A 136,929-nucleotide genomic window follows, 5' to 3' on the forward strand; every position below is an offset into this window, starting at 1 on the left:
TGGTGAACAGCTGTTTTAAAGACCTGGAGGGTGGAGTGGGATTGAAGAGAGTGAGGGAGTTTGTTCCAGAGGCGGGAGAAAAGAGGATGAAGGAGTGAAGGTGAGCAGAAAGTCTTGATTTTGGCAGTTTAACCATAAGAGGGTTGCAGGCAGATCTTGTGCGACCTGTAGGAATATTTGGGGGACAGAGCCCAGAGAGGGCTGGGGGGGCAAGGCCAGAGAGGAGTCGGTAGAAGACGGAAAGACCACCAACCTGCCTGCGGTGAGTGAGTGAAAGGCCCTTGGAGTTAGCTTCATCGCGGGAGATTCCAATGATTCTGAACGCTTTGGTTTCAACAGCGTGAAGACGGGCTAGGTGTGAGGCAGGAGCACCAGACCAGAGGGGAGAGCAGTATTCCATAGAGCTGCGGATGAAAGCCTTGTATGTGGTGAGGGGCTCAGGTATCGATGCTAGATATCGATTGAGCTTTTTTGTTATTTTACAGACGCGTTTACGGTTTTTTACATAAATTTTCATTGACATTTTATTTCACAGTTAATGGTTATAGAAATTACTATTTTCAAATGCTGAATATCTATTGAGGGATTTTGTTATTTTGTAGACCTGTTTTCAGTTTTTTTTTTACCTAAATTTTAATTTACGGACGCTTTCTTATAGTTCTTTGATTTTCCCGGTGTACCTGCCTCGATGTCCATCAGCATGCCAAATTTCAGCTTTCTACACACCCGGAAGGTACTGAACATTAATATCAGTCAGTCAGTGAGTGAGTGGTTAAAATGAACTTTATATATATTAGATACCGGTGTGTTCCCTTACAAGGAACAGGCAGGAAGAGGTTATTAGGCACATCAAATCCTGTGCTATGGTTGCGAACATATGGTTGTTTGTCCATTCCATGCTCTATCCTTTTAAACGCTGGATGTCAAGCAAGGAAGCAGCACGTACTGTAGTTGTAATCTTTGGTATGACTCAGCTGGGGTTCAAACCACAGGCCCCCCAGCCATAGAGTCCTCCCTGCGGACTCTCAAACAATTAATCCACCGAGTCTGGTAACTTTAGTTGTCTCAGCTTGCATTTGATTGTGCACATTTTGAAAGAAGTTGGCCATTTTTCAGAGTACTCTTCCCAAATTTCACATCCGACTCCATGCATCCAGATCTTGAGCAAATATCCTATTTAGCTGACCGTAATGGTGCCAGATGACAAGCACGTCTGATTAGCATGGTCGAGAGAGAACATCCATCTCCCAATTACAAAAATGCACACAATTAGTGAAAATCTCTTCCCAAATGGGTGCATAATCTCCTTGGAAGAAAAAACGTCCACATTGTTGAGCAAGAGTGGCTGTTTTGATGAAATGGTAAAAATATCTGTCATATATTATATTCTGATTTTTCACTCACCCAATTATCCCTTACTAGGGCATGCCCGTACTATATATAAGCTAGGACGTGCCCGTACGTGGGTGCCCGTTCCTTGCCAAAAAAAAAAAAAAAAAAAAATTTGTGTAGGGGTGTGTGTGTGTAAACATCCTAGGGCGTGCCCGTACGTGGGTGCAAAAAAACATGCGTGCAAACAACAACAACAAAAAAAAACTTTGAAACCACGTGGCAGTAACGACCACAGAACCCCCCCCCCCTCTATTTACATGAATGGTTTGGTCCATTCGCAACGACCACAGAACCCCCCCCCCCTCTATTTACATGAAATGGTTTGGTCCAAAGCGAACGGCTTGCGGTGTTTGGTAAAGAAATCGCCATAGCTCGGTAACTACTTGTCCGATTAATTTCAAACCTTGAAAAGGCACATCCTCGGGTCCCCAGCAATATACCTGGCAAGTTTCAAGTATATCGGACCGGTAGTTGTCGAGAAACAGCGGTCACAGACAAACATACACACATACACACATACAAACACACATACACACATACACACAGAGATTAATGGAATTATAGATAGACTAGGGCATGCCCGTACTATATATAAGCTAGGACGTGCCCGTACGTGGGTGCCCGTTCCTTGCCAAAAAAAAAAAAAAAATTTGTGTAGGGGTGTGTGTGTGTAAACATCCTAGGGCGTGCCCGTACGTGGGTGCAAAAAAACATGCGTGCAAACAACAACAACAAAAAAAAACTTTGAAACCACGTGGCAGTAACGACCACAGAACCCCCCCCCCCCCTCTATTTACATGAATGGTTTGGTCCATTCGCAACGACCACAGAACCCCCCCCTCTATTTACATGAAATGGTTTGGTGCAAAGCGAACGGTTTGGTCCATTCGATGTGATTCGATGATTCGATGTGAATGGTTTGGTCCATTCGCAACGACCACAGAACCCCCCCCCCCCCCCTCTATTTACATGAATGGTTTGGTCCATTCGCAAAGCCAAAGCGAACGACCACAGAACCCCCCCCTCTATTTACATGAATGGTTTGGTCCATTCGCAAAGCCAAAGCGAACGACCACAGAACCCCCCCCCCCCCCCCTCTATTTACATGAATGGTTTGGTCCATTCGCAACGGCAAAGCGAACGGCGAACGGCTAAATCGCCATAGCTCGGTAAGTACTTGTCCGATTAATTTCAAACCTTGAAAAGGCACATCCTCGGGTCCCCAGCAATATACCTGGCAAGTTTCAAGTATATCGGACCGGTAGTTGTCGAGAAACAGCGGTCACAGACAAACGTACAGACGTACAAACGTACAAACGTACAGAGATTACTGGAATTATAGATAGATGAATATCAATGGTGATTGAAACATCATCGGTGACCACATATAAAAGTACTAAAGCGCGGCGTTACGCGCGCTGCTTGCGAGCAAGGAGGAAGCGGACAAGCGGTAACATATAAACGTCTTTATTGTAAGAGCTCACTGTAACACTGGCCCGCTCCGGGCTGGGCGCCCGGTGTATATCATGAGGCCACGCCTACCCCTCGGGCGTGGCCACCGCCCACTTGGTGCGCGGGATGATGTCACCACGCCAGTGGGCTTTTGTGTCCGCCACACACGCCCCCCCCAGAATTCCCGCGCACCTGGAGGGCCAGTTTGCGGGGCAGACGAATGACCCAGCCGAAGCGCCCCCTGGCGATCGGCGGCGTCCGGGGTGCAGGGATGCCAGGTGGGATGCCCCTGGCTGCCCCTGGGATGGGTGCAGGACCGGTGGGCGGCGTGGCGGCGGGGCTGGGCGGTGCCGGGGGTCCGCCCGCAGGAGGGCGGCCCCGACGTGGGGGTCGGGCCACTGGCGGTGGATGGTCCACATCGAGGTGGGCCGGCTTGAGGCGGTCTACCGAAACGCGGTCAGGAGTACCGCCGACGTCCAGGGTGAAGTGCTTCGCCCCGGTCTCCAGCACGCGGAAAGGCCCGTCGTACGGGGGCCGCAGTGGTGTCCGATGGGCATCGTGGCGGACGAAGACGTACTCCGCCGCGCGAAGCTCCGGGGCGACGTGCGTCGGTGGGTGCCCGTGGCATGCCGTTGGCACCGGGGCGAACCTCTGGGCGGTCTCTTGCAGAGCGGAGCGCTGCTGTGCCGCGGACCATGGTGCCGTGGAGTCGGGGAGGAATTCCCCAGGCACCCGCAGCGGTTGCCTGAAGACCAACTCCGCCGCGGATGCGCGCAGGTCCTCCTTGGGCGCCGTCCGGAGGCCCAGCAGGACCCAGGGGAGCCTGTCGACCCAGCCGCCGTCGCGGAGGGTGGCCCGGAGCGCGGCCTTCAATGAGCGGTGAAATCGCTCACACAGGCCGTTAGCCTGGGGGTGGTAGGCCGTGGTTCGGTGCAGCCGGACCCCGAGCCCCTGCGCAACCGCCCCCCAGAGCTCCGAGGTGAACTGGGGGCCGCGGTCGGATGAGATGTCTGAGGGGGCGCCGAACCGGGCGACCCAGGTGGCGATGAAAGCCTGCGCGACATCGGCCGCCGTTGTCGACGCCAAGGGCACGGCCTCCGGCCACCGGGTGGTGCGGTCCACCATGGTGAGGACGTAGGTGAAACCCCGCGAGGGGGGCAGAGGTCCCACCAGGTCCACGTGGACGTGGTCAAACCGGCGTTCCGGCACCGTGAACGGGGCCAACGGGGCCTGGGTGTGCCGGTGCACCTTGGCGCGCTGGCACGCGAGGCACGTCCTGGCCCAGCCGTGGACGGCCTTCCGGAGGCCATGCCAGACGAACTTGTCGGCGATCAGCCTTTGGGAGGCCCTCGCGCCCGGGTGGGACAGGCCGTGGATGGCGTCAAACACCTGGCGCTGCCAGCCCGCGGGCACGATGGGGCGAGGACGCCCGAGGGAGACGTCGCACAAGAGGGCCGCGCCCGCGCCGTCGAACGGCACCTCGGTGACGCGGAGGCCCGTGACGGCGGTCCGCAAGGCCTGGACGTCGGGGTCAGCGGCCTGGTCCGCTGCCATCCGGGCATAGTCGATGCCGAGGTGGACTGCGTGGGCGACGGCCCGGGAAAGGCAATCCGCCACCGGGTTGTCCTTCCCCGCGACGTGCTGGATGTCCGTCGTGTACTCGGACACGGCCGAGAGGTGACGCTGCTGCCGGGCGGACCACGGCTCGGTGACCTTGCCCATCGCGAAGATCAGCAGCTTGTGGTCGACGAAGGCAGTGAACGCACGGCCCTCGAGCAGATGGCGGAAGTGCCTGACCGCCAAGTGAAGTCCGAGCAACTCGCGGTCGAAGGTACTGTAACGGCGTTCGGGCGGGCGAAGCTGCCGGCTAAAGAACGCCAGCGGTTGCCAAGCTCCACGCACCCATTGCTCGTGCACCGCGCCCACCGCGTAGTCCGAGGCATCGGTGGTGAGGGCGATCGGTGCATCGGGCGCCGGGTGCGCGAGCATGGTGGCGTTAGCCAAGGCGAGCTTCGCGCCCGTGAACGCCGTGTCCATCTGCTCGGTCCAGGTAACGTCGCCTTTGCCCGGCTTACCTCGGAGAGCTTCGTGCAGGGGGCGCAGGAGCTGGGCGATGCGGGGCAGGAACCGATGGTAAAAGTTCACCATGCCCAGGAACTCCTGCAGCCCTTTGATCGTGCGGGGGCGCGGAAACCCCTTCACCGCCTCCACCTTGGCCGGCAGGGGGACGGCTCCGTGCCTGGTGACACGGTGCCCCAGAAAATCGATTGTGGCGGCGCCGAACCGGCACTTTGCGGGGTTCACAATCAAGCCATGCTGGCCCAGGCGTTCGAAGAGCGTGCGGAGGTGGCGTAGGTGCTCTTCGCGGGACGCGCTGGCGACGAGGATATCGTCCAGGTAGACGTAGACAAAATCCAAGTCGCGCAGGACGCTGTCCATCAGTCGCTGGAACGCCTGAGCCGCATTCTTCAGACCGAAGGGCATGCGCAGGAACTCGAAGAGTCCGAATGGCGTGATGACCGCCGTCTTCGGGACGTCCTCCGGCCTGACGGGGACCTGATGGTAGCCGCGTATGAGGTCCACCTTCGAGAAGAAGGACCTGCCCGCCAAACGGGCGGAAAAGTCCTGAATGTGGGGGACGGGGTAGCGGTCGGGAGTCGTGGCGTCATTGAGACGGCGATAGTCCCCGCACGGTCGCCATCCCCCGCCGGGCTTCGGCACGATGTGCAGCGGCGACGCCCAAGCGCTCTCTGAGCGTCGAACGATGCCGAGTCGCTCCAGGGTAGCGAACGCCGCTTTTGCCACCGCCAGCTTCGTCGGCTCAAGGCGGCGTGCCCGGGCGTAGACCGGTGGCCCGACGGTGGGGATGTGATGGGCCACCCCGAGCTTGACGGCCCCCGCCGAGAAGGTGGGCCGCGTGAGGGCCGGGAAGCCGGCGAGGAGGCGGGTGAATGCGTCCGCTGCCGGAAGCGTACAGACCAACGTGGCCGGAACCGAACCGTTCGGCAAGCCGCTTGGCAAGCCGCTCGTTGAGCTGGGCAACGCACAAGCGAGCGAGCTGAACGTCTCGGCCTGGACAAGACGTCTGCGCTTGACGTCGACCAGGAGCCCATTAGCGCACAGGAAGTCCGCGCCAAGCAGTGCCATGGGCACGTCGGCGGTGACGAACGTCCATCGGAAAACCTGCCCTCCAAACCGCAGAGAGAGGCAGCGTTTTCCGTACGTACGGATGGGCGTCCCGTTCGCGGCAAGCAGCGCGGGGCCCCCACCCGCGGCGTGCTTGTCTGACGTGCCGGCGGGAATGACACTCACCTGCACTCCCGTGTCGCACAGGTAACGGCGCCCGGAGAAGGTGTCCGTTATGAACAGCAGGCTGCTTGAACGGCCGGCGCTCATCGCCACTATTGAGCGCCGGCCCGGGCGTTTCCCGACCTGTTGAAGGAGCATGGCGGATGACACTGCCGAGCTTCGTGGCTGAACTTGGCGTGGAACCAGAACCAGGTGGTGGAGCTGGAGGAGCGCGGCTGGCTCCGCCAGGCCGGTGGAGTTGGCGGGTTTCCCCGCGGTGGCGGTTTTCGCCGCGGCGGTGGGCGGGGCGTGGCGGCGTTCACGAGGTGCGTATACGCATGCTGCATATGCTGTAGAAGCTGATGCTGTGGAACATGCTGCGTATGCTGTAGAAGCTGATGCTGTGGAACAGCAGCATCAGCAGCATCAGCCTCGAGGGCCGTGACGGCCACGCCGACTCTCGCCCGCGTGTCCGAAGCGGCGAAGTACCTGTCCGCCTCGGCTGCCAATGCTCGGGGTTCCGTTCGCCCGGTCCCGGCCAACGCGAGGCGAACCTGCGCTGGAAGTTGGCGCCGGAAAAGCGCCCGGAATAGGGAACCGGGGGCTTCGTCGCCCAACAGTGACAGCATATGGTCCATTCGGACCGACGGGCGCGTGTCACCGAGCTCGGGGAGATCCAGGAGGCGGTCGGCCCGTGCGTCGTCCGTGAGGCCGAACGTGGCTAGGAGTAGCCGCTTGAGTGCCTCGTACTTGTGGCCATCCGGTGGGTGGCGAAGGACGGACACAACTCGAGCGGCCGTGCCAGGCCTGAGGGAGGCGACGACGTGGCAATAGCGCGTGCCATCGCCGGTGAGGCGCCGAAGCTGAAATTGGGCTTCGGCCTGGACGAACCAGACTTCGGCCTGAGCCTCCCAAAATTCCGGAAGTTTGACGAAGTTGGCCATGGCAATGGCGTCGCGTGTGGAAGGATCGCTCCGGCAGATCCAACGTCGAGGGGGTCACCAGTAAAGCGCGGCGTTACGCGCGCTGCTTGCGAGCAAGGAGGAAGCGGACAAGCGGTAACATATAAACGTCTTTATTGTTAGAGCTCACTGTAACACTGGCCCGCTCCGGGCTGGGCGCCCGGTGTATATCATGAGGCCACGCCTACCCCTCGGGCGTGGCCACCGCCCACTTGGTGCGCGGGATGATGTCACCACGCCAGTGGGCTTTTGTGTCCGCCACAGTACATCTGATATTCGGAGGTTTCCATGTGAATCTTATCAATTATAAAACCATCGGCTTGATCGTTTCAGGTCCCATCATTATTGGATGCAAACCCAGGTTAGACAGCTTAGATGCGAGTGTGCATACCTCTTGGCCATCTTGCAAGCCCTCATTAGCACTCAAATCATGTAAACAGGTCAATACAAATAATATCTTATACAAAAAGAAACCATCCTGACTGCTTGTCTAATCCTCCATATAAGGATGCGCTTCTGTTTGCCGCCTGCAAAGGTGGCAAAGAAAAAAAGGAGCAAGAGGCTTCTCGCTGACATCTCCAAACCTGGAGCTGAACGAAGCTTCCACTCTGTAAGTAGATATCTGAAATTAGAAGTGTGCATGACCCCTCAGTGCATAAAAGGCTTCATAGGGAGACAAACAGACAAATGATAGAACAGTGATAGACCTCACACAGAGATTGGTGTGAGATTAATCACCACTAACTCTCTGTATGTCAAGATCCTCAAACTTCTGTGGATGTTGGGATAGCTGGCAACATGAAAGCTCGGAACAGAATCCCAGCACCGGGAGGATGGCAAAGTGACATGAGTGAATGCAATAATGCAGTAGAGCGCTCACTACTGAAACATCACAAGCTGGATATTTTTTTCGACATTTATATCTCAGGTTCATGGAGGATATCACATGAAGGAAAGCACAGATTAACCCACACAAATATTGGAACACGAAACAGAAATATGATGTGAAATGCAAGTAAATGCTACATCTTTACCCTTTCTCTCGGACGAGACTTCCGAGGCAATCCTCACATTTTGTTTTACAACCAAGTTATGAAGGAACTGGAAGACCGCTTCACACTTTGCAGGCATGGCTCCGAATACTTCATGAAGAGCTCTCAGTTCCTGTAAGATAAAGCTAATTTGTTAATGAAGCAAAGTTCATCAGCACTGACACAAAATGGTGGTGAAGTGCGGTGCTACGCACATAACTTGCTTGCCAAAGAGGTAGGCCACAACGCGTTGGATAATCAAAAGAGTCTTTATTAGGAAAGCTCAAACTGTAGCACTGGGCGGGCTCGAACTTGGAGCCCGCATATATGTGCCGGGGCCATGCCTAGTACCCGGGCGTGGCCGATCGGTCGGTAGGCGGGGCATGCCTTCCAGTTCCCCGCCTGGACGTTCGCGCCACCTGCTGGTGCGTTGAATTCGTGTCCTCTTGCTTGTGTCCGCCACACGCGCCCCCCTAGAATTCCCGCGCACCTGAAGGGTGAGTTTGTGGGGAAGCCGGATGACCCCGCCGAAACGCTCCCTGGCGATGGGTGCCGGTCTGGGGGGTGGCGGGATGGCGGGGCTGGGGGGGGTGCCGGGGGTCCAACCGCCGGGGGGCTGCCTCGACGCGGAGGAAGAGCTGCTGGCGGGGGTGCCGGGGGTCCGACCGCCAGGGGGCGGCCTCGACGCGGAGGCAGAGCCACTGGCGGGGGGTGGTCCGGATCGAGGTGGGCCGGCTTGAGGCGGCCCACGGAAATGCGATCCGGGGCACCGCTGATGTCGACCGTGAAAAATTTGTCCCCGGTCTCCAACATGCGGAAGGGCCCGTCGTACGGGGGCCGTAGAGGTGCCCAGTGGGCATCATGCCGGATGAACACGTACTTGGCCGTGCGAAGCTCCGGGGCGACGTGGGAAGGCGGGCAACCGTGGTGTGCCGTTGGCACCGGGGCGAACCTCTGGGCGGTCTCCTGAAGGGCGGAGCGCTGTTGTGCCGCGGACCAAGGAGCCGTGGAGTCGGGGATAAATTCACCCCGTACCCGCAGTGGTTGCCCGAAGACCAGCTCTGCCGAGGACGCACGCAGGTCGTCCTTGGGCGCTGTCCTGAGGCCCAGCAGGACCCAGGGGAGTCTGTCGACCCAGCCGTCAGAGGCTGGCCCGGAGCGCGGCCTTCATGGAGCGATGAAAGCGCTCGCACAGGATATTGGCCTGGGGGCAGTAGGCCGTGGTGCGGTGTAGTTTCACCCCGAGCCCTTGCGCCACCACGGCCCAGAGCTCTGAGGTGAACTGGGGGCCGCGATCGGACGAGATGTCCGAGGGGGCACCGAACCGGGCAACCCAAGTGGCGATAAAGGCTTGCGCCACCTCAGCCGCAGACGTCGCGTTAATGGGACGGCCTCCGGCCACCGTGTGGTGCGGTCGACCATGGTGAGGAGGTGGAGGAACCCTCGCGAGGAGGGCAGACGTCCCACCAATTCGACGTGCACGTGGTCGAACCGCCGCTCGGGCACCGTGAACGGGGCCAACGGTGCCTGAGTGTGGCGGTGGACCTTTGCGCGCTGGCACGCGAGGCACGTCCTGGCCCACTCGTGGACGTCCTTCCGGAGGCCATGCCAGACTAACTTTGCCCCGACGAGTTTCTGGGATGCCCTCGCGCCAGGGTGGGACAGGCCGTGGATGGTGTCGAACACCGGGCGCTGCCAGCCAGCGGGAACGATGGGGCGAGGCCGGCCGAGGGAGACGTTGCATAGGAGGGCCGTGCCCGTGACGTCGAATGGCACCTCGGTGACGCGGAGGCCCGTGATGGCGGTCCGCAAGGCCTGGACGCCGGGGTCGGTGGTCTGGGCCTCCGCCATCCGGGCATAGTCGACCCCGAGGTGGACCGCGTGCACGGCGGACCGGGAAAGGCAATCCGCCACCGGGTTGTCCTTACCCGCCACGTGACGGATGTCCGTCATGTACTCGGACACGGCAGAGAGGTGGCGCTGCTGCCGTGCCGACCATGGCTCGGCGACCTTGGCCATCGCGAACACAAGGGGCTTGTGGTCAATGAAGGCCGTGAACGGGCGGCCCTCCAGCAGATGGCGGAAGTGTCGGACCGCCAGGTGGAGCCCGAGCAACTCACGGTCGAAGGTGCTGTACCGGCGTTCGTGCGGGCGAAGCTGCCGGCTGAAAAACGCCAGCGGTTGCCAAGCACCACGCACCCCTTGCTCGTGCACTGCGCCCACCGCGTAATCCGACGCGTCGGTGGTGAGGGCGATCGGTGCATCGGGCGCCGGGTGCGCCAGCATGGTGGCGTCGGCCAGAGCCAGCTTTGCGCCTGCGAACGCCGTGGCCATCGGCTCCGACCATGCGATGTCACCTTTGCCCGGCTTGCCCCGGAGGGCCTCGTGCAAGGGGCGGAGGAGTTGGGCGACGTGGGGCACGAAGCGGTGGTAAAAGTTCACCATGCCCAGGAACTCCTGGAGCCCCTTGACCGTGCGGGGCCGCGGGAAATCCCTGACCGCCTCCACCTTGGCCGGTAGCGGGACGGCCCCGTGATTGGTGATGCGGTGCCCCAAGAAGTCGATGGTTTGTGACACCGAAACGGCACTTGGCAGGGTTGATGATTAGGCCATGCTGGCCCAGGCGTTCGAACAGCGTGCGGAGGTGGAGCAGGTGGTCTTCCCGGGACACGCTCGCGACTAGGATGTCGTCCAGGTTGACGAACAGGAAAGGTAAGTCGTGCAAGACGCTATCCATAAGCCGCTGGAACGCCTGAGCCGCATTCTTCAACCCGAAAGGCATCCTCAGAAATTCGAAGAGGCCGAAAGGAGTGATGACGGCCGTCTTCGGGACATCGACCGGTTGGACGGGGACCTGATGGTAGCCCCGGATGAGGTCCACCATCGAAAACACGGTCGTTTTGGCCAACCGGGCGGAAAAGTCCTGAATGTGCGGGACCGGGTAGCGGTCGGGGGTGGTGGCATCGTTGAGCCGGCGGTAGTCCCCGCACGGCCGCCATCCCCCGCCGGGCTTCGGCACGATGTGCAGCGGGGAAGCCCAAGCGCTGTTGGAGTGCCGTACGATCCCCAGCCGCTCCAGCGTGGCGAACTCCGTTTTCGCCACGGCGAGCTTCGTGGGCTCGAGTCGGCGTGCCCGGGCATAGACCGGTGGCCCGACCGTGGGGATGTGATGCTCCACCCCGTGTTTCACGGCCACCGCTGAGAAGGTGGGCCGCGTGAGGGCCGGGAAACTAGCGAGGAGGCGGGTAAAGTCGTCCGCTGCCGGAAGCGTGCAAACTACACTCGCCGGGACGGAACCCTCCAGCAAGCTGCTTGGCAAGCAGCTCTGTGAGCCACTCAGTGAGCCGCTCAACGAGCTGCTCAGCGAACAAGCGAGCGAGCTAAAGGTTTCTGCCTGGACGAGCCGTTTGTGCTTTACGTCGACCAACAACCCATTCGCACATAGGAAGTCCGCACCGAGCAATGCCATCGGCATGCTGGCGGTCACGAACGACCATTGAAAGCGTTGCCCGCCGAACCGCAGGGAGAGGCAGCGCTTCCCGAACGTGTGGATGGGTGTACCGTTGGCGGCATGCAACGCGGGGCTCCGGCCCGCGGTTCGCTTGTCGGACGTGTAGGCTGGGATGACGCTTACCTGCGCTCCTGTATCGCAGAGGAAACGGCGCCCGGACAAGGTGTCCGTGATAAAGAGGAGGCTGCCGGAATGGCCGACGCTCAGGGCCGCTACCGAGCGCCGGCTTGGTAGTTCCCCGACTTGTCAAACGAGCACGGCAGGCAACACTTCCTAGCCTTGTGGCCGAACCTGGCGTGGTAAGAGCACCAGGCTTGCGGCGGCGGGGGCTTCGTCGGCCGCGGTTTTCTCGGCAGTGGTGGTGGTGGTGGGCGGGGCGCGGCAGCAGCCACGAGGGACGCAGCAGCATCAGCCTCGGGATCCATGACGGCCACACCGTAACCCGACCGCGTGTCACCAGCCGTGAAGAACTTGTCGGCCTCTGTAGCCAGGGCGCGGGGTTCTTTTATTTTGGAACCGGCCAGCGCGAGGCGTACCTGTGCGGGTAGCTGGCGTAGGAAGAGTGCCCGAAATAAGAATCCGGGGCTTGGTCACCCAGCAACGACAGCATATGATCCATCCGCAGGGATGGTCGTGTGTCGCCGAGTTCGGGAAGGTCCAGGAGGCGGTCGGCCCATTCGATCTCCGTGAGGCCGAACGTGGCGATGAGGAGACGTTTGAGCGCCCCGTACTTGTGGTCGACTGGCGGATGCCGCAGGATGGACATGACTCGGGCGGCAGTGCCGGGCCCGAGGGAGGCGACCACGTGGTAGTAACGGGTCTCATCCGCCATTATGCCTCGAAGCTGAAATTGTGCTTCGGCCTGCACGAACCACACATCGGCCTGTGCTTCCCAAAACTCCGGGAGTTTTACCGTGACGGCGTTGTTGGCCATGGCGCGTTCGGTGAACAGCAACGGCTGAACCAATCGGGGTCACCAGTGAAGTGCGGTGTTACGCACACAACTTGCTTGCCAAAGAGGTAGGCCACAACGCGTTGGATAATCAAAAGAGTCTTTATTAGGAAAGCTCAAACTGTAGCACTGGGCGGGCTCGAGCTTGGAGCCCGCATATATGTGCCGGGGCCACGCCTAGTACCCGGGCGTGGCCGATCGGTCGATAGGCGGGGCATGCCTTCCAGTTCCCCGCCTGGACGTTCGCGCCACCTGCTGGTGCGTTGAATTTGTGTCCTCTTGCTTATGTCCGCCACAGTGGCTTCATTAACAAACTGGTTCATTGAATGTGTACAGTAAGGAGGAAATGGTGGCTGGGAGTGGGATTCGGGATCGGTGTTGTAATAATCTGTATGATATCCATCTGGAGAGAAGAGGTGGTGGAGTTTAATAAAAAAAGAAGAATATTGCCACAAACATAGTGTAAATGACTCCATATTTTCCACTTCAAGCAGTTCAGTCCTTTTCATGCATGTGAAATCAAAAGCACAAAAGTACAACAAAAACAAAATAAGAGTTCATTTTGAGAGAATATTATTTTGTTTTTTTCTATAATAAAGGCTCCCGTCATAGACCGTATCATCCTCATCAAGGCCAGGCCTTAAATGAAACAAACAAAAAAAGAATTTGAGTGAAAGAGAAGTGAAGAGCATGAAAAATAATCTAAGAGTTTTTGAGGATGTGGAAAACCTGCCTTTTGAAAAGAGGAAGGATAGGAAAATACATGGTAGTGTGGCGGACACGAAAGCCCACTGGCGTGGTGACATCATTCCGCGCACCAAGTGGGCGGCGGCCACGCCCGAGGGGTAGGCGTGGCCTCAGGATATACACCGAGTGCGCAGCCCGGAGCGCGCCAGTGCTACAGTGACCTCTTCCAATAAAGAACATTAAACTTACCGCGTTGTCCGCTTCCTCCTTGGTAGCAAGTCGCGCGCGTAGCACCGCGCACTTCATTGGTGACCTCCGACATTCGAGTCAGCCGTCGCTGACCACCCGAAACCGCCGCAACAATGGCTACCAACGCGCTCTCCATCAAGCTCCCCGAATTCTGGGAGTCACAAGCCGAAGTTTGGTTCCTGCAGGCAGAAGCCCAGTTCCGACTTCGAGGCATCACGGTGGACGAGACCATGTACTGCCACGTGGTCGCCGCCCTCGGGCCCGGCACGGCCACCCGCGTCGTATCGGTCCTAAGGGATCCGCCTGCCGACGGCAAGTACGAGGCGGTCAAGCGTCTCTTCCTCGCCATGTTCGGCCTTACGGTGGACGCATGGGCCGATCGCCTCTTGGACCTCCCCGAGATCAGGGACACGTGAACGTCGGTCCGTATGGATCATATGCTGGTGCTCATGGGCGACGAAACCCCGAACACTCTATTCCGGGCGTTATTTTGACGCCAGCTGCCAGCACGAGTCCGCCTCGCTTTGGCCGGTTCCGCGTTAATGGAACCCCGTGCGCTCGCTGCCGAGGCCGACAAATACTACGCGGCTTTGGACATGCAGGCGAGTCTTGGCGCGGTTGCCGCTCCCGAGGCTCCCGAGGCTTTCCCTGATGCACCACACCTCGTGTCCGCCGCCACGCCCCGCCCACCACCACCGCCGCCGCCGCGAAGAAAACCGCGGCCTCCGACGCCGCAGCTGCCCACCTGGTGTTTCTTCCACGCCAAGTTCGGCCACGAGGCTCAGCAGTGTCGCCCGCCGTGCTCATTCGGCAGATCGGGAAACGGGCGAGCCGACGCTCGGTGGCAACTGTGAGCGTCGGCAATTCAAACAGCCTTCTGTACATAATGGACACCTTGTCCGGGCGCCGTTACCTGTGCGACACGGGGGCGCAGGTGAGTGTCGTTCCTGCCGGTACGTCCGACAAGCACACCGCGGGCCGAGGTCCCGCGCTGCTTGCGGCCAATGGTACGTCAAAACGCACGTACGGAAAACGCTGTCTCTCTCTGCGGTTCGGAGGGCAGGTTTTCCGTTGGTCATTCGTTACGGCCGTCATGCCCATGGCACTGCTCGGCGCGGACTTCTTATGTGCTAATGGATTACTGGTCGATGTAAAGCGCAGAAGGCTTGTCCAGGCTGAGACGTTCAGCTCGGTCACGTGCGCGCTGCCCGCCTCGTTGAGCAGCTCACCGAGCGGCTCACCGAGCGGCTCGCCGAGCGGCTTGCTGAGCGGTTCTGTTCCGGCCAGGTTCATCTGTACGCTTCCGGCAGCGGACGAATTCGCCCGCCTCCTCGCGGGTTTCCCGGCCCTCACGCGGCCCACCTTCTCGGCGGGGACCGTCAAGCACGGGGTGGAACATCACATCCCCACCGCCGGGCCACCGGTCTACGCCCGGGCACGCTGCCTCGAGCCGACGAAGCTCGCGGTAGCTAAAGCGGAGTTCGCTACGCTGGAGCGGCTCGGCATCGTGCGGCGCTCCGAGAGCACGTGGGCGTCCCCGCTCCACATCGTGCCCAAGCCCGGCGGGGGATGGCGACTGTGCGGGGACTACCGGCGCCTCAACGACGGCACCACCCCCGACCACTACCCCGTCCCCCACATCCGGGACTTCTCCGCCCGGTTGGCGGGGATGTCCTTCTTTTCAAAGGTGGACCTCGTACGCGGCTACCATCAGGTCCCTGTCAGGCCCGAGGACATCCTGAAGACAGCTGTCATCATGCCATTCGGGCTTTTCGAATTTCTTCGGATGCCCTTCAGTTTGAAAAATGCGGCTCAGGCGTTCCAGCGCCTCATGGACAGCATCTTGCGTGGCTTTGATTTTTTGTACGTATACCTGGACGACATCCTCGTCGCCAGCGCGTCCCGCGAAGAGCACCTTCGTCACCTCCGCACGCTCTTCGAACGTCTGGGCCAGCACGGCCTGATCGTGAACCCCGCCAAGTGCCGGTTCGGTGTCGCTGAAATCGACTTTTTGGGGCACCGCGTCACCAGGCACGGGGCCGTCCCCCTACTGGCCAAGGTGGAGGTGGTGAAGGGGTTTCCGCGCCCCCACACGATCAAGGGGTTCCAGGAGTTCCTGGGCATGGTAAACTTTTACCATCGGTTCCTGCCCCGCATCGCCCAGCTCCTGCACCCCTTACACGAGGCTACAGCAAAGGATCCCCAAAAGTCTCTCAGATAAATAGACCAAACATTCATAATATAGGAAACGGTATCACCGGTGGATCTCGCCTTTCGAAAGCCATATTGATGGTCAGAAAGAAGACTGAGATTCAAGATGTTTGAGGAAATGAGAATTGAGAAGGTCAAAGACTTTGGAAATGGAGGAAGTCAGAGCAATAGGGCCAGTCCGTACACCTTGCTTGGGGCCAGAGAAAGAAGTACTTTTTTCACTGTATGAAAAGAGATTATAGGAAGAGGCATAGGATTGGTAAGGTGTGCACTAAGGTGTGTTGGAATGTTAGAGTCATCCCATGTGGAATTATAGGAGAAAAGAGAACCGGAAAGAGTTGCTTTATCCGTCGGAGAGAGCTTCAAATGGAAATCAAGTCCGTACAGCGACAGAAGTTGTTGGAGATACTTTTAGCAAAGGACCAGAAAGACTTATTAGTGAAAGAAGAGGAGGATGTCACACTTCCTATGGATAAAGGAATGCTTCACCTCATGAATAACATATTTTCAAGGATTTCGAGCAGAGATGAAGGCTGAATGTGAGTCAGAGGAAGAAGACTTTTTCCAGGTCCGATACGTCACTTCCCTTGCACAAATGGTCGCAGAGGAGGAATTGTTTGAAACGAGAATTAGAAGAAGAGATAGTCTTGAAAGAGAAGAGGGTATAAGCCTCGATGCCTGCAACATGTTGCAACACACACTCGTTATGGTTAAACGTGCATCATCATGAGCTCCCACAGCTGGGCCATGTATTCATTAGAGAATGCAAAGGCAACAATCAGCAATATACAGTACCTCCTTCTCATCATCCACCACCATCCCCACATTATGGCCATAAACATTGTCATAAACAAAAATAACCAGAAGATGGGTGGGTAATTCAGGTAATGTTCTTGATGGTGCACAAACCACCCAATGTAAATTTGCTATTCTGTCCAAATCTATTTGTCCTGTATCCAAGTTAGTAAATGTGTTCTACACACTTCAGCAAGTGCATTAATAAATAAAAAAAATGATTGACGTTGTTAATTCTTACATTTCACCATTACTTAGAAAATGCCAAAGTGCCATGTTAGACAGATGGCATCTACATTCATTACTCTTCACAACAACGTGACAGCCATGGCTTTTGCATGAAACAGCTGTTAGACTGCACCATGAGCTATTTTGAATCACAACACAACAGCTCATGCTTGTGTTTCAATTACCTGCATGGGTTTCCACTCGACCAGGAAACAATATTGTTTGTTTTGGGTTGCGGCTTAAAGGTGGGGAGGGGGGGGGGGGGGGGGGGAATTTTTCTTATGATAAAACAATCTTTTTCTATATCAAGAAACAATCCTGAGTTTCCAACTTATTGCTAAATTGATAGCTCAGATGGATGCACATAATATGCATCCATAATATAAACCACGGTGCCAATGAAAAAAAAAAAATGGCATAAAAAGTTTCTCCAAACTGTCCTTATTTCTTGATTATTATTTTTTTGTATTCGTGACTGTCCCGATTCACCCGTAAAACGGGGTGAATAGGGACAGCCATAAAAATCCTATTTATTCCTATTTAACCCATATATGGGGTTAATAGGGACTATAAGTTGCTTTTTAAAAAAACAAGAGAACACTTTCAACCCAAATATCAACAAATCAGTATGGTTATCAATTTTCAGCGAAAAAAGTTTCCGAACTTTTTTTCAGTTTGTGTCCCTATTCACCCCCATTTTACGGTAATTCTATTTTTACCTATACATATAGATATAGCACATTACATGTAGCATATACATATTACATATAGCCTGCCCCTGGTAATTATATTTTTACATGTACATGTACATATAGCACATTACATGTAGCATATACATATAGATATAGCACATTACATATAGCATATACATATTACATATAGCCTGCCCCTGGTAATTCTATTTTTACATGTACATGTAGATATAGCACATTACATGTAGCATATACATATAGATATAGCACATTACATGTAGCATATACATATTACATATAGCCTACCCCTGGTAATTATATTTTTACATGTACATGTAGATATAGCACATTACATGTAGCATATACATATAGATATAGCACATTACATATAGCATATACATATTACATATAGCCTGCCCCTGGTAATTCTATTTTTACACATACATATAGATATAGCACATTACATGTAGCATATATGTATAGATATTTCACATTACATGTGGCATATACATATAGATATAGCACATTACATATAGCATATACATATTACATATAGCCTGCCCCTGGTAATTCTATTTTTACACATACATATAGATATAGCACATTACATGTAGCATATACGTATAGATATTTCACATTACATGTGGCATATACATATAGATATAGCACATTACATATAGCATATACATATTACATATAGCCTGCCCCTGGTAATTCTATTTTTACACATACATATAGATATAGCACATTACATGTAGCATATACATATAGATATAGCACATTACATATAGCATATACATATTACATATAGCCTGCCCCTGGTAATTCTATTTTTACACATACATATAGATATAGCACATTACATGTAGCATATACATATAGATATAGCACATTACATATAGCATATACATATTACATATAGCCTGCCCCTGGTAATTCTATTTTTGCATGTAGCCTACGTTTGTTGTCATGAATATATTAGTGAATTATAAAAGGTGCATTTGAAGTATTTTAGTCCATTTAAAGTGTTTTTAGTCCATTAAAAAATATTTTAAAGCAACATTTGCTTGGGGAATATTAACCCTCCAAATTTCACTCTCGATCTGCTCCTGAGTTTATATGATCTCACTATAAACAATGTTGCGGGTTAGTCGGCCTGCAGCATCTGCAGTTCCTCTCCTTATCTGGAATTTACTCTGGTTGGCAAAGATGTGCAGATTGAGTGGGTCTCCTACTCCTACGACTCCTACTCCTCTCCTACGGTCTCCTACTCTACTCACTGCAACGTACAGCTGTCCATGTGTAAAAACACATGACAGGTTCGACCGCTTCGACGATAGGTTCGGCCTGTATGGCATATAAATTTAAATGTCGGTCGGTGGAGTCAGCCGGCATATACCGTTAATGACATCTCGACGTAATGACGTAGCGTGATGGACGGACACAAAAGTGCCGCTACTTTAATATATAGATTATAGAAGATGATGTAATTTAACCTCCAGTAACTTTGCAGTCACTACAAAGGGATTAGTTACGATTATTCACTATAATATTAACGTTCGTTATCATTATTACGAAAATTATATTATAATCAAAAAACCGAGGCTAATACCTTACTTCCGCTGTTATTAGTACCATACACCGCTTATCATTGATGCATGAACCATACACCGCTTCAATCCATCAACTTTGCATTCACGACATTGGGATTAAAGTGTTATGGTCATATTTACTATGTTATTATTATGAAAACGATACTACTGAAACAAAACTACTGTATTAAGAAACCTTGGCTAATTTGTCCAAAGCGGCCTGAAGGCGAGGCATGAACTACAAAGCCACGAAGCCTAAGGACTGTGTCGTTGAAAGACCTGTAACTCCGATGCTTTCGATATTTGATAATCATTTTAACAATCGGTTTGTGTGTGTTTCACACTGAATGAAAAGCGTAAAGGTAGAGCATGTAAATTGTGATACATGACAGGTTCAACGATATGTCCGGCCTGAATGGCATGGGAATCAAAATGGAGGTGTGTGGAGTCAGCCATCGTACCACCGCAATGACATCACATCACCCCTGTCATGTGACCAGATCCTCACCTCTGATTGGTGGACGTTTGAGGGGACATACATACATATGGACAGACCAACACTGTTCTATATGGCTTTGCCATCCTCACCAAAATAGAATCAATTCTTCCTTGTCACACCCAACCTGTCCATCAAATTTGGACCGAATCCTCCACAACTTTTTGAGATATCCTGTTCACAAACAAACAAACATACAAATACAGACAGAGAAACAGACAGGGGTAAAAACATAACCTCCATCCTCCATCCACCTTCGGTAAAAAAAAACATAACCTACATCCACTATCAGGAAGAAAAAACTGGAAATTTGGAAGGAAGATCAGATCAACATCAGGTTATTACCCAATCATCATCTGGTCACCCAATCAATATCAGGTTATTTAGACTTTAGAGGTCATCAAGAAGATTGATGTTCAAAGCTGTAGCAAAAATAAATCTGGGAGTGCACCACGGCAATGTTGGGCCAGATTACCTTTGTTGGAACCCATCTGTGGATCGGTCCCATCGGCCGATGGGTCTGACCCATCTGTGGATGCACGAGAAATGACAATGCAGACCCATCGGTCGATGGGTCTGCGCCATCTGCGGATGTGTTGTTCACCTTGAAGGAATGTGTATGCATCAATGGTGGATGAGTATGTTTATTTGAACCTAAAAATAAGCAATTGATGTCATAAATGTTTATAAAGCAGTCCGTGACATGTGGGTGGTCGATAACCGTTTGTCGATAAGATAAAAATAAGATAATGTCGCTCCATTTAAAAACGCTGGTCTACTTCGCTGGTGGCACTGGCAGACTCGGCTCTCCATTGTTTATATAGCAATTCCTGGCATGCCTTAATCACCCCAAAGCTAAAGATGAAGGTGTGGCTTCGTAATCGGGGCATTGTCAATTATATAAACACAATAACGCATTATGTGATTCTATGAGGCCCTCAGTGTTTATGTAAAACGTCTTGTGTCTGGCGTGTGAATAGACATGGTATAAATATGGCCTGGGTCACGTTTTCAATCATTCCCATCATTGCATTCAACATGGATACAATACGACGACGTCAAGTTTGTGATGAACTTGTTGCAAAAGTTATCGGCAGTAAACGCTCACCGGTTATTACGGACGAAAAGTACGACAAAATTGTTAGTCATCGAAGTAATCCTGGTGATCCAGGTGGCGCACACTTCAGACACTGGGTGAAATCTAAACAGTTTCAAGTCATGGATCTGCCGGTTCTTGGAGTAACAAACGCTCTTGTTCTCCCTGGTAAACCCGAAAAAGCTGGCGATAATATCAACAAATTCCTTCGTGTCATACCCGCAGGAAAACTTTTTGAACTTTTTGAAAAGGTGAACAACAAACTTTTCAACAAAAGGTGAAAACTTTTTGAAAAGGTGAACAACACATCCGCAGATGGCGCAGACCCATCGGCCGATGGGTCTGCATTGTCATTTCTCGTGCATCCACAGATGTGTCAGACCCATCGGCCGATGGGACCGATCCACAGATGGGTTCCAACACCTTGATTGATTTTTAAAAATATTTTGACTTGACCTTCCCAACATGAAAACAAGAAGAAAAAGACATAAAATGTCATAGCCCCCATGGTTTTCATAATTTTTCTGTACGGAGTTAAAGGTCGTCAGTCGGCCATCTTTGGTCGGATTACAAAACAAAATCTGCATATGCATGCTCTCGTGCGTTTTCTTTCTGCCAAGTTTGAACAAAATCAGTCCATGCATGTCCGAGAAATTGTTGTGGACACATTTGAGTAACCAAATGGCCGTTAGTCGACCATCTTGGATCTGATCTCGAAAGATGACGTGTATATGCCTCCCATCGTTCATTTATCTGTGTGCCAAGTTTGAACAACATCGGTAAATTAATGGCCGAGAAATGGTTGAGGACATGTTCAACATCAGGTTTTTTACAACTAAAATGGCCACCAGTCGGCCATCTTTGATCGCATCGCGAAACAAAACGATGTGCATATGTATACAGTCATGTGTTGTCTTTGTGCCAAGTATGAACAATATCGGTCCATACATTCCCGCGATATGGTTGCGGACGGAGAGATAGACGAGACCCAATCCATAAGCCCCTGTTTTGGAATATGTCCGACAGTGGCTAATAATACAGTACATCAAATTCTGGGGCAATTGGCCCAATCGTATGGAATTGTATAGATATCAAATAAAAGGGCACACACACACACTACCCTGAAAATTTAGTTTTCACAAAAACATAACGGTTTGAGTTAAGAATGAGCATTGTCAGTTTGGAACACAGCAATTTGTTTGGCGCACACTCTTCAGGCCAAACATTTGTCAGTGATGAGCTTTCATGTTCGAAATTTGTCCTTCAACTGTGTGCACCAAAAGTTTTGCTTCCCCAGATGTGACCATGCTAACTAACTCTGAGTCTTGTCAAGGTCATCCTATCCCAAACTTATTTATTTCCCAGTTAAAGCCTTTCTATTTTCCTCTCCAACGTTTCCAAATCAAATTCTGAATTGAACTCACCTGCGTGTCATACACTATATAATCAGGTTTTATCCCTCAGCAGAACAGTGTTGACTTCCTGATAAATGTACAGCATTCTTATTCTTCTTTCTGATGTTTATTGACTTCTCCGAGCACCATTCAACATTAATGCATGCCAGGGAAAATGAGGAATGAATATTCTGCTTCACATACATAATAATGACAAAACTATACTCCTGTTCTCACTACCCTCAACCATCCCTTTGTTTCACTCTCTCTGATCCACCTTCAATGGACATAGATGGGATGCACTCAGAGTGAACCCACCGCCATTTAATATTCGAAGTTTGTTTGTCAATTGTGAATGCAATATGTTTTTGTCACACAATATGGCAATCTCGGTGCCATTGTCCATTAAGTAGATTAAATGTACACTCATTCAACATTTAATATATGTCCTGAACAATTATTGAAAATGATTTTTTTTTATTCTGATTTTCTTCAAACAGATTGTGTTGGAAACTATTTTCTAACCTACAACTGAGTGCTGTTGACTGGAATGATGATTCAAATCTAATTTGATGTTTTTTACAAGCTGCATTAATTGTGATGAAGTGCCTCCAATCGATGCATACATTGTGGATTGGTTATAGGGCTATGGCTCCAAAGTAGATGGGCTTCATTAACTCTGCATTACCAGTGACTACAGTCCTTCCTTTGCTCATCCACAACACTAATTACCTGTAATGTATGATTAAGACAGCACTATTTCTACAACCCCCCTATCACACCACCAACTTACCTGCCACTCTTCTCCGAGAGAGCTCCAACCCCATCCAGATCCATATATATGATCACGTCACTACACTCCACAACGATGAAAACTTTCTCTCTATATATTTCACCTAACGACCAACCTCCATCTCCTTGTCCTGCTCCAAAAAGTCAAATTGCCAATAATTGTCTTCCCTGTGTTCTCCCTTCAATTGGCATGATTCCAAAATGACTAACTGTAAAATGTCAGGTTTTCGAATGGGAAGATTTTGCCGAGAGTGTTGGCCGACATACTGTATTGTTACGTTTATGGAGGTAGGTGAAAGGATACCATAGGAAAGGTAGGATTGTATAATTATAGCATGGACCATGGACACATAGGAGAAATCTCAATGTACTTAAGTAGGGAAACTGTAGCTTAAGATTGTTTATGTGTCTTCACATGGGTAGGTGAAGCAGTACTAATTAGCTATAGGGATTAAGGCTAATTTCCCCCAGTACGTGATTTTCCCTCTGTAACTTTCCCTTTACGTTTTGCTGATAAGGCCGGCCCTGAAAACCTCCTTTAAGGGTGCCTTCACATACACGGATTATTCTTACGAGTCCTTACGGATCGCCAACTCGTAGTCAATCGCAAGCATCCGTAAATAACGGAAGATGATTTTTGACATGTCAAAAGTTGTTGCGAGTTGTGACGAGTTATCTACGGATACCAGCGAGTTATTTACGGATGCTTGCGATTGACTACGAGTTGGCGATCCGTAAGGACTCGTAAGAATAATCCGTGTATGTGAAGGTTGCATAAACAACATTTACCACACTGGCAAGAACCCAAGCAGAGCCGGTCTGGGCAAGCCCCGCCCCCAATGGGCCTAATAAGGAAAAAGGCCACGCTCCCAGAGTGGTGTGATGGGGAGGTGGAGAAAGAGCCGGCAGGCCAAGCCCCTGCATGTCATGATTGGCCCAGTAGACGTGGGCCGATCAAGGGGTGATTTGGAAAAAGCTTCGCCATTGGTCAGTTTGACGTCATTGAGAAGCTTCTACAGACACTGGTTTTTGGCAAGAAAATAAGGTTTGGCCATTTTGTATGGGCTGTGAGGTTTCTGCTGCAGTGATTTCAAAATGAGCTTCGCTTATTGTTGGCTCACAAGGAAGCTTAGGGCAGCATGTGCTTTGCCAGACGGTGGAGGAGAAAGGAGGCCATCTAATATGTGTGCCTCACCCTTGTAGTGCCTTCGACGTGCGGTGTTCGACATCGCCATTTTGGAGCGCTTCCCGCATGAGTGGCGGCACCAGCTTCAACAGCCGTCAACCTCCTAAAATAATTCATTGTGGCCAAGCTAAGTGCCGGCTGAAGGGGTTTTATTTTATTTCAGTTTCCCCTGTGTGATTGTATTTGAGTCCATGTGTGGAGGCATCTCAGTTTGGAATTGAATTAACCTCAACATTTATTTCGACATTTTCACCCCTTGCTTTATTTTCATTACATTAGTTGTTGAACTTAATGTTGTGCTTCTTTGTTCGTGGGTTCGGGAATAAACCCGTGTTGCTTTCCTCCCGTTCAGGTAAATGTCTCGCATCCTCCATTTCGTGCGCGCCTAACCGCCAAAAATTCGGAAGGTATGTTCTCCTTAAGACGAAGGTTTATACAAGGAAATCCGATTAAGGAGGAGGCCATCCAGCCAATCATGCCCACGCATTTCTGATAATATCCATGTACCCCTCTATGGCATGCTCAATACTTAAAGGTTCCTATCCAACTTCAGTTTAAACTCTTCCATCATTTCAACTGCCTCTACTGCTCCAGGCTGTTTAGCTCCCTTCAACTTGCACTGCTTTTTCCTTGCTTTACTCCCCTCCCCACTTTTCCCATCACTGGGAATGGGTACTTTTGCTTGGAGTGTGCAGTAAATACTGCATTTTGGCCTGAAACATTTTTTTCTGAGTATCCCCATGCTCTAAAAAAGAAACGGGGTGATATTGTAACCATCTGTTCTTCTCTGTCAGTCCGTCACACTATCGCATCCTAAACGGTTGTACAGAAATTCACCAATCTTGGTAACTATAATCACCGCATGGCAAGAAGTTGAGAGAGCAGTATCATTTCAGCCCCGCCACATGGGGTGAGGTCAAAATGTCAAATACCAAAATGCAATTACAGGTGCACTTTTAAATGCAACTTTGTATATGCAATCAACATCAGGGGACATATGAAATATGTAATGATTTTTTTGGATTTTACCCCCACGACTTATGCCCCAGGGGTTGGGGACTTGGAGTAACAGGGCTCAAAACAGATTATTTTTACTCAAAACGTGATATTGATTCATTCCTGGTGGAACTTTTTGCCATCTTTCAACTTTGCTTCAGATAGGAAGAGTGGTGATGGTGTGCCATCGACTTCGCTCTTGTTACCTCTAACACCGAATGTGGATGGAGGTTATGTTTTCACCCCTATCTGTTTGTTTGTTTGGCTGTTTGTCTGTCTGTGAACAAGATATCTCAAAAATTTGTGGACGGATTTGGACAAAACTTGGTGGACAGATTGGGTATGTGACAAGGACAAATCGATTCGATATTGTTTGAAGATCTGAATATGAATTCGGATACGATTATTATTTAATTCTTCAGTGATTCTTCACCATTGAGAGATAGGGCGAAAGTGATAGATAACATGATATTTTAAAAAGTTATGGACGAGTTATGACAAAACTAGGTGGATGAGTTGGGTAGGCGAGAAGAACAAGCCGATTAGATTTTGGTTCAGATCCGAATCCAGATCCGGCTCATCAGTGCAGGGGCGGATCCAGCAATTTCAAGACGGGGGGGGGGGTGCATAAAACTATAGCGCTGGGGGGGGGGGATAAAGGAGGGGGTCTGGAGGTCCTCCCCCAGGAAATTTAAAAAAAAAAGATCGTCAGAAACGGCATTTCGTGCGTTCTTGGAAGTTTCTGCAGTTCCATGTGTTCTTCCCTGGTCCAACAGTTTCACAGATTCGCACCGCCTGCACCCCCCCCCCCCCCCCCCCTGGACCTGCCCCTGCAGTGGGATACAAAACAAACTGTTAAGCCTGGTGGAGGTATGCGCTCTACCGAGTGCCGTTTCTAGTTACCCTGCGCTCGCGAAGCGAAAATCGAGGTTAAGCATTCAGGGCCGTACGTGTCTGGATTTTAAAAATTTATTTTCTTGGCAACCGTTGAGAAAATTGACATGAAATTTTACCGTAGAAGCTCCTCCGCCTGTATAATTTTTTTTATTCGTAATTATGACGTCATAGATCACGTGGTACGGACGCCATATTGGAAAAATGTTACACCTCTATATCTCCCAAACCGCTCAATGGAAAAAATTGAAACATGGCTCATTGCCAAGTACTCACCATGGGGAATAAGATATGTTGATGGTGATGTCATCCGTGCCTTAATTATGACGTCATAATTCGACAAGTACAATGCTTGATCTGATCATGATTAATAAAACAAAAATTCCTCTGCAACTGTTAGTCCGATGGACACGAAATTTTCAGAATATGTTCGGCTTCTCCAGTAGAATTTTTTTAATGACAATTATTATGTCATAGGTCACATGGTACAGACGCCATCTTGGAAAAAATCGAAAAGGTTGCACCTCTATATCTCTGAAACTGCTCCATGGAAAATATTGAAACATGGCTCATTGTTAAGTTCTGCCCTTGGGGAATAAGGTGTGTTAATGATGATGTCATTGGTGCCTTCGTTATGACCTCATAATTTGACAAGTACAACACTTATCCGATCATTGTGAATTTTTTTTCTCAGCAACTGTTGGTCTGATCTGGGCACGAAATTGTCACCATAGGAGTGCCTCCTCCTGTAGAATATTTTAATGATAATCATGATGTCATAGGTCATGTGGTACAGGCGCCATCTTTGAAAAACCGAAAAATGTTGCACCTCTATATCTCCAAAACCGCTGCATGGAAAAAATTGAAACATGGGTCATTGAAAAGAACTCCATATTGGGAATAGGTGTTATTAACAATGACGTCATTGGTGCCATAATTATGACGTCATAATTCGACAGGGAGAATGCTTAGTCTGATCAGTTTGAAATGTATTCAGCGTGATCTATGTAACAATTATATTAGAGAATATAAATTTATGATGTCATCGCTCACGTGGTCTGGCAGCCATATTGGATCAAAGAAAAAAAATGTTCAAAAACAGAAGAGTTGGCTCACAACAAGTTGACTGCGCAGGGTAAATATTCTATTAATACAATCTAGTTTATAATGCTTTCGTTCTTCAGAAAACAATGAAAAGTGTATTTCAAAGTTTTTGACAGCATTTTTGAAAAGACCTGTGAACTGAATTTAAAAAATACTACCAGGTTAGGGTATGCATGAATTTCATCACTCATAATCCTCATGTCTTAGAAAAATGCAATATCTACATGGTGCCGCACTAAACATCTGGTCTGTACATACATAGTGTGACTTTAACATGCACGAGAGGCCATTTTGAGCATATTTAAATACTTAAAGCCTCAACTTCAGGGGGTTTCACCCTCTTCACCGGGCAAGGCAGTCGACAGTGCCCCTACCCACTCCCTCCACCGGGCACCTGCCTGTGTTTCCCTTTTTTCCCCAAGAGAGCTCGTCACCATCGCACCATAAGGCCCTTAATAAATGTTACTTGAAATCTCGACATTATCATTATGTTTCTATCATAATAGATCACGGATTTTGTTGAGGCAGGTTTCGATTCGCAGACAGGTTGGTTTCCTCTCTGGATTCTACAACCTTCTTTTTGGCCTAGAACCTTCTCCCCTATCTTGGCTCTGTCTCTCCAAGGTTTCTGTAGGGCACACATGGTCTACCATTAACCCTATCCTTGTTAAACTCCCAAAATCCTGGTTAATTGCTCACCTCACCTCCATTCATTTGTTCATCTTTTCTTTCACCTGCAGAATCAACTTCCCCAGTCTGTTCAGTTCCATTCTTCCCTCCAGGGCTTCAAAAACTGTTCACCACTACCAACAGGCCACCCCCCATCTATATTCATGAATCTATTCTACCCGAAATGACCCACATTCCTAAGCATTCCCCTTTTTCCAGGTTGTTTTGATCTTTCCCTTTCTCCCTCACTTATTTTCATTTGTCGGTTGGTTTGTTCCTTTCATGTTTCATCCACGCTTCCTCTTGTTTTCTGGGGTTTAACTTGTTTACCTCTATGTGTCCTTCTTCCCCTCCCCTTGATCTCATTCTCAATCTCACCTGTACTGAGTATCTTATTTCCCCTTGATCTCAGTTATTGCCAGTATTGTGAACCTTCAGTCAAACATCAGGCCTGTTTAGCCAGTTCGTGAAATACATGGGCCAAAACAATGACACAGTGTAAGTACGGTATTTATAATTCACCACAAGGAAATGCAAACTAGAAATGGTATAAAAAAATGATTAACGGTGAGTTCCAAAATGAATGGAAGAATGGATGTATAAATGGATGAGCACGGAAGATAGAAATGGAACAACTGCAGCTTCACCAGGGATGACAAGAACAGTTTTGGCGTGCAAATTTAAGATTTAAAATTCATTATGGTAATGCGCAATGCAGTCAAGATCAGTTCAAACATACAGCAATTAGTGGTCGTGCTTCAATGCTCGATTCTGTGCTATCCCATCATACTGGTTTCCAGGATTGACCTGCAGGATGTGTTGGCATGAAATTGGCCTCCATCAAGATGCAATTTACCTCCACCACCTGGCAATTATACTGTGTAAGGAAGCTGTGGGTGATGCATTATCCATCTGCTCTTCTGTTGCCTTGTAGTCCAAACCATAATGGTCCAATTTAAAATGGCCCTCTCAAGACAAATGCCTCTGATTATAATTATTTTTATATTTTTTCGAGCAGAGCGTGTCATTTACCTGTGCACCGAGCCAAATATCCTCAATAAGGTGAGGTTGTTTGGGAATTAATGGTGACATAAACATCCGACAAGCTGAAAATACAAGAAGATCCCATCAAAGTTTATGCTCAGGATTAATGGTAGGGTACCTACCTCTCCTACGTTCTGTGACCTCACCCTGAACTTTAAGCGGAGGCTGTCCAACTCTTTTCACTGCAAATCTTGTTAAATGCTACATTTATTCGTTGCTCAAGCCTTTAAGGAGCGGATTTACGTCTTAGAGTTGGGGTAATAAATTACAATGATAATGCTGAGTGAAATCGTTTTAATGCATTTTACACCTCAGGTTTGTTCCCTGCAATGATGGATGCCTTGTTCTCATGTGGTTGCAATTCCTAGGTATTACAGGTATACAGAGGATACCTGTGGCTGAGCTGAGGTTGGCACGATATTTGGGTATCAAAGGCTGGGTGGGATAGACGAGTGCTTTAGCACGGGCCTGGCCATAATGGGTGGGGTTTTAGGGCCCACCTTTAATATGGCCCCAAAAGCCCTAAGTTTTTATGCAATCTATCTTGCATTCTCATTGTTTTTTGGTACTATTTTATAACAATGATAGTCATTAATTACTCCAAAATGTGACAATTTACAGCTATTTTGTTTTAGGTGCTCTATCATGCATTCTGTTCTTTGGTACTATTTTATAACAATGAAACAGTCATTAATTGCTCCAAATTTGACCATTTTCAGTATTATCATATTATAGGCAATCTATCTTACATTCTCGGTTTTTAGGTACTATTTTATACCAATTATAGTCATTAATTGCTCCAAAATTTCACAATTTTCAGTATTAAACATTTTTAGGCACTCTATCTTGCATTCTCAATGTTTTTAGGTATATAACACTGATACAGGCATTCATCGCTCCAAAATTTGACCATTTTCAGTATTTAAAAAATGTGTGCGTTCTTTCGTGCATTCTCACTGTTTTTAGGTACTATTTCATTACAATGAAACAGTCATTAATTGCTCCAAATTTTACCATTTTCAGTATTATCATATTATAGGCAATCTATCTTGCATTCTCATTGTTTTTTGGTACTATTTTATAACACTGATAGTCATTAATTACTCCAAAATGTGACAATTTACAGCTATTTTGTTTTAGGTGCTCTATCATGCATTCTGATCTTTGGTACTATTTTATAACAATGAAACAGTCATTAATTGCTCCAAATTTGTCCATTTTCAGGATTAAATTTTTTTAGACACTCTATCTTACATTCTCGGTTTTTAGGTACTATTTTATACCAATTATAGTCATTAATTGCTCCAAAATTTGACAATTTTCAGTATTAAACATTTTTAGGCACTCTATCTTGCATTCTCAATGTTTTTAGGTATATAACACTGATACAGGCATTCATCGCTCCAAAATGTGACAATTTACAGCTATTTTGTTTTAGGTGCTCTATCATGCATTCTGATCTTTGGTACTATTTTATAACAATGAAACAGTCATTAATTGCTCCAAATTTGTCCATTTTCAGGATTAAATTTTTTTAGACACTCTATCTTACATTCTCGGTTTTTAGGTACTATTTTATACCAATTATAGTCATTAATTGCTCCAAAATTTGACAATTTTCAGTATTAAACATTTTTAGGCACTCTATCTTGCATTCTCAATGTTTTTAGGTATATAACACTGATACAGGCATTCATCGCTCCAAAATTTGACCATTTTCAGTATTTAAAAAATGTGTGCGTTCTTTCATGCATTCTCACTGTTTTTAGGTACTATTTCATTACAATGAAACAGTCATTAATTGCTCCAAATTTGACCATTTTCAGTATTAAATTTTTTAGGCGCTCTATCGTGCATTCCCTTTTTGGTACTATTTTATAATAATGATTCAGTCATTAATTGCTCCAAAATATGACCATTTACAACAATCATGTTTAGCTCACCTGGAACGAAGTTCAAGGGAGCTTATGCGATGGCGCGTTGTCAGTCCGTCTGTCCGTCAGTCCATAAACACTTGAAACTTCTTCTCCGAAACCGCTGATGGGATTGCGACCAAATTTGGCACAAATTATATTTGTTGTGTTGTGACTAAAGTTTGTTCACGGCATTAAAAAAAATCGGGTTCTAAGAGGGTCTACCAGGGTACCTATTTTGTACCTTTTGTACTGCATAACTCCCCAAACTTCTTCTCCGAAACCGCTAATGGGATTGCGACCAAATTTGGCACAAATTATATTTGTTGTGTTGTGACGAAATTTTGTTCACGGCATTAAAAAAAATCGGGTTCTAAGGGGGTTTACCAGGGTCAAAATGGATCCAGGTTTGATCCCCCCCAAAATTGGACTTTGCTTTTTCCTCTGAAACTACACACACTATTTCGATGAAACTTAACCACAACCTGCATCACCCGTGATGTACCGAAGTTTGTTCACGGTGCTAAGAAAATCAAAGTCTATGGGGGCGTACAGGGGGTCAAAGTGGGTCGAGGTTTGACCCCCAAAATAGGTATTTGCTTCTTTTGGTATACAAAGTATGTTCACAGCATTAAAAAAAATCTGCCCCTTTAGGGGTCTGCGGGTGGGGGTTGCCCCCAAACTAGGTAATTGCTTTCTTCTCAGAAACTACACACGCAATTTCGATGAAACTTGACCACAACTTTAATCACCCATGATGTACCAATTTTTGTTCCAGGCATTAGAAAAATTGGGGTCTTAGGAGGTGTACGGGGTTGAGGGAGGGGAGGTTGCCCCCCAAAATAGGTATTTTTTTCATTTGTGTGTTTAAAGTCTTATGATTATGTTAGTATGATTCTACATGCTGCCCTGTCTTCCAGCAACCATTGAAATTGGTTTAAAATACCCTTAGTCGGTGCAGTATTCTGTTTATTCTTCCAGGTGAGCGCCAGGGGTATAGCCCCTATGTTTGGGCACTCTATCGCGCATTCCCTTTTTTGGTACTATTTTATAACAGTCATGAATTGCTCCAAAATTTGACCATTTACAGCAATAAATTGAAATCATGTTGCAAGCCTTTACACAGGGAAATAAGACCGTATAGCCTGTCCTGACCTTCCTATGTACACACGGACATGTTAAACTTTGTTTGTTGCCATTGTGTTGTTTATTCATATCATTGTCACTTGTCGAATGCTGTTTTCTTTCTCACAATTTAACTGAAATTAGTGTGAACAGCATGACAGCTGGAACAAAGTCGCAATTTTTGATAGCGTTATATAATAAAAAATGCTTAAACACAAAATAAAATAGTAATAGTTCAAATGAGATGATATCTCATGTATTAATGTCACTTAAATTAGAAGCAGACGATGCAATGTTAACTCAACTGAGGCATCAGCATGAATCAGATTGGCGTTGGCATTCAGATCAGCCCCTGGATTGGCTCCAACTGTGGCTGTTTCAGCGGAGGCAAGTGATTTGCTCGGTGGATGACAGTACAAGGAAATCAGGATGTGGTGTGCTACTCAGGATTGAGGATTCTCAAAACAGACAATGAGGTCCCAACTGGAACTTCTTGATAATGGCTTTCACAAATTTAACATAGAATATTTTAGCATGGAATATTTTAGCATGAAATATTTTAACACGGAATATTTTAGCATGGAATCTTCATTCCCTTCTGGTGAAACTCCAAAATTCCAGAATCAATGCTCACCTCCACTCATTCGTTTTTCTTTTCTTCCCACCTGTTGAACTAATTTCCACATGGTCTTCAATCTCATTCTTCCCTTCAGGTCTTCAAGACAGCTGATCACCACCATGTCAGATCATCCAAAAGCATGATCGTTTGAACCACCATTATCCCTCCCCAAGCTCATCTCTTTCCAAATTTCCAGTTTTTTCCTTCCTGATAGTTTGCTTGTCTATCCATTTTATCACATATTCGTCCAATAGTCCTGTGTTGTATGTGTCTTGTATTCATCTTCATTTCTGTCGTATGTGTTCAACTCTACTACGAGCCATAGATCCTGTAAAAAAAAAAAGTCGTTTTGGTTGTGGACGTGAGTGCCAATCACACGCACTTTGGTGCGCTGCGGGGCTCTGCGAGTTACTCATGAGTAAGTTATGAGATCTGATTTTAAAAAAATTAACATTTCGCTGCATCTCCCTACTTTTGTCCATTTCACATGTAAAAGGTGGACATTTCACCTGTTGTTCGGGAAACATAACGTGAAATTGGGACTGTCCCGCCAAAATCGGGACGGTGGGCAGTATGAAAGTAGGCTACATATGTACCTTGCAGAAGGCATAAGTTTAACTATTGAAAGAGTTCCACTGCTGTCACTGCAATGGTTGCCAAATCTCGCAACAGTTTGCGGAGTCTCAATACAATGAAAAATCTACACCGACTGAGCTCTCATCGTGTGCTAAGCAATTTCACATATAATTTCCATCACTTCAGCGAACCTTGTGGCTTGTGATGAAACTGCTTCACCTGGCCTTCAACTTCTGACAGATCTCACAACTCTGGTAAGTGGCTTCTGCAGGAATATTGTAACACACTTTGTGCTACACTGCAAATATGGAAACCGTTTGCCTCATGGGAAACTATTAGGGGAGGCTAAATTACAAATTCCTGACACCATCAGTCGAATGCCTGGCGTGGTCAGCTGGTTAATGAAAGATTTCAGCCTAAATTTATTTTTCCTGGCCTCCCTGAAAGTATATGGGAATACTCGAGTCCATAAAAGATGTAGGAATAATGCAGCAATATCCGAGGACAGAGAAAAAGGAGCCATCTCTTTATGCATGGAAATACTGCAGAAATTTAAATACAACTCCTCCACACATCCCTGCACGATCACATGTACATAACATGTCTCCAACATTGCAACTCTCAAACCCACCATCCCTAATCTTACCCATGTAAAGTATGTATTCTAACTTTGTCTCCACGAATTAATAACATACTGCCAGAACATCCTCTGAAATTATTAAATATTTGGCCACACAGATAGTCTTTGGCTCCAGTACAGATACGTTTATGAATTCTATTTATTTAAACAAAAACACTTTTTACATAAAAATATAGACACATGCACACATACACACACACATTCATAAACACATATCGGGTCAACTCAATTTTATGTTCTCAGGGAATTAATGGTGTCCACTTGTTGATGACACATCCCATAAATTCTAGAATTGCATGAAATAAATGTGAGATCCCATGAATACACGCAGAACGCCCCACTCCCTCCCCCACCACCTCCACACTTATAATCATGAGGGAATTGAATGCAGGGTAATTGGCACATAAACGCCTAAACTAGTTATAATAAGGTGATCCTGATGATGGGCAATGGGGGAATTGCAATAAAACGGTATGACCACTGCTGTTGTGTGAAATCAAAAAAATAGCCAGTAAACGAAAAAACATGTTTTAGGGCTACACACTTTATTTTTTTAAGTTTTAAACCTATATAATTTAATATTCGAAATTAAAATATTTAAGCCTATATTGTAATATTAATTTTTAATATTTAATTTTAATATTTTAATATTTAATAATATTTAAACCTATATTTTAAAATTTTAAGATTTTATAATAATAAATCATATGGAACCTAGAAAACGAACGGCTCAAATATTTGAAACGGGACAAACAAACAAAGTTCAGATGAAGTTACATAAAAGTGTGCAATAATAATTATAAAGGTATATTGATATATGGACATTAAGTTGGAGGAAGTTCACTGCAGCAATCAGATTAATGTAAAGAGGATAAGCAAATTAATAGATGAATTTAATATGATGTCGACATGACAATTATGATGGGCCAAATGGCTAAAATCCGATTGGCAGCAACCACAAGGTAATAAGCATAATGACCACCCTTCTTAATCAACCTTGCCAGAAGAATTAATAGCTCAAGAGAGACAAGGCACACATAAACACGTTTTAAAAACGTAATACAAGTACAACTAGAAAGCATCTTCCTCTTCCTGTTCAGGCTGGAGTTCCCCAAGGCAGGGTTCTGGGCCCTGTGCTTTTTCTGGTCTTCATCAATGATCTCTCTGACTCTTGAAAATACTCTCTATCTCTTTGCTGATGACTCTACTCTCTGCCGCTCCATTCCTCATCCCTCAGATCGGCAGTCTGCCACCTCCTCACTCTCTGCAGACCTGGACAAAATCACAGACTGGGCAAACAAATGGAACATGTCTTTCAATCCTGACAAATCTCACACTCTTACGATGTCTCTCCGAAAAGACCGACTGGACAACCCTCCCATCCACTTTCTGAATAATCCTCTCCAAGAAGTTCTGTCACTCAAGCTTTTGGGTCTCACTATCTGCCATGATCTTTCCTGGGAAAACCACATTTCAAATCTGGCCTCCAAAGCCAGTCGCCGACTGGGCATTCTCCATCGTGCGAAGTCCTTCCTTGGCACACCTGAGCTCCTCACCACATACAAGGCTTTCATCCGCAGCTCAATGGAATACTGCTCTCCCCTCTGGCCCGGTGCTCCTGCCTCACACCTAGCTCGTCTTCACGCTGTTGAAACCAAAGCGTTCAGAATCATTGGAATCTCCCGCAATGAAGCTAACCCCAAGGGCCTTTCACTCACTCACCGCAGGCAGGTTGGTGGTCTTTCCGTCTTCTACCGACTCCTCTCTGGCCTTGCCCCCCCCCCCCCCCCAGCTCTCTCTGGGCTCTGTCCCCCAAATATTCCTACAGATCGCACAAGATCTGCCTGCAACCCTTTTATGGTTAAACTGCCAAAATCAAGACTCTCTGCTCACCTTCACTCCTTCATTCCTCTTTTCCCCCACCTCTGGAACAAACTCCCTCACTCCCTTCAATCCCACTCCACCCTCCAGGTCTTTAAAACAGCTGTTCACCACCATCTCTTATCTTCCCCCATCCAAAACCTTGATCTTTTCTACCCCCGCTAATTTCACCCCAAATCCACTTTTTTGAAATACCAACTTCTGTCCTGGACGTCCTTGGTGTCCTTGTGTTTTATACTTCTCCCACCCCCCCCCCCCCCCCTTCCCACGCCTCCTCCCCCCAAGCTCCCTCCCTCCCACATATCTCCCTGCTCTCAAATGTTATGTTTGTGTACTTCCCCTTCTCTCCCCATCTTGTCTTCCGCTCCCTCTTTTTATATATTTTGTTTGTCTGGTTGATTTGTTTGTGAAATAAATGTTAGCTCTTTCACGAGCCTCGATTCAGTATACAAAAAATAAAAAATAAAAATAAGCATCTGAAAATGCAAAGCTGTCCACATCCGCTTTGTATTCAAACTACCTCTACCGCATGCTAAACATGATGAAAACAGCTAAAACAATCATACTAAAATACGCCATTTCATGTTTGTCTGTCCGTCTGTCTGATTAATATTTGACGTCAATACATTCCATCCTTACTTATCCAATCTCAACCAAACTTGACAGGATGACCAAACGTTACATAATGAAGGTTGTAGCGCATTCATTTGCCCCCCTCCCCAAAGGGGGTTTTCTCCCCCGAGCGGGTTTTCCCCACCATTGCCGTCATTGGCGTTGCATGTTGAGGTGTATATCAATGTTAAATTAGCTTTATCGTGGCGTTTTTCCAAAAAAGAAGATTTATCGTGGCGTTTTTCCAAAGACGCTTTTAATAACAAAATTAATGATAATCACATATTGTTAATATTATTACAAAACAATAATAGCCGGCGAAGCCGGTGTTGTCAATGAATGCGTACGTACTATGTTGAAAACCTGATTATGCCTTGGCTCGAGAATTCCGAAGCGCAGTGGAGGCCGCCATCTTGCGGATGCGGAAGTGTGCATAACAAATTTAAAACGTTCATTAGGAGTTTCTTTCGCCCGTCATTGTTTGATTCACAATCTTATGCACCTCCAATGTATTATTAAAATACTTTAAGACCAACATCGGCCCGCACGGGCCTGGTTATCTTCAACGAAACGCATCACCAAACACCGGACCCAATGAGAGTCGAGCATTTGCAAAAATATTTCTAAAACGAAATCACTCAATGGTGGCCGCCATCGACCGGATGCGGAAGTTTGCATAAAACAATTGCGAAAGAGTTCAATAGGAGTTTGTTTCACCTGTCGTTCTTTGATTCACAATCTAATGAACCTCTAATTTGTAATTAAAATACGTTAAGACCAACCTCGTTATCTTCAACGAAAATCGTCATCAAACACCAGAACCAATGAGATTCGAGCATTTGAAAAAATATATTTTTAAAGCTTATTACGCGTTTCGGACGGTGAAAACGGCGTCAAATATTCTAAAATTGACGAAGAATTATTTTTTAGAAATCTCGTGGCCGTCGTGGTTAGTTTTTCACGGCCAGAAATACGGTACAAGCGGTTTACATATTTAGTTTAGAAATACGGATAGTTTTTCACGGCCGGAAATATCCGAAGTTGAGACGGAATTCACCGAATTAATCACTGCAAGCTAACTTCTTCTGGTGGAGGAAGCCGCAGTGCCCGGAGAGAACCAGCCCTGACACCGACTGAAGTTAGAAGACTACACACATACTGTGAAAACGTATGTTAAGCCCAGTTAAAATTTCTTAAAATAGGCCTTAAGCTAGCACATCGTATAGTTACTTCCTTAAGCTTCTTGTGACATTTATTGCATGCAGGTATTACTATTGGGGAGGACTGTCTGCTCTTCTCTTTTACCAAGTCTTACCAGCTACGGTACGTACCTACTACAGTCTACACCTACCTACTACCAACTACCTAACCTACTGATGCCATAGTGATGGGTAAAATAGTGGCAAGAGGCTTTGGCTTCGCCGGCTCATTGCGGCTTCGCAGTCGGTACGAGTAATAGCCGGTGAAGCCGGTGTTGTGAATGAACGCGTACGTATTATGTTGAAAAGCCAGATTTTGCTGGATCCCTTGAGAATTTCGAAGCTTTGAGGCACCAAATCGCTCAATTGAGGCCGCCATCTTGCGGATGCGGAAGTATGCATAACAAATTGAAAAAAGTTCAATAGGAGTTTGTTTCACTCGTCTTTTTTTGATTCACAATCTTATGCACCTCTAATTTGTAATTAAAATACTTTAAGACCAACCTCGGCCTGCACGGGCCTGGTTATCTTCAAGGAAAATCGTCACAAAACACCGGAACCAATGAGATTCGAGCATTTGAAAAAATATTTCAAAAACCAAATCACTCAATGGAGGCCGCCATCTTCCGGATGCGGAAGTATGCATAAAAAAATTGCGAAAAAGTTCAATAGGAGTTTGTTTCACCTGTCTTTGTTTGATTCACAATCTTACGCACCTCTAATTTGTAATTAAAATACTTTAAGACCAACCTCGTTCCCCGGGCCCACACGGGCCCTGGTTATCTTCAACGAAAATCGTCACCAATTACCGGAACCAATGAGATTCGAGCATTTGAAAAAATATTTCAAAAAAGCTTTTTACCACATTTCAGACGCTGAAAACGGCGTCAAATATTCTAAAATTGACGAAGAATTATTTTTTAGAAATCTCGCGGCCGTAGGGCATAGTTTTTCACGGCCGGAAATATCCGAAGTTGAGACGGAATTCACCGAATTAATCAAGAAGGAAATTTTATAAATTTTAATCTCATCCAGAATGCAAATGGTGTCATTTTGAACGAGGTGGTACCTACTACACCTACCTACTACCTAAACCCTAAGTCACACACAGGCGGATTTGTTGGCGACTACTGGCGACTGGAAAAATCGCCACCACCCACCGACAATCGTAATGAAACCGTAATGGACGGTCTTCTGTAGTCGTGGTTATCCTCCCCAGGTCGGCTGCAGTCGGCAAGAGCCGCAAAGGGGCCAAATATTTTTTTAAATGTTTAAAAACGGCGCGCTCAGTCGTCCTCAAAAAAGATCCGCCATGCTGTCGTGATGGAACCGCCATGCTGTCGTCGGTATCCGTAATAAGACCGTAAAGCGGCCGCAACCCAGTCGCTCATAGTCTTCCGCAATCGCCCCACCAGCTAGCACGGCAGAGATGCGAATGCCACACGGCCTTCCTGCGGCATCTTCTCGACTACGGGCCGACAATGTTGCGGCTGCATATCGACTACAGAATAACTGCCACGTCTCCCCTGCGGCTATGGAAGACTGACGACGACAGCAGTAGGACTAGTGGCGGCCGAGTTACGGCCATTGGCGACAGAGATACGACTGCCTGGCGACTGCATTACGACATACCACGATTCCATGGCAAGACAGGATGGTGTGAGGGTCTCCGTGGAGTGAGGTCCTGTGGTGCCGACAAGGATATGGCTTTATTGTTTGGACTTGGGACTTTTGGGAACTTTATTTTTTGGACTTTGGTCCTTTGGAAACTTTATTTATGGGACTTGGGACCAGTGGAAATAATTTGTTGGACTTTATTTCTATTCTCTCTCCCTGCAGAAAAGTTTGATTATTACATTACAATGATACATCTTTATTAACTTTCTTATTGTACATCAAACATCTTTATGCTTCATGTCATACATCATTGAAATGAATAAAGTGAAATGTAAAATAGAGAAATAAAGATTTAAAAAGTTGTGTGAATCGTCTCCAATCGCCGGCGGTCTTATTGCTGTCTTGAGGATGCCGGAGTAAACCGCCACCCGGCCCCAATGCAGTCGCCGCGATCCGCCATCGGTCGTAATCTAGCCGCCAGACTGTCGCCACGCTGCCGCCATGCATCCGCAATGCAGTCGTCGTCGATCTTCAACAGTCGCCATCCCACTCGGGGCGTCGTCGCAATGCAGTCGCAATGTGGCCGCCTGCAGTCGCCATACTGCCGCCTGACCATATTTGACCGCCCGAAATCGCCAGTAGTCGCCGAAAAATCTTGATCGCCGGCAGTCGCCAGTAGTCGCCAAAATATCCGCCTATGTGTGACCAGGGCCTAACCTACTGATGCCATAGTGATGGGTAAAATAGTGGCAAGAGGCTTTGCAGTCGGGTACTAGTATTAATAATGTCCCACTTCCCCAAGGCGTTTTTCCTGCAGTGATAACGTGTATAAATAGCTTATAGTTATAATGGCCTTTCCGTGGGAGCAACGGCTTCTACAGGAAGTAAAAATATTAGGCCAAGTAAAAAAAAAAAAAAATGTTTCTCGTCCCCGCCCGCTCCCGTTTTAGTCGCCGCCTACTTTTATTTACTATTTAATACTATTTTTTTTTAATATATACTTGTTTTTAAAAAAATCGTTTTGCGAAGAAACTCGGTCTAAAACTTGCCGTTTCTGGGCGTTTCTGATCGTATCTTGTGCATTGATGATCTGAACTATTATGGATCTGGCCCTCTAACGGAACTTCCTGGTTAATACATGCTCGGCTTAACGCAGACACTTTGTGCTAAAGACGGTCAATTCTCGCAGCGGTTGTGCACTGGGCAAGTGCAATTTACGTGTAAAAATCTTGCATTTCATACTTTTAATGGTACAAATTTGAGTGGGGAATATGACGATATTCGTGTGTGTAAGCATACGTTCGTCGACAAAAGTTTTGAAGTCTTGGTTCGCGAGATCAGTTGTAGATGAGAAGCGAACGTTGAACGATCTCTTCGCTAAATTTGCCAGTGGAGAATTTGACGATGGAGATGACATTGGTGATGGATACCAAACAACGAAAGTAAGTTGGCGTCGTGATATAGCGTAAATATTTAAGCCATATCAAGACATACATTTTCTAGTGTACTTGTTTTTAAATACTTGGTGCATTAAAAAATCCATATGTAGCTGTAACGCTATACTTGGATGGCCTAGTACTAGTTGTAGTTTCGTGTATTCTGAAGTGTGAATACAGTCAGGCCATAGTCCTACCCTATGATGTACGTTTAATGGTGGGAGGTGGGAGTACAACGCGGGTCTCTGAGTGAGAAGCTAGGTATCTAGGCCCTGTTGTAGTTAATAAAGTAGGCCTAGATTAGGCCTACTATATAAAGTAGGCCTGAAATTACAGGCCTTTCGGTAACAATCAACACTGGCATGTTTCACATTACATTGGACAAACTATAGAGTCTTTAAGTCAGCCACAGTGGTCATTCAATTCATGGCAGCCATCTTGGAAAAAAATAGGAAAAAAAAGAAAATAGTAAATAGTAAGGGCCTCCCTCCTCCTTTTTCAAAAAAGTCCGGACGAGAAACATTTTTATTTTTTTACTTGGCCTTATACACCACAAACACGTATGCTTAGCTTTTTAAACAGTCGCTAATGCTCTTTATAACACCAAATGAAGAAATTTGGAGGAATCCCGACAGCCGTAAAGTAAGGTTTACTTACAGAACTGAGCGAAGATCTACTATACTCTATATAACCCACAAATGTTGGTTTATAACATGGCCCTTTCTGCCGCTTCCGTGGCATTTTTCGTAGCGAATTTTTGAAACTCGCTCCTGCTGTTTGATACTAAACTGAAAGGGAGAAGCTCGGGTTGTACTCCTTCACCAAGCAGCGAGGAAGCCCTTGCCAAGTCAGTCGTTCCTTAACGGTTTTGAATTGAGTGCTTGCTCAAATGCTTAAACCGCTTGGTAATCTCTCCACAAGAAACTTAGTAAATGAACACACACCCAATGTTCTTGAGACCCGACCATAGATCGACTGTAATCTACATACCCCAAAGAGGAATGACCCTTTTTCCGTTCCCGTAGTGAGCGAGTTTACTAGTAAAAAAAAATGACGATTTTAGGCGACATGGACCTTTTGACCTCAAAAGCAATAGGCTTCAGTGACCCAATATGCAAATTCTTTAAAAATATATATTATTAGTATTTTATTATTATTTATTATATTATTATTTATTTATTATTATTATTATTATTATTATTATTATTATTATTATCTATCTATAATTCCAGTAATCTCTGTCTGTCTGTCTGTACGTTTGTTTGTCTGTGACCGCTGTTTCTCGGCAACCACGGGTCCGATATACTTTTAACTTGCCAGGTATATTGCTGGGGACCCGAGGATGTGCCTTTTCAAGGTTTCATATTAATCGGACAATTACTTACCGAGCTATGTCCAAAAAACGATTCAACCAATCAGAGAGCAGCGAACGATCGCGTGTGCCGAACGTGGCGGGCACACTCTGCCTCGGATGGCACATTTGAGAGCGTATTCATTTATTTCACGTTTGCAAACTATGTTGGCGTTAAACTATGTTTTACAACTAATAAAAACGAATTTGCGATTCATTCGCTTTCCTGCGCGTTTGTGCACGCGATGGCGATTTCTTTACCAAACTCCGGAAGCCGTTCGCTTTGGACCAAACCATTGCATGTAAATAGAGGGGGGGGATTGTCACCACTCGCAAGCCGTTCGCTTTGGACCAAACCATTTCATGTAAATAGAGGGGGGGGATATAATTTTAGATATAGATATAGTACGGGCATGCCCTAGTATTGTTAATTATAATATTATTATTTATTTATTATTATATCATTTATTTCTTAGTTTTACATTTTTTAAATGAAAAATCCTAATCTTGATGAAAAACAGTTCTTTGGTGAATTTGTTTATTTAAAAGATTCACAATTAGGAGAGGTGCCTCACAACAGATAACCCCAAAGGGATGCAGTTACCAATCACCATTATACAATCGGCACTCTCCTTGTACAGCATATAACAATACAGCATCACATTCAGTGGAGGGAATCACACCGAGAATAGACAATTCAGAGGAGAGAAAGTTTATTTATATCTTTCCATCTCGTTCTTTTAGTTCCACATGAGGTTTTGCCACAAAGTATCCTCTTGGAGATTTTATAGAGACAATGAATGAATGAATGATCGTTTTAAGGCCATTTTTCCCCGCTCGAGCGGGGGTTAGCCAATATTCCAAACGGGGATTACGGGGATATTCCAAACGGTTAGTGGGGTTTCGAGACAATCGTTCTATATCTTAATTAATTTTAACCCACATCCACAATGATATCTAAGGACCTAGAGTTGAATTATCATTCCAGATTCGTGAGCATATTTGTTCTGAGTTCTGAGATCTAATCTATGATGTTTTCTGCTATGATTTTGCTGTTACAAAATCCTCTTTATCATCTGCTTCTTTTCCTGTCTTGGTTATACGCTGATTGCTTCTTTCATTGCATCGTGCTCGTTATTTCACTTTCTATGTAATAATCACGCTTTTTTTTTTCTTTCTTTTTTTTTTCTTTTTTTTTTTTCTTTTTTTTTCCTGTATACAAGATCGAGGCTCGTGAAAGAGCGAACATTAATCACACAGTTCCTGAATCAGCCTGATCAGCCTGAAAAGTCTTTCAAGATAAATATTTGTCTGGCATGTATTTTCATAATATATTTGCTGTCTTTTGTTAGCATCACATCGATATCAAAGGGAGGCGCAAAGCGGCCCTCCCTTGATATGGGATCGTTTCTCTGTTTGCAGCTTCGACATGGGGACTGAAAATACGTTTCTCAGCTTCTACTGGACAAAATCGGCTGCAAATCTCAGAACCTGTGATCATTCCGGTGTCCCGTTTGGCAATGCACTCATATACATTAGTGAGGCCCAGCCGCCCAATAGCGCACCACATTAATTAATTCCCCCTTCGCCACAAAAACGAAGGAACTGCCAGAAAACAGACCGGAAGCGACCGCACACTACGGCGGCATGGCAGGCAAACATCGACCAGGCAGGCTGAGAGCCATGCCTAGGAGAACTCGTGATTGGCCAGGGGAGGGGCGAGTAACAACCAGGTCACCGATTGGAGAGCAAGGAAGGTGAAGGACATGCTACACTAATTGGCCAACGACTGATGACGCCGACACCAAAGGCGCGAGGCACGAGGCCAATCAGTGAGGAGGGCGCGAAAGACGGGTAAGAAGCTAGGCACTGATTGGAGGAGAAGCCTCTCCTCAGTGAAAGACACATGAAAGCCCGCTTGGAGTTTGCAAAAAAGCAACTAAAGGACTCTCAGGCTGTGAGAAACAGGATTCTGTGGTCTGATGAAACCAAGATTGAACTGTTTGGCTTCTGTCTGGCCACTCTGCCATAAAGCCCAGATCGGTGGAGTGTTGCAGTGATGGTTGTCCTTCTGGAAGTTTCTCCCATCTCCACACAGGATCTCTGGAGCTCAGCCAGAGTGACCATCGGGTTCTTGGTCACCTCTCTTACCAAGGCCCTTCTCCCCCGATTGCTCAGTTTGGCCGGGCGGCCAGCTCGAGGAGGAGTCCTGGTTGTTCCAAACTTCTTCCATTTAAGAATTATGGAGGCCACTGTGCTCTTGGGAACCTTCAATGCAGCAGAAATTTTTTTGTAGGCTTCCCCAGATCTGCGCCTCGACACAATCCTGTCTCTGAGCTCTGCAGGCAGTTCCTTCGACCTCATGGCTTGGTTTTTGCTCTGATATGCATTGCCAGCTGTGAGACCTCATATAGACAGGTGTGTGCCTTTCCAAATCATGTCCAATCAATTGAATTTACCACAGGTGGACTCCAATCAAGGTGTAGAAACATCTCAGAGATGATCAAGAGAAATGGAAGGCACCTGAGCTAAATTTCAAGTGTCATAGCAAAGGGTATGAATACTTATGTCAATGTGATATTTCAATTTTTTTCTTTGTATTAAATTTGCAAAACTTTCTAAAATCCTGTTTTCTCTGTCATTATGGGGTATTGAGTGTAGATCGATGAGGGAAAACATGAATTTAAACGATTTCAGCATAAGGCTGCAACATAACAAAATGTGGAAAAAGTGAAAGGGTCTGAATACTTTCTGAATGCACTGTCGTCTTGAATAGTGAACAAAATGAACATGTTGTACAATGAGCAAATGCATTTTGTTCGTATTTAAAACGTAATTATTCTTAAACCTGATTTTAAGCGTCATTAGAAGTATTGTTCCATATCAGATTGTGTATTGTATGGGATAATCATAAGCAGTGAACATGTTTTAGCTGCAAACGCTCCGCAGGTTAATATTTTGGAGAGATAGAGGCAGTGGCGGCGTTAGAGGGGGGTGTAGTGTGTATCCCCTGCAATTGCACGGGCCCCCAGATAAGCCCCCCCCCCTCTTCCCCCAATTTGTCGGGGCCCACACCCACCCGGGGCCTGTTGGCGTCAGGAAGAGCATCCGGCCATAAAAACATTGCCTCAAACAGGGAGCCATGATTGTCATGGGGCCCGCAAGGCTAACCCCCACTCTAGCGGGGAAAATGGCCTTAAAACGATCATTCATTCATTCATTCATTCATTCATTCCACACCCCACCGATCGTGGTCCACAATCTGATAAATCACAACAGCGCAAAGGGAATGCTCCATCTCAAGGAAAGAAAGCATTGTCACGTGATGAATCAATTTAAAACACGTTTTTCCCGATGTTTAATTCGCCAGGAGCACAGGTGACAGTATTACCGAAATTAACTTTGTTCGTTACACAAGCGGCAAATCAGAAACAGAAAAGGCTCCTCGGTCAAGCACAAGTCATGGGAATGTCTTCCATTACCAATCAACTTGTAGGGATCTCGCCAAGTGGCTCACAGTGCCAGGTGAGATTAGGGGGTTACGTTATTATAAAATACTATAAATGGAGGTGTGTGTGTGATACTTACTGTGTATTAATTACGTACGTCTATTAATTGGTATCCTGGTACAATGTACCAGCAGTCCCCCTAGTCACATCAAATAATTTGAAATATATCTTCGGGAGCAGCCAGGGGGTATCAGGTTATTCTTTTGATTACTGACAATTGTTCACATAATTATTTATTACCCTGCGCTCACGAAGCGAAAAGCAGAGTTAGGAGCACGTACATGAGTGTCTGCATTTTTAAAATTCACTAGAATACAAGACCCGTCGCTTCGCTGATGGAAATACCAATCTTTGCTGCGATGGCTAATCTATGGGGGAAGGAAAAAAAAGGATTCCTGGGAGATCCTGCTCTCCGTGCAGGAATAACAAACGTCACGCGTTGGCATTTGCACTTTAGACACGTGTGTCCATGTACCCATTAAAAATATTTAAAAAATTTAAAAAATTTGGGGATCACGAACATTCCCGGGAGTTACCCGAATCCATCAAAGTTTGATTCATTGAAGTCCATTCTCAAGTTATAACACGACAAACAAACGAAACATAGATTTTTCTCGGCAACCGTTGGTCCAATTGACATGAAATTTTCACCACACGAGCACCTCCTCCTGCAGAATTTTTTATTCTAAATTATGACGTCATAATTCACGTGGTTCGGACACCATCTTGGAAAACCGAAAAATGTTGCACCTCTATATCTCCAAAACCGCTTCATGGAAAAAATTGAAACATGGCTCATTGTAAAGAACTCCACATGGGGAATAAGTGTTGTTAACGATGTCATTGGTGCCTCAATTATGACGTCATAATTTGACAAGTACAATGCTTAGCCCGATCAGTTTGAAATTGATTGATTATATATACTAGTGAGATACCCGTGATACGCACTGTTGGGAGGCTAGAAGCAAACAGGCAATGCAGATAAGGCGAATGCTAAAGCATGAAACCAATAAATTCCACATTCCTGTAGCACCTTCAGTCGCACGTCAGACATGGACAGCAAGTTCGTGAAGGACTTCCATGAAAAACGTTCACGTATAGAAACATCGATTGTGGGACCATGGCGAATCTGCATATGGCGATCCGCGAAGTTCACGTTCAGAAAGTAGAAACCATCACGGCATGTCGTCATTTACTTGAACTCGATATCTCTTTTTTTTCATTCCAAACAACATAACCCCAATCACAATCCAATGTGTATTTTAATCACAAAATAAACTTTTAACAACATTGTTAATGTTTCCTTCATTGTAAAAACTACGGCCATGTGGTGAGTGATGTTCTTTAAAGGGTGAAGTCTGAAGAATTTAAGTTATCGTGCAGTGGCCTCCAAGAAAAAACTAATTCAAAAGGACACATGGGAAACTTAACGCAACCCCGGTGTCAACTACCTTCATGTCAAAGCAACTCCATTTTGATGTAAACAATACAGGAAGTGGCATACACAATGGGGTGCAGCCATTAGTGTGGTGCACAGCCGTCAGTGGGGCGAGCAGCCGTCAGTGGGGCGAGCAGCCGTCAGTGGGGCGAGCAGCCGTCAGTGGGGCGAGCAGCCGTCAGTGGGGCGAGCAGCCGTCAGTGGGGCGAGCAGCCGTCAGTGGGGCACGCAGCCGTCAGTGGGGCACGCAGCCGTCAGTGGGGCACGCAGCCGTCAGTGGGGCACGCAGCCGTCAGTGGGGCACGCAGCCGTCAGTGGGGCACGCAGCCGTCAGTGGGGCACGCAGCCGTCAGTGGGGCACGCAGCCGTCAGTGGGGCACGCAGCCGTCAGTGGGGCACGCAGCCGTCAGTGGGGCACGCAGCCGTCAGTGGGGCACTCAGCCGTCAGAGGGGCACGCAGCCGTCAGTGGGGCACGCAGCCGTCAGTGGGGCACGCAGCCGTCAGTGGGGCACGCAGCCGTCAGTGGGGCACGCAGCCGTCAGTGGGGCACGCAGCCGTCAGTGGGGCACGCAGCCGTCAGTGGGGCACGCAGCCGTCAGTGGGGCACGCAGCCGTCAGTGGGGCACGCAGCCGTCAGTGGGGCACGCAGCCGTCAGTGGGGCACGCAGCCGTCAGTGGGGCACGCAGCCGTCAGTGGGGCACGCAGCCGTCAGTGGGGCACGCAGCCGTCAGTGGGGCACGCAGCCGTCAGTGGGGCACGCAGCCGTCAGTGGGGCACGCAGCCGTCAGTGGGGTACGCAGCCGTCAGTGGGGCACGCAGCCGTCAGTGGGGCACGCAGCCTTCAGTGGGACACTCAACTATCAGTGGAGTACACAGCATTAAGTGTGGATCGCAGCCGTCAGTGTGGTATGCAGCTGTCAGTGATGTGTGCAGCCGTCAGTGGGGCGAGCAGCCGTCAGTGGGGTATGCAGCCGTCAGTGGGGCGAGCAGACGTCGGCGGGGCACGCAGCTGTCAGCGGGGAACGCAGCCGTCAGTGGGGCACGCAGCCGTCAGTGGGGCACGCAGCCGTCAGTGGGGCACGCAGCCGTCAGTGGGGCACGCAGCCGTCAGTGGGGCACGCAGCCGTCAGTGGGGCACGCAGCCGTCAGTGGGGCACGCAGCCGTCAGTGGGGCACGCAGCCGTCAGTGGGGCATGCAGCCGTCAGTGGGGCACGCAGCCGTCAGTGGGGCACGCAGCCGTCAGTGGGGCACGCAGCCGTCAGTGGGGCACGCAGCCGTCAGTGGGGCACGCAGCCGTCAGTGGGGCGAGCAGCCGTCAGTGGGGCGAGCATCCGTCAGTGGGGCGAGCAGCCGTCAGTGGGGCGAGCAGCCGTGAGTGGGGCGAGCAGCCGTGAGTGGGGCGAGCAGCCGTCAGTGGGGCGAGCAGCCGTCAGCGGGGCGAGCAGCCGTCAGCGGGGCGAGCAGCCGTCAGCGGGGCGAGCAGCCGTCAACGGGGCGAGCAGCCGTCAACGGGGCGAGCAGCCGTCAGCGGTGCGAGCAGCCGTCAGTGGGGCGAGCAACCGTCAGTGGCCGTATTCGACGTTTTTATATTAAGCTGATTAAAAGATAAAACTTTTTTTGTGATGTTTACCTTTGTGTGAAAATAAGTTTTCATCGCAAATTTGGGGCTAATGCGTATGTCTAGTCAAACCGCGGTCTCTGTCAAGCATTTTAATATCTACCATATAAAACACAGTGTGTGTGTGTGTGTGTGTGTGTCTGTGTGTGTCTGTGTGTGTGTCTGTGTGTGTGTCTGTGTGTGTGTCTGTGTGTGTGTCTGTGTGTGTGTCTGTGTGTGTGTCTGTGTGTGTGTCTGTGTGTGTGTCTGTGTGTGTGTGTGTGTGTGTGTCTGTGTGTGTGTCTGTGTGTGTCTGTGTGTGTGTCTGTGTGTGTGTGTCTGTGTGTGTGTCTGTGTGTGTGTGTGTGTGTGTGTGTGTGTGTCTGTGTGTGTGTGTGTGTGTGTGTGTTTGTGTGTGTGTTTGTGTGTGGCTGTCCCCCTTCATAAGGCTTGGTTTTAAAGGCTTTGAGTAGTGCTTTAGGAGGGATTTGAGTGGGGCGGAGGGGGATGTTTAGGTGGCAATGTTTGAACACGACTGTGTGTCAACCGGTTAAAAGACCGAAAAGACTGAGGACCCAAAAGATCCCAAGGACCCAGAAGACCCAATGGACCCCAAATACCCTGGAGACTGTTAAAGACACAAAAGCCCATGAAGACCCCAAGGACCCTGAAGACCCCAAGGACTCTGAAGACCCCAAGGACTCTGAAGACCCCAAGGACTCTGAAGACCCAAAATACCCGGAAGACGTGTCATATCACGCGCCTTCGATACGGTCTGGCACCCCGCTCTGCTCACCAAACTGTCCTCCTATGGTATCCATGGAAATCTCCATGCATGGCTTGCAGACTTCCTCACTGGTCGTAGTCAACGTGTGGACCTAGATGGATTTCTCTCATCTCCCCTTCCTGTTCAGGCTGGAGTTCCCCAAGGCAGTGTTCTGGGCCCTATGCTTTTTCTGGTCCTGATCAATGATCCCTCCGACTCTCTGGAAAATCCTCTATCTCTTTGCTGATGACTCCACTCTCTGCCGCTCCATACCTCATCCCTTAGATCGGCAGTCTGTCGCCTCCTCACTCTCTGCAGACCTGGACAAAATCACAGACTGGGAAAACAAGTGGAACATGTCTTTCAATCCTGACAAATCTCACACTCTCACTATGTCTCTCCGAAAAGACCATCTGGATAACCCTCCCATCTACTTTCTCAACAATCCTCTCCAAGAAGTTCTGTCACTCAAGCTCTTGGGTCTCACACTCTGCCATGATCTTTCCTGGGAAAACCACATTTCCAAGCTGGCATCCAACGCCAGTCGCCGACAGGGCATCCTCCGTCGTGTGAAGTCCTTCCTTGGCACACATGAGTCCTCACCACATAGAAGGCTTTCATCCGCAGCTCAATGGAATACTGTTCCCCCCTCTGGGCTGGTGCTCCTGCCTCACACCTAGCTCAGCTTCACGCTGTTGAAACCAAAGCTTTCAGAATCATTGGAATCTCCCGTGATGAATCTAACTCTGAGGGCCTTTCACTCACTCACCGCAGGCAGGTTGGTGGCCTTTCTGTCTTCTACCGACTCCTCTCTGGCCTAGCACCCCCAGCGCTGTCTGTGCTCTGTCCCCCAAATACTCCTACAGGTTGCACAAGATCTGCCAGCAACCCTCTTCTGGTGAAACTGCCAAAATCAAGACTCTCTGCTCACCTTCACTCTTTCATTCCTCTTTTCTCCTGCCCCTGGAACAAACTCCCTCACTCTCTTCAATCCCACTCCTCCCTCCAGGTCTTTAAAACAGCTGTTCACCACCATCTCTCATCTTCCCCCATCCAAAACCTTGATCTTTTCTACCCCCGTTAATTCACCCAAGATCCACTTTTCTAAAATACCGACTTCTTTCCTGGAAGTCCTTTCCTGGAACTAGTACATGTGTTTTTTTTTGCTTTTTTTACCTCGCCCACCCCACCCCCTTCCCACGCCTCCTCCCCCCAAGCCCTCTCCCTCCCACAGATCTCCCGATGTCCCTGCTCTCATATGTTGTACTTGTGTGCTTCCCCCTCTCCCCATCTTGTGTCCCGCTCCCTTTATTATGGCTTATGTGTCCGTTTTTTTTTGGTCATTAATGTGAGCTCTTACACGAGCCTCGATCTTGTATACAAAAAAAAAAGGCCCCAAAATCCAAAATACCCCAAAGACCCAAAAGACTGAAAAGACCCTGAAGACCCAAAGGAACCCAAAGACCCAAAAGACCCCAAGGATCCAAAAGACCCAAACAATCCCAAGGACCCAGAAGACCTCCGAGGACTCTGAAGATCCAAAATACCCTGAAGAATAAAAAGACCGAAAAGACTCTGAAGACCCAATGGACCCCAAACACCCAAAATACCCCAAATACCCAAAACACCCTGAAGACCCAAAAGACCCAAAACACCCTGAGGACCTCAAAGGCCCAAAAGACTGAAAAGACCATGAAGACCCAATGGACCCCAAACGCCCAAAATACCTGGAAGACCCAAAATACCCTGAGGATCCAAATGAACCAAACAAGCCCGATGACCCAAATGACCCAGAGGACCCAAAATACCCCAAGGACCCAGAAGACCCGAGGGAATCGGAAGACCCAAAATACCCCAAATACACAGAAGACCCTGAAGACCCAATGGGCCCCAAACACCCAAAATACCCTGAAGACCCCAAAGACACTGAAGACTGTTAAAGACCCAAAATACTCCAAAGACCCCAAAACCCCCAAAAGGCCCTAAGATCCCCTAAGATCATTTAACTCCTTGCCATCCACCGTTTGCCCTTCACGTGACTCGTGGTGGTCCCTCTCGGCTCTCCCCCCGTTGGTATTTTTGTGCACATAAGATTGTTCACGGTTCTGTTTAAATATTATTTAAATATGTATAACCTTTCCCCTTCAGTGTTTTACTCAGTGGTATTTTACAACACGCTGTTTTTCTTCCTATTTAAAAGGCTTTTCTCAATTTCCTCTCCAACGCATTCCACCTCAAAAAAAGAAATTCAATATCTTATACGTCTCCCTCACTACATGGTCTAAATTCACATTCATTCCATCCCTCCTCCATCATTCTGAACCGGATTGCTAACTTGAAAATCACAACAAACCCAATTTGTTTTCAATGTTCGTCTTTCATTAATCATCCACTTTCTAAACTCCCCTCTTGCCCCTCCCATCCAAATCCCTCCCCTTGCACCTACACTCCTAAACTCCCCCCTTGCCCCGCCACTCTTAAACTCCCCCCTTGCCCTTCCACTCCTGAACTCCCCCCTTGCCCTTCCCCTCCTAAACTCCCCCCTCACTCCTCCCCTTCAAAACTCCCCCCCCCCCAACCCCTCCCATTCAAATCTCCCCCCATACCATTCCTCTCCAATTCTCCCTCCTCCCCCCTCCTCCTCAAAGCTGCCTCCTCCCCACTTCGTCTCCCTTCTATCTCATACCTCCACCCCCCCCAACCTTCTTCTTTCCTCTGCCCCCCCCTCAAACAACCCCTCTCTGTGCCTCATCCCTTCACCTTCAAACCTTTCATCCTCCTCATCCTTCCCTTTCTTGGAACTCTTCTGCAATCGCTGACACACTAACAACTGCTCTCCCTACCTCCCCCTCTCATCCTTCATCTTACCCTACTCCTCCCCTCCCCTGTCCTGTACCCGATGCTCCCCCTCTCTCTTCATCAACGGTATGGACCTCAAACATCCGGGGCCTTCGCTCAAACCTGACTGATCTCTCCATACAGGTTGCTTCTGACAATCCAGACTTGATCTGCTTAACAGAGACTTTCCTCCTTCAAGATGTCTCTGATTCCTTAATATCTCTTCCTGGTTACTCCCTCCTCCGGTATGATAGACCTGAGCCTCGGCCTGGTGGTGGGGTGGCTATCTTTATCAAAAACTCTCTTCCTCACTCTCCTTGCACTGCCCTCTCTCCTCCTCACCCCCAGGAGTACCTCTGGCTACGGCTTCCTCTCCGCTCCCACCTTTTGTTCATATGTGTTCTGTACCGTCCCCCAAACAGTGATGACTCCATCTACATTTCACTGTCTGACAACATGGACCAACTTCTATCCACTCATCCCAACTCTCTCTTCCTCATATGTGGTGACTTCAATTGTCATCATGCCACCTGGTTGGGTGTGGGTTCCTCTCTCACCAGTCATGGCACCTCAGCAAAGGACTTCTGTGACTCACTGGGATTGACACAATCTGTCAATTTCCCGACCCGGATCTCAGCCAATGGAGTATCTTCTCTTCGAGACTTGGTTATGACGAACTTCCCTGCTAATGTCTGCTGCTCTTCTTCTGCTCCAATCGGTTCTTCTGATCATGTGCTTGTCAAAGTGGACATCTCTCTGGCCATTCTCAGAGAGCCTCCTCAGCGTCGACGAGTCTGGCATTTCACTCAGGCCGACTGGGACGGTCTTCAAGCAGCCATCAATCGTCTGGATTGGTCTCCCATCTCCACTGCCTCTGACATCAATTCTTCCTGGGAATTCTTCCAAAGCAAACTGATCTCTCTCATGCACAGATTTATCCCATCTCGCCTTCAGTTGTCTTTCCCTTCCTCCCGTCCATGGTACACTGAATCTTGTGGTGAGGCAGTTGCCCTGAAACAACTTGCCTTTGCCTCTTGGAAGGCTAATCCAACTGAAGGAAATCTCAGTTCCTTCCACCAAGCTCGGAACAAGTGTGTGTCTACCCTCAGGAGTGCCAGGAAGCACTATCTCTCCTCACTCAAGAATGAACTCTCAAACCTGTCTCCTTCCTCCAAATCCTGGTGGCGTCTGGTCAAATCCGTTTCTGGTGTTTGTTCCCCCTCCATCCCCTCCCTTACCTCAAATGGCCACACAGTTGACATCGCACGTGACAAAGCCGAATGCCTCAACTCTGTGTTTGCCTCAAAATCCTTAGTCCCAAACCCATCTCTCTCTGTTCCCACCTTTCCCAGTCGAACCAAACTGCTCCTGGACTCTGTGACCTTCTCTCCTGACAAGGTGGAGGAGTTTTTGTCAAACCTCGACTCTGATTCTGCAACTGGACCAGATGGCATCAGCCCACGGGTCCTAAAATCCTGCTCTGCCGCTCTATCTCACCCTCTCTCTGTTCTTTTCACCCTATCCTTTGCTCAAGGTCATCTGCCAGCATCCTGGAAATCAGCAAACATTACCGCTTTACACAAAAAGGTGCAAAAACAGATCCTTGCAACTACAGACCAATCAGCCTGCTCCCAATTATCAGCAAAGTCATGGAATCCATCATTGCTTCGGATATGAAATCTTTCCTCTTCTCCAATGGCTTGATCTCTGATCATCAATTTGGTTTCAGACCAGGTCACTCTACTCTGGACATGCTGCTTCTGCTGTCTCAACAATGGATGGAGGTCCTCAATGCCAAACAGGAAATCAGAGCTGTCTCCCTTGACATATCACGTGCCTTCGATACGGTCTGGCACCCAGCTCTGCTCACCAAACTCTCCTCCTATGGTATCCATGGAAATCTCCATGCATGGCTTGCGGACTTCCTCTCTGGTCGTAGTCAACGTGTGGCCCTGAATGGATTTCTCTCATCTCCCCTTCCCGTTCAGGCTGGAGTTCCCCAAGGCAGTGTGCTTTTCAGAGCAAGGATTTGCTTTGCCCCTGTGCTTTTTCTGGTCTTTATCAATGATCTCTCCGACTCTCTGGAAAATCCTCTGTATCTCTTTGCTGATGACTCCACTCTCTGCCGCTCCATTCCTCTTCCCTCAGATCGGCAGTCTGCAGCCTCCTCACTCTCTGAAGACCTGGACAAAATCACAGACTGGTCAAACATGTGGAACATGTCTTTCAATCCTGACAAATCTCACACTCTTACTATGTCTCTCCGAAAAGATCGACTGGACAACCCTCCCATCTACTTTCTCAACAATCCTCTCCAAGAAGTTCTGTCGCTCAAGCTTTTGGGTCTCACCATCTGCCATGATCTTTCTTGGGAAAACCACATTTCCAAGCTGGCCTCCAAAGCCAGTCGCCGACTGGGCATCCTCCGTCGTGCGAAGTCCTTCCTAGGCACACCTGAGCTCCTCACCACATACAAGGCTTTCATCCGCAGCTCAATGGAATACTGTTCTCCCCTATGGGCTGGTGCTCCTGCCTCACACCTGGCTCGGCTTCACGCTGTTGAATCCAAAGCTTTCAGAATCATTGGAATCTCCCGCGATGAAGCTATCTCTGAGGGCCTTTCACTCACTCACCGCAGGCAGGTAGGTGGTCTTTCTGTCTTCTACCGACTCCTCTCCGGCCTTGCTCCCCCAGCTCTCTCTGTGCTCTGTCCCCCAAATATTCCGACAGGTCGCACAAGATCTGCCAGCCACCCTCTGATGGTTAAACTGCCGAAATCTCGGCTCTCTGCTCACCTTCACTCTTTCATTCCTCTTTTCTCCCGCCTCTGGAACAAACTCCCACACTCACTTCAATCACACTCCTCCCTCCAGGTCTTCAAAACAGCTGTTCACCACCATCTCTTATCTTCCCCCATCCAAAACCTTGATCTTTTCTACCCCCACTAATTCACCCCAGATCCACCTTGTTTGAAATTCCAACTTCTTTCCTGGAAGTCTTGGCAGTGTCCATATGTTTTATACCTCTCCCACCCCCCCCCCCCCCCTTCCCATGCCTCCCCCCCAAAGCCCTCTCCCTCCCACAGTTCTCTCGATGTCTCCATGTCTCTCGGTCCCGGCTCTCAAATGTTGTGTTTGTGTCCTTCCCCCTCTCTCCCCATCTTGTCTACCGCTCCCGATGTTATTTGTTTTGTGTGTCTGTTTGTCTTTCTGTGTGATTAATGTTCGCTCTTTCACGAGCCTCGATCTTGTATACAAAAAAAAAAAAAAAAAAAAAAAAGACCACAAAGACTCTTAAAGACCCTGAAAACCCATAAATACCCCAAAGGCCCAAAATACGCCAAAGTCCCTGAAATACCTTGAAGGCCGTTGAAGACCCAAAATACCCCAAAGACCCAAAATACCCCAAAGACCCAAAATACCCCAAAGACCCTTAAATACCCTGAAGACACAAAATACCCCAAATACCTTTAAAGACCCTGAAGACGCCAAGGACCCAAAATGACCCAGAGGACTTAAAAGACTGACAAGTCCCTGAAAACCCAAAATACCCCAAAGACACCAACACCCTTAAAGATCCAAAAGACCCTGAAGACCCAAAATTCCCCAAAGACCCATAAATACCCCAAATATCCAAAAGACCCCAAGACCCTTAAAGACCCAAAAGACCACAAAGACCCTGACTACCCAAAAGACTCTGAAGACTGTTAAAGACCCAAACAACCATGAAGACCCAAAATACTACAAAGACCCAAAATACCTCAAATACCTTTAAATACTCCGAAGACTGAAAAGATTGAAAAGACCCTAAAGACCGAAAAGACCCCAAAAAAACCCAAGACCCAAAATATCCAAAAGACCCTTAAAGACCAAGAAGACCCAAAAAAACCTGAAGAGCAAAAAGACCCAGAAGGCCGAAAAGACCCCGAAGACACAAAATACCCCATGGACCCTTAAAGACCCAAAATACCCCTAAGGCCCAAACAATCCAAAAGACCAAAAAGACCCCAGATCCCCCCTTAAAGACCCTGAGGACCCAGTGGACCCCAAATTACCCTTAAGACACAAAATACCCCTAAGACCCTTAAATACCCCAAAGATCCAGATCGAGGACCCAAAATACTCGAATGACTCAAAAGACCTAGAGGACCCAAAAGACTCAAATGACCCAAAAGACACCGATGAACCAGAAGACCCAAAAGTCACAAAAGACGCTGAAGACACTGAAAACCCCAAGGACCCAAATGACCCAGAGGACACAAAAGACCCCAAAGACACAAAAGACCCCAAGGACTCCAAAGACCCAAAAGAAGATTAATTATGCCTCTTACATTGGAATTGTAGACGGTGGCTTGCAAACAGCCTCAAGGTCGGTGTACAGAAGTGGTATTTTTTAATCACAATAAATACAAGGCACAGGAAGGTGAAATTTGCTGCACATGATGTGCAATGCGCGCAGAGTAAAACGAGTGTTCATTTACGTCTGTCGCATGTCTAACAAATAAAGATGATATAAGTACCCCTGACACTAGGCCCAGAATTCAGACGTTGGCATGCTCACGTGGCTGTACCGTCACAAACTGTTCCAACCCATCATTTTTGACGGGATTTATACGAGTTATTATATGAAACACTGAAAACCAAAGGAAAGCATGCTTATTGTTATACTTAAGCCCTTGTAAGCACCCATCTTGAGTAGCATTATCCAATGGATGCTGATAATCCAATACTTTCAAGACCCAACAAGTTTCGTTATGAAAAGAAAACTTATGTTAATTATACCTTTCATCCTTAGCATATAGAGTAGTGAGTGCACAACAAGAGCATATTGTGTACTCACTACTTTATACGTCCCTATAGTTTGTGAATTCTGCACCAAATGTTTGTTTTAATTTTTTCCTGAAATGCATCACAACTGTCTCTAAATCTGATAAATACATCAAGTGATGTCATGTGGCTAAACTGAAAGTTCTGATTTTTTTAATGTAACTCTCTCCATACACCTCCTCACCAATTCATCTGTGTAATGAATGAGTAAGGCTCAATATTTTGATCATATCTGTAATTATCTGTGTGATTCTGGAACAGCTCCGAGCACATTGAAAATGATGAATGTACACAAAGAACAAACCACACCACAAACCTCCATCATTCTTACGCAAGTACTGTAAGAATTTACAGAATGTAACGAGTTTGCCAATGTAATAAGGATACATTTGTGTTGGCACATTCCTTGTACATTTAATTGTCCATCTAATGTTTGCAAGAAGCACTCAGGTAATCGAACATCAAGTCTTACAAATTATCCCGTTAAATGAAGTTGTAGTATAAAGTCATCAGCTCTTCCCATCAACTCTCCATACCAGGGGTCGGCAACCTTAGGCACGCGTGCCACCATTGGCACGCGGCAGCGTAATCATTGGCACACTGGCGAAAGCAGTGCCCTCTCCGCTGCATGCCAAATCACCTATTGAACAGCCATTGGCTGTTGTGCGTGTTGCACTATAACAGTATCCCGGTGTGATTGTGCAGGGTGATGAGGTAGATGGATCAGAGCAGAGTCACCATTCCAATTCCAAATTATATTACTGGAATAATAATCAAAGATGCACAACATGAGATGCCGGCCTGGCGCATTCAAACACAATATTCGCGGCAACCGGATGTGCTGTAAGAACAGTGGTGTTGTTCACAGCAGATGGTCCGAGGCTGCATCTCCACTCATTATTATTATTATTTGGACTGGTTTCTGAGTTTTAATATTATTAATCATCATTATTCTGAATTGTATAATAATCGCAGATATAAAACAGGAGATGCAGGCTTGGTGCCTTCCGATATGCCGTTCGCGCAACCTGAGGTGCTGTAAGAGCGGCTGTGCTCTTACCATCCGGTGGTCAGCGGTTGCATCTCCACTCTTTGTTATCATTCAGGCTGCCTTCTGCGTTTTAATATTGATCTCGTCATTATTTTGAGTTTTTTTATGGGGTGGTAGTAAGGAAAATGGGGGTAGTAGTTTTTCTCGCAACACGCGGCCTGTCTTATTAGTCCCCTACCGGTGTACACCATAGGGGACTATCGGTTTGCACTCCGTCCCTCCGTCTGTCAGTCTGTCGATCCGTCAGTCCGTCACGCAAAGAACAGCTTTCCGGACTTTTTTTTCTAAACTCTTAATGCTAATGATTTCAAACTTGGTACATGGTTTCGTCATGACAAGTTACAGATCAAGTTCCAACTTCACGACGTTTCGATCATTTTTGACAAACTTATGGCACTTTGAACTTTGGGAATTTCCTCAACAGTTTTCCGGACTATAATTTGGAGTGCGGTGAGTCATAATGCTGTCTTCTATGACAGTGCTACCCAATGCCGGTAGGGGACATGTATTGCAGCGCAATACTCAGAATGCTTGTTTAGTTTGATTGACGGTACGGCCTCCTGCTCACATTTCCCACAGGAATTGCATTGAAGCGGTTCAGGTTCGGTAGATGTTCGGTAAATGTTTCTTTAAAATGTTGTTGCTATGCATGTAGCCGATATGGATGGAATAAAATTCCATGTCTGTTGGAAATATTTTTTTGATGTGGTGTCAAAATTAAACTTAATGTTAAACTTAATGTTGATATGGCACACTAATTAACAAGAACATTTCAAACTGGCACTTCATGTCAAAAAGGTTGCCGACCCCTGCTCCATACAATTACCTGTGGTGCTGCAAATAAGAATGAATCATTGCACATTATCTGGTTACATCAGGCAAAATCGGATCAAGGATCTACAATTTAATGGACTACACAATAACACTTAAAATATTACAATCTTGCATATTTTTATTTTTATTACATTAACGCATACGTTATGAAACTGGCTGTACAGTGCCTTCAGAAAGTATTCACACCCCTTGACTTTTTTCACATTTTGTTCTGTTCCAGCCTGAATTTCAAATGGGTTAAATTAAGATTTTTTTTGTCACTGATATACACAAAATACCCCATAATGACAAAGTGGATTTTTCTGTTTTAGAAAATTTTACAAAAATCAATCAAAAATGAAAAGCTGAAATGTCTTGAGTCAATAAGTATTCAACGCCTTTGCTATTACATTCCAAATTGAGCTCAGGTGAATCCAATTTCTTTGATCATCCTTGAGATGTCTCTACAACGAGATTGAAGTCAAATTGGGGCCAATTAAATTGGTTGGACATTATTTAGAAAGAAACACACCTTTATATACAAGATTCCACAGTTGACAGTGCATGTCAGAGCAGAAACTCCACCAAGAAGTCCAAGGAACTGTCCGTAGAACTCCGAGATAGAATTTTGAGGAGGCATAGATTTGGGGAAGGGTATAAAACAATTTCTAGTGTTCAAAGTTCCCAAGAACACAGTGAGCTCCATCATTAGGAAATGGAAAGAAGATGGAACTACCCAGACTCTTTCTAGAGCTGTCCGTCCGACCAAACTGAGCAACCGGGCAAGAAGGACATTGGTCAGGTAGGTGACCAAGAACCCAATGACCACTCTGACAGAACTACAGAGTTCCTTGGCTGAGATGGGAGAACCTGTGGGGAGGCCAGTCTCTGCAGCACTTCATAAATCAAGGCTTTATGGGAGAGTGGCCAGACGGCAGCCACACCTGATAAAAAGGCACATAACAGCATGCCTGGAGTTTGCAAAAATACAGGATAAAGACGTCAGAGGATGAAGCAAAAGATTCTGTGGTCTGAGGAGATGAAAATTGAACTCTTTGGCCTGAATGAAAAGTGCTTCATCTGGTAGAAACTGAGCACAGCTCATCAACCATCTCACACCATTCCTACCATGAAGTATGAATGGAAGTTTGTTTATTTAATTGTTTTGCTATTTATTTATTTATTTGTTCGGATACAGCTGTGGCTGCATCATTTTCTGGGGGTGTGGCTGCGCACTCAACGATGCAATGCCCCCTTACCAGCTATCTGGTACTCATTTTGACCACCTCAGAAGGATGACAGGCTGAATCGACCCGCCTAGTGTTAATTCAACATGACAGGGTTGGACTTAAGACCCTATAATCGACCCGCCTAGTGTTAATTCAACATGACAGGGTTGAACTTAAGACCCGAGAATCTTAAGCCAGCCACCTTGACCGTTAAGCCAACACCAGGATCTTTTGTAATTATATCACATGAAACAGTTTTTTATTCTAGTTTCTTAGCTATTTATGCCTCATCTCTCAGTCGATAATACATCAATTATAACTTCACTTTATTTATTTCACCAAAAAATCTCAATAAAGCAACATTTACAATTAGTCTAGAGGTGAAAAAATAGCACTAATTATGACTTGTCAGGGCGTGTGATTTGAATCGGCGCCACAGTCTCGGTGATGTTCTTCAGCACGAGTGTGGAAAGTCAATCTCGTTGAAAGCTCTGATCTTTGGCTTATCTTTGACAGTAAAAAGTGGAAATACATCAAGCTTGTTCAATTGGCCTCTCCCAATAGCTATGCAGAAATAGCTCAATTTTGACTCGTGTTACACTGCTTGCCTTCAAAGAATGCCAAGGTCTTTCCTCTTACTGATGGTTTGTGCTCGAGTCCTTCAACACATCAACCATCCCATCATTGACGAGTTACACAAAACAGGAGCTTCACTCTCAACTGAACTTGTCTGAAGTCTTGCCATTAGCAGATCTGCCTTCTTTTGTGGGAAGAGTATTCAAGGTCAGGACTTCAATGTTAATGTTGCGTTGTGTAAAATTTCCAACCATATATTGTTAAAATATATCATTCATTCAAAGAGGCATTATTTTTATAACCTTAAACCATCAAATATTTATCTTGAATTCCGATATAATCCAGTTAATTAAGGTCCAGTAAATTAAGCATGAAGGCTGGTGTTGCCTAGCGGTTAGGGTGCAGGCTTGGGATCCTGGGATCCTGAGTTCGTATCCCGGTCGATCGCTGAATTAATCCCTCCGAGGTCGGCAAATTTAGTACCAGCTTGCTGGGATGAATGGTCCCAGTGTGTACCCTGATTTAGAATAGGTACACGGTATCCCTGCGCATCGCAGGAGGCTGGCGTCAGGAAGGGCATCCGGCCATAACAACATTCCCTCAAACAGGGAACCATGATTGTCATGGGCCCCGCAAGGCTAAACCCCACTCTAGCGGGGAAAATGGGCCTTAAAACGATCATTCATTCATTCCAGTATCTTAAATATCTATGATGTCTTTCATTCAGGGAAGGATTACAAGGGGATCTGATGGTATTTATTTACAAAAAGCAAAGATTCGTGAATGAGCCAAACTTTGAATTGAAAAAGATTCAATTTTTAAGACGTTATAATTAAAGTTGAGACACGAGATTAATTTTGTGGAAATAGTTTTTAAAAACTAGAGGGCAAGGATTCATTAAGGAAAAGGAGATGGAAAACAGCATAAAAGGGGGACTTTCTCTTTTGAAAATTTGCTGGAATGTGGAAGTTTGCCAGATTGGTTTGTGCGAGAGTAAGGGTACTTGATCATCTTAAACGATGATGGATAAGCACCTTGAGGCAGAAGTGATAAAAAAAAGATCTAGATATCTAGGATGAGCAGACAGGTAGGTTTACGTTTATGAATTGTTATGTGCAAGGCATTTCTCCACATGTATATTGTCTCTTTACAATGCCTCCTCTTCTCCATCTCCTGCTCCTTGCCCTTTTCCATCAGCAAGATAAAAAGACAGGAACAAAAACAATCATCAATGGTTTTTGCCTGTGAGATGTGATTGGTTGGTTGGTTGTCTCCTTCAATTCCGTTTGGTTAATGTGGAAGCTTTTTACATTTGGGGAAGGCATTGAGATGCAGCACAGCCTGTAATGAAGAATGCTTTAATGATGAAGACTCAGCACAAAGTTGTGTAGTCACTGTCAGGCACAAATGCAAAATTTATCAGAACATCATCACAATTACATCACATTGCATTGGCATCATCAATATACATACATCACCAATAAGCTAACAGAGAACATTGGCTCAAGTATGTCATATATGAGGTATTGATGTATTTATTTTCATAACAAGAAACATGGCAGTGTATCTTTGGAGGTGGAAATTCTGCTCTGCACATTTATTATAATTGTCCATCACGACATGAAATGCAGCTAACTAGAATGGCACTTGGTAGAGCGCACACCTCCGCCAGGCTCAACAGTTTACGTTTTGTATCCCACTGATAGATCTGATCTGGATTCAGAACTGAACCAAAATCTCATCGCTTGTTCTTGTCGCCTAACCGATGCATTCACCAAGTTTTGTCACAAGTCGTCCACAACTTTTTGAAATATCATGCCATATGTCGCTTTGGCCATATCACTCAAAAGTGAAGAATCAGCAAAAAAAAAAAAAAAATTCTCTGATCCAGATTTGGATTCGAATCTTCACCAAAATTGAACCAATTCTTCCTCGTCACATACCCAACATATCCACCAATCTTTTCCGAATCAGTCCACAATCTTTTGAGATATTTTGTTCACAAACAGACAAACAGACATGGGTGAAAACATAATCTCCACCCACCTTCAGAAGCGGAGGTAACAATAATGTAATTACACACCTCATCATGCAGTTTTATGGGAATTAAAAGCAGCAAAAAAAATATTGTGCAATTGATCAAGGATCAAAAGAGAAATACATTATTCAACTTTATAACTTACACAATAGTTGGACGTCTCATCAAGGTCGTTTTCATCAAGGTTTGCTGCTCTTTTGCCAAGTGAAATTTGCAAAATAGATTTATTCTGACAGTGATCTGAGAAATCTTAATATCCTATTTGTAAGGCAATAGATTTTTGGTACTGGCAGGGAGATTGCAGTCTCATGTTGGGTATGACACATTTGGCTCGGTTCTCAACACACATGGTGAGCTGGTTAACATTATATACTGCAAGCTGCCACAATAACATTAAGTAGTATTGGTTTGTCAGTAAAACTTTCATTCTAAAATGTGATTGTCATCGTGACATTCTTCCTCCTAACCAAAAATCTGTGTCTCGATATAATATGCAACTCAGAAATGCTCAACATCTTGACCTACCTCAGTGTAAGACTCAAAGATACGAGAATTCAACAATTCCTTTTTTGACTGAAATGCTTTAATTCTGTTATGTATGTGAATAAAATCAATTACATGCATAATATCTGTTTGTTGTTCTTCTTAAGTTTTCTGCTATTTTAGGTTATTTTGTTCGAATTTGTTATTTTTTATTGTTGTTTGATTATGACTGTGTATGTTGATTATGTATGTTTGTTTATTCCATACACTTATTTTGATACATAATATGTACATTAATGTAATTTTATATGATTATTATTATTTTTAGATACATTTGTAAGTGTTATCAAGTGACCACTATATTCGTCATGGGTGTGCGTCTGTCTGTCTGTCTGTCTGTCCGCAGCATAACTACCCGATGATATCATCCGATCTTGATGAAACTTGGGTGGGAGGTTGATATCATGATCTAGTTGTGTCCTGCCTAGAGTGGGCGTATGTGGCCATTGTGGGCGGAGCGATGCCCGAAAAAGATGTATTTTAAGGGGGTAATCGAGTTCAAGCTACATCTTCTCTGAGGGGTTTGGTGGAATCTGACAAGGGTTTCGGTATTTGGTTCGGCCAATGTCATGTGTCCAGCCCCACGGAGCTCGATTTTTCATTTTCGCCCCAAGGTCAAGGTCACAAGGTCACGAAATTTAGAAAAGTAGATTTTTGATGGTTTTATTACATTGTTTGCTTTCTGATAGGGTGAAATGTCGTACATGATCAATTATCACATACATCATGAAATACAAGTTTTCCAACAAATTTCAGAATCTTCGACCTTTGACCTTTGAAGGTCACAAAGGTCAAAGTTTCAAAGTTGTCGGAATCGAACCGAATTTTCGGTATTGTGTAGCTAACTAACCTCATAACTGATTATACATTATTTTCTATCTCATTTGAAGGTCAGTAACCTTCGTTTTGACATTTCCAGGCCAGCACCACACACAATTACATACAGCTGGCTCTTAAAGGCCTGCGCACACAGCGCATTGGGGCCCTTTGTAAATAGGCATGTACACCGCATGTCGTGGGCCGACACCTGCCACATGGGCTCCCGACCCCCCAGTCCGGGCCTGTTTCGGTTATAGTCCGTCCTTTGTCATTGAATACCGCTCGCTTGTGAACCATCGTCGTCTCCTGACTTGTCCTATTTTATTATTGTAAACTTGACAAATTTCAGTCTTCGGAATGCCTTGTCCAGTGTTTAATGCTTACAATAAACCGAAATGAATGAAATGAAATGAAATGAAAGTTCTGTTTACTCATTTTGTGTAGCATATTATTTTAAAATATCCAACCCTCTGCCTTTGACAGATCTGACAAAAAGGTCAAATGTATTTCACATACAATTAAGTCCTATAATAACACTTGTTGCAATTACACATTAGAACATTATGTGTACCATCCCACAATAACGAACAAATTTCAACCAAAGGCAATGAAAAGTGAAATTTATATATTTTGATATATCTTTCAATTTTAAAAATCCATTATGGTCAGTTCATCAAGTGCTGTTATTTTCAAAACAGAACTGCATGTCAAATCGTATAAGAATGAGGGACTAGTCTTCCTTGTGAAGGCTAGTGTCGATCTGCATTTAGCAGACAGGCAGAACAATGGATGGAATCTATAGAACGCTCAATAAAGTATGCAAACCATGTGGGAAGCAAGGACAAGCTAAGGTTTTGTGGTTAACTCTGAATTCAAGCAAAATGCAGAGATGGGATAGGCGTGAGGGTTAATATAGTGTGGTAGGGAGTCAGAGGTGCATGTGCATGTATCAGAGTGGGTTCAGGCATCAGGGAGCACATGGGGTGAAAATGGCTGCTTTCGAGAGGGAAGGTCAGAGTTCAGGGGTAATAAGTCAGGGGACTGGAACTGGGTGAAAATAATAGGGAAACAAACAAGTAAGATAAGTAAACTAAAGAAACTTCAAAAGCTATACATATATATATATACAGTGCATTCAGAAAGTATTCAGACCCCTTCACTTTTTTCATATTTTGTTATGTTGCAGCCTTGTGCTGAAATCGTTTATATTCATTTTTTCCCTCATCAATCTACACTCAATACCCCATAATGACAAAGAGAAAACAGGATTTTACAAAGTTTTGCAAATTTATTAAAAAGAAAAAACTGAAATATCACATTGACATAAGTATTCATACCCTTTGCTATGACACTCGAAATTTAGCTCAGGTGCCTCCCATTTCTCTTGATCATCTTTGAGATGTTTCTACACCTTGATTGGAGTCCACCTGTCAGAGGCGGATTTAGAGGGGGCCGCAAGTGGCGCACGCCCCCCCCTTCTTTTGATTTTAGAAAGAGCCGTTTTCGCTTAGCTGCCTGAGCTTTGATGTCGCCGCTGGCGCTGCACTTACTTAACCAATATAATTTCAGAAGATAACGCACTGCGTGATAGAATAGTTTTAAAAATTGTCAACATGTGGAGATAGGCTATGGCTGTTTCGTCTCGAAATATGTCGTCGATCGCTGTAAAAATCGTCCAGTGGAGATTTGGCTTAACATCATGTCAAAGAAACACGCGAATAAACAGCGTACTTTGTTCGTTATTTTTCGACCCAAGAAGGGTAAGTGTAACCGGCAACAGGCTTAAACCAGGCCAATAGAATGCCGATTTTTCATCAAGTAGGCTGACATTACACCAGGAACTCAAGCCATGGGGCCGTTACTGGTCTTCTGAGGGAAACCTACCGACAACAGTTTCAGACACATTGAAACGCGTGGCTTCAGATGGGGTGAGGAATTTGTTCCCAAGCGTACCTCGGGTGCTGAGTATTCTGCTGTGCGCGGCTGCAACAAGTGCTGCAGTTGAGAGAGCGAATTCTGCCCTCCGTTACGTCAAGACGGACTATCGGAGCATGATGTCGGAGGATCGCTTTAACCGGCCTTGTCCTGCTCTACATCCATCGTGATATCCGACTTGACTATAACAAAATCATTGACGCATACACCAATAGATATCCACGGAGGGTGCTCTTCGTAAATCCACTCGGTGAAAAGTCAAATAAAACGGGACAGTTGCGACAAGGACGCATTTGATTTGATGAATCGGTGGTGATTATAAAACTGGTCCGATTGTATTGTTCCATGGGTAGAGGATTTCAGTGACTGTGGATTAATTATTTCCATAATGTGATGCTCTGGATAATCATTCATTCACCCTCATGACTGAGCACTTCTGCTAAATAAATCTTTCTGTTTTATCACTTACACAAGTACTTTTTCTGTCTGACTGTGTATGTTTTCCATCTAATTTCGAATCCCGTTTTTCAAAATCAATCCCCCAAATCAAAAGATACGGGGATAAAAAGCCTAAAATTGAGGCATGAATATTTCCCAGATTGCAGGAAAACGCATCTAAAGCAGTATAATTTTCAAATTTTCCTGGGAGAGGACCACCAGACGCGCCGCTACAGGCTTCGGGCCTACGGCCCTCGCATTAGGGCTTCGCCCTCATCAGTTGCGCCCCTCCTTATTGGAAATCCTAGATCCGCCCCTGCCTGTGGTAAATTCATTTGATTGGACATGATTTGGAAAGGCACACACCTGCCTATATATGGTCTCACACCTGACAATGCATATCAGAGCAAAAACCAAGCCATGAGGTCGAAGGAACTGCCTGCAGAGCTCAGAGACAGGATTGTGTCGAGGCACAGATTTGGGGAAGCGTACAAAAAATTTTCTGCTGCATTGAAGGTTCCCAAGAGCACAGTGGCCTCCATAATTCTTAAATGGAAGAAGCTTGGAACAACCAGGACTCTTCCTAGAGCTGGCCGCCCGGCCAAACTGAGCAATCGGGGGAGAAGGGCCTTGGTAAGAGAGGTGACCAAGAACCCGATGGTCACTCTGGCTGAGCTCGGGAGATCCTGTGTGGAGATGGGAGAAACTTCCAGAAGGACAGCCATCACTGCAACACTCCACCGATCTGGGCTTTATGGCAGAGTGGCCAGACGGAAGCGTCTCCTCAGTGAAAGACACATGAAAGCCTACAGAATCTTGTTTCTCACAGTCTGAGAGTCCTTAAGGTTCTTTTTTGCAAACTTCAAGCGGGCTTTCATGTATCTTTCACTGAGGAGAGGCTTCCGTCTGGCCACTCTGCCATAAATCCCAGATCTGTGCCTCGACACAATCCAGTCTCTGAGCTCTGCAGGCAGTTCCTTCGACCTCATGGCTTGGTTTTTGCTCTGATATGCATTGTCAGCTGTGAGACCTTATACAGACAGGTGTGTGCCTTTCCAAATCATGTCCAATCAATTGCATTTACCACAGGTGGACTCCAATCAAGGTGTAGAAACATCTCAAAGATGATCAAGAGAAATGGGAGGCACCTGAGCTAAATTTCAAGTGTCATTGCAAAGGGTATGAATACTTATGTCAATGTGATATTTCAGTTTGTTTTTTTAAATAAATTTGCAAAACTTTCTAAAATCCTGTTTTCTCTTTGTCATTATGGGGTATTGAGTGTAGATTGATGAGGGAAAAAATGAATTTAAACGATTTCAGCAAAAGGCTGCAACATATCAAAATGTGAAAAAAGCAAAAGGGTCTGAATACTTTCTGAATGCACTGTAGGTCTCTCATAGGCCATTCGGATGTTAACATCACTTTTTTTTTTCTTTTTTTAAATACTTGGGCAAAGGCTCGTAATAGAGCTGACACACACACGCACACACACACACACGGACAAACTGATGTCACAAACACTTAACACAGCCACTGAGCTTGGGGCAAGTGCTGTCACTGTCATCATTTCCCGTCATTTCCCAGTGATGTAACAATGGCGCCGCCTTTCTCACGGTACTCAGCGGGGCATTTCCTCAAGAGGAATTTCCTCCTCCCCATGGATTTTAACCGATGGAGATTGTCCGTGCTCTACCTTTTCAAGCAAGGAAGCAGCCCGTACCATTTTAAAAGTCTTTGGTACGACTTGAAAACGGTTCAAACCGGATGGGTGTTTTTTAGGAGACACCATCTCCTTCCTGGATGGCCGTTGGCTCCTTACTGGAGCTCATCCGCGCTTTGTCAGGTGTTGCCTTTAGTCCTGGCAGGGTGTCACAGTCACCCTATCACCCTATGGCAAGGTGTCAAAATATCCAATCATGTTATCGTTGTGCATCTTCAGGTTATAACATTTGAAAATCTGGCAATGAGCATCCCCCTCACCACCTGGTATTCTGGATTTTCTTTTAAATTCAGGAATTGTTTGTCACACCAAGTTATTAGGTCAAGTCAGTCTTTTGGGACTGCCACTGGTAACGCGTAAACCAGTGCTACCTGCCGCATGGTCAAGTTGATGTTCACTAAACCGGCACCCCTCACTGTCTTCGCTAGTGAAGACGGTGACTGTGACACCTGCCAGGACCAAAAGCAACACCTGCCAAAGGGTGGGTGAGCTCTCTATGGGAGCCAATGGCCATCCAGCATGGAGATGATGCCTCCGAAAAAAACATCCGATGGGGGTGAGAAAATTAATTTTTTCCACCTGGCGTAGTTACCCCCCTCCTGCACAGTGCTCCTGTGAAGAGGTTTCGTTGTTTCAGGACTAAGCGTTTTTCGTCTTCTTCTTCTTCTTCTCTGTAGACCTTCGTATTTAGTGCCTCTCAGCCTTATGTTGGGCAAATTTTAAATAAATAAAAAAAACCCATCGGAGTTAAGATGATGATGACGACGACGATGACGCCTATGACGACAGACGTCAATGGTGACAGATGTCTAAGACGACAGAGATTATGTCTAGATCAGTCACCACAAATGACCCGGTATCAAAGTAAAAAATGAAGGTAATCTGATTTTGAAGGGGTATGCAGCATATACATGCCAACATCGGACACATCTACTGATAGTCTTCAAATCTCAATGTGATTAATTTTTTCATCCAGGTAACGAAGAACCGGTCTTGCAGATTGCATAATTCCTACACAATTAGCATATATTAGTATGATTGGTAACACCCCCTCTACCACCGGGTTTGGTGCTGTGTCATACATATTTACATAGAGAGAATTGGGTGGGGTCCTCTCCCAACCCTGAACCCCCAGCCTATGAATTTTATTTTTCTGCCTCAATCCTTCCCAGGCACACCCCGAGCACAACCACTGCAATAAATTTTCAGCTGTGACCAGTTGTCCAGAGATCCGTAGAAAATAAGATGGAGAAAGAAATTAATGTTTAATTGGTTGTGTTTAAATCAGTTGGTGGTTTCATGATCTGAAATCACTAATAATTTTACAGAAACAAAAGCTTAGCTTTGAAAATGTATGAATTGCCCAAAATGTGAGCCTGGTGAGCCTTAATGTGGAATGTATAAACTACAGGAACACACTGATGTCTAAGTTCCTGGATTGGGGTATCTGTGCATTTGTCGAAAGGAATGCAAGCATTTTTTATTCTTGAGCATTTAAGAAGCTCGAACAAGAATGACATGGTCATTAGAAGAGAACTGACAAATCAACACAGTATGTGGTATTAGAGAAACTGTCATGGAATCATGAGACAAGTGCTTAGTCTGAAACGTCAAACTGACAAAACAAACAATGGCAAATTTGTGCAAAGAAATGAGAGGCAAAGCAATAATTGATCAATGATGAGCTAGATGATGGTAAAAGCTTTCATCTGATTACACGTTTCACCAACGTTCTACACCCAATTTGGTAGTTGAGGTTACTAAGAACAGACTTATAATTACTCATATGATTGTAAGGTGACAGCCTTATATATATATATATATATATATATATATATATATATATATATATATATATATATATATATATATATATAGTACCAAACATCAGCTGAAAAAAGCTCATCTACCTTGTAATGAAGGTCGGAACTGGGCAGCAGTACATCTTACTCCAGAAAAAAAGTCTTACAATGAGGTCTTCCACCTCTCCTTCAACATTCCCCCACCACAATCCACCCACACTTGCTACCCCTCCTACACGCCAGAGTCACAACACTCATATACATCACACATCATCACACGTCATTTGCATTTCATGACAAAAAGTAACAACGACGTGCACTAGGTCATACTGCCCACACTTACTGTCTACTATAGACTCCACAACCAGCCATCTTCCATCCTTCCTCCGCACCCAAATATGCTGAGCCTCTATTCTCATGACAAATATTAGTTGCCATTGCCTTTCAACATAAACATTACTAACTACAGTGGATTTTTCTCAGTCGTTTGCGATTTATAAGAAGAGCATCGGCCTTCAATAGAGCATTATGCATCTGCATTCATTGAGCAAGAAGCAATAAAACATTCCGGCATTGGCAATTCAATTTCTTGGAGGACAAAATGTGCTACCAAATGGAGTGTAGAGAAAGTGGGAAAGCAATGGAAATACCTTTGAGAAGACAAAGCTCAAAGAACAAACAGTTTATATCACAGAGTATTAACAGAGGAATCAATAGCTCCATTGAAATAGTACTTTCAAAATACAGCTGGAAATTACTATACACAGGATACGTTTAATTTTGATAATGGGAAAGATTTTTAAATCTATTTTTATGAAAGGAGGGCTGGCAGGCTTTTCCAGCTCATCTTTGAGCTGTTTATCTTGATGTTTATCTTTTCCATCTCAACTTCGGATATTTCCGACCGTGAAAAACGATCCGTATTTCTAAACTAAATATGTAAACCGCTTATACCGTATTTCTGGCCGTGACAAACTATCCCGTACGGCCGCGAGATTTCTAAAAAATAATTCTTCGTCAATTTTAGAATATTTGACACCGTTTTCACCGTCCGAAACGCGTAATAATAATTGGTTCTGGTGTTTGATGACGATTTTCGCTGAAGATAACGAGGTTGGTCTTAACGTATTTTAATTACTAATGAGAGGTTTCATTAGATTAGGAATCAAAGAACGACGGGTGAAACAAGCTCCTATTGAACTTTTTCGCAATTGTTTTATGCAAACTTCCGCATCCGGTCGATGGCGCCCATCATTGAGCGCTTTCATTTTAGACATATTTTTGCAAATGCTCGACTCTCATTGGGTCCGGTGTTTGGTGACGCGTTTTGTTGAAGATAACCAGGCCCGTGCGGGCCGATGTTGGTCTTAAATAATTTTATTAATACATCGGAGGTGCATAAGATTGTGAATCAAACGACGACGGGTGAAAGAAACTCCTAATGAACGTTTTAAATTTGTTATGCATACTTCCGCCCACGCAAGATGGCTGCGCCCACGGCGCTTCAGATTCTCGAGCCAAGGGATAATCAGGTTTTCAACATAATACGTACTCGTTTATTGACAACACCGGCTTCGCCGGCTACTAGTACCGACTGCAAAGCCGCAATGAGCCGGCGAAGCCAAAACCGCTTGCCACTATTTTACCCATCAGTAGGTTAGGTAGTTGGTAGTAGGTAGGTGTAGTAGGTACCGTACCTGGTAAGAATTGGTAAAAGAGAAGAGCAGACAGTCCTCCCCAATACCTAAAATACAATAAATGTCACAAGAAGCTGAAGGAAGTAACTATACGATGTGCTAGTTTAGGGCCTATTTTAAGAAATTTTAACTGGGCTTAACATACGTTTTCATAGTATGTGTGTAGTCTTCTAACTTCAGTCACTGTCAGGGCTGGTTCTCTCCGGGCACTGCGGCTTCCTCCACCAGAAGAAGTTAGCTTGCAGTAAGATCAGTGCCGACAGATCAGACGATAGCGCCGTTTCAACGGCAATGTGTGACTCGTTAATCAAACCGAGCTTTCCTTCTTTATGTAAACCGCTTAGACCGGTAGGTGCAGGACAACATCATAAATCACACAAACCTACTGAGCATGGGAGCATGGGATTGAAGCCTAATTCGGCTTTTCAGGTCTACCACTAAAGAAGAGAAAAATTTCGAAAATGGCCCAGAGTGGTTTACTTTCCAATTACGTTTCGTGAGAACATTGTTTTTATCGCGAAAAGAAGGTGATAGACGCTGATAGTGACCTGAAAGTACTCTTGAACATCCTCAACAACACATATATGCTGGTGCGAGCACTCAAAGGTCTTTACACGCTTTAGAGAAATTTAGCAGTGTACAGTTAAAGTGTAGACTTAAACTGGTAATTGAAACAGTGTAGATTGTAACCTGGTGAATGAGCAGGAGTCACATGACACTTTCTCACGAATTAGCTTGGGGACCCAAGACTTGGGTACATTTATGTCGTGGTTAAGCATAAACGTCGTCCTTCATGCCACATCTGATAGGTCGGTGTGGCGATGAAGAATGGAGGCGAAACATTGTTCCACGTTTTGGCTTTGACCGAGTGACATGGCGGGCGTTTTGCAGAATCGAGTCGAAAAACACGTTGTTCAAGTGCTCGTACTTTTTCGCTGTGCAGTAAGCGAGTGACTTGATACGTTTCACAGTGCCCAAAGCAATGACGATTTAGCTTAGGAAATTTGAGCATATGATGAGAACTAATTCGAGCAGCATATGCTTACGCGTGATTCGGTTGTTTTGCACCAACCTCGTTCCCGGCGTCGCAGTGATTCCCGTCGCAGTTCCCGGCGTCGCAGTGATTAATTCGGTGAAGAATTCCGTCTCAACTTCGGATATTTCCGGCCGTGAAAAACTATCCGTATTTCTAAACTAAATATGTAAACCGCTTATACCGTATTTCTGGCCGTGAAAAACTATCCCGTATGGCCGCAAGATTTCTAAAAAATAATTATTCGTCAATTTTAGAATATTTGACGCCGTTTTCACCCTCCGAAACGCGTAATAATGTTTTTTCAAATGCTCGAATCTCATTGGTTCTGGTGCTTGATGACGATTTTCGTTGAAGATAACGAGGTTGGTCTTAACTTATTTTAATTACGAATGACAGGTTTCATTAGATGTTTATGAATCAAAGAACGACGGGTGAAACAAGCTCCTATTCAACTTTTTCGCAATTGTTTTATGCAAGCTTCCGCATCCGGTCGATGGCACCCATCATTGAGCGCTTTCATTTTAGAAATATTTTTGCAAATGCTCGACTCTCATTGGGTCCGGTGTTTGGTGACGCGTTTTGTTGAAGATAACCAGGCCCGTGCGGGCCGATGTTGGTCTTAAATTATTTTATTAATACATCGGAGGTGCATAAGATTGTGAATCAAACGACGACGGGTGAAAGAAACTCCTAATGAACGTTTTAAATTTGTTATGCATACTTCCGCCCACGCAAGATGGCTGCGCCCACGGCGCTTCGGATTCTCGAGCCAAGGCATAATCAGGTTTTCAACATAATACGTACTCGTTTATTGACAACACCGGCTTCGCCGGCTACTAGTACCGACTGCAAAGCCGCAATGAGCTGGCGAAGCCAAAACCTCTTGCCACTATTTTACCCATCACCATGGCATCAGTAGGTTAGGTAGTTGGTAGTAGGTAGGTAGGTAGTTGGTAGTAGGTAGGTAGGTAGGTAGGTAGGTAGTTGGTAGTAGGTAGGTGTAGTCGGTACCGTACCTGGTAAGACTTGGTAAAAGAGAAGAGCAGACAGTCCTCCTCAATGGCAATACCTGCATACAATACAATAAATGTCACAAGAAGCTTAAGGAAGTAACTATACGATGTGCTAGCTTAAGGCCTATTTTTAACTGGGCTTAACATACGTTTTCACAGTAAGTGTGTAGTCTTCTAACTTCAGTCGCTGTCAGGCACCAGGGCTGGTTCTCTGACTCTCCGGGCACGGCAGCTTCGTCCACCAGAAGAAGTTAGCTTGCAGTGATTAATTCGGTGAATTCCATCTCAACTTCGGCTATTTCCGGCCGTGAAAAACTATCCGTATTTATAAACTAAATATGTAAACCGCTTATACCGTATTTCTGGCCGTGAAAAACTATCCCCGACGGCCGCGAGATTTCTAAAAAATAATTCTTCGTCAATTTTAGAATATTTGACGCCGTTTTCACCGTCCGAAACGCGTAATAATATTTTTTCAAATGCTCGAATCTCATTGGTTCTGGTGCTTGATGACGATTTTCGTTGAAGATAACGAGGTTGGTCTTAACGTATTTTAATTACTAATTACAGGTTTCATGAGATTGTGAATCAAAGAACGACGGGTGAAAGAAACTCCTAATGAACGTTTTAAATTTGTTATGCATACTTCCGCCCACGCAAGATGGCTGCGCCCACGGCGCTTCGGATTCTCGAGCCAAGGCATAATCAGGTTTTCAACATAATACGTACTCGTTTATTGACAACACCGGCTTCGCCGGCGACAAGTCTATCGGAAGTCGTCGGCTCTTGCCGAGCGTTCAAATGCGTGGCTTATATAGAGGCTCGTAGTTCTGAAAAGTGTTAACGAGGAAGAAGAAGACGCAATGCCTGGTCAGGCGTACCGGATACACTTTGCAGACTGAGCCAAAAGCACCACGACTCTGCAAATCGGTTTAATATTTTATAAAAGAACCGGGGCTAATAACATAGAGCAGTATTTTTTCTTTGCTACAGCCGACGTGTTTAGTTGCGTTGCGTATATTAAATGCGGCGCGGCTCTGAAACGCCATTAAACAGTAAAGAGGAAGAAGAGGACGCATAAGGTTATGGCGGAGCCGGCGGTTCCCGATTTTTTGCGGAACCAGCTTGAGGAGCGGGAGCGATCCCGTGTTGTCGGTGTGGAGCGGCGGCTCAAAGAAGGTCAGGAATTCAAGGATAAGGAACAGAACGTCCAAGAGTTTGAGAGACAATTCAACAAGGAACAGACTTCGCTGAAGGACCTGCTGAAGAGTTCGGGCCTGGAGCGCGGTCGGACTGCTGAGGAGACCGACGGGTACGTGACGGGATTGTGGGACGGTCTGGCGACGATGAAGAACGTCCTGTCGGCCAAACTGGCCTACCTGCCTCCATTCAAGGTACAGCAGGCTCAGGATGCGCTCCACGACCTGGAGGCCCAGGTATGCTCGTGCCGGGACCGGTTGAAACCCAAACGACGTTTCGCATTCAGCGCCCGGATCGGGAAGACCGCGAGTACTCGGGTCGACGCAGCCGCCGTTTGCGTGACAGACGAGGTCGCCAAGAAGCCCCACCCGAAGGAGATCCTGTGCGGTCTGCACGATCTCCGTGGGGAGGTGGTGACGATGCGCGACCACGAGGTGCGAGGCCGAGACGTGACCCTGTCGGCGCTCGACCACTGCACGGTCTTGCTCCGGGGCGAGCCCGCCTCCCTGCACGTTTCGGACGTGACGGGCTCCTCGGTGGTCTGCGGACCGGTCTCGTCCTCGGTCTTCCTGTCCCGGTGCGCGCGGTGCACGCTCGCCGTGCGTAGCCAACAGCTCAGGGTGCACGCGTGCACGGCGTGTGACGTGTACGTGCGTCTCGCGAGCCGTGCGGTGCTCGAGGCGAGTCATGACGTCGGCTTCGCGCCTTTTCCCGACTCCCTGGACCAGGTGCTCGGCACCGACCCCTCGCCCACCGCCGACAACTGGAATCTCGTTGACGACTTTGATTGGCTCGTTGCTGGGCAACCTTCGCCCAACTGGAGGGTCATTCCACCGACGGAGCGACGAGAGGACTGGACCGCGGTCTCCGGGACCAGCTTTATTTAATATATATTCTTCAGTTGTGGTTCCTATTTCCTTCCTTGAGAGGGGACGTCAAGCCGGCTGTCCCACGTATTGGCGTTGGCTCGTTGACGTGTTGCATTGCGGTGCCTTTTGAAAATATCAGGCTATTGTGTGCCTGTGCCGACGTCATAAAACTATTCTTTGTTTCCCTTCAAACGATCTTCGTAATAATTATCAGATCATACATTTGGCTTCATTAATACATTCCTTGTGAACCTTGTCCTTGATCCTGCACTGAAGGCATGTCTATATATTACGTGTGCAACCGGGGGGGGGGGGGGGGGGGGGGGAGGGGAAGTGGCCATGGAAATTGAAAATAAAAACGCACCTGCTTTCATGCAATTCTCCCACTGTGTGCTTTTATTTTGGAAACGATGTCGAGGCTCCTGGAGGTGCTCGACCAGAAACCAGATTGAGATGGAACAGAAGAAAGGAGGGACACACACAGACAGATATATATACACACACATACATATATACACATACACACATATATATATATATATATATATATATATATATATATATATATATATATATATATATATATATATACATACACACACAAACACACAACACACATACATATATACACACATATATATATATATATATATATATATATATATATATATATATATATATATACATACACACACAAACACACATACATATATACACATACACATATATATACATACACACACAAACACACATACATATATACACATACACATATATATACATACACACACAAACACACATACATATATACACATATATATATATATATTATATACATACACACATACATATATACACATACACATATATATATATACATACACTCAAACACATATATATATATACACATACACACACATATATACATACACACAAACACACATACATATATATATATACACACACACATGCGTCCTGTCTTCCGGCATTACGTAGTGGATGTTAAAGATCCCACGGTGTTCTTCACGAAGACGAGGCGAGCTATCGCCGGCACCATGACTTGCACTGCTTACGAATGAAGTGGAAAAAGAAGAACCACTCCTTTTGTGATGCACAGGGCTGCTGAGGCAGTTTTTCCTTGGCTGGGAGACAATCCTGGACAGAACGACACAGGATATTCAAATGGTTCATTCTCAGTAAGCTCGTTTGGAAGCACGACAGACTGAGTCAACCAACCTGGTGTTACTTTGAGCCCCTGTTGTGCTGTCACGCTCAGGACACTAACATCTCAAGCCAGCCACCTTAACTTAGAGTTCATATCATTCCTGAGCTTTGTTCGGATCATGAAGAGGTGGGCAGACCAGCTCTGTACGTGAGACATGATGCTGATCCTTCTTCCATCATACAGGTGTGCAGTCCTCATACGGATGTCACCATTATATTACACCAGTCTGCAATGTATCACATATATTACAGATATATAACAAGAACGACCAATCAGAGATTGCAGACCCCTCACCAGGACATGTTTGTGAGGTGTATTTTGTGGGATGTTTTTGTACATTCTTTCATTATTTTGTACAACCCCACTTTCATCAGACACGCATATGCAGACACACATACATGCATTTGTAAAAATGAACTCAGTATTGTATTTAAAAACATTTTTTTCAATGAGGCTGTCATCAACGTCTTTTGAGTCCCCGGAGTCTTTTGCATCATCTGAGTCTTTTGGGTCTTCTGAGTGCTTTGGGTGTCTTGGGTCCTTGGGGTCCTCTGATTCTTCATGGTATCTTCAGGGGTTCTTCTTCATATCTTCAGGGGTTCTTCATATCTTCAGGGTATGTTGGGAATCTTGGTGGTCTTAAGGGTCTTAAAGGTTCTTCAAAGGTCCAATGGGTCTCCACAGTCCAGTGTCAAAAGGTACATTCTGATAGTACGTAATTAATGGACAGGATGCCGCTGACTTCAAACAGTACATAATTAATAGATATATTGAAAACTCACATGGCTGGAGAATCTAATAAGGAGAGTTTCTTCTTCAAACAATAATTTCTGGCTGCCAGACGGGAAGACCAATCATATTGACATTTTAAACACGTTTTCTGGTTTACGACAGACATTACTTTGAAGTTTCACATCGATCAATGAAGCGGTTCAAGATATCTAACTTTGTATTTTCGTTCAATCCAACACAGCTGCCAAATCATGTGACATGGATTATTCAAGAGCAGCATGGTATTGGTATACGCTGGGCATGGGGAACATATTTGTTCAGCTGTCTGAAGGAGTGGCTTTTTAAAGTTTTATTCGTCAAAAAATCATAGCCACCAAACCATGACCTATGACGTCATGAAAAGGGTCTTTCATGGGTTTTAAGACTTCTTTTTTTTTGTATAAAAGATCGAGGCTTGTGAAAGAGCTAACAATCACACAATAAGTCAAACCAACACATAAAACACAAAATAAGGGGAGCAGTAGACAAGATGGGAAGAGAGGGGGAAAGGACACGAACAACATTTGAGAGCAGGGATATCGAGAGAACTGTGGGAGGGAGAGGGCTTGGGGGAGGTGGGAGAGGTATAAAACATATGGACACTGCAAGGACTTCCAGGAAAGAAGTTGGAATTTCAAAAAGGTGGATCTGGGGTGAATTAGCGGGGGTAGTAAAGATCAAGGTTTTGGATGGGGGTAGATAAGAGATGGTGGTGAACAGCTGTTTTAAAGACCTGGAGGGAGGAGTGGGATTGAAGGGAGTGGGGGAGTTTGTTCCAGAGGTGGGAGAAAAGAGGGATGAAGGAGTGAAGGTGAGCAGAGAGTCTTGATTTTGGCAGTTTAACCATAAGAGGGTTGCTGGCAGATCTTGTGCAACCTGTAGGAATATTTGGGGGACAGCACAGACAGAGCTGGGGGAGCAAGGCCGGAGAGGAGACGGTAGAAGACAAAGACCACCAACCTGCCTGCGGTGAGTGAGTGAAAGGCCCTCGGAGGTAGCTTCATCGCGGGAGATTCCAATGATTCTGAAAGCTTTGGTTTCAACAGCATGAAGCCGAGCTAGGTGTGAGGCAGGATCACCGGCCCAGAGGGGGGAACAGTATTCCATTGAGCTGCGGATGAAAGCCTTGTATGTGGTGGAGCTCAGCTAGGAAGGACTTCACACAACGGAGGATGCTCAGTCGACGACTGGCTTTGGAGGCCAGCTTGGAAATATGGTTTTCCTAAGAAAGATCATGGCAGATAGTGAGACCCAAAAGCTTGAGCGACAGAACTTCTTGGAGAGGATTGTTGAGAAAGTAGATGGGAGGGTTGTCCAGTCGGTCCTTTCGGAGAGACATTGTAAAAGTGTGAGATTTGTCAGGATTGAAAGACATGTTCCACTTGTTTGACCAGTCTGTGATTTTGTCCAGGTCTGCAGAGAGTGAGGGGGCTGCAGACTGCCGATCTGAGGGATGAGGAATGGAGCGGCAGAGAGTGGAGTCATCAGCAAAGAGATAGAAAGGATTTTCCAGAGTTGGAGAGATCATTGATGAAGACCAGAAATAGCACAGGGCCCAGAACACTACCTTGGGGAACTCCAGCCAGAATAGGAAGGGGAGATGAGAGAAATCCATTTAGGGCCACACGTTGGTTACGACGAGAGAGGAAGTCCGCAAGCCATGAGTGGAGATTTCCATGGATACCATAGGAGGAGAGTTTGGTGAGCAGAGCTGGGTGCCAGACCATATTGAAGGCACGTGATATGTCAAGGGAGACAGCTCTGATTTCCTGTTTGGCATTGAGGACCTCCATCCATTGTTGAAACAGCAGAAGCAGCATGTCCAGAGTAGAAAGACCTGGTCTGAATCCAAATTGATGATCGGAGATCAAGCCATTGTAGAAGAGAAAGGATTTGATATCCGAAGCGATGATGGATTCCATGACTTTGCTGATAATTGGGAGCAGGCTGATTGGTCTGTCGTTGCAAGGATATGTTTTTGCACCGTTTCTGTGTAAAGCGGTAATGTTTGCTGATAGCCAAGATCAGGAATTCAAGATCAGGTTTGCTGATTTCCAAGGCTTTTGTGTTAAAACAAATATGGCGGCCAAACCGCGAAAACGATGATTTCATCTTTTTTTTTTTCTCCACCAATTTATCCCTGGATGATGCTCAAGAAATTTCATCTTGATCGGATGAAGTGTTGTACTCGTCGAATTATGTCACAAAGGAGCATTAACACATCATTAACATATGTTATTCCCCATGGAGAGTTCTTTACAATGAGCCGTTTCTTTCTACGCAGCGCTTTCGGAGATATAGAGGTGCAAAGTTTTTCGGGTTTTCCAAGATGGCGCCCGTACTACGTGATATATGACGTCATAATTATCATTAAAATATTCTACAGGTGGAGGAGTACCTATGGTGAAGATTTCCTGTCAATCGGACCAACGGGTGCTGTTCTGTTGTGTATTCCCTGCTGGACAGCTACACTCTGGTGTGGAGCCTTCTGTTTGAAATGCACCAATTACCGATAGTCAAATGAGGTCATTGTGGAATGACCTCCATCAAAATCGACTTGTACACTTTCCAGTGTCTATCTCCTCTTTTTTTAATAATAAAAAAGATGATATGTGGCTTGTAGAACAACCAAGTACAGAAGGGTACCTGGAAACTAAAGTATGCAAACAAAAGCATAACCTATCTTTGTCTAGACTCCAGAGCAGGGGTGGCTAACCAGTCCAGCATAAAGAGCCAAAAAAAACCCTCACACCATTGCAAAGAGCCACACAACACCTGCATGCTCACACTACAACAGCAACTTATAGGCCTAATGACATAATTAATAATTATATGTATGATGGTTATGTCATAATTATCATAATACAAAGCTTAACAGTTTTCATAGGTCGTTTATTGTCCCCCATCACACCGCGGAGCGAAAGGGGAACTATGGTTTTCCCCTCTGTCCGTGTGTGTCCGTCCGTCCATCCGTGCGTGCGTGCGTAAGCGAAGGACGGCATTCAAATTTGGTGTGTGGGTGCAACCCACGTCAAAATCCAAGATGGCCGGCACCATGTGTGTCTGACGCCATGTATGTCTGAACCTTGTGAGAGGAATATCTTGAAAAATAAGCGAAGTACCAACTTCTAATCTGGCGTGTGGGTGTATCTAGGCATAAGGAAGAACCCTATTGAAAATTGGGTCGCCACGTCAAAATCCAAGATGGCCGCCTTGCGTCTTCCACTTTGTCAACTCGCATCACTTCACCGACGGGGGACCTAGGCGTAATGCTTGTTACCTCAGTGGGACACCTGGCAGTCTTTGTTTTCCACAATCATTTTCAGGTCTGGCTTGTACTCAGTTGTGGCCACTCGGAGCAACTCTTTCACATGTGTGTCCGTAAGAACAGAGCGATGTCTTGACTTCACTTGTTTCAGTGTAGAAAAAACTGATTCACAGACGTAAGTTGATCCAAACATTGACATTAGCTTGAATGCAGCCTGTTTGACAATGGGGTATCTGTCTGTGGGCACAATTTTCCAAAACTCTGTGCCTGTGGTTCCTTCTCTCAAGACACATTTAAGTCTGTCATCCTCAAAGTTCAATCATCTCCAACTGGGATGCTGCTTCATCTGCCACTAAGGGGGCTTTTAAACAATCCGATTCAGCAGTGAAAGGATTGATGAGGAATGTGATCTGTGGCCGTTGTTTCTTCAGGTTGCAGAATCTGTCCTCAAAACTTTCAACCATTTTTTCAACCTTCAACCAGTGTTGATTGATTGTGTTGAGTGAAACAGATTTTCAACCAGTGTTGCATAGCATGCAATGCTCCTTTTTGTGACCTCAGCTGCTTCTCCATTTGCCTTCAACAAGGAGGGAAAATGTGTGAGCTCTCCCTTTTGAAGAAGGGTCTGGAAGAGCTTGTTTGTTCACAAATGTGAAAACACTTTGCACCAGGTCAGGCAGCATTTTTTTTACTTCCCTTGCAGATCTAGATTCAGTTTGTTCAGATGATGCAGCATGTCGACGAGAAACCCCAAATCTGACATCCACTGGGGGTCATGTAGCTCAGGATAGTCCTTATGTTTCTCTGCCAGAAAAAGCTTCACTGGGTCCAAAAGTTCAAAAGAACGGGAAAGCATGTTACCTCTTGAAAGCCATCTCTCAGTGCAGTGGAGAAGCAGATCATTGGGAAGGTCTTCGTCCAGTTCAGCTATGAGGTTTTTGAACTGTCTGCTTGAGAGCATGAGTGCGAATAAAATTCACAATTTCTCGCAGAGGTTTCATAACATGGTCCAAGTTCAGCTTCTTAGACACCTGGTTCTCTTGATGGATGATGCAATGAAATGTCCAAAAATCAGGGAAACGGTCGTCAGCTTTACACAGCCCTACAGCCCGTGGGTCCTATCTTTTAACGGCACAGTCAAGCAGCTCTTCCTTAATTGTGCAGTCTTCTGACAGATCGTACAAATATTGCCAACTGTGGCTTATCTTGAATGTCGCAAGACTCATCCAAAGCAATGCTGAAATACCGAAATTTTTCAAGATCCGTATGCAACTGTGTTTCAATGGAGTTGTTAATATCTGATATTCTCTGTTCAACGGTGTGCGGTGACAGCTGCAGGTCTGACACAGAACGCTTCAAACTGTCATTTTCAGGAGTGAGGATGGCACCATCTCTGAGACACGTTTGCACGAATTCCCCTTCACTGTATGGCTTTTTAGCTCGAGCAATGTTCCATGCCAACTGATATAATGCTAATGTGACCGTCTCTGAGTGCTTCGTTAATTTCCGAAAAAACCGAGTCTGCTTCTCTGACTGACGTTTCAATACATTTACCTTGTGCTTGTGAAGTTCACTGCCTTTGGGAAAATCCCGGGCCACGTTATCATGGAGCGGGGTGAAATGGCGCTCCAGGTTGAAGCTTTAAAATGCGACAGTGCAGTCTGGCAAATTAAGCACAAGGGTTTCCCATTTCACTCCGTAAAAAAACACAATTCCTCCCATTCAGGTAAAAATGCCCTGTGCTCCTCTTCATATTTGCGCTTAGCTTTACGTTTTCCTGACTCTGCCATGGCGATTCGGTCACTGCCGCTGGGCTAGTGCTAGCCTAGCCAACAAACTTCCAGGTCTGCGCGCGCAAGTGTTTCATGTTTGGGCTCATGCATGACTAGTGGGAGATTTCTGTCAAACACATTACCACAAAATTACCTTTTATTTTCAAAATATAGGCAAATTTATTGGTAGTAGAGTCAAATATTCAAATACATTTTGTTTTTATAATAGAAATACATTTTAAAATGTAAAAACATGCACTGATAGAGCAGCTCCTCGCGAGCCGCACAAGAGCTGGCTAAGAGCCGCATGCGGCTCGCGAGCCGGGGGTTTGCCACCCCTGCTCGAGCATTTATTGAATGAAAAATTGTATCTTTTAAATAAACAGGTGAATCATCCACAAATGGTAAGTGACATGTAGACATTTTATTTAAAATAAATAAATAAATAAGAAAACACTGCAACACACCATCTCCCAAATCCGTTATTTTATCAGCAATCGCACCGGACCGGTTTCGACGAAATACTGCAGGCAAGTGACTTTTACATGGTCGTTATGGAAATAAACCCTGAAATACATTAAAATGCATTCGTCCAGCCTGTGACACGGAAGCGTGTAAGCAGCAGCTTCGGCTGTTGTACGTACGAGCATCAAACATGAGAAAGAAAAAAACAAAAACAAAAACAAGAGAACCGTGTGGACACACTTTAAAAGAAATAATAAATAATTTGCTTTCACAACCATTTCAAATGGTCAAACAATACGATATTTAATGACGTGAAAAGGAGAAGCAGTTTACACGGATATTCAAGCGGGACATTCTGCTCCGTCGGCGTGTTGCGTACACCTTACGCCGTTCTCAAAATGTCCGTCAGACCAGGTTCTCGTTCCTTGAAACCCCAAAAATGCATTTCCTATTTCTATGGACCGAGACTACGTGGATGGTTTCTTTACAAACATGGACGGCAACATACCTATCGCAGTTTTGGCAATGTTATACCTCAGGGTTCAACCGGCTATGAAGAAGAAGAGGCCAAAGACCTTGGTTGGACTTGTATCACTGTTGATAAAAATGGTCCATTACATGGTGGTCCACTGGTGCTTTGTCCTTGAAGCAAAGCCAAGTAATTAGTACACTGCAAGGTTTAAGCCGTGGATGGATCTCATTCGACAATCAAACTGACTACCTGGCTTAAAACCAACTTGATCAAGGTGGCACATTAACGATGCAGCGACATCTTGACGAGTGGAAGGATTTCTGAAGTTATACATTCTAAACAAGTGCAGAAGATCAAAGTGCAGCGAAAGGAACGAATACATCAGCACTGTCATTGTTCTGACAGACAATCAACTGGAAAGCCATCCTGAACATGACCAAAATAAGTTGGTTAAAAACTCGAAGGAAAACCAGGTGAGGAGCCAGCGTTCCTTGGCATTGCAAAACTGCCGCCACGCCGTTTCACGGACCATGCAACATCCGAGTCAGAAAAACTGAGAGCGGGCATTGAAACACATTTCGGCAACAAACGTGTCATTAGCCCGAAACAGCACGAGGGCAATGTCCATTCCCATCACGATCTGGCGTTTCCCGTGAAAATATATCGTGGAGTCCGTGTCATGTTAATTGCTTAAGAGGTAAACCACAAGTTCATACGTCGCCATCGTGAGTGCCGTGTTGGGTATCTGTCGCAGGAGGTGTGCCTGCAAGCCACGGTACAGTGCACGGTAGCCTTCTTCCCGCACCACCAACAGCAACGTCTGCACAAATCCTCGATACTTGGTACCTTCCTCGCGCAGACGAGTCCGTCCCACCTCTGGGGTTGGGTGGGGCAGAAGGGGTGTAAGCAGGATCACATATTTGGAGTTTATGACGCCATGACGGCAATATTAATGTCCGTTGTCATTTTACCGTGGGGGTATGCGAGGCAGCATGCGCAGCTCTTGGATACGGCTGCTGCAAACATGATATGCAGGAAATCTATTGCCCTTTTTTGACCATCAATGCTGTTCTGGGTTTTGCTTTGCTTGAGCAGAGCATCCTTCATCGCCTCGTACAGCGTGAAGTACATGATGGTTTCCAGAATCCCCGCATAAGAGGCTGTGATTCCACGGTAGAAGCCCCGGATTCCCTCCGTGCGATACACATGGCGTGTGCACTGCAGTGCGGTGAGGGAGCACTCGCCGCGATGCCTATGCAAGACACACGGACACGTCATGCTGTACCGCCATTCATTTACATTTTACACGGATCATTCATTCCACAGTGGCCAGAGGTTAACCGGCCCTCACCTGGCGTAGAGCTGCAGTCGTGTTTTGACCAACCAAATTGGATTCACACACGTATTGGTGATGAATCCTGCTCCAGGAGAGAAGGGTGGGAGGAGGATTTATAGCAGTGACCACAGAACCGCAAGAGCAAACGTCACTTCGTGAACATTTCACCGAGCAAAAACAAGAACCACTTATTCGCTGAAAACAGCACAATGTTCTGCAATCTCTGGTGAAGGTATCTCAACTGGGCTGTTTCACCCCAACAACCGATAGTGTTTGAGGAAAACATGACTTCAACAATGGAAATTTTAACGTTTTGTAAAGCAGCCATACTTTACCGAGATGAGTATCCACCTTAACTTTCCATCCGGATGCATGGCGGGTTCAATTCCCTTAATCTTCGTCGTGAGTGAATTAGGTCATCTGAAACACCACAAAAGTACCACAGATATATTTGAAGTCCTCACCAGCACAAGCCGCTGAACTGATGTGTACCAGCGGAGATGACGGCTGAAATATGGTAGAAAATTTATCCTTGGCTCTAGAATAAGCAGCAAAGTAAATGGCCCTGCGGGAGACAAGGTCAGGACGGAACCCGTTATTGGGTGTGGGGAAAAAGTCCGCATCATGTCTGGTTTGATGAACCTCTGGTAGTAAGCTGGTATTGTCGACCACTAGAAGGGGTGAGGGTAATATATAGTATATATACACACTACCGGTCAAAAGTTTTTGAACACCTCAATTTTTCCAGTTTTTATTGAAATTTAAGCAATTCAAGTCCAGTGAATAACCTGAAACGGTACAAAGGTAAGCAGTAAACTGCTCGAGGTTAAAAAAAGGTTTAGGTTAGCAAAAACAGGAAAATAATGGAAATTGCACAGTTATATTGTAAAAAAAAAAAAGAAAAAAAAAAGGCCTTCTTCAGGGAACAAGTAAGGGGTTAACAACTTACAGCTGTTCTGCAGCAATGCAAGTAAATTAAGCCTTGAAAGTTGATGCAAACAATTCCTACAGGTGTCCCAACCTCTGCTGATTACGTGATTACAAACCCTGTCTGTATAAAAGCAGTATTGGACCAGACTGTTATTACACCCTCTGAAGCATTATTTGAACAATATTGCACTGCAGGAAGTAGTATATTGCTATCATAATGGCGAGAAAAGGCAATTAACAAAGGAAGACAGACAGACAGACCATTATAACCCTTAAAAGTGTAGGTCTTTCCTTTAGAGAAAATGCAATGTAAGCCAAGGTGTCAGTGAGTGCAGTTTCCTACACCATGAAAAGGCACTTGGAAACTGGAGGAAACTCTAACAGGAAGAGGTCTGGCAGACCCAAAGACACAACAGAATCAGAAGACAAGTTTCTGAGAGTCAACAGCTTGCGTGATAGGGGGCTCACAGGACAACAGCTTCAAGCACAGCTTAACACTGGTCGAAGTAAGCAAGTCTCAGTTTCAACTGTGAAGAGAAGACTTCGAGCTGCAGGTTTGACAGGTCGAGTGGCAGTAAGAAAGCCATCGCTAAGATGGCAAAATAAGAAAAAGAGGCTTGCCTGGGCCATGAAGCACCCCCCAGTGGACGACTGAAGACTGGAAGAAGGTCTTATGGACCAATGAATCAAAATTTGAAATCTTTGTCTCATCATGCAGGGTTTTTGTACGCCGTCGAGTAGGCGAAAGGACGGTTCCTAAGCGTGTGACACCAACTATCAAACATGGAGGAGGAAGCGTGATGGTCTGGGGCTCTTTTGCTGGATCCAGAGTCGACAACTTGCACAGAGTGACTGGCAAAAGGGCTACCACAGCGTTTTGCAGCGCAATGCAATACCCTCTGGTATATGCCTAGTTGGTCAGGGGTTCATCCTACAGCAAGATAATGACCCTAAACACACCTCCAGGCTATGTCAAAACTATCTTCGAGGAAAAGAACAAGACGGTAGGCTTCAAATCATGGAATGGCCAGCACATTCGCCAGACAAACCCCATCGAGCTGGTTTGGGATGAACTGGACAGAAGGGTGAAAGCAAAGCAACCTACAAGTGCAACACATTTGTGTGAACTTCTGCAACAGTGTTGGGAAGAACTTCCCGAACAATATTTGATTTCCATTGTAGAAAGAATGCCACGAGTGTGTTCGGCGGTTATATCTGCAAAAGGTGGCGACTTTGCTGAGTCAAAATTTTAAATTAAATTTTGTTAAACAAAATGATTCAAAGATTTATTTTTTTTATCTCCAATTGTTTATTTGTTCTGTGCTTAATTTCAGAGTACATCGAGACATTAAACTGCATAAATTTCAATAAAAACTGGAAAAATTGGTGTTCTAAAACTTTTGACGGGTAATATATATATATATTGTTGCGGATCTCTCCGTCGGCCTCTTTTCCCCTTATCGAGGGGGGATTAATCCCCTCGTCCATGACTGACCGACGTGGTCCTGAAGTTGCCCAAGCTCCCTCCGGAGAGGCAGGTGCGCAACCTCGTTCGCGACCGCGGACAGATGTTAATTGCCGAGCGGTTTAGCAACCGCAGCACGAACCATTAGCAGGTAACTGACCCGATTCTTTAACGTTGGCCAAACTGTGCCACAGGTGTTCAATGTGGAAACCTCAAAGACGAACGGATGTGAAGAAGAAGAAGAAGAAGGCAAAAGTAGGAAGAACAAATATGATTTATTACTACTATTTACAAGTCAAAAGAAACCAAGGAGAAGGAAGGATAATAAAATAAAGACAGAAAGAATGGAAGGACCAGAAGACAGTGCAATTACTAGCTTACCTATTCAGTCTTACTTAACCCCAGGACAAGACAAAAGACAGACGACGGTCAGACTCACACGAATGCGAAATGAAGGCAGGAACGAATGGCTGGAAGGAGAGGAAGGTTCAACTGGAACCGGAGCACGGTCGGGCTGGGAGTGAGCAGCCGCCACCCCTTCTCGATCGGTTTCGCCCGGCGGCGTTCCTTCGCGGCCACGGTCGAAACTGCCGTCAAAGCCCAAAGCTGCGGTGGTTAAAGCTGCGGTGGTTCAAGCTGCGGTGGTTCAAAGCTCATGGGACATCCCTCTCTCATCTCCTGGATCGCGCAGCTCTCCAAGGGCTCATCTCTCGTGGGGGCGTCCCGCCCCGGGTTATATATGCCACACCCTCGAACCTTCGCGAACCTCCCCAATCGTTCTCTCTCCGCCCTCTCAAGCCAAACCCCTGTGCCTTGGTTGGTCGCTCGGGGCTTCACCCTTCATGATGAGGTGGGGGCCACGCCTTTCTTCTCCGAGATTACCTCGTGGCTAATGGAGGGTGAATGCAGTTGGCAATCGAGGCTTTGGGAATGGGGGGGTTTGGGAATGAAAGGGAATCTACCTTATTTGAATTAGGTGCAATGCAGTGTCAATTAATGGAAGATACAGCCTTAAACTAATACACATAATAAGGAGATAACTACTTAAGAGGGTATATGATTGGCTACGTGTATGTATATGGAGTAACTAGGAGGACGACCTGTGACCTTTACACGACGGAGGGTGATATTTACAACAACATTCATGACACTTACAACAATAAAAAAAAAACAGGATTCTCAAATCCGCAACAATATATATATATCCATCTATCTATCTATCTATCTATCTATCTATCTATCTATCTATCTATCTATATATATATATATATATATATATATATATATATATATATATATATATATATATATATATATACAGACTTGGCATTTAATATGGAATTTTTTTTTTTTCTTGACTTGGGTTTCCTTTCTGAACTCAGAATATCAATCTGGTGAGTTTCTTTTACGCTTCGGTGATTTCTTTGTTAAAAGAACCATGTCACTGATTGTCTGTCGCAGCAAGAAGTCAATAACAGGATTATATCACAGGTGGCGTGACAAAATGTACGGACTGGTACATTTGACGTTTGGCTTCACAATCGGGTATATAAGGGTTGTTGCGTTCTGTATTAGTGGAAAACAACTGCTGCATGTCTACAAAAGTTATTGCCGCTTCCTCTGGAGATGGTCCGTCAACTCGACAATGCTGTTTGTCATGGAGTGGTGGCTTTACGAAATTCCGGCATGAAACAGTGTGCTATTGCTCGGCAGTATGGCATCACTCAAGGTCAGGTGTCAAAGATCCCGAAACGAAATGCTCAGAGGGGTGTCCCTCCTCCAATATCGAGGCCAGGAAGTCCCCACAGAACCACAAGGAGGGATGATCGCCAGCTGCACCGGTTAGTCCGCAATGGCCGTACAAAGTCAGCTAATCGGCTTAGGGCTGAGTGGCAGCAACTGACAAATGTGCCTGTATCCAGAAGGCTAGTCAACCAACGACTGGTTCAAGCAGGCTATCGTGCCAGGCGTCCCCTGAGAAAGCCACGCCTGACAAGACAACACCGCCAGCGCCGTTCGCAGTGGGCCAGAGAGCACCGTCAATGGCAGCCAGGACACTGGAATCACGTGATCTTCAGTGACGAGTTTTGATTTCTGGTCTATCGTCAAGATGGCCGAGTGCGCAGACAAGTGCATGAAGCCTACAACGAAGATTGTATAGTGCCAAGAGTCCAAGCTGGAGGTGGTGGGGTGACCGTTTGGTCTGCTTTTCATGCAGGGGGCAAAACTGACCTGGTTGTTCTGAATGGAAACCTGAACCAGTTCAAGTACAGGGCCATTCTGGAAGAAACATTGCTTCCATTTGCTCGTGTAGCCTTTCGAGGAAATTTTGTCTTCCAAGATGACAATGCATGGCCTCATCGTGCTCGCATGATCCAACATTTTCTTGCTGACCATGGTGTGGAGCATATGGAGTGGCCTGCCATGTCCCCGGATATGAATCCGATAGAGAACTTGTGGGCAGAATTAACGCGTCAAATCGACCACTTGGACCAGCAGCCGACCTCTGTGCGTGAATTGCAGCAGGCTATTGTCACTGCATGGCAAGCGATTCCTGTCCAAACCTTGGCAAATCTCGTGAACAGCATGCCTCAACGTGTACGTGCTCTCCTGAATGCTCGTGGGGGTTATACGACGTACTGAACTGTAATTTTACTGTCCGTAATCCCAGTTGTAATTTAACTTTTGTTTTTGTTAAAAAAAATTTTGGCTAATGTGCAAAATAAAGAAATACTTCTGGAAAACGTACAGAAGTTTAACACAGTACTGTCTGTGAATTGAGTTCAATATCAGTTTACATCACTTTCAAGGATCAATTTATTTGCTTCGAACTGTCAAATGTGGTTTTTGTTTCTTTTAAAGGTCACATTAACAAAATCTAGAATAATTTCAACATAATTCCAATGAACTTTTGGTTCTAAGTCAACTTGAAAAGTAAGTTCACCCCCACAAAAAAAATATTCCATATTAAATGCCAAGTCTGTATATATATGTATATATATATGTATATGTATATATATATATATATATATATATATATATATATATATATATATATATATATATATATATATATATATATATAATCACTTACCTGATATTGAATTGTGTGGTGACCTATTGAAGTATATACAGTCATCCCTCGCTATATCGCGGTTCACTTTTCGCGGCTTCGGTACATCGCGGGTTTTTCTCGCTCGTATATGTAAAATTATATCGCGGATTTTTCGCTATATCGCGGGATTTTGCAGTATAAATGTATTTTTATATACTATTATTTTAAATATTTTTGTGGTAAAATAAGCATTTACTAGCCTAAAAAATTAAAAAACGTAAAAAAATAAGAAAAATACAGTAATTAAAACATATTACAAGAAATAAAATACTGTACATAGTGTACAGTAGAAGAGTAGACAAAGAGACAAAGAGTCGTGCGTATGGAAAACGCAGATGCGGCAGCTTCCACTTGCGCTAGTTACCCACGTAATGGGTAACTGTAATGCTCTTTTTGGCTGTGCAGTACATTCATCATCGTCATCACCTTCATCGTCATTAGTACTGCACAGCTAATTCATCATCATCTTCATCACGCAAGTTGTAGTATTGAAGAGCCGGGGCTCTTGCTTGATACGGACGAAATGACGGGCAAGACACAAACTCGTCCGAGAAGATATTTATTCTCAAAACCAACTCGGGAACACTGAAAAGCCCGTTTATCGGGCTGCATTATAAAGCACAACCAGAAACCGAAAGCCACGCCTCTCAAGCGTGGCGTGCTTCGGCGGTCACGTGATCAACAGGTGTAGCTGATTATACCCGCACGCGCGGCACGCTTTGGCGGTCACGTGACCAGCCACTCTGGCACCGGGGATCCCCGCCGGTGACGTCACCGGCTGGAGCAAGGAGATTCTGATGCTGGTCTTGCTTGGGGAACCCATGGGTCGCTACAGTATCTTCAATCGTGAGTACCCATTAGAATTTTATATGTTGTTAAAATTACATATGTTTAAGAGTGTAAAAAGTGTTTAAGAGTATAGGAAGTGTTTATAAGAGTATGGGAAAGGTTAATAAGAGTGTGGGAAAGGTTAATAAGAGTGTGGGAAAGGTTAATAAGAGTGTGGGGAGGGTCATAAAGCTTTAAAATATATATAAATAATAAAATAAAAATATGGTCGCTACTTCGCCGATTTTCGTCTATCGCGGGGGGTTCTGGAACGTAACCCCCGCGATAAACGAGGGATCACTGTACATACATCGTGAGTGTCGTCCAGCGTGCACAGCTGTAAGAACGAAGGACGGGAACAGTGGTGAGTTTGAGGTGAAGGTGGGAGTGCATCAGGGGTCGGTACAAAGTCCACTACTATTTGCAGCTGTGATGAAGGTGCTGGCTCAGAACGTAATGGAGGGTTTACCGTGGGAGTTGTTGTATGCAGATGATCTGGTGTTTATTGCAGAAAGTATGGATGGACTGAAGGAGAAGGTGAACAAGTGGAAGGAATGTACGGAGACAAAAGGTCTGAAGGTGAATATCGGAAAGACGAAGGTGATGGCAAGTGGTAAAGCATGTGGTGAGCTGGAAAGAACTGGGAAGTGGCCGTGTGCTGTGTGCAGGAAGGGTGTCGGAGTGAATTCGCACAATGTGCGCTGAGTGGGTTCATCAAAAATGTAGTGGTTTGAGAGGGTCATTAACCAGTGTGGCAGCTACATTCAAGTGTAAGGTGTGCACAGACGGAGCTGCAGATGGAGGAAATATTGAGTTGGATCTTGGAGATGGTGTGAAGCTGGAAGGTGTGAAAACATTTTGTGACCGAGACATGCTGAATGGAGAAGGTGGATCAGACTCGGCAACGGTTGCTCGAGTGAGATGTGCATGGAAGAAGTTTCGGGAACTGAGTGGCGTGCTGACGAGGAGGGGAGTGTCATTGAAGCTGAAGGGAAAGGTGTATGCTGCATGTGTGAGAAGTGTTATGATTTATGGGAGCGAGACATGGGTAATGAACGTAGAGCAGCAACGAAGGCTGGAAAGGGTGGAAATGCGAATGGTTCGGTGGATGTGTGGAGTATCGTTGAGAGAGGGGAAGACAAATGATGAATTGCGAAAGATGATGGGAATAGAGCCTGTGATGGATGCTGTGAAGAGAAACAGGTTGAGATGGTTTGGTCATGTGTTGAGGAAGGATGAAAGTGACTGGTTGAGAAGAGTGATGGAAATTAATGTAGAAGGAAGTAGAGGATGGGGAAGACTGAGAAAGACTTGGCCAAAGGTGGTGGAAGAAGAAATGCGGGCAAGGGGGTTAACAAGGAGAGATGCAGAAAATAGGGCAAAATGGAGAAGATTGTCATGGGGACCACAAGGCTAACCCCCGTTCTTGCAGGGAAAATGGCCTTTAAAATGTCTGTTGTAAGTGTCGTTTGTTTAAATCCGACTGTTGTAACCGGTATTGTTCAAACTTTGCAGAGCAATTATGTTCAGTCATCCTTACGTAAACATCACTGTCTGCTAAAATGCCTTTCGGTGGTTGTTGGGCCTCACTAACTGGCATAGCGCTTCCCAAGCTTTCGTGAATCATAAGGTGATGTGTTTTCAAGAACTGCTCAGGAAGTCAGTGTATAGTTTCACAAAAGGTGTCTCGTCATTCTTGTTGACAACAAGGTTTTTTTTTTGTATGCAAGATCGAGGCTCGTGTAAGAGTAAACATTAATGACAAAAAAAACATAAACGGACACATAAAACATAATAAAGGGAGCAGGAGACAAGATGGGGAGAGAGAGGGAAGCACACAAGTACAACAGTAGAGAACAGGGACATCGGAGGGGAGGGGGCGGGGCATGGGAAGGGGAGGGGGGGAGCTGTATAAAACACATGGACACTGCTACAACTTCCAGGAAAGAAGTCGGTATTAAAAAAAAAAAGTGGATCTGGGGTGAATTAACGGGGGTAGAAAATTTCAATGTTTTGGATGGGGGAAGATAAGAGATGGTGGTGAACAGCTGTTTTAAAGAGCTGGAGGGAGGAGTGGGATTGAAGAGAGTGAGGGAGTTTGTTCTAGAGGCGGGAGAAAAGAGGAATGAAAGAGTGAGGTTGGGCAGAGAGTCTTGATTTTGGCAAATTCTTGAAATCTTTCCTTGTTGTTGGCTTTTGTGCTTCATCACTTGTGCAGAGGTGGAATACCCTCCTTTTTTGTGATACCAATACTGTACAGTGATGATTGATGTATGGACTCTGTCGGAAAATAAGGGGTTATTATTTAACGTCCCTCCGAGGGACGGCACACACATTGATGAATCATGCTGCCTGTGAAACATCAGCCTGACAGTTTATACCTGGGTCGGGATTCAAACCCAGGCTGGACAGCTTAGAAGAGAGAGTGTGTTCCTTTAGGCCATCCTGTCAGCCAAAGACTGTTATCACCGATAATTTTTTTTTTATGAGCATGCAGAAATTTGTAATCCAAGATGCGGTTGTTGGAGAAAAGGAAGGATTTAATATAAACTGCAATGATGGATTCCATGACCTAGCTGATGCATTGGAAGCAAGTTCTGTAATTGAGGGAAGGGAGCCAGCCACGATTAAGGGGATCAGTTTTTGCTTCTTATCATGCAATATAGTGATGTTGGTTTATTTCCAAGCAGATGAAAGATGGCCTAGCACAAATGACAGGGGGAAAGTGCAGAGAGAGAGAGCAGCAGAGCAGGATTTTAGGACACATGAGCTGATCTGGTGCCGATTCATCTGATGGTTCATCTGATGCCGTCCGGTCCAGTCAAAGAATCAGTCGAGGGTTGAAAGAACCTGCTCTACCTTCTCAGGTGCAACAACAACAACAACAACAACAACAGGCATTTTAAGGCCATGTTCACTGCTCGAGCAGGGGTTAGCCTTGTGGGCCCCATGACAATCTTCTCCATTTTGCCCTATTTTCTGCATCTACCCTTGTTAACCCCCTTGCCCGCATTTCTTCTTCCACCACCTTTGGCCAAGTCTTTCTCAGTCTTCCCCATCCTCTACTTCCTTCTACATTCATTTCCATCACTCTTCTCAACCAGTCACTTTCATCCTTCCTCAACACATGACCAAACCATCTCAACCTGTTCCTCTTCACAGCATCAATCACAGGCTCTATTCCCATCATCTTTCGCAATTCATCATTTGTCTTCCTCTCTCTCAACGATACTCCACACATCCACCGAACCATTCGCATTTCCACCCTTTCCAGCCTTCGTTGCTGCTCTACGTTCATTACCCATGTCTCGCTCCCATAAATCATAACACTTCTCACACATGCAGCATACACATTTCCCTTCAGCTTCAAAGACACTCCCCTCCTCGTCAGCACGCCACTCACTTCCTGAAACTTCTTCCATGCACATCTCACTCGAGCAACCGTTGCCGAGTCTGATCCACCTTCTACATTCAACATGTCTCCTAGGTAGCAAAATGTTTTCACATCTTCCAGCTTCACACCGTCTCCAAGATCCAACTCAACATTTCCTCCATCTGCAGCTCCCTCTGTGCACACCTTACACTTGAAAGTAGCTGCCACACTGGTTAATGACCCTCTCAGACCACTACATTTTTGATGAACCCACTCAGCGAACACTGTACATTGCATGGAGTTCACTCCGACACCCTTCCTGCACACAGCACATGGCCACTTCCCAGTTCTTTCCACCTCACCACATGCTTTACCACTTGCCATCATCTTCGTTTTTCCGATATCCACCCTCAGACCTTTTGTCTCCATAGATTCCTTCCACTTGTTCATCTTCTCCTTCAGTCCATCCATACTTTCCGCAATCAACACCAGATCATCTGCGTACAACAACTCCCACGGGAAACCCTTCTTTACGTTCCGAGCCAGCACCTCTATCACAGCTACAAATAGTAGTGGACTTAGTACCGACCCCTGATGCACTCCCACCTTCACCTCAAACTCACCACTGTTCCCGTCCTTCGTCCTTGCAGCTGTGCGCGCTCTCTCGTACATTGCCATCTCTATGCTGATCAACCATTCCTCCACTCCTAACTTCCTCAATGCCCATGTCAATACTTTGCGTGGAACCCGATCGAATGCTTTCTCCAGATCAACAAACCCAAGAAACAACTTCTTCCTCTTCTCCATGTACTTCTCCTGCAACTGCCTCACAATAAAAAGCGCGTCTGTCATTCCTCTTCCTGGCGCAAATCCAAACTGCATTTCGTCCATCTTCACTTTCTTCCTTATACTCCGCTCCAACACCCTTTCCAATACCTTCATTCCATGCTGCAATACCTTTATCGCTCGGTACGAGCCACACTCCAGAGGGTCACCTTTCCCCTTGTATAGAGGGACGAGGGTACTCAGTTCCCAATCCACTGGAATGCGGCTTTCTTTCACCACCAGATTACAGAGGGAGACAGCACAGGGGGATAGCACAGGGGGGCCACGAGGGAATGACAGCACAGGGGGACCACGAGGGAATGACAGCACAGGGGGACCACGAGGGAAAGACAGCACAGGGGGACCGCACAAATGATCTTTGTCATTCTCTTCACACCCCAACTTTCCGCTGCCTTCAACATATCTCCCACAACTCCCGTCGGCCCTCCCGCTTTTCTACCCTTCATTGCTTTTATGGTATTCTGTTTGTATTTATATTGTATTGTATTGTATTTTATTGTATTTTTATTGTATTCTATTTGATTTTATTGTATTCTTTACTGTATTCTGTCGTATATTATAACACCTTTTTCTTCTTCTTCTTCTTCTTCTATAAAAGGATGCTTTCAACTTGCTCACCAAATCTATTCATTCCAAAAAAAAATTCCATCTCTTACAGTTCCTCTTTTCTACATTCCCGAAACTCTCCTGCACTCCACCCCTCCTCCAGCGTCCTCAAACGTATTTTTGACTCAAAGGTCACAAGAAACTCATTTTGCAATAAATGTTTGTTTTCCATTAATCGTACACTTTCTAAAATCCAATCTCACCCCTCCCTTCCAAACCTTCCCCATCACCCCTCCCCTCCAAAACTTCCCCATCACCCCTCCCCTCCAAAACTTCCCCATCACCCCTCCCCTCCAAATCTACCCCCTTGCCTCCCCTCCAAATCTTCCCCATCACCCATCTCTTTCAAATCTTCGGCCTTGCCCCTCCCCTCCAAATCTTCCCAATCACCCATCCCTTTCAAATCTTCCCCCTTGCCCCTCCCCTCAAAATCCTTCCCATCACCCATCCCTTTCAAATCTCCCCCCTTGCCCCTTCCCTCCTAAACTCCCCACACACCCCTCCCCTCCGAGACTCTCCCTCACCCCTCCTCCTCAAAGCGTCCTCCCCTCTTCCTCCTTCCAACTTTCACCTTCATCTCCCCCAACCTTCTGCCTCGCTCTTCCCCCTCCTCAAATAACACCTCACTGTGCCTCACCCAATCACCATCAAACCTTTTGTCCGCCCCATCCTTCCCTTTCTCCAAGCTATTCTGAAATCTCTGACACACCTTCAACAGCTCTCCCTATCTCTTCCTCCTCTTCCACATCTTACCCTACCCCTCCCCTTCCCCCTCCCCCCCGTTCTGTATCCGATGCTCCCCCTTCCTCTTCATTAACGGTATGGACCTCAAACATCCAGGGCCGTCGCTCAAACTTGACTGATCTCTCCATACAGGTTGCTTCTGACAAACCAAACGTGATCTGCTTAACAGAAACTTTCCTCCTTCATGATGTCTCTGTTTCCTTGGTAGCTCTCCCAGGTTACTCCCTCCTCCGGTATGATAGACCTGAGCCTCGTCCTGGAGGTGGGGTTGCTATCTTTATAAAAAAACTCCACCTCACTCGCCCTGCACTGCCCTCTCTCCACCTCACCCCCAGGAATACCTCTGGCTACGGCTTCCCGTTCGCTCCCACCTTTTGTTCATATGTGTGTTGTACCGTCCACCAAACAGTGATGACCGCATCTAAATCTCCCTGTCTGACAATATGGACCAACTTCTATCTACCCATCCCAACTCTCTCTTCCTCATATGTGGTGATTTAAATTGTCACCATGCCAGTTGGCTGGGTGTGGGTACCTCTCTCACCAGCCATCGCTCCTCAGCAAAGGACTTCTGCGACTCACTGGGACTGACACAATCTGTCAATTTCCCGACCCGGATCTCAGTCAACGGAGCATCTTCTCTTCTGGACTTGGTTATGACCAACTTCCCTGAAAATGTCTGCTTCTCTTCTTCTGCTCCAATCGGCTCATCTGATCATGTGCTTGTTAAAGTGGACATCTCTGACCATTCTCAGAGAGCCTCCTCAGCGTCGACGAGTCTGGCATTTCACTCAGGCCAACTGGCACGGTCTTCAAGCAGCCATCAATCATCTGGACTGGTCTCCCATCTCTACCGCCTCTGACATCAACTCATCCTGGGAATTCTTCCAAAGTAAATTGCTCTCTCTCATGCACAGATTTATCCCATCTCATCTTCAGTTGTCATACCCTTCCTCCTGTCCATGGTACACGGAATCTTGTGGTGAGGCTGTTGCCCAGAAACAACTTGCCTTCGTCTCCTGGAAAGCAAATCCAACGGAAGGAAATCTTATTTCCTTTCACAAAGCCCGAAACAAGTGTGTGTCCACCCTCAGGAGAGCCAGGAAACAATATCTCTCCGTTCTCAAGACCGAACTCTCTTATCTGTCTCCCTCTTCCAAATCCTGGTGGGGTCTGGTCAAATCTGTTTCTGGTGTTTGTTCCCCCGTCCATCCCCTCCCTCACCTGAAACGGCTACACGGCTGACTCCGCACGTGGAAAAGCTGAATGCCTCAACTCTGTGTTTGCCTCTAAATCTTGTGTCCCAAACCCATCCCTCTCTGCACCCACCATACCCAGTCGTACCCAGTCGCTCCTGGACTCTGTGTCCTTTCCTCCTGACAAGGTGGAAAAGTTTCTGTCAACCCTCGACTCCGATTCTGCAACTGGACCTGACGGCATCAGCCCACGGGTCCTAAAATCCTGTTCTTCCGCTCTTTCACTCCCTCTCTGTTCTCTTCACCCTCTCTTTTGCTCAAGGTCATCTGCCATCTGCTTGGAAATCATTCAACATCACCGCCTTGCACAAAAAAGAGCAAAAAACAGATCCTAGCAACTAGAGACCAATCAGCCTTCTCCCAATTATCAGCAAAGTCATGGAATCCATCATTGCTTCGGATATGAAATCTTTCCTCTTCTCCAATGGCTTGATCTCTGATCATCAATTTGGTTTCAGACCAGGTCACTACTCTGGACATGCTGCTTCTGCTTTCTCAACAATGGATTGAGGTCCTCAATGCCAAACAGGAAATTAGAGCTGTCTCCCTTGACATATCACATTGAGCTGACATTCATTCATTCATTTCCCTTGACATATCACGTGCCTTCGATACGGTCTGGCACCCCACGCTGCTCACAAAATTCTCCTCCTTTGGTATCCATGGAAATCTCCACGCATGGCTGGCGGATTTCCTCTCTAGTCTTAGTCAACGTGTGGCCCTGAATGGGTTTCTCTCATCTCCTCTTCCTGTTCAGTCTGGAATTCCCCAAGGCAGTGTTCTGGGCCTTGTGCTTTTTCTGGTCTTCATCAATGATCTCTCTGACTCTCTTGAAAATCCTCTCTATCTCTTTGCGGATGACTCTGCTCTCTGTCGCTCCATTCCTCATCCCTCAGATCGGCAGTCTGCAGCCTCCTCACTCTCTGCAGACCTGGACAAAATCACAGACTGGGCAAACAAATGGAACATGTCTTTCAATCCTGACAAATCTCACACTTACGATGTCTCTCCGAAAAGACCGACTGGACAACCCTCCCATCCACTTTCTGAATAATTCTCTCCAAGAAGTTCTGTCACTCAAGCTTTTGGGTCTCACTATCTGCCATGACCTTTCCTGGGAAAACCACATTTCAAATCTGGCCTCCAAAGCCAGTCGCCGACTGGGCATCCTCCGTCGTGCGAAGTCCTTCCTTGGCACACCTGAGCTCACCACATACAAGGCTTTCATCCGCAGCTCAATGGAATACTGCTCTCCCCTCTTGGCTGGTGCTCCTGCCTCACACCTAACCCGTCTTCACGCTGTTGAAACCAAAGCGTTCAGAATCATTGGAATCTCCCGCGATGAAGCTAACTCCGAGGGCCTTTCACTCACTCACCGCAGACAGGTTGGTGGTCTTTCCGTCTTCTACCGACTCCTCTCCAGCCTTGCTCCCCCAGCTCTCTCTGGGCTCTGTCCCCCAAATATTCCTGCAGGTCGCACAAGATCTGCCTGCAACCCTCTTATGGTTAAACTGCCAAAATCAAGACTCTCTGCTCACCTTCACTCCTCTTTTCTCCCACCTCTGGAACAAACTCCCTCACTCTCTTCAATCCCACTCCTCCCTCCAGGTCTTTAAAACAGCTGTTCACCACCATTTCTTATCTTCCCCCATTCAAAACCTTGATCTTTTCTACCCCCACTAATTTCACCCCGAATCCACTTTTTTGAAATACCAACTTCTTTCCTGGAGGTCCTTGGTGTCCTTGTGTTTTATACTTCTCCCACCCCCCTCCCCCTTCCCACGCCTCCTCCTCAAAGCCCTCTCCCTCCCACACATCTCCCGATGTCCCTGCTCTCAAATGTGTTTGTGTGCTTCCCCTTCTCTCCCCATCTTGTCTACCGCTCCCTCTTTTTATAATTTATATATTTTGTTTGTCTGATTTGTTTGTGTGATAAATGTTAGCTCTTTCACGAGCCTCGATTCTGTATACAAAAAAACTATTAAAAAAAAAAAAATTGCTTCGTCAACTTCCTTCTCAGTTATCTTCACTGCCGTTCCTAAAACTGGATTACTCTCTATGTTGCCATCCCATTCATTCTCTGCATTCAACAGCATTTCCATTTATCTCTTCCATCTTTCTTGAATTCCATCTGGGTCCACAATGATTTGTCCCACTTCGTCCTTCAAGCAACTCACCCCCATCACATCGCACCTCGCTTTCGCTATCTCCTTTGCAATCCTGAATACCGCTCTGACCCTCTTCCGAATCCAAGCGTTCTCCAAAAAATTTCCTATCTATTTCTTCGCAGCCTTCTAACTTTCATGCTCTGCCTTTTCTGCCTCTGTACCCTTCGCCTTCTGCCACTCCTTGAACTTCTCAGGTGCAAAAGACAGAATTCAGGAGCAGTTTGGTGTGACGGGGAAGGATGGGTACCCGAGGGTGAGATGTTGGGGACACAAGATTTGGAAGCAAACACTGAATTGAGGCATTCGGCTTTCTCGTGAGCAGTCAACTGTGGTGTCATTTGAAGTGACAGAAGGGATGAAAGGAGGGCATACACCAGAGGCAGCCTTAACAAGATACCACCATGTTTTAGAGGAGGCAGAAAAGTTTGAAAGTTCAGTCTTGAGATTGGACAGATGTTGTTTTCTGGCTCTCCTGAGAGTGGTCACACACGTCTTGTGGACTTTTTGGAATGCACCGAGATTGTCTTCAGTCAGACTTGCCTTCCAGGAAGAGATGGCAAGTTGTTTCAGAGTAACTGCCTCACCATATGATTCAGTGTACTATGGGTGGGAAGAAGGGTAGGATAATTGAAGACGAGATGGGATGATTGAAGATGAGCTCACAAGAGTAAACTTAGTCATCACCAAGTCCAGAATGGAGGATTTGGCAGTGGGAGAAATCTGAGAGAGAATGTTCACAGACAGTCATTCCCATGGAGTCACAGAAGTCCTTTGCTGAAGTGCCAAGACTGGTGAGAAGCGTACCAATTTAAATCGCCACATAACTTCCGGGTCATTCGCCTAGCAGGCTGAGCTGAGTCGGTCGTCCTGTGTATTTGATTGATTCTGTTGGATTTAGCGTGTGCTGTCGTGTTGTGCTTTGTGTGAATGATTGTGATGGATCCCTGTTTCGTTTCCTGGCTTTTGGCGGCGTGTCTGCCCGGGAGATTTGCAGTACTTTGGTTTTTACTCGCCACACAGTTGAAAATTTTGAACTGCAAGTACCCGCCATGTTTTTTCGTTGAGCCTCACGCGGCCCTGGTGTGCGCCTCTCAACAAGACAGTTCTTTACCCCGTCTCGCCCTATCACCCGCCCCATCGCCCGCCCCATCGCACGCCCCATCGCACGCCCCACCTCTGCACACACCGCTGCATGTACCGAGCTCGACTATCCGCTCTAACTCCTCTATCCCGAGGCCTATTCGCTACACTCGGCAAAAACTTTTGTCTTTAAACAACACCACTCGATTGACTCCTGGACTCGTGTCAGGCCTCAGAGAACTTGAAATCGGCGTTGGTCTCCCGAGAAAACGCACAAAGCGAGGCGGGAGGAGAAAGCAGAGAAAAATACCGATTGCGATTTCTCTTCGCGACCAGTGATGGCCCGGCCCACATTTTAATAATTCCTGCGAAAACGTGTCCCCTGTCAACTTCAATAACCTCATCTATCCCTGTAGAACATACACAGCACCAAAACAACACCGTTCTGACCTGTATCTCGCCTTATTCAACGCTCAGTCTGTAAGTAGTCCTGACAAGCGAACCGAAATTACCTCTTTTATTCAAGATAACGATATCGACATGCTTTTTCTGACCGAAACTTGGCTCCGACCCAGTGGCGACGAAGCGAGGTGTGCTGATCTCACCCCACCTGGATACACCCTGCAGTCATTTCCTCGCTCCTCCAGGGGTGGGGGCGTGGCTGTTATTTACAGAGACAACTTCTCTCCCTTTGTCTCCTTCACCACGACTTTTTCGTTCGACCATTCATCCTACGAGCTAGCCCATATCACCTTCACTCTGTCAGAAAACACTCTTCATTTCTTCTGCCTCTACCGACTTCCACCTAACCGGAAAAACAAGCTTACTGACTCTATGTTCGTGACCCAGCTTCCTAATATGCTCGACCACTGCAATACTCTTCCTGGTTTCGTCTTGATTCTTGGAGATTTCAACGTCCACAACGACCAACCACAACATCCTCTCACTTCAAAGATCATTGACCTCCTTTCTACTTTTAGTCTGTCTCAGTCCGTCTCCCAACCTACACACGTTAAAGGACACATCCTGGATTGGTTAGTGCACAGATGCAATGATCAGTTGGTGCAGTCCACGTCAGTGACCTGTGCTATCACCTCAGACCACTTCTGTGTCACCAGCCACCTGAGTATTGCTGTTCCTTGTCTTCAGCCCACCTTCATCACTGCCCGCAACATTCGTGCCATCGACCTTTCCGCCTTTAAAGAGGACCTTCAAACCCGTCTCTCTGGCCGTTCCTATGTCACTGCAGAAGACCTCGACTGTTGCCTCCGCACAGCGTTGGACTGTCATGCTCCAGCGACACGGCACGCCGTTCCCAGACGCAGGAGTACTCCGTGGTTCAGCGCAGTCAGCGACAAAGTCAGGGCTGCCAAAAAGGAATGACGACGTGCTGAGAGACAGTGGCTGAAGACTAGCCTCACAGTCCATAAACAGTTGTATAACATAGCTAAAAGACTAGTCATAAAAATCATTCTGAAAGCAAAAACGTCATATATTTCTGATCGGATTACTAGGAGCTCCTCCTGCAAGCAACTGTTCAGCATGACCAACCGCCTGTTTGCCACCAAAAATAAATCCGTTCTTCCCACTGTGTTTCCTCAAAACGAACTACCCCAACGCTTCCTGCATTTCTTTCACAATACAATTCAGTCAATAAGAAACAATCTTGACAAGCAGTCACTCCTTTCCTTCGATGATGCTGAACATTGCTTTCACGGATGACCTCTTAGTTCGTTTACTCCTGTTACTGAGGAAATTGTCAAATGTACAATCCTTAAGTCAAACACAAAAACATGTGATCTTGACCCCCTTCCCACCGATTTGTTTATTGAGTGTTTGGACACCCTCCTCCCATTTATTACTGCAGTTATCAATGATTCTCTGACTACGGGTTCATTTCCGCTTCTCTTTAAACAAGCTCTTGTTAAACCACTTCTTAAAAAGCCCACCCTTGACCTTAACGACATGAAAAATTACCGTCCTATCTCCAACCTGTCTTTCCTGTCAAAGATCACAGAAAGAATTGTGCTATCACAGATGAATGACCATCTAGTTTCAAATAATCTTTTCAATTCTCGCCAGTCAGCATATAGACCAGGCCATAGCACCGAGACCGCTCTCCTAAGAATAACCAATGATCTTCTGACCTCTCTTGACTGTGGTAAGGTTTCCGTTCTTGCTCTTTTGGACTTGTCTGCCGCCTTTGACACGATTGACCATAGTCTTAATTCGTCGTCTTGAAATCACATTTGGTAGAAATGGTACTCCCCTTTCTTGGCTGATGTCCTATCTTAATGATAGAGTGCAAACAGTTGTTGTCAATGGCCAGAAATCAGCCCCTTCTCCGCTTTCCTTTGGCGTTCCCCAGGGCTCAGTCCTGGGACCTATCCTCTTTCTTTTGTACACTCAGCCTCTATTTGATCTTGTTGCCAGACATTCAGTTGATCACCACGCCTTTGCAGATGACAATCAGCTGTACAAAGGAAGCACGATTCAACAAATCGTGCCCACTGTTGAAGTGTTAGAAGGCTGTATTGCCGACGTGAAGGCGTGGATGACCCAAAACAAACTTCAGCTGAACGATGCCAAAACAGAGTCTATGATTGTAAGATCGCACAGATGTCCTCTACAATGTTCACTTCCTACCACTATTCATGTTGGTGAAACCGATGTAAACTTTGTTTCGTCGGCCAAGAACCTTGGTGTGGTTTTCGACTGTAACATGACATTTTCCAAGCAAGTACTTCAAACTTGCAAATCAGCATACTTTCAGCTGCGAAAGATCGCATCCATTCGCCACTTTCTTACTCCTCAAGCTGCTCTAACTCTGGTCTGTGCCCTTGTCCTCCCAAGGCTAGACTATTGTAATTCTTTGTATGCTGGCTGCCCTCAGTTTCTCTTGGATAAGTTACAAAAGGTTCAAAACTCTGCCGCTCGTCTTGTCTGTAAGGCGAAGAAGTCTGACCGTGTTACTCCGCTTCTTGAATCTTCACACTGGCTGCCTGTCTCTGCTCGTGTGCAATACAAAATTTGCACACTATGTTATAAATCATTGTGTGGAGTGGGACCTCACTATCTCTCTGATTTGCTCACTCTCTATGAACCTCGGCGACGGCTTCGTTCAAGCGACGACTCTATGACCTTAGAGCCGCCGCGCACCAGCACCAAGTCGTTTGGCGAGAAATCCTTTTCCTTTGCTGCACCTCTGCTCTGGAATGACTTGCCTTCCTCTGTTCGACATGTTGACTCTCTTCCTGCCTTTAAAACCTCCCTCAAAACCTATCTGTTTCACAAGTCTTTCAAAGTCTAAGTCCTGTTTTCCCTTTGGTTTGAGGTGGGACAGAGATCGAGAGTATGTCTGTGGACATGTGCGGGGGAGGGAGGGGAGGAGGAAGGGGAGTACACATCTGTGGGTTTTGAATGGGGAGGGAGAGGAATAGGGCAAGAGTGAAGGTGTGTCTGTGTGTGTGTATGTTTGTGTGTGTGTGTGCAGTGTGTGTGCGTTCGCATGATAATGTAAAGCGCCATGAGGGTAGTTTACTCTGCTTGATGGGGCTATATAAGACTCCTTTATTATTATCATTATTATTATTATTATTATATGAGGAAGAGTGGGTTGGGATGGGTGGTCAAAAGTTTGTCCATATTATCTGAGAGATGTCACTATGATGTTTGTTTCTTCCCCTCCACGGCCAAACCCTGGAACCCTTTACCTTCCCATGTCTTTCCAAACACTTACGACCTTCCCCTTTTCAAAAAGCAGATTTTTTTACTTCCTCAAAAACTCTTCGATTATTCTCTCTTTCTTCACTTTTCGATCAATGCAGTTCTTTTATTTAAAGCCTGGCCTCCATGAGGACTCATTGTCTGTGACTGGAGCCTTCAACATTAATAAGAAAAAAGATGGAGTTGTTACTGCTAGCATGACAGTACATCCCATAGATGAGCAAGACATGGGAGCGGAAGGGAAGTCGCAGCCAGAGGTGCTCAGGTGTGGGTGTGGTTCAGGCCTATCAAATTGGAGGAGTCGGGGATGTCGTGTGGGAGGAAGGATTCTGTTGAACAGATGATGTCTGGCTTATCATCAGCGGCATAGATTAAGAGATGTCAGGTGAGAGTGGAGACCTTGGATGTTTGAGGTTGAAGTTAGAGATGGGGAGAGGCGTTGTGATGGTGCAGGATGGGGGGAGGCTTTGCGAGGGCAAGGGAGGGGGGAGGGGGGGGGGGCAATGCACTTTTAGAAAAAAAACAAAGTGCTTTTAGGAGGTGTATAAACTATATTTGATGTGGCTGTGCAAATTTATAAAGGAAGTGAGTTCCATAATCAAGAAACACATTTGAAGGATGCCTGATCTCTGAAGGTTTTAATCCTCATAAGAGGAAGTACCAAGGAATTCCTGCTGTTGATCGTACATTTCTTATAGGAGTACAAGGCGTAATGAGGTCAGAAATGAATGCAGGAACCAATTTATGTTTCGCTTTAAAGTACCATCACGAGCAAACAAAGCTTTTTAAATATTAACAGCAGCAGTTAATAATCGGAATTGAATTTACTGCTTAATGTTCTTTACCGAGAGGGAGCCATGCCGACGAGGTTCGGACCCAGGCCTCGAAACAGTGATCGCATCCCCTCTTTCTCCACAATAGTCCTGGAAAAGCAGAAAGATGTCCATTTTCTGTGCAAATGTCATGGAATCTGTCTTCATACTGACTGAGGGGGGTATGCACAGCAAGGAAGTTGAAGGTATAACAAGGATGCAACGTGGACAGTGAGGGGCGCTCGCTACGTACTGAAGACATCGCAGCAAACTCGGCGGTGTCTGGGGCACATGCCCCTGAACGAGCCGTACGGTGCTCCCATCGACCGGCACAACGTTTGAGATGAGTGAGGTAGAATGGCAGGTGTCCCATGGCCGAATCCCAGCCAAAGAACCAGATGACTGCAAACGAGTTTTAACAACGTCCAGAGGGCAAGTGACGATGGCACCAACTGCTCCACCACACCTAAACAAGAGTGAGGAAATGCAAAATGGCTGACTTATGACAGTTGTTTGTTACGTATTTCAAAGTACGACAGTAATAAAAATGTTTTTCACATTTATTACGCTTTTGTGAAAAACTACAAGGTAAAATTTTATCTTGAGAGTGCAAATTATTTGAGAAGGCATTCGCCAAAATGTTGCGATTGCTGCTTTTTGAGCGGATGAGACTCACTTTTCTACTTATGCAGTACGGTTTCTCACCGGATGTTCTGTTATTGAGGAACTCTATTAAGACGAAAATACTCTCTCCAAACTATACAAATCTATCGACACTTTAAGGAGGGGAGGGGATGAGGAGGTGTGAGGGGTGAGTATTCTATGCGATCCTCTCCGCCTCTCCCCTGTGTGCGATCCTCTCCGCCTCTCCCCTGTGTGCGATCCTCTCCGCCTTTCCCCTGTGTGCGATCCTCTCCGCCTTTCCCCTGTGTGCGATCCTCTCCGCCTTTCCCCTGTGTGCGATCCTCTCCGCCTCTCCCCTGAGCGCGATCCTCTCCGCCTCCCTCCTGTGCGCGACCCTCTCCGCCTCTCCCCTGTGTGCGACCCTCTCCGCCTCTCCCCTGTGCGCGACCCTCTCCGCCTCTCCCCTGTGCGCGACCCTCTCCGCCTCTCCCCTGTGCGCGACCCTCTCCGCCTCTCCCCTGTGCGCGACCCTCTCCGCCTCTCCCCTGTGCGCGACCCTCTCCGCCTCTCCCCTGTGCGTGACCCTCTCCGCCTCTCCCCTGTGCGCGACCCTCTCCGCCTCTCCCCTGTGCGCGACCCTCTCCGCCTCTCCCCTGTGCGCGACCCTCTCCGCCTCTCCCCTGTGCGCGACCCTCTCCGCCTCTCCCCTGTGCGCGACCCTCTCCGCCTCTCCCCTGTGCGTGACCCTCTCCGCCTCTCCCCTGTGCGCGACCCTCTCCGCCTCTCCCCTGTGCGCGACCCTCTCCGCCTCTCCCCTGTGCGCGATCCCCTCCGCCTCTCCCCTGTGCGCGATCCCCTCCGCCTCTCCCCTGTGCGCGATCCCCTCCGCCTCTCCCCTGTGCGCGATCCCCTCCGCCTCTCCCCTGTGCGCGATCCCCTCCGCCTCTCCCCTGTGCGCGATCCCCTCCGCCTCTCCCCTGTGCGCGATCCCCTCCGCCTCTCCCCTGTGCGCGATCCTCTCCCCCTCTACCGTGTGTGCGATCCTCTCCCCCTCTACCATGTGTGCGATCCTCTCCCCCTCTACCCTGTGTGTGAGGATTTGAGCTCTTGAAGTCACATTTTACAGTGCATTCAGAAAGTATTCAAACCCCTTCACTTTTTTCACATTTTGTGACGTTGCAGCCTTTTGCTGAAATCGTTTAAATTCATTTTTTCCCTCATCAATCTACACTCAATACCCCATCATGACAAAGAGAAAACAGGATTTTAGAAAGTTTTGCAAATTTATTAAAAAGAAAAAACTGAAATATCACATTTACATAAGTATTCAGACCCTTTGCTATGACACTTCAAATTTAGCTCAGGTGCCTCCAATTTCTCTTGATCATCTTTGAGATGTTTCTACACCTTGATTGGAGTCTTGTTTCTCACAAACAAGGCTTGTTTCCCACAGAATCTTGTTTCTCACAGAATCTTGTTTCTCACAGTCTGAGAGTCCTTTAGGTGCTTTTTTGCAAACTCCAAGCGGACTATCAAGTGTCTTTCACTGAGGAGAGGCTTCCGTCTGGCCACTCTGCCATAAAGCCCAGATCGGTGGAGTGTTGCAGTGATGGCTGTCCTTCTGGAAGTTTCTCCCATCTCCACACAGGATCTCCGGAGCTCAGCCAGAGTGACCATCGGGTTCTTGGTCACCTCTCTTACCAAGGCCCTTCTCCCCCGATTGCTCAGTTTGGCCGGGCGGCCAGCTCTAGAAAGAGTCCTGGTTGTTCCAAACTTCTTCCATTTAAGAATTATGGAGGCCACTGTGCTCTTGGGAACCTTCAATGCAGCAGAGATTTTTTTGTGGGCTTCCCCAGATCTGTTCCTCGACACAATCCTGTCTCTGAGCTCTGCAGGCAGTTCCTTCGACCTCATGGCTTGGTTTTTGCTCTGATGTGCATTGTCAGCTGTGAGACCTTATATAGACAGGTGTGTGCCTTTCCAAATCAAGTCCAATCAATTGAATTTACCACAGGTGGACTCCAGTCAAGGTGTAGAAACATCTCAAAGATGATCAAGAGAAATTGGAGGCACCTGAGATAAATTTGAAGTGTCATAGCAAAGGGTCTGAATACTTATGTAAATGTGATATTTCAGTTTTTTCTTTTTAATAAATTTGCAAAACTTTCTAAAATCCCGTTTTCTCTTTGTCATTATGGGGTATTGAGTGTAGATTGAACAGGAAAAAATGAATTTAAACGATTTCAGCATAAGGCTGCAACATAACAAAATGTGAAAAAAGTGAAGGGGTCTGAATACTTTCTGAATGCACTGTACATTACGTAGAATTATACATTACAAACTATTTCCCACGTGCATGCACATGCATTCACATGTTATCAGAAGTAAATAAATTATGTAGATTACATCATTTCTGGATCTGATGAATTGCCAGTAACCAATTTGTAAAACTATGTGCAGCATCTAACTCAAGATGTCCAAATGTCACACACGTTTATTTATGCCAGTAGGTTTCCCACGGGTGCCCCTCTAGTATATATGCAATAAGCTAATGCTGTCTGTCTGTCTGTCCCACCCTGAAACACAGAAATGCTTCCAAGAGAAAAAATATATTATGCCAAAGTTGCTTCAAATTAATCCAAATTTACAGGAAAATTATAATTTCTTTCAATCAAATAAAAATTGAACCTGAGCAGCATAAGCAACACACCGCTGCCTCGTTCCCTCCCGAAAGATTTGCCTTTTTTTTGCTGTAAAAAAAAAAAATACAATATATAACCTCTGATCTTTGAGCTCTTTCAAACAGTGCAATAAACAAAAGGCTTCCTTTTTTTCTTCTGAATATCGTGGTATTTGTACCATCCGGGCGTCTGCTAGCCATCCTATTATCACTTTACAGTTGGTCACTGGCTTTGACACAATACTTTTTTTAAATATGGATCCTAGACATCAACAAGCGTTACGCCTAGGTCCCCCGTCGGGGAAGTGATGTGAGTTGACAAAGTGGAAGACGCAGAAAACATGCTATGATATGATATTTCACTCACAAGGTTCAGACATACATGGAGGCGGCCATCTTGGATTTTGACGTGGCGACCCAATTTTCAATAGCTTTCTTCCTTGTGCCTAGATACACCCAAACACTAGATTAGAAGTTGGTACTTCGCTTATTTTTCAAGATATTTCGCTCACAAGGTTCAGACATATATATATATGGTGGCGGCCATCTTGGATTTTAACGTGGCGACCCAATTTACAAGTGTTCTTCCTTATAGTGGGGCAACTTAGCATAACAATTGTGCATTTTGTGAGGAAAGCACCAAATTTGGCACACTAGTAGACTATCATATTATGAAAAGATCTGGATATTGGGCCATCTCAGATTCAGGGATTTGATTTTTGCAAGATTTCGATTTGATTGGGATCGAAGAGAACACCTTCTTCGTCTTCTGTACAGTGAAGTTGCCAGCCCTGAATTCTCTGGCTACATCTGGGTGCTTCATTGAGAGTGCAACCATGTCCCTCAGGTGAACAGGGACCCACCTGGCATAGTGTGTGTGGTCTAAGGCATGGAACCATGGGACCAGTTCCGTCAGGGCATCAAGGTACATCGTGAATGAAGCCTGCCGCAGAGAACGCACGTAGACCAGTACCAACATCTCTAGTTCCAGCACAGTTGCCCAGTACTGAAAGTTGGGAATGTCTTCTCCTCTCTGGTGGCACCAGTCTTCGAACTCAGGCAGGTCTTCTGCATCATCAGCATATGTCATACAGTGGCGTTCATACGCACGGTGTTGCAGGATGTGCAGTGCCGCTGCAGTGATTTGATGAGCTCTTCTTGTGCGGGTGACGTGGGCAGCTCGCAGGAAGGAGTCAGCCATCCCTGGCGTTGCAATCTCAGCTTGCAAATCTGCAAAATCTGCAAATCTTGCAAAAATCAAATCTCTGAATCTGAGATGGCCCAATATCCAGATCTTTTCATAATATGATAGTCGACTAGTGTGCCAAATTTGGTGCTTTCCTCACAAAATGCACAATTGTTATGCTATATTTAGCTTAGCTGCCAGACTATTATGCCGAGATACACCCACACACCAAATTAGAAGTTGGTACTTCGCTTATTTTTCAAGATATTCATCTCACAAGGTTCAGACATACATGGCGGCGGCCATCTTGGATTTTGACGTGGCGACCCAATTTTCAATAGCGTTCTTCCTTATGCCTAGATACACCCACTCACCAGATTAGAAGTTGGTACTTCGCTTATTTTTCAAGATATTCAGCTCACAAGGTTCAGACATACATGGCATCAGACATACATGGTGGCGGCCATCTTGGATTTTGACGTGTGTTGCACCCACACACCAAATTCGAATGCGGTCCTTCGCTTACGCACGCCCGCACACACACACGCACGGACGGACGGACACACGGACGGAGAGGAAAACCAAAGTCCCCCTTTCGCTCCGCTGTGCGACGGGGGACAAAAAGAGATATATATATTGTTGCGGATCTCTGCGCCGGCCTTTTCCTCTTACCAAGGTGGGATTAGTCCCCTTGTCTTTGACTGACCGACGGGACCCGGGACCTATGACATCCTTCCCGGACAGCACGAAATAGGGTTTTAGGACTAAGAACTCGCTATTACCTAATTACTCGCGCTGCCCAGAAACGAGGAAATAAGCCCCGCACGAATCACGGGTGTTGGTGGATACTCCGAGCGGTAGCGAACCCGTGATCCGAGCCGTTATCAAGGACTAGACCCCGATCCAAGCGGTTCTTATTCGTGCCACGCTTACTCAATGGAGAAATCACAGAAGCGGTCGAATTGGGAAGAAAAGGAATAACAAGATTTATTCACACTATGTACAATGGTGAGAAGGAGAAGACACAATGCAGCCTTAATAACAGTCTTAACTTAATACCCAAGACAAACGGGCCTGTCTCACACACAGACATTCACACGGGGATTGCAGATGAAAATCAGGACGTCCAGGGATGGCGTCCGGGCAGCTCTCTCTCCGGTCCCCAGCTCGTACCGCGAAGACGGATAGTAGAGACGGCAGCAGCTCTCCGCTTGTCGTTGGCGCACACGGGATAACACGGGGCGAATGGTAGGGGCTGGGCTCTGGCGGTTACACTGGCGGCTATTGCCGCGTTCACTCGCGTGGCTGCGTACGTAATAGTTCAATACAGCGCTAAGCCTCGAAGTGTTCACACAATGAAGTGCTCTCAACCAGCCCTCTTCTCTTGTGCAAGTCCTCACTGCAGTCCTCACTGCAGTCCTCTCGATACAGTTCCTTCCCGTCGTGCATAGGTTCTCTGGCAAGTACTTTCATGAGAGTCCTTTGCTTCAGTCCTGACAAAGTCCTGTTTAAGGGCTTTGTGCGAAGGCTTTTATATCCACGCCCCGCGAACCTTCTAGCACTTGCTAGGCGCCCTTACCACGCCATTCCCTTCAGAGCCCTGGTTGGCTGGTGGCCATTACCGCCATCGCCTCTGATGTGCTCCTTGACGCCGCCCCACCCCGACCCCGCGCTCCCTCTTCTCAGGCCTACCTCGTGTTACTTGACTAGTTCGAGCGAACAAACGGCAGCGAATGCTGCTGGCAGCCAAAGCGTAACAGAATTGAGGGATCAGCCAAATGGGGCGTGGGATCAATTATGCTCATAGATGGAATTGAAGGGTGGAGCAAAAATGAAGGGACCCAAACTCATGGCTTTGCACAACGCAGATATTACTAGGGAAATGGCCTATACTCACACATACTATGACATAACTAATACTCTAAGTGGGCCTATGTGTTGCTTGTGGCCTAACTATGGGGGGCAAACCTTTAGCCTTTAATGATGTCATATGTACAAATCTCAAAACCGTAGCAATATATATGTATATATATATATGTATATATATATATGTATATATCTATATATATATATATCTATATATATATCTATATATATATCTATATATATATATATATATATATATATATATATATATATATATCTATATATACATCTATATATCTATATATCTATATATCTATATATCTATATATCTATATATATATATATATATATATATATATATATATATATATATATATATATATATATATATATATAATGTTGCGGTTTTGTGGTTTTATAATAAAGGTTAATTTCCCCTCCTAGTTAGTTACACTACAACATGTAGCCTCGTTTAAGCTCAGTTATTTCTTAGTAAATGTAAGCGTAGACCTTTCCTGTGTTAGTTTTGCGTTGAGTGGGATTATGAAAATTAGGTGCCCTTATGATGCTCCGATGCTTTTGGTGCGAAATGCCACGAGGCAGGCCTGAACAAGTCAACCAAGGCCGAAGGAAGGCGGAGGAGGAGCTAACGGTAAGCGCGAGCTGCCAATCAGGGCTCGAGGGGAGTGACTTACCACTGCGGCAAAAGGCGGGGTTTGGAACTTTTGAGTCGGGCTAGGGCGGGGCGATATTATCCTGTGCCCAGAGCCCCCCACCTCAGTTATGAGATGAGCGCAGGGCAAGTCAGACCAGTTACGAGATCGGAGTTGTGAGAATACGGCAGTTCAGTTGAGTTGAGCATCACCCCGTTGTATACGACCTTGCCCTGCTCCCCGCGCTCCGCGCAGTATTAATCGCGCTGTAAAGACGACCCGTGCCGGGCCAGACGCGCGTATTTCCTTCTGCCTGCCTTTGCCGATATACGCGCCGCGAGGATTTTCCCGCCTGCCTGCTTTCGCCGGGATACGTGCTGTGACCGCCAGAGGGCCACGCTGGGTGAGCTGTTCCTGGAGCGACCGAAGCAGGCACGTTCGGCGCGCGAACATTCTCCTTCCATTTCCACGTGTGAGTGACCGGGCCCGTGTCTGGGCAAAGTAAGATTGATTAAGTCTGCCCTGTGTCCCTTTTCTTCTACCAAATCCCTGTAAATAGTGTAAATAAACCTGTTATTCCTTCTGATTCGACAGTCTTGTGTTTTCCATCATTGACCTCGCATGGTATGAATTAGATCGCTCTGACCGGGTTCTATAGCAAGGTAACAGCACGAGTCACGTGGTCCGCCATCTGCTCGGGTGTACTCAATCACGCGTGGTTCGTGCGAGACTCGATCCCCGCTTCCGCTGCGGCGTGTGTACTCAAGGTACGCGTGAAATTGTCCCGAAACTTTTCCACGTCTGCCCGGAAGTGGCGACTCAGTCTCGCGGTTTTGAAGACCCAGAGAGAAAAAGGGGCTTAATCTCCCCTTTGTAAGGGAACGGGCTTCGAAAAACCACAACAATTTGGTAGTCAGGAGTGGGATTTGGAACCCATAAATAAATTTTGGACACCAAATTGCACATATTGGCAGCACCAATTTGGGGTCAGTGGAGTGGGATTTCAACCTTAGCAAAAAATTTGTTTGGACGAATTGGCTCCAAATTACGAGCGAACGAAATTTAGTTGTAAAATCCAAATTGTATTCGTACCAAGGCTGGCCAAGGCGGTCGAATGCCGGTGGGATAGTAGAGGTAGAATTGATGACCCAGGACCCACAGCCGGGACAGTTGGTAGTGGAAGCAGAAAAGGGTGCGGCAGCTGGTAACAAAAATGGCGGCGCCTCGCAGGTGGCGGCGAGGGCAGAGCCCACTGTGCAAGTGGGGGTTATGGACGAGCAAGCATTCATGACTCAACTGTTAGCGCTCATGAAAGAGTGGAGTTGTGATATGAAAGAAATGGGGGATCGATTGGCTAATCGAATGGATGCCGAGTGGGACAAATACACCCGGGAATTAAAAGAAATGGGGGACAAATCCACCCGGGAATTGGAAAAAATGAGGGTGGCGTCGAATAAAGAAATAAAACAAACAGGGGAGGACATTGGGCGCAGGTCGAGCGGGAAGGTAGCAGTGGTACGCGACGGGGTGAAGCAGTGCGAGGAACGCATGGGGAGCGAGCTTGAGCAAAGGACAGCCAAGTTGACCGGGGATATGGAAATCGCGACGCGGGGTGCAGAAGAGCCGACGATCGCCGAATTGGACAAAGAAATTTCATGGGCGCCGGCGGTCGCCGAGGAAAAAGAAATAATTGGGGCAGAAGAGACAGAAGAACCAGAAAATAAATCACGGGAGAAAGTAATGGAATCCGCGCAATGTCTGTATTTGCACCGTGATGCCGGGCTTGCTAATTCAAGAAAAAGTTTGCAGGTGCTGCCGGGGAAGGAGGACCCCGAGGTGAGTGGAAAGAATGGCACGAATGTGTTTGGTGCGAATGGGTTTTTGGCACGCTTGGGACAGAGTCGAGACCCGGGCGTTCGCGGAAGGTCCATTGTGCGGTGTACGAGAGTGTGCTACGAAGTACGAGAGAGAGTGTGCGCCATCATTGCTTCGGATATCAAATCTTTCCTCTTCTCCAACGGCTTTATCTCTGATCAATTTGGTTTCAGACCAGGTCACTCTACTCAGGCCATGCTGCTTCTGCTGTCTCAACAATGGATGGAGGTCCTCAATGTCAAACAGGAAATTAGAGCTGTCTCCCTTGACATATCACGTGCCTTCGATACGGTCTGGCACCCCACTCTGCTCACCAAACTCTCCTCCTATGGTATCCATGGAGATTCACACATGGCTTGCGGACTTCCTCTCCAGTCGTAGTCAACATGTGGCCCTGAATGGGTTTCTCTCAAATCCCCTTCCTGTTCAGGCTGGAGTTCCCCAAGGCAGTGTTCTGGGCCCTGTGCTTTTTCTGGTCTTCATCAATGTTCTCTCTGACTCTTGAAAATCCTCTATCTCTTTGCTGACGACTCCACTCTCTGCCACTCTATACCTCATCCCTCAGATCGGCAGACTGCAGCCTCCACACTCTACAAAACTGGACAAAAATCAGACTGGTCAAACAAGAGGAACATGTCTTTCAATCCTGACAAATCTCACACTGTTACTATGTCTCTCCGAAAAGACCGACTGGACAACCCTCCCATCTACTTTCTGAACAATCCTCTCCAAGAAATTCTGACACTCAAGCTTTTGGGTCTCACTATCCTGCCATTATCTTTCCTGGGAAAACCACATTTCCAATCTGGCCTATAAAGCCAGTCACTGGGCATCCTCCGTCGTGCGAAGTCCTTCCTTGGCACATCTGAGCTCCTCACCACATACAAGGCTTTCATCCACAGCTCAATGGAATACTGCTCTCCCCTCTGGGCCGGTGCTCCTGCCTCACACCTAGCTCGGCTTCACGCTGTTGAAACCAAAGCTTTCAGAATCATTGGAATCTCCCGTGATGAAGCTAACTCCGAGGGCCTTTCACTTACTCACCGCAGGCAGGTTGGTGGTCTTTCTGTCTTCCACCGACTCCTCTCCTGTTGCTCCCCCAGCTCTCTCTGGGCTCTGTCCCCCAAATATTCCTACAAGTCACACAAGATCTGCCAGCAACCCTTTAATGGTTAAATTGCCAAAATCAAGACTTTGCTCACCTTCACTCCTTCATTCCTCTTTTCTCCCGCCTCTGGAACAAACTCCCTCACTCTCTTCAATCCCACGCTTCGCTCCAGGTCTTTAAAACAGATGTTCACCACCATCTCTTATCTTCCCCCATCCAAAACCTGGATCTTTTCTACCCCCGCTAATTTTACCCCAGATCCACTTTTTTGAAATACCAACTTCTTTCCTGGAAGACCTTGCAGTGTCCTTGTGTTTTATACTTCTCCCACCCTTTCCCCTCCCCACGCCTCCCCCCCCCCCCCAAGCCCTCTCCCTCCCACAGATCTCCTGATGTCCCTGCTCTCAAATGTTGTGTTTGTGTGCTTCCTCTCCTCTCCCCATCTTGTCTACCGCTCCCCTCATTATATGTTTGATGTGTCCGTTTCATCTTTCTTGTGTGATAAATGTTAGCTCTTTCACAAGCCTCGATCCTGTATACAAAAAAAATAAAATATATAAAAATAAAATAAAAACCTTCCTGGAATGCCATTTGTCCCGTTTTCTCAGTATTTTGGTTTATTTCAGTCGAGATGGTAATTACCATAACACAGTTAGCCTGTGCATACACAGTGTGAGCTTAACATGTTCTGCAAAGCATATTGGGCGAATCTAAATATTTGAATACTTAAAACCTCATACGCCCAAAAGTGGCCTCACTCCTTGACCCCCAAAACTGGTGCTGTTTTGCACCCCACCCCCACCCCCCCTTCACTCTGCAAGGAGGCATATGGCAGTGCCCTTGACCCCTGCCTGAGTGTCCTTTTTCCTCCCAGGAGAGATGCTCACCTGCCCTGGGTAATAGCAGTAGTATCTCATTTCCTCAGAAAGGAAAGAAGAATAAAAGATCACGAATGCAAACAAGGATGTCACATTCATGGTATCAAATGGGATGAAAATTAATCTCATGAAAATTGAAATCAATCGGATGAAAAAAAAAAATTGAGCAAAAAGTAATTATTTCGCTTTGCATCAATGGGACAGTCAGTTGGCAGTTTGTCCCTCGCTTTTGTGCCTTGACCAGGTTCTTCTTTTTCTTCCTATAAAGTTCAGAGTCCTTCCAGGAGTACCATCACACTCGGGACCAGATGCAATCCCCTCTTACCCCCGGGATACGCTATAGAAAGCCCTTTGCTAGCGCTGCATCATCATCACCACCATGGTCATCAACGTCGTCATCATCATCCACCATGGTCATCAACGTCATCATCACCACCATGGTCATCATAATCATCCCCATCAGCATCATCAATCATCATCATCACCACCATGGTCATCAGCATCATCACCACCATGGTCATCAGCATCATCACCACCATGGTCATCAGCATCATCACCACCATGGTCATAATCACCATGGTCATCAACATCATCACCACCATGGTCATCAACATCATCACCACCATGGTCATCAACATCATCACCACCATGGTCATCAACATCATCACCACCATGGTCATCAACATCATCACCACCATGGTCATCAACATCATCACCACCATGGTCATCAACATCATCACCACCATGGTCATCAACATCATCACCACCATGGTCATCAACATCATCACCACCATGGTCATCAACATCACCACCATGGTCATCAACATCATCACCACCATGGTCATCAACATCATCATCACCATGGTCATCAACATCATCATCACCATGGTCATCAACATCATCACCATGGTCATCAACATCATCATCACCATGGTCATCAACATCATCATCACCATCACCATGGTCATCAACATCATCATCACCATCACCATGGTCATCAACATCATCACCACCATGGTCATCAACATCACCACCACCACCATGGTCATCAACATCACCACCACCACCATGGTCATCAACATCACCACCACCACCATGGTCATCAACATCATCACCACCATGGTCATCAACATCATCACCACCATGGTCATCAACATCACCACCACCATGGTCATCAACATCACCACCACCACCATGGTCATCAACATCATCACCACCATGGTCATCAACATCATCACCACCATGGTCATCAACATCACCACCACCATTGTCATCAACATCATCATCATCACCATGGTCATCAACATGGTCATCAACATCATCACCACCATGGTCATCAACATCATCACCACCATGGTCATCAACATCACCACCACCATGGTCATCAACATCACCACCACCATGGTCATCAACATCACCACCACCATGGTCATCAACATCACCACCACTGTCATCAACATCACCACCATTGTCATCAACATCACCACCATTGTCATCAACATCACCACCACCATGGTCATCAACATCACCACCACCACCACCATGGTCATCATCGTTATCAACACCACCATCACCCCCATCATCATAATCATCGTCATCGCCGTAATCAGCATCGTCATCGCCGTAATCAGCATCGTCATCACCGTAATCAGCATCGTCATCACCGTAATCACGATCGTCATTACAATCACAATTGTAATCAGCATCGTCATTACTGTCATCATTGACATTATCATAGTCATCATCATCATCACAATCAGCATCGTCATAATACCGTCATAATCATTCATCGTCATTATCACCGCCATCACATGGATAGAGAGTAGAAAGTAGTCCAGTTAAATCTTCCGATAATTCAGAATGGATAGAAAGTTTTCATTAACTTCGCCTCCGTCGGAGATGTAACCAACGCGTCATCACCAATACCATGTGACGTCTTATATCTACAGAATGGAAAACGATTCGGGCGGTGTATTTCCGGGTTCGTTTACCTTATCTGGTATATTAATATCCAAAGAGGAAAAGGCCGTCGAGTTACAAATTAAATTATTCCTTTCCTCATCGTCATTCAGAAGTAAAAGGTAGTCCTGTTAAAAATTCCGATCGTTTCATCGATCGGTGGACGTCTTGAACATAAATATTAGTGTATAAATGGGAAACTTCATTGCAATTGCAAGCCGAAAGGACCAATCGACCGTCGCCATTTCATTTGCAATGTCAAACACCTCACGAGGATATCGGTACATCATACATGTACATGGGAAACACCGCAACGAATACCACAAACAGTCTCGCGGGCACGCACGACCTCCATCCCCTCCATTCCACCACTAGGAAGAGGTGTTGCACCTGCCGGAATCGAACCAAAATGCGACACGGTTCGGCAATAACATCGAGAATTCTCAATTTAAAAAATACAAATCTGACACAAAAACGCAAATCATAAATAAAGAAGAACCCGCTTACCCGCCTGCAAACAGATGCATCAACGTGTCGAAGCCAGCCATGCCGCCGATACCGGAAGGATTCTCACTCTGGTTTATCCTACACGCTGGTTTATCCTACATTCCGGTTTATCCATCTCCTTACCCCTTCAATGGTCATTTATTTTCTTACATTAGATAAAATGGAAAAAAAAATTGGGTCATTATAGCCGCAGTCAGTTCAACGAATATGTATCGTGACGTCACTTCCGTTCTTCTTCTTCAACTGTGTGGGGAGAAGTGACGTCACTTCCACTTAGTAACGGCGTCACGTGCCCTAGAGCGATGAAAACAATCACGCCGTGCGCTTGCAGTGTGTGTGCTTTGTGTTTGCAGACTTCCGCAGGAAAGTGCTAGATTTTGTGTTGTTGCAACGGTTTAACTTACGACCTTCGGCACACACTACTGGCCACTTATATCAGCATGTCTTACAACTATTTTGACAATCTTCCAAGCGAAGCTAAAGAGAGATACGAGATCAAATTAGCGGCAATTGGCCTTGCAATTTGTCCGTACCGGTTACCGGCAAGTGCGTGGATCAACGACCCGACGACCTGGCCGGATGTTCAGTTCGCGGATGTGTACATGTACCTCACGAGCACACCAGGTATGAAAGTACATCCGGGTACTTTCACCCTCTGACACCTGACAACCGAAGGGCCGATGAAAGCAAACACGCGTAGCAATGCGTGCGTACATGTTTATACATGCGCGATACACACAACAGTTACTTACTTATATTTTCAGTAGGTGTGATGTAATGAAAATACTAACTGAAGTTAAAAGTAATAGTTTATATTTAAACTTACCCAGCCATGCAAGTGCAGTGGGCAGCTTGCACTACTCCGTCGCTGTGTGTGGCTAGCCATGGGCGATGTGAAGGGTCATTAGCCCGCTGTGATGGACGTACATCAGCTTTCAAGAAAATCAACCCTGTTGCAGACTTGACATGATGTACTGTCTGCACGAAGCCATCAGTGAAGTACCGATGGGCCTCCAGTGACTTAAAAGCCTATTGCTGTAAGCGATAAGTTGTTGCTGTATATATTAAGTTGTATTGAAGCGCGATGCTGCGCGCGCTAATGCTTACGCAAGGAGCAAGCGGACAACGCGGTTCATAAAAGAGTCTTTATTGAAAGTACTCAAACTGCAGCACTGAGCTGCTCCGGGCTGCGCGCCCCGTGTATATCTTGAGGCCACGCCTCTCTCTCGGGCGTGGCCGCCGCCCACTTGGTGCGCGGAATGATGTCACCACGCCAGTGGGCTTTCGTGTCCGCCACACGCGCCCCCCCAGAATTCCCGCGCACCTGGAGGGCCAGTTTGCGGGGCAAACGGATGACCCGGCCGAAGCGCCCCCTGGCGATCGGCGGCATCCGGGGTGCAGGGATGCCAGGTGGGATGCCTCTGGCTGCCCCTGGGATGGGTGCAAGACCGGGGGGCGGCGTGGCGGCGGGGCTGGGCGGTGCCGGGGGTCCGCCCGCAGGGGGGCGGCCCCGACGCGGGGGTCGGGCCACTGGCGGTGGATGGTCCACGTCGAGGTGGGCCGGCTTGAGGCGGTCTACAGAAACGTGGTCAGGAGTACCGCCGATGTCCAGGGTGAAGTGCTTCGCCCCGGTCTCCAGCACGCGGAAAGGCCCGTCGTACGGGGGCCGCAGTGGTGTCCGGTGGGCATCGTGGCGGACGAAGACGTACTCCACCGTGCGAAGCTCCGGGGCGACGTGCGTCGGTGGGTGCCCGTGGCATGCCGTTGGCACCGGGGCGAACCTCTGGGCGGTCTCTTGCAGAGCGGAGCGCTGCTGTGCCGCGGACCATGGTGCCGTGGAGTCGGGGAGGAACTCGCCCGGCACCCGCAGCGGTTGCCCGAAGACCAACTCCGCCGCGGATGCGCGCAGGTCCTCCTTGGGCGCCGTGCGGAGGCCCAGCAGGACCCAGGGGAGCCTGTCGACCCAGCCGCCGTCACGGAGGGTGGCCCGGAGCGCGGCCTTCAATGAGCGGTGAAATGGCTCACACAGGCCGTTAGCCTGGGGGTGGTAGGCCGTGGTTCGGTGCAGCCAGACCCCGAGCCCCTGCGTGACCGCCCCCCAGAGCCCCGAGGTGAACTGGGGGCCGCGGTCGGACGAGATGTCTGAGGGGGCGCCGAACCGGGCGACCCAGGTGGCGATGAAAGCCTGCGCGACGTCTTCCGCCGTCGTCGACGCCAAGGGCACGGCCTCCGGCCACCGGGTGGTGCGGTCCACCATGGTGAGGACGTGGGTGAAACCCCGCGAGGGAGGCAGAGGTCCCACCAGGTCCACGTGGACGTGGTCAAACCGGCGTTCCGGCACCGTGAACGGGGCCAACGGGGCCTGGGTGTGCCGGTGCACCTTGGCGCGCTGGCACGCGAGGCACGTCCTGGCCCAGCCGCGGACGGCCTTCCGGAGGCCATGCCAGACGAACTTGTCGGCGATCAACCTTTGGGAGGCCCTCGCGCCCGGGTGGGACAGGTCGTGGATGGCGTCAAACACCTGGTGCTGCCAGCCCGCGGGCACGATGGGGCGAGGCCGCCCGAGGGAGACGTCGCACAAGAGGGCCGCGCCCGCGCCGTCGAATGGCACTTCGGTGACGCAGAGGCCCGTGACGGCGGTCCGCAAGGCCTGGACGTCAGGGTCAGCGGCCTGGTCAGCTGCCATCCGGGCATAGTCGATGCCGAGGTGGACTGCGTGGGCGACGGCCCGGGAAAGGCAATCCGCCACCGGGTTGTCCTTCCCCGCGACGTACCGGATGTCCGTCGTGTACTCGGACACGGCCGAGAGCTGACGCTGCTGCCGGGCCGACCACGGCTCGGTGACCTTGCCCATCGTGAAGATCAGCGGCTTGTGGTCGACGAAGGCCGTGAACGCACGGCCCTCGAGCAGATGGCGGAAGTGCCTGACCGCCAAGTGAAGCCCGAGCAACTCGCGGTCGAAGGTACTGTAACGGCGTTCGGGCGGGCAAAGCTGCCGGCTAAAGAACGCCAGCGGTTGCCAAGCTCCACGCACCCATTGCTCGTGCACCGCGCCCACCGCGTAGTCCGAGGCGTCGGTGGTGAGGGCGATCGGTGCATCGGGCGCCGGGTGCGCAAGCATGGTGGCGTTAGCCAAGGCGAGCTTCGCGCCCGTGAACGCCGTGTCCATCTGCTCGGTCCAGGTAACGTCGCCTTTGCCCGGCTTACCTCAGAGAGCTTCGTGCAGGGGGCGCAGGAGCTGGGCGATACGGGGCAGGAACCGATGGTAAAAGTTCACCATGCCCAGGAACTCCTGCAGCCCTCTGATCGGGCGGGGGCGCGGAAACCCTTTCACCGCCTCCACCTTGGCCGGCAGGGGGACGGCTCCGTGCCTGGTGACACGGTGCCCCAGAAAATCGATTACGGCGACGCCGAACCGGCACTTTGCGGGGTTCACAATCAGGCCATGCTGGCCCAGGCGTTCGAAGAGCGTGCGGAGGTGGCGTAGCTGCTCTTCGCGGGACGCGCTGGCGACGAGGATATCGTCCAGGTAGACGTAGACAAAATCCAATTCGCGCAGGACGCTGTCCATCAGTCGCTGGAACGCCTGAGCCGCATTCTTCAGACCGAAGGGCATCCGCAGGAACTCGAAGAGTCTGAATGGCGTGATGACCGCCGTCTTCGGGACGTCCTCCGGCCTGATGGGGACCTGATGGTAGCCGCGTATTAGGTCCACCTTCGAGAAGAAGGACATGCCCGTCAAACGGGCGGAAAAGTCCTGAATGTGGGGGACGGGGTAGCGGTCGGGAGTGGTGGCATCATTGAGACGGCGATAGTCCCCGCACGGTCGCCATCCCCCGCCGGGCTTCGGCACGATGTGCAGCGGCGACGCCCAAGCACTCTCCGAGCGCCGAACGATGCCGAGTCGCTCCAGGGTAGCGAACCCCGCTTTTGCCACCGCCAGCTTCGTCGGCTCGAGGCGGCGTGCCCGGGCATAGACTGGTGGCCCGACGGTGGGGATGTGATGGGCCACCCCGTGCTTGACGGCCCCCGCCGAGAAGGTGGGCCGCGTGAGGGCCGGGAAGCCGGCGAGGAGGCGGGTGAATTAGTCCGCTGCCGGAAGCGTACAGATCAACGTGGCCGGAACCGAACCGTTCGGCAAGCCGCTTGTCAAGCCGCTCGGCGAGCCGCTCGTTGAGCTGCTCGACGAGCTGGGCAGCGCACAAGCGAGCGAGCTGAACGTCTCGGCCTGGACAAGACGTCTGCGCTTTACGTCGACCAGGAGCCCATTAGCGCACAGGAAGTCCGTGCCAAGCAGTGCCATGGGCACGTCGGCGGTGACGAACGTCCATCGGAAAACCTGCCCTCCGAACCGCAGAGAGAGGCAGCGTTTTCCGTACGTACGGATGGGCGTCCCGTTCGCGGCAAGCAGCGCGGGGCCCCCGCCCGCGGCGTGCTCGTCTGACGTACCGGCGGGAACGACACTCACCTGCGCTCCCGTGTCGCACAGGTAACCGCCCCCGGATAAGGTGTCCGTTATGAACAGCAGGCTGCTCGAACGGCCGGCGCTCATCGCCACTATTGAGCGCCGGCCCGGGCGTTTCCCGACCTGTTGAAGGAGCATGGCGGATGACACTGCCGAGCCTCGTGGCCGAACTTGGCGTGGAACCAGCACCAGGTGGTGGAGCTGGAGGAGTGCGGCTGGCTCCGCCAGGCCGGTGGAGTTGGTGGTTTTCCCCGCAGTGGCGGTTTTCACCGCGGCGGTGGGCGGGGCGTGGCGGCGGTCACGAGGTGCGTATCAGCATGCTGCGTATGCTGTGTAAGCTGATGCTGTGGATCAGCATCATCAGCAGCATCAGCCTCGAGGCCCATGACGGCCGCACCGGCTCTCGCCCGCGTGTCCGAAGCCACGAAGTAACTGTCCGCCTCGGCTGCCAATGCTCGGGGTTCCGTTAGCACGGTCCAGGCCAACGCGAGGCGAACCTGCGCTGGAAGTTGGCGACGGAAAAGCGCCCGGAATAGAGAATCAGGGGCTTCGTCGCCTAACAGTGACAGCATATGGTCCACTCGGACCGACGGGGCGCGTGTCGCCGAGCTCGGGGAGATCCAGGAGGCGGTCGGCCCGTGCGTCGTCCGTGAGGCCGAACGTGGCTAGGAGTAGCCGCTTGAGTGCCTCGTACTTGTGGCCGTCCGGTGGGTGGCGAAGGACGGACACAACTCGAGCGGCCGTGCTGGGCCCGAGGGAGGCGACGACGTGGCAGTAGCGCGTGTCGTCGCCGGTGAGGCGCCAAAGCTGAAATTGGGCTTCGGCTTGGACGAACCAGACTTCGGCCTGGGCCTCCCAAAATTCGGGAAGTTTAATCGACATTGCGTTGTTGTTTGCCATTGCAATGGCGTCGTGTTCGGAAGGATCACTACGGCAGATCCAACGTCGAGGTCACCATATGGATGCGCGATGCTGCGCGCGCTAATGCTTACGCAAGGAGCAAGCGGACAACGCGGTTCATAAAAGAGTCTTTATTGAAAGTACTCAAACTGCAGCACTGAGCTGCTCCGGGCTGCGCGCCCCATGTATATCTTGAGGCCACGCCTCTCTCTAGGGCGTGGCCACCGCCCACTTGGTGCGCGGAATGATGTCACCACGCCAGTGGGCTTTCGTGTCCGCCACAGTATAGCTGTTGCTATAAGCAGCCCGCCCACTGCACTTGCATGGCTGGGTAAGTTTAAATATAAAACTATTACTTTTAACTTCAGTTACTATTTTCATTACATCACAGCTACTGAAAATATAAGTAAGTAACTGTTGTGTGTATCGCGCATGTATATACATGTACACACGCATTGCTACGCGTGTTTGCTTTCATCGGCCGTTCGGTTGTCAGGTGTCAGAGGGTGAAAGTACCCGGATGTACTTTCATACCTGGTGTGCTCGTGAGGTACATGTACACATCCGCGAACTGAACATCCGGCCAGGCCGTCGGGTCGTAGATCCACGCACTTGCCGGAAACCGGTATGGACAAATTGCAAGTTCAATTGCCGATAATTTGGTCTCGTATCTCTCTTTAGCTTCGCTTGGAAGATTGTCAAAATAGTTGTAAGACATGCTGATATAAGTGGCCAGTAGTATGTGACGAAATTCGTAAGTTAAACCGTTGCAACAACACAAAATCTAGCACTTTCCTGCGCAAGTCTGCAAACACAAAGCACACACACTGCAAGCGCGCGGCGTGATTGTTTTCATCGCTCTAGGGCACGTGACGCCGTTACTCCGCCCCCACCCATAGCTGCACACACCTCCAGGCACTAATCGGTACCTCTTCGTCCCAAACGAGCAATGGCGAGCTCAAAAATAGAGTTCGTAATGGACAACAAAACCATTTCAATCTATGCACGAGTTTCTTATGACGTCACCCTTGCCCACTGATCTCTAATATGACCCTACTGCAAAGCCGCAATGAGCCGGCGAAGCCAAAGCCAAAGGATCCAGCAAAATCTGGCTTTTCAACATAATACGTACGCGTTCATTCACAACACCGGCTTCGCCGGCTAATATGACCCTACTGCAAAGCCGCAATGAGCCGGCGAAGCCAAAGCCAAAGGATCCAGCAAAATCTGGCTTTTCAACATAATTCGTACGCGTTCATTCACAACACCGACTTCGCCGGCTATAAAATATTTTACAGTCACTCAACAAAGTCACTCCATCATGTCTCAAAGTATTTTAATTATAAATTAGAGGTGCGTGATTGTTTTTGATTGTGAATCAAAAAAAGACGGGTGAAACAAACTCCTATTGAACTTTTTCGCAATTTTTTATGCATACCTCCGCATCCGCGAGATGGCGGCCTCCATGGAGCGATTTGGTGCGTCAAAGCTTCGAAATTCTCAAAGGATCCAGCAAAATCTGGCTTTTCAACATAATACGTATGCGTTCATTCACAACACTGGCTTTGCCGGCTATTACGAGTACCCGACTGCAAAGCGCAATGAACCGGCGAAGCCAAAGCCTCTTGCCACTATTTTACCCATCACTATGGCATCAGTCAGTTAGGTAGTTGGTAGGTGTAGTAGGTACCGTACCTAGTTCAAAATGACACCATTTGCATTCTGGATGAGATTAAAATTTATAAAATTTCCTTCTTGATTAATTCGGTGAATTCCGTCTCAACTTCGGATATTTCCGGCCGTGAAAAACTATGCCCTATGGCCGCGAGATTTCTAAAAAATAATTCTTCGTCAATTTTAGCATATTTGACGCCGTTTTCAGCCTCCGAAACGCGGTAATTAGCTTTTTTGAAATATTTTTTCAAATGCTCGAATCTCATTGGTTCCGGTGTTTGGTGACGATTTTCGTTGAAGATAACCAGAGCCCATGCGGGCCCGGGGAACGAGGTTGGTCTTAAAGTATTTTAATTACAAATTAGAGGTGCATAAGATTGTGAATCAAAAAAAGACGGGTGAAACAAACTCCTATTGAACTTTTTCTCCAATTTTTAGGCATACTTCCACATCTGCAAGATGGCGGCCTCCATTGAGTGATTTGATGCGTCAAAGCTTGGAATTCTCAATAGTCCTTGAGCCAGACCAAAAGTAATGCTCCGGCGGGGGGAGTAATTCTCATTATGATTTTCCATTAGACCAATGTCTCAAGTGTCAGAAAAGGTGTGATGGACATCTGAGAACGGTAGCTTAGTGCCCGGATGGACGCCATCTTTGAAACCACCCAGCTCGAAAATGCCCATTTGGTGGGGTACATTGTTGCACGTGTATCTGGACTTCTATACTAGCTATCGATGTGCGGTTGACGACTAAATATACGTCCGATGTGTACCGTCTAAATAAAAAATAATATGAAGCATTTTGTTTTAGATTAATTATTATAAAAATCAATTATCGAAAAAAAATCATATATTTTTCAATATTTTATTATTAGACTTGTACTTTTTTTAGTGAAACAACACTGGTATGATTTTCCAAATTATGCATTGTGCTACACCGTTTATCTGTCTATAAAAATAACTCAAAAACTAAAACATATCATCCACCACGAGTTTACAACAAATAAATGTAAAGAGGCATAAAATGACTTAGGCCGCCGCTGGCATTATCTATTCTGACGATAACGCAAGTTAGGAATGTCGTACGGAGAGGATTTTAACACCATACGATATCTAATAAGCAGGCGGAAATTGTTACATAGGAAATCTGCACTTTGGTGGCCATCTTGGATTTCAAAATGGCCGCCAATTATATTAATTATTCATTACTAGAGTTTGGAAAGACGTATGGAGCTGATTTTAACACCATACGATGTATATTCCTAATAAGCAAGCGGAGGTATCATTGAACATGTCATGTTTTAGTCAAATAACACCGGTATGATCTTCCAAATTATACATTTTGCTAAACCGTTTATCTGTCTATAAAGATTTTCAGGCAATTTGGCCTGCATTATAATAGAGAACAACATATGCTATACAATATACAGTGCACACAAAGTTAATCATCAGAGTCGCCATCAGAGTCATTGGCATCCTGAGCCACGATAGCATCATCCTGCACCATGTTGGAGCATCCCTGCAGCTTACACACAACAGTGCACTTCAACCCATTCAGTATGCAGGAGCAATCTGATGGTCGACACGTCCTTCTGCATGTGCATGAGATGAGATTCAAGACGACATCTGGAGCTGGTAGACCCGCCATCCATCGGATTGTGAGCGAACCGCCATCATCGAGTTCCCAACCATGTCCTGCTGATGGTGTTGGGACGTCTGGTAGGTTTTCAAGGCTGCGTCGCCAGATAGCCGCCTGATAGTTGGCCCTAAGCGTATGCTGCATCAAGGAGTCTTCACAAGGCGGCAATTGTCCAGATTCGATCTGGCCCTTCTTTGCACAGAACATGTGATAACGGAGCGAATTAACACCGACGATCTTCGTGTTCTTGGCGTACAGCTGACACGTGAAGGCCTGAATGCTATTGAAGACGTCTGTTGGTACATTCCACGAAGATCCCAGATCTGTGAATGCTTGAAGATACAGCTCATTCGCTTGCACAAGCTTCAAAGCCTTTATCTTTCCTTGGCTAGCCAGAGCACTCACAGTGTCACACCCGCTCCATGCATGAAGCCCTGGCAATGCACTGCAAACTCCAGACCCCAATACCGCAGCCAACTTTCCAACGTCGATCATTCTGACTCGAACCTTTGTTCCTCGTCTGATGAAGAGCTGACTATCGATGGTTCTGCTGAGATGAAGACTGATGATCAGAACGTCGGTGTCATCTGCCACTAAGATGATCGTCTTGTAGTGGGTAGCGGCGTGCTTTGCGTGGAGAAACATACGCGTGTCTGCTTCCTCGTGGCTACATTCGAGTGCTTGCACCAACTTCCACCTATCGCGGGTCAGTACCAGACATTTTTCACCACAGGTGACATACAGTGTTCTGTTGCCTAGCTTTTCGCGATTTGTTTCATGTTTCCACGACTCCGCCAGAAACACAACCAGTTTCTCCTTTGTCTGGCTGCAAGCAAGGAGACGCCGCCAGTTCATGATTTTGTGTGCGGGTCTGATCTCGCTGAAACTGATGCCTTCATTTGAACCGCGGTTCACACGCTCAGCTGCTTTGATGGATTCTTCTGTGTATGTGTCAAAGACAACATCGATGCGCTCACTGCCTTGACCAGCGTGAAGCGGTGCAGCAAGGATGCGGTCAGATAGTTCTTCGAACGTGTCGTTCTCGCCATGCATCTTTTGTATGAGAGCCATCGCATCAATTATTGTTGCACTTCGCTTGTCAACGTTCTCGGCTGGTTCCACAAGACCTTCCATGTGTTTCGCAAGTGCAGCTTTGTTCGTTTTTTTCATTGACCCATCAACGTTTGCCAAAGACCATGGTAACGGCCCTAGTGGGTGACAAAGGACAAGTTGCATGTCGAGGTTCCTTGTCTTGGCGATGAGTATCATGGTGGCAAACAGTTGTCTGTCAGCTCTCAGGACGATCTCCTTGTTTGTGCCCTTCACAACTTTCTGCTTGATCTTACCAAAGGTCTTCAAGTTTAGCTTGTTCAATGTGTCATGAAAGCCTGTTCCCTCTTCAAGACGTTTCTGGAAGCTTTGATACGCCGCTTCCCCCTTTTGCAGGGTGTTGAGTAGGTCATTAGAAACGTCCTCCCTCGCAGCCGCTCCGGTAGATATACTGAGAAGACATGACGGATCATCGGCGAATGGATTGGTCCAGTCATTTTCCAGTAGATCACAGATAGCTGTGACGCCAGACTCATCACGTTTGATGCGAGAAGTAGACAAGTCAGGGTGCTTGGCGTGAGATGTGTCGCTGCCATTCACAAGGATAGTTTCTCGTAGTTGCCTCAGTGCAGTAGCCCGATTTTCTGCAGTTAGATAGTATCGTGACACAGCCCCTTGTCGAAGACTAAAACCTCGTGTTCCTCCAGCTGTTTGCGTATCTTTGTTTACTGTTTCTTCTGTTGTCTGATCAACAGCGATTCTGGCAAATGGATTCCCTGGTCTAAGCTGTACGGAGAAGTAGCCTTGATTGAAATGCCTGTACAACTCGGGGCATGTTTCGTGGAGTTGCGTCATCTGTGCATAGTACACTGGTAGATATCTAGCATAGTTCACCTTGTTCATTGCGAAACACCAAGGGATCACTCTTCTGACACAAGCCAAGTGAAGCATCCAGTCGCCTTCTCTATCCGCACGAATCAACCCCAGCAGGGTCTCTACCATATCAATATACATCATCCAGAAGCGAGCCAGGTCTCCATGTTTGGTTCGCAGAAAATGTAGGTATTTCGCGAACATGTCAAAGCTCTGTACACATGAATCATCATCGAGAGCAGCAGCGAGAGTCTCGTGGCAAACATCCTCCTTGATGCTGCGAATTTTGAGGTCAGTGCTTCGAATCTGGGGTTCCTTGTCAGGATGATTGCTTTCTATCCACACCTGGAAGCCCTTCCAAATGATGCGCATTAGTGCCTCGTACATCAACTTGTGGAGTCGCACAGCACGGTTGTATTGCTTGCCTTCCAGAACCCTGTTGATGGAACCTTCAGCGATTACTCCTGACTCAACAGCTACATCCCGAAGGCCTGCATCTCCAAACATTTTCCCTATGGTATAATATTGGAATATTAGGAAGTTCAACTGCGCCTTCTTGGACTAGCTTTAGAATTGGATTGGATAAAAGTTTCTAACTGCGGCTGCGTCACACAATGTCTTCCAAGAACTGTTGCCCGCTGCCTTGCTTAGTTCAGAGAGTGGCGACTTCTTGCTGCACAGGATGCACGTTCCGGACTCAGGTTCAATCTTCGCCCGTTTCGCCTCGACACCGGCCATCTCAGCTGAAAGAACAAAAAGACTGACGTTAGATTACTCCGATATCCGAAAAGCTCGCCAGCTTACATAGACATACTCATCCAAGTCAGTGAACATGTTAGATGGCGCCACAATACAACTCTATAATAGAGTTGTATGTGGCGCCATCTAACATGTTCACTTTTAGTTCTTAAGCCACCCACCCCCCCCCCCCCCCCTCAGAAATTAATCAGGTCACCGCAACAAATCTCAGACTGAGATATAGAATATAGATATAGAATAGACTGACGTCACTTTCGGCACTGGGTTCTGTGGGTTGATTATCGGCGGGAAATTCCAACTGACATAGTTTCGGTTTGTGGAAAGTGCATGCCTTTTCATATATTTTTTGTTGTAAACTCGTGGTGGATGATATGTTTTAGTTTTTGAGTTATTTTTATAGACAGATAAACGGTGTAGCACAATGCATAATTTGGAAAATCATACCAGTGTTGTTTCACTAAAAAAAGTACAAGTCTAATAATAAAATATTGAAAAATATATGATTTTTTTTCGATAATTGATTTTTATAATAATTAATCTAAAACAAAATGCTTCATATTATTTTTTATTTAGACGGTACACATCGGACGTATATTTAGTCGTCAACCGCACATCGATAGCTAGTATAGAAGTCCAGATACACGTGCAACAATGTACCCCACCAAATGGGCATTTTCGAGCTGGGTGGTTTCAAAGATGGCGTCCATCCGGGCACTAAGCTACCGTTCTCAGATGTCCATCACACCTTTTCTGACACTTGAGACATTGGTCTAATGGAAAATCATAATGAGAATTACTCCCCCCCCCCCCCCCCCCCCGGAGCATTCACTTCAAAAAATGGCCGGTTGGCTCAAGGACTACAAAGGATCCAGCAAAATCTGACTTTTCAACATAATACGTACGCGTTCATTCACAACACCAGCTTCGCCGGCTACTAGTACCCGACTGCAAAGCCACAATGAGCCGGCGAAGCCAAAGCCTCTTGCCACTATTTTACCCATCACTATGGCATCAGTAGGTTAGGTAGTTGGTAGTAGGTAGGTAGGTAGTTGGTAGTAGGTAGGTGTAGTAAGTACCGTACCTGGTAAGACTTGGTAAAAGAGAAGAGCAGACAGTCCTCCCCAATACCTACATACAATAAATGTCACAAGAAGCTTAAGGAAGTAACTATACGATGTGCTACCTTAAGGCCTATTTTAAGAAATTTTAACTGGGCTTAATATACGTTTTCACAGTATGTGTAGTCTTCTAACTTCAGTCACTGTCAGGACTGGTTCTCTCCGGGCACTGCGGCTTCCTCCACCTGAAGAAGTTAGCTTGCAGTAAGATGAGTGCCGACAGATCAGACGATAGCGCCGTTTCAACGGCAATGTGTGACAGTCGTTAATCAAACCGTGTCGATGGCGCTGATTGGCTGACCTAAGCTGATCGCTGATTGGTCAGCTCACAAAATTTCGCAAATTCAGACCTAAAATGACACCATTTGCATTCTGGATGAGATTAAAATTGATAAAATTTCCTTCGTGATTAATTCGGTGAATTCGGTCTCAACTTCGGATATTTCCGGCCGTGAAAAACTATGCCCTACGGCCGCGAGATTTCTAAAAAACAATTCTTCGTCAATTTTAGAATATTTGACGCCGTTTTCACCCTCCGAAACGCATAATAAGCTTTTTTGAAATGCTCGAATCTCATTGGTTCCGGTGTTTGGTGACGATTTTCGTTGAAGATAACGAGGTTGGTCTTAAAGTATTTTAATTACACATTAGAGGTGCATCAGATTGTGAATAAAACAAAGACAGGTGAAACAAACTCCTATTGAACGTTTTCTCAATTTTTTTATGCATACTTCCGCATCCGGTCGATGGCGACTTCCATTGAGTGATTTGGTTTTCGAAATATTTTTTCAAATGCTCGAATCTCATTGGTTCCGGTGTTTGGTGACGATTTTCGTTGAAGATAACCAGGCCCGTTCTGGCCGAGGTTGGTCTTAAAGTATTTTAATTATCAATTAGAGGTGCATAAGAATGTGAATCAAACAAAGACGGGTGAAACAAACTCCTATTGAACCTTTTAAAATTTGTTATGCATACTTCCGCATCCGCAAGATGGCGGCCTCCATTGAGCGATTTGGTGAGTAACAGCTTCGGAATTCTCAAGCCAAGGGATCCAGCATAATCTGGTTTTCAACATAATACGTACGCGTTTATTCATAACACCGGCTTCGCCGGCTCTCATCGTGATCAATGCATTTGCCCCGCAGATGTGACGTCGAGTTTCCAATGACGTCACTTCCTTGAGAATCCTTGTCCTGCAGATGTGACGTCATGCAAACTCGTCAAATGCTGCGTATCGACATTAAAAAACAAGTTAAAGTTAAACTAATAGTGACGTCACTTACTTCGTCGTCCCAAACGATTAAATGGCAGCTCAAATCGAGTTCGCAATGCCAAACAAAACCATTTCAAACAGTACAAGTGCTTGGAAATGATTTTGTGTGTGAAAGTCATACCTAGAACCGCCAAACTAGTCATTTTGACTTACATTTAAACTTTTACATACTGGTATGAACAAACAAACATCAAAGTTAAACAAATTACAAATTGTGGTGCTGTGCACACACGACTCGATTGCCAGAAAGGTAGGCCACAACGCGTGGATACAAACGAAAGTACTTTATTACAAGCTCGCACATCAGCACTGGGCAGGCTCGACCTGAGAGCCCGCATATATGTCCCGAGGCCACGCCTTGCCCCCGGGCGTGGCCGAACGGCCGAAAGGCGGGGCATGTATTTCAGTTCCACGCCCGGACGCTCGCGCCACCCACTGGTGCGCCGAATTATTACCTTCGCAAAAGCGGAAGGTTATGTTTTGATCGCTGTGTATTTATTTGTATGTCTGTGTGTGTGTGTGTGTGTATGTTATTCGCATAACTCAAAAAGTATTCAACCGAATTGCATGAAATTTGGTGGGATGATTGGTTATTATACGGGACACATTTGATTAGATTTTGGGAGCAATCGGGTCAAAGGTCAGGGGGGTCACGACCTTGCAAAATGTGCGTTTTTTGTCATAACTCGGTCAATTCTTATCCGATTTGCATGAAATCAGCACCAAACTGTTCACTGTTCTGTTCCCTACACTCCCATGCCAAGTACAGAACAGTAGCTGCGGCGAAGGTATGCGCTCTACCGAGTGCCCGTTCTAGTTGACCGTTGTGCCCGCCACAAAATCAAAATACTGTACAGAAATTAACTACACGGTGAGCTATACGCCCCAGGAGTAGACATATTACAGTAACAACAGTAATACATCATAACAGAAGAAACTAGAACGGGCACTCGGTAGAGCGCATACCTTCGCCGCAGCTACTGTTCTGTACTTGGTAAAAATACGATTTTGACCTTTTCGTGACCTTGACCTTGACCTTTGACCCGATTGCTCCCAAAATCTAATCAAATGTGTCCCGTATAATAACCAATCATCCCACCAAATTTCATGCAATTCGGTTGAATACTTTTTGAGTTATGCGAATAACATACACACACACACACACACACACACACAGACATACAAATAAATACACAGCGATCAAAACATAACCTTCCGCTTTTGCGAAGGTAATAATAACATATAATAGAAATACAACAATGACAACACCTCCTTAGACATTGAATGTATCTGCATGACGTCCACCGTTGTCACGGTACAAGATAATTTTTCTCCACGTGTGGTGTGAAAATCGACGCAAAATACCATGTTTTATGGTGCCAAAATACCGTGTTATGATGCCAAAATACCGTGTGTTATGGTGCCTAAATACCATGTCATAATGCCAAAATACCGTGTGTTATGGTGCCAAAATACAGTGTGTAATGGTGCCAAAATACCGTGTGATATGGTGCCAAAATACCGTGTGATATGGTGCCAAAATACCGTGTTATGATGCCAAAATACCGTGTTATGGTGCCTAAATACCATGTCATAATGCCAAAATACCGTGTCATAATGCCAAAATACCGTGTGTCATGGTGCCAAAATACCGTGTGATATGGTGCCAAAATACCGTGTTATGATGCCAAAATACCGTGTTATGGTGCCTAAATACCATGTCATAATGCCAAAATACCTTGTGTCATGGTGCCAAAATACCATGTCATAATGCCAAAATACCGTGTGTTATGGTGCCAAAATACCGTGTTATGGTGCCAAAATACCGTGTTATGGTGCCAAAATACCTTGTGTCATGGTGCCAAAATACCATGTCATAATGCCAAAATACCGTGTGTTATGGTGCCAAAATACCATGTCATGGTGCCAAAATACCGTGTGATATGGTGCCAAAATACCGTGTGTTATGGTGCCAAAATACCGTGTTATGGTGCCAAAATATCGTGTTATGGTGCCAAAATACCGTGTGTTATGGTGCCAAAATACCGTGTTATGGTGCCAAAATACCGTGTTATGGTGCCAAAATACCGTGTGGTATGGTGCCTAAATACCATGTCATACTGCCAAAATACCGTGTGTCATGGTGCCAAAATAGTGTGTTATTGTGCCAAAATACCGTGTGTAATGGTGCCTAAATACCATGTCATAATGCCAAAATACCGTGTGCCATGGTGCCAAAATAGTGTGTTATTGTGCCAAAATACCGTGTGTAATGGTGCCTAAATACCATGTCATAATGCCAAAATACCGTGTGTCATAATGCCAAAATACCACGTGTTATGGTGCCAAAATACCATGTCATAATGCCAAAATACGGTGTGTTATGGTGCCAAAATACCATGTCATAATGCCAAAATACCGTGTGTTATGGTGCCAAAATACCATGTCATAATGCCAAAATACCGTTACGATGCCAAAATACCATGTCATAATTCCAAAATACCATGTGTTATGGTGCCAAAATACCATGTCATAATGCCAAAATACCGTGCCATGGTGCCAAAATACCGTGTGTTTTGGTGCCAAAATACCATGTCATAATGCCAAAATACCGTGTCATTGTGCCAAAATACCATGTGTCATTGTGCCAAATTACCGTGTGTTGTGGTGCCAAAATACTATGTGTTATGGTGCCAAAATACTATGTGTTATGGTGCCAAAATACCATGTCATAATGCCAAATACCGTGTGTTATGGTGCCAAAATACCAAAAATACCGTTACGATGCCAAAATACCATGTCATAATTCCAAAATACCATGTGTTATGGTGCCAAAATACCATGTCATAATGCCAAAATACCGTGCCATGGTGCCAAAATACAGTGTGTTTTGGTGCCAAAATACCATGTCATAATGCCAAAATACCGTGTCATTGTGCCAAAATACCATGTGTCATTGTGCCAAATTACCGTGTGTTGTGGTACCAAAATACTATGTGTTATGGTGCCAAAATACTATGTGTTATGGTGCCAAAATACCATGTCATAATGCCAAATACCGTGTGTTATGGTGCCAAAATACTATGTTATGGTGCCAAAATACTGTTATGGTGCCAAAATACCATGTCATAATGCCAAAATACTATGTGTTGTGGTGCCAAAATACTATGTGTTATGGAGCCAAAATACCATGTCATAATGCCAAAATACCGTGTGTCATAGTGCCAAAATACCGTGTTATGGTGCCAAAATACCGTGTGTTATGGTGCCAAAATACTGTTATTGTGCCAAAATACCATGTGTTATGGTGCCAAAATACTATGTGTTGTGGTGCCAAAATACCGTGTGTTGTGGTGCCAAAATACCATGTCATAATGCCAAAATACCGTGTGTTATGGTGCCAAAATACTGTTATTGTGCCAAAATACCATGTGTTATGGTGCCAAAATACTATGTGTTGTGGTGCCAAAATACCGTGTGTTGTGGTGCCAAAATACCATGTCATAATGCCAAAATACCGTGTGTTATGGTTCCAAAATACCGTGTGTTGTGGTGCCAAAATACCATGTCATAATGCCAAAATACCGTGTGTTATGGTTCCAAAATACCGTCCGTCATGGTGCCAAAATACCATGTGTTATGGTTCCAAAATACCGTGCGTCATGGTGCCAAAATACTATGTGTTATGGTGCCAAAATACTATGTGTTATGGTGCCAAAATGCCATGTGTTATGGTGCCAATATACTATGTGTTATGGTGCCAAAATACTATGTGTTATGGTGCCAAAATACTATGTGTTATGGTGCCAAAATACCATGTGTTATGGTGCCAAAATACGATGTGTTATGGTGCCAAAATACCATATGTTATGGTGCCAAAATACTATGTGTTCTGGTGCCAAAATACCATTTGTTATGGTGCCAAAATACGATGTGTTCTGGTGCCAAATGTGTTCTACCGTGTGCTCTGGTGCCAATTGCTTCCTGAACGCTAGGTTTCAGTTCATCAACAGATGTTCTGCAACCTTAGCTTTGACGCACCCCCACAGAGCATTGTCACAATTGGTCAGGTCAGGACTCCGCGGTGGCTACAGAAGTGTTGGCGAAGTCCTGCCAATCCAACGTTTGGGAAAATGTTGATCGA

General features: G+C 46.7%; 2 protein-coding genes and 1 long non-coding RNA gene across 3 annotated transcripts; 1 reads left to right on the top strand and 2 right to left on the bottom strand.

Annotated features, from left to right (window-relative positions):
- Positions 1-61,520: 61,520 nt before the first annotated feature.
- Positions 61,521-73,681, bottom strand: LOC137417413 (uncharacterized). The gene is made up of 3 exons (XR_013623736.1): positions 73,522-73,681; positions 73,376-73,428; positions 61,521-61,722 (listed from the first exon to the last, which is right to left on the bottom strand). It is a non-coding gene; the product is annotated as an uncharacterized LOC137417413 (long non-coding RNA).
- A 681-nt stretch (positions 73,682-74,362) lies between these two features.
- On the top strand, positions 74,363-75,811 carry TBCC (tubulin folding cofactor C). Its single transcript, XM_068103322.2, has one exon. The coding sequence runs from the start codon at positions 74,458-74,460 to the stop codon at positions 75,457-75,459; it is 1,002 nt and encodes a 333-aa protein (XP_067959423.2). The 5' UTR covers positions 74,363-74,457; the 3' UTR covers positions 75,460-75,811.
- Positions 75,812-82,950: 7,139 nt separating this feature from the next.
- On the bottom strand, positions 82,951-119,284 carry LOC137417417 (solute carrier family 25 member 36). Its single transcript, XM_068103321.2, has 7 exons — positions 119,036-119,284; positions 105,953-106,165; positions 105,733-105,810; positions 85,215-85,315; positions 84,766-84,832; positions 84,386-84,666; positions 82,951-84,290 (listed from the first exon to the last, which is right to left on the bottom strand). The coding sequence occupies exons 1-7, from the start codon at positions 119,074-119,076 to the stop codon at positions 84,097-84,099; spliced, it is 975 nt and encodes a 324-aa protein (XP_067959422.1). The 5' UTR covers positions 119,077-119,284; the 3' UTR covers positions 82,951-84,096.
- Between the last annotated feature and the right edge of the window lie 17,645 nt (positions 119,285-136,929).

Source organism: Myxine glutinosa, chromosome 6 (assembly GCF_964187855.1).
Source record: "Myxine glutinosa chromosome 6, kmMyxGlut1.1, whole genome shotgun sequence".
Classification (NCBI taxonomy): domain Eukaryota; kingdom Metazoa; phylum Chordata; class Myxini; order Myxiniformes; family Myxinidae; genus Myxine; species Myxine glutinosa.

Coding starts and splice junctions, on each gene's coding strand:
- TBCC (XM_068103322.2), top strand. CDS start 74,458: ATGGCGGAGCCGGCGGTTCCCGATTTTTTGCGGAACCAGCTTGAGGAG.
- LOC137417417 (XM_068103321.2), bottom strand. CDS start 119,076: ATGGCTGGCTTCGACACGTTGATGCATCTGTTTGCAGGCGG. Junction 85,316..105,732: donor GTCGGCATGGCTCCCTCTCG/GTAAAGAACATT, acceptor TGTCTCCCGCAG/GGCCATTTACTTTGCTGCTT. Junction 84,667..84,765: donor CGACTGCAGCTCTACGCCAG/GTGAGGGCCGGT, acceptor TGTCTTGCATAG/GCATCGCGGCGAGTGCTCCC.